General features: G+C 43.9%; 5 protein-coding genes across 13 annotated transcripts; 2 read left to right on the top strand and 3 right to left on the bottom strand.

Annotated features, from left to right (window-relative positions):
• Nucleotides 1–5,759: 5,759 nt before the first annotated feature.
• On the top strand, nt 5,760–13,726 carry HEMK2 (HemK methyltransferase 2, ETF1 glutamine and histone H4 lysine). Of its 2 annotated transcripts, none has more exons than XM_016216505.2 (6): nt 5,760–5,908; nt 7,480–7,566; nt 8,264–8,354; nt 9,263–9,346; nt 11,690–11,831; nt 12,860–13,726. In XM_016216505.2, the coding sequence occupies exons 1-6, from the start codon at nt 5,775–5,777 to the stop codon at nt 12,964–12,966; spliced, it is 645 nt and encodes a 214-aa protein (XP_016071991.1). In that variant the 5' UTR covers nt 5,760–5,774; the 3' UTR covers nt 12,967–13,726. The 2 variants fall into 2 exon arrangements, with proteins under 2 accessions (XP_016071991.1, XP_087674630.1); XM_087818504.1 differs by lacking the exon at nt 5,760–5,908 and adding an exon at nt 5,981–6,718.
• Nucleotides 13,220–61,108, bottom strand: LTN1 (listerin E3 ubiquitin protein ligase 1). Of its 4 annotated transcripts, XM_016216498.2 has the most exons (31): nt 61,024–61,108; nt 57,557–57,760; nt 57,010–57,108; nt 56,093–56,323; nt 53,331–53,383; nt 52,297–52,477; nt 50,155–50,328; nt 49,143–49,333; nt 48,728–48,863; nt 47,154–47,960; nt 46,782–46,823; nt 44,615–44,804; nt 43,691–43,930; nt 42,728–42,881; nt 41,988–42,132; nt 41,356–41,542; nt 39,564–39,723; nt 38,564–38,668; nt 34,681–34,823; nt 31,751–31,886; nt 31,395–31,539; nt 30,016–30,229; nt 28,852–29,089; nt 28,428–28,502; nt 26,014–26,200; nt 21,940–22,111; nt 20,763–20,983; nt 19,251–19,445; nt 18,254–18,421; nt 17,389–17,481; nt 13,220–15,811 (listed from the first exon to the last, which is right to left on the bottom strand). In XM_016216498.2, the coding sequence occupies exons 1-30, from the start codon at nt 61,063–61,065 to the stop codon at nt 17,419–17,421; spliced, it is 5,298 nt and encodes a 1,765-aa protein (XP_016071984.2). In that variant the 5' UTR covers nt 61,066–61,108; the 3' UTR covers nt 13,220–15,811; nt 17,389–17,418. The 4 variants fall into 4 exon arrangements, 3 of the variants coding, with proteins under 3 accessions (XP_016071984.2, XP_016071983.2, XP_087674627.1); XM_016216497.2 differs by having other exon boundaries at nt 13,220–17,481; XM_087818501.1 differs by lacking the exon at nt 61,024–61,108 and adding an exon at nt 59,234–59,513 and having other exon boundaries at nt 13,220–17,481.
• A 1,197-nt stretch (nt 61,109–62,305) lies between these two features.
• RWDD2B (RWD domain containing 2B) lies at nt 62,306–70,178 on the bottom strand. 2 transcript variants are annotated; one of them, XM_016216499.2, is made up of 6 exons: nt 70,050–70,178; nt 67,490–67,672; nt 65,410–65,636; nt 65,261–65,328; nt 64,507–64,869; nt 62,306–63,979 (listed from the first exon to the last, which is right to left on the bottom strand). In XM_016216499.2, the coding sequence occupies exons 3-6, from the start codon at nt 65,614–65,616 to the stop codon at nt 63,745–63,747; spliced, it is 873 nt and encodes a 290-aa protein (XP_016071985.2). In that variant the 5' UTR covers nt 65,617–65,636; nt 67,490–67,672; nt 70,050–70,178; the 3' UTR covers nt 62,306–63,744. The 2 variants fall into 2 exon arrangements, with proteins under 2 accessions (XP_016071985.2, XP_087674629.1); XM_087818503.1 differs by lacking the exon at nt 70,050–70,178 and adding an exon at nt 69,817–69,973.
• Nucleotides 70,179–70,673: 495 nt separating this feature from the next.
• On the top strand, nt 70,674–95,123 carry USP16 (ubiquitin specific peptidase 16). Of its 3 annotated transcripts, none has more exons than XM_087818497.1 (18): nt 70,674–70,750; nt 73,304–73,405; nt 74,146–74,324; nt 77,460–77,563; nt 78,519–78,622; nt 79,503–79,687; nt 80,182–80,277; nt 80,804–80,934; nt 81,226–81,313; nt 82,495–82,573; nt 83,885–83,976; nt 84,321–84,377; nt 85,257–85,433; nt 86,686–87,349; nt 90,875–90,969; nt 91,786–91,872; nt 94,491–94,647; nt 94,749–95,123. In XM_087818497.1, exons 2-18 carry the CDS (start codon nt 73,345–73,347, stop codon nt 94,871–94,873), a joined length of 2,481 nt encoding a protein of 826 aa, XP_087674623.1. In that variant the 5' UTR covers nt 70,674–70,750; nt 73,304–73,344; the 3' UTR covers nt 94,874–95,123. The 3 variants fall into 3 exon arrangements, with proteins under 3 accessions (XP_087674623.1, XP_087674624.1, XP_016071980.1); XM_087818498.1 differs by lacking the exon at nt 70,674–70,750 and adding an exon at nt 71,163–71,564; XM_016216494.2 differs by lacking the exon at nt 70,674–70,750 and having other exon boundaries at nt 71,703–73,405; nt 79,506–79,687.
• Nucleotides 95,124–96,154: 1,031 nt separating this feature from the next.
• CCT8 (chaperonin containing TCP1 subunit 8) lies at nt 96,155–107,096 on the bottom strand. Of its 2 annotated transcripts, none has more exons than XM_087818499.1 (15): nt 107,007–107,096; nt 105,273–105,363; nt 104,545–104,624; nt 103,772–103,921; nt 103,145–103,325; nt 102,971–103,032; nt 101,859–101,996; nt 100,805–100,983; nt 100,144–100,210; nt 99,983–100,070; nt 99,787–99,905; nt 99,342–99,413; nt 99,100–99,264; nt 98,753–98,872; nt 96,155–96,356 (listed from the first exon to the last, which is right to left on the bottom strand). In XM_087818499.1, exons 1-15 carry the CDS (start codon nt 107,064–107,066, stop codon nt 96,279–96,281), a joined length of 1,650 nt encoding a protein of 549 aa, XP_087674625.1. In that variant the 5' UTR covers nt 107,067–107,096; the 3' UTR covers nt 96,155–96,278. The 2 variants fall into 2 exon arrangements, with proteins under 2 accessions (XP_087674625.1, XP_087674626.1); XM_087818500.1 differs by having other exon boundaries at nt 99,787–99,902.
• Between the last annotated feature and the right edge of the window lie 8,662 nt (nt 107,097–115,758).

Below are 115,758 nucleotides of genomic sequence, written 5' to 3'. Positions count from 1 at the left end.
GTTACGATTTCATAGGCCTCACCTGCCCAAGTGGTCTGCTTAACCTACACTCTCGCTGGCCTCTGCTCCAGGAACATTGTTGCATTTGTCACTGGGTTCAAAACTGGACAGGACCACTGCCCCGGACAGCCCAGAGACTAGCAGGGACGCCTCTAACTCTTGGCTGGGAATTTGTGTCTCTCCGCAGATGGGAGCCAGTCCACAGTGGCTCCAGAGACCCCATTGGGGTGACAACCCCTGTGGGTGAAATGTGACTGAGTCCCTCAAGCTTTGGTTTTATCTGTTTTCTTATTTTTTTAATTTATCTTTATTGTTGAAAGTATTAGGGATGTCCCTTTTCCCCATTTACCCCTGGAGCCGGCTCCCTTCCCCTCCCCGGCCTTCCCCTCACTATCGTCTGTCCCTCACCCACATGAGCACTGCCGTCCGTCCCTCACAGGCATGAACACCATCGTCCGCCCCTCACGCGCGTGAGCACCATCGTCCGCCCCTCACGCGCGTGAACACTATCCTCCGTCTGTCAGGCGCATGAACTCCTGCAAGTTCATTGGTGACTCTCTTCCCTCCTCCCTCTTCCCTCTGAAACACTTCGGTCTGACGCTGTATTTCTGACGCCTTTTTGGACCTGCCTTAGTTAAACATAACTATTACTCACGATGCCACTTCGAGATTTAAAGTTCTCCCAGAGACTCTCCTACTATATTATTTCACCTGTTCTTTGACTGTTTGAGCCCCACGCACTGTTCCGTCCACGACTTGTCTGGGGAGGATGTGCTGACAGTCCCCCGGGTGCAGCGCAGCCTTCACCACACACGACCTGGGTACTGTTCATCCTGAAAGGGGGCTGACAAGGAAGGGCGCCCACGGGCCCAGGAGAAAGTCCGCGTCCTGAGCACAGTCTGGCGGCAGGAAGGCCGGGTCCGCCCTCAGGACCTGCGGGCGCTCGGCTCTCCCAGCTCCTGCGGCACCCGCGCCTCACCGACACCTGGGAAACTAGCCAGAGAAACCGCCAGCCGCACCGAAGGCTTCTTGACAGGCACTCGCAGGCCCCAGAGCAGCCAATCACCGCGCGGTGGGGCGGGTCCTTCCACAGGATGCAAAGACCCGCCCCGCCAGACGCGAGCCCAAGATTCTGACTGTGACTGACAGACAGGCTATGCCCCGCCCTCTCAGCTTCTTTTGACCACCCATTGGCCCGCAGGGCCCTGTGATAGCAGCACTGATTGGTGGCTTTGCCTGACGCCTCTATAAGGCGGGAACCTAGCCCCGAGCAGCCATACTTCTCCTGAGGGAAGGTAGCGCGAGGGGCTCAGAAAGGGCGCCCGGCCAGGGTGGGCAGTGCAGCAGGAGAGCCGGGACACTGACAGGAAAATGGGGACCTTGCTGTACGAAACCCTTAGCCCGAGGCCTTCGAATTCCAGCCCAAGACCCTAGATGCATCTCCTCCTGAGGTGCTCCAAGTCCTCTCAGCACTGAAGGACCCCAAGTCTCCTCACCCAGATAAACGCTAAACCCCCCAATGCTCACATCCCCAGACACCCTGAAAACCCCATTCCCCTCAGCCGGGGTCACTCTAAATACAGCCCAGAAAGACCAAATTTCCCACAACTCAAACCCTAAATGCCCCCATCCTGGGAACGCAATGTCAGGAAGCCTGAAACCCCTTAATGAGAGACCCCAAATCTCCTCACCCTCAGAGGCCCCAAATCCTGTCACCCCGAACATTCTAAATGTCCTTGACCAGAAAAACCCAGATCTTGTCCAAGTCTCCTCAGGCTGAGAAGTCCCTGCCCCTTGGAGACTGCGCCTCATTATGCGCAGGTTTTTCTAGAATGTCCAGGTGGAATTCCCTCCATTGTCGCCGGCACAGCCCCTCCTAGCTGTCAGCGCGCCTCCAGCCTCGACCCTCAGGGCCCCCAGACCCCAGCCTTCTCCTCAGGGCCCCTCACGACCCCACGGTCACCCCCCCCCCCAGGCCCCTCACACACCCCTGACCCGCCTCCCCAGGCCCCTCACACACCCCAGCCGCAACACCCCCACTGCTACCCCCAGGGCCCCTCAGGACCCCCACTGCGACCCCCAGGCTCCTCAGACGCCCCTGCTGAGCCCCCCAGGGCCCCTCAGACGCCCCGGCTGAGCCCCCCAGGGCCCCTCAGAGGCCCATGAGACAGCGAGGCGGGAGCTGCGGGAGCGAGTCTGCTTCCACCGGCGGGTCTGCATGGCAGCGTCCCCGTCCCAGCCGCGCCCTGGTCGCAGCTGGGTCCCACGTCTTCCCCTCTGGACGCCCTGCCCGACGGGGAGACGGGCTGTCACCCTCTCAGCACCTTCTCGTTCCACAGGCACCTTGGCCTCGGGCTCAGGGACTCGGGGTCGCAGCACCATGAACCCCGACAGGTGCTCGCAGGGGAGCCCTGAGGAAGAAGGGGGAGAGCGGGGTGGAAACCCAAGGTGGGAGCTGGGGGGCCGCGGGGAGCCGGGGAGCAGGGCTGGGTGCCCCTCTCTGCGCATGGGCAGCGTAGAGGCCGGGAGAGCCCCCCAGGGGTCAGGGCGGGGTCAGGTCGCGGCGGGGGCACGAGCGCCAGAGCGGCTCAGGAGCCGGGACGCGACGGGGCCGGGCGGGGGGCAGAGCGCTTGGTCCCGGCTCCGCAGAGGCCACAGAGGCCTGGCTGCTCCCCGCGCGAGGCGGAGCGAAGGCCCCGCTGCGAGTTCTCCCGCAGGAGTGAGTTGTCGACGGAATCTATTATCGTCTCCAGGCCAGAGCCGCTCTCAGAGACATTTCCCTCTACTTCCCCCGGGAAGAGCGGGCACAGGTGGGAGACGGCAGAACGCGGTGCGGGAACGTGAAGAGGAGCCACGAGGGGCTCCCAGCCTAGGGGACGGCGGTGCTGGGCCGGGGGACCCGGGACACGGCGCACGGGGCTGTCTCTCCTCAGGCGCTCTGCCTGCAGCGCCCTCCCGGGTGGGCACCAGTCCCGGGGATGCTGCTCCTCTGTGTGGGTGCAGGGCTCGCGCTGGCCGTGCAGAGCTCTCAGCACCTGGTTCTGGACTCTCCACCCCCCTCCCCTCCCCCTCCCCTCCCTCCGGTCCCCTCCCCTCCCGTCCTGGCTGACACACCTTCCCCGTGGTGCTGGCAGGTTGTAGGGACATGGTGACCTCCTCTATGTCCTTGGCTATCTGCTCCTCCAACGTGGAGACGGGGCAGACTTCACACTGCGGCCTGCAGCCTGGTCCTAGCCGAGATGCCCTGACCCAGCCACAGGTGCCAGGCAGGGCTTCCAAGAACCAGTGTCAGTGAATCCCAGCTATCTGATGCAGCCTCTGCTCGACCCAGTGCGGCCCAGGGACCCCAGAGGTTTCAGCAATCACAGAGGTGCTGGCTGCTCCAGAAGAATTCCATCTTGCCTTTTCTAATGAGAACTTTACCTCCTATCATGAGAACTCAAGAGATAATGCTAAAGTGGAGAAATCAACTATTATTATTATAAACTTGTATACAGAGATATGGAAATAAATGGCCAAAGAAACAGCTTCAAGTTTAAAAGGGTCACCTCTGGAGAATGAGACATAAGAAATTGGGTGCTGGGTTGCTAGAGTGACTGTTATTTTCAAAACAAATCATGTAGAACACTTTAGCCCACTACACTATGAAATGTTATCAACTTTGGTGAAAATAAAATTTGAAACAAATTGAACACAGGCCTAACCTCAATTAGCAGGTAAACAGTCAAACTAAAAATGTGTATATCTTAAAACCCTGTTGAGCCACTCTGGGTTGAATCCAAAAATAATTTTTCTAAAAGATACTCTGAAAAGTTAATTACACTGTTGCTTATAATAGTGAAAACCTAGAAAAAACTACATGTTTATCAATATCCATTCCAGATATAAAAATGTTTTATGTTTTCAAAGAATAAAATACTATGACAATTGAAAGAAGTAAACTAACTACATATATCAAAACATAAATCTCATGTAATGTTAAGTGAAAAAGTTTGAAAAACACTATGTCCGGCCTTGTACCAGTTACACAAATTTGAAAACACATAAAGTAGATGTTTATTAACATATAAACGTAAAGTTAGATACATACTAAATCTATGAGAGAAATTACCTTGGAGTGAGAGCTACAAAATGGAACTCACAAAGGTGAGTACAGAAAGAGCACTTGCTTCATTTGTAACACTTAACAACTGTTTTAAGGAAACATGAGAAAATACTAATAACTGTCAATTCTGGATGGTGGGTACTCAGGGTTTTTACAAATGTAACCCAAATACTTTTCTGTATTTTTATTTCTCAAATTTAAAAAAACTAGATGTAAAAATGTTTTATTGGGAAATTTCAAAAATTGAATAAAAAAGAATGCAAAATAGCCCAGCGGGTTCAGTGGATTGAGCGTTGTCCCTGCACCAAGAGGTCCCTAGTTTGATTCTCAGTCAGGCCACATGCCAGGGTCTCGGGCTAAACCCCCAGTGGGGGGCATGCAGGAGGCAGATGATCAATGTTTCTCTCCTATCGATGTTTCTCTCTCTCTCTCTCTCTCCCTCTCTCTCTAAAAATCAATGTAAACATATTAAAAAAAGAATGCAAATACTGAAGTCTAATAACCAATGGACAATGCCCCAAAACATCAGAAAACCACCCACTAAAAGAACACAAAATCCAGCCAGATTTATGGCTGAATTCTACTCAGAAACAATGTCCTAGCTTATCCTTCAAGGACAGCATCACCTCCATACCAGACAGCGAGGTTATTTGTATTCCATTTCTTTGGTGTGTTTACTGGAAAATTCACCTTCTTGAGGGAGGTTTATAAAAAGAGCATATTTGTGATTCAGCATCAGGAAGGCAATTTTTGCAAAATACTAAAGTTATGTGAGAAAAAAATCTTAATTTTTCAATACAATCAAGTTATTTTCAAATTAAGTGCTACACCAATTCAAAAGGGAAATTAATATCTTTTCAATTAATTATTTCAGAACTGGAAACAAATATGAAAATAAAAAAATCTCTACCTCTACTTCACACTACACCCAAAATTAAGTTGAGTCAGTTCACTTATTAAATGTAGCCACTGATAGTATCAGGCTTCCAGAAGAAAACCACAGGCGGCTATTCCCATGACCTGAAGTTAAACAACAACAAAAATTGGTTAGATACAAAGAGCACAATCTAAAACATAAAATCAATTGAAAAACTAATAATCGCCTGGCCGGGCGTGGCTCAGCGGTTGGGCGTCGACCTAGGATCCAGGCGATTAGGGTTCGATTCGGGTCAGGACACATGCCCAGGTTGTGGGCTGCAGCTGATCAAGACTCTCCCTCTCCTCTCCTCTCTCTGAAATCAAAAAAGATATATTTTTTTTAAAAAATTGATAATCGATCAATTTAACGCCAACAGAATCAAAACCTGGGCTCGTCAAAAGAAAACATCTTCATCTTAAAGCTCGAAGTTTAAAGGTTAGTGATGTAAAAAATAAAAAGTAAAACTTCGTAACCGTCGCGTATTTTTCAATTATTTGCTAACTAGGGATAGAAAACTTGTCGATGTAAACCTTCCACTGAGGATGGCTGCTAGGCGCCGCTCTACCAACTGAAACAAGTTTAAATGCTTAAAGAATAAAGCACGTGTCGGGGGCTGCACATCGCCCCCAGCGCGGGGCAGTCCCCAGGCACCTCCCCATCGTCACCAGCCCTGCGCCCGAGGGGCAGTCCCGCCCCGCCCTTTGCGCAAGCGCGGAGTTGGCGCTTGCGCGGACAATGCACTGAAGCAAGATGGCGGCGCCCAGCCTCCCGACGCCGTTGCACGGGCATGTGGGCCGCGGCGCCTTCAGCGACGTGTACGAGCCCGCGGAGGACACGTTCCTGCTCCTGGACGCTCTCGAGGCGGCGGTGGCCGAGCTCACGCGGTGCGAGGCAAGAGTCCCCGGGGGACAGGGGTCGGGCGTCCTGTGGCCGCCGCCGGACAGGAGGCGGGGTCACTCCTGGCAAAGATTGGCACCGGAAGCCGTCACCGAGGATCCCCCGGAGCAGCAGAAGCGAGCGCGCCGGGGTCCGGCCGGTGTCGCAGTCCTCACTGCACCGGGCGGAGTCCTGTCGGGTCAGCCGGTGACGACCCGCGCACGTGCCCCGAGCGGCAGCGACCTTACGCCACTTTGCAAAAACCAAACACCGCGAACCCGGCTTATTCACGTAGAACAGGGAAGGCGGAGCCGAACAGGGAAGGCGGAGCCGGGTGTCGCTCCGTTTGCACAAAGGCGCCCTCTGGCGACCCAAGGGCGTAGAAACGAAGCGAGGTGGCGACCGCGGGGCGGGCAGGGTTTTTGAAGCTGCTGATTAACCTTCTCGAGGCTGAGAGGTGCGGGCGCGGCCGCGGAACTGAATTTTCAAGTAATCGTAAAAACTAGTTACAGGCAGCAGGTAGCCTACGTAATTTTCCCTAGCACCTCGCAAATAGCAAAATTGACCTGTTGAAATGCTCACTATAAACCTTAACAAAAAATAGGTGTGCATTGTAAATTATTTAATGAAGGGAATTTGAGTATTTAGATGTATTTAAAAATCGGTGGTTAGAGCCTGGGCCATCGGACTGAAGGTCGCTGGTTCGATTCCGACCAAGGCCACTACCTCGGTTGCAGGCTCCGTCGGACCTGGATGTGTCTCTCCCTCTCCCTCCTTTCCCTCCACTCTCTGAAAAGCAATGGAAAAAATAACCTTGGGTGAGAATTTTTTTTTAAAAAATCAAGACTTGAATTGGGTTTTCTCAGGATGAAACAGCTGTCAGGCTTCAAAGATCTATGTGCTCATCCCTCTTAAACTTGGTCGGATTTTTCCATGTTTAAACAGCCCAACTCTTATTAAACGTTTTTCATTTTTGATTTACTGGAATATAGAATATAACACTACTGTTTTATAACTCAGGATATATCAAAGATTTACAAGCACAAATTGTGTTCCGCAGTATGCTGTAAAGCTAATTTTGTTATAGTCTTGTATATTTCTGGTCTTGGAATGTTAATTATTTATGAGACTAAGTTTTTTTCAAATAGAAGCCACTTGGTTAGATTTAATAAACCTTCCTACACCATAATAAAGGCTTGTCAGATATATGGACTGGTTTGCAAAGTTAGAAACCCTTAGAGTTTGTTGTTGGGTAGGTTTGGGGAGTTAGGGATTAGTGAAGCGCCTAACTCCCATCAAACCTACTTCTGTAATGGAGATAATTGGTGCTTTTGATATATAAAGGGTGTCCCAAAAAATGTATGCACACTTTAACAGCTGATAGCTCAATTCTTTCCTTCTTTTCAGATTTAACCCATTGGAATTAATAGTTATAAAAAGTATACATGCATTCTTTTCAGTATACCCTGTATTTGCCGGTGTGATAATGGAGAAATAAATTAAAAGTAGCATGAGAGTTATTTTCTGTAATGTGTGTTTTAATGCTACAGTACTAATATCACTTTATTTTGTGTTTTAGAGTGGAAATATGCCTGGAAGTAGGGTCAGGGTCTGGAGTGGTATCCACATTCCTAGCCTCCATGATAGGTCCTCAGGCTTTGTACATGTAAGTTTAAGAATATCAAAGTAATTAACATCTTTCACTAAGAGATTCACTCTAAATACTGTGTTGCTTGAATGAAATCATTTTTGTAAGTAGATAATATGTATCTGATGGTGTCTAAGCCTAGTAAGGAATCAGAATGCAGATTAATTTCCCTAAAAATTGTAACTGTATGTTCAAATCTGTCCCATCAGACTGGCTAATTAAAGAAGTGGCATAAGAATTTTAGGTCATCTCTAAATTTGAATTTTTTTGAAAGTTTCCAGAATTTCCCTTGAGAAAATTTGAGAATATAGAAATTATAAGTTACCTATAAATTTTACATGATCCAACTGTTGATTTTTTTTCCATTTCCTGTGTTTTTCAATTAACATCATATCATGAGCATTTTCCTTTCAAAAATTCCTTTTACATTTCATTTTTGATGGCTGCATAGTATTCCTTCATTGGATTCATAATTTAATAAAATCCTTCAGATGTGTCTTCAGTTATGTGTATTCTTCTTGCACATCATTATCAGTATAACAGCTTCTTTCATCAATGTAACAAATCTTTGTTCTTTTTCTGCCATTATTAAAGCATTCAATTTTTCCCCCCTAAATCTGCTCCATTCAAAATAAATGGAATATTCATTGAATTTTTCAGTAACACACCTGTCTCGTGGGCGTGGAATATAGTTTTCTTTCTTTTCTGTTTGTAGGTGCACTGATATCAACCCTAAGGCAGCAGCTTGTACCCTGGAGACAGCACGCTGCAACAAAGTTCATGTACAACCCATAATTACAGATTTGGTGAGCTGTTAATCCTTGCCCAATAATAATTAATTTCCTTTTCAAATAAGTTAAGGTCAAGATGATTTATCAAAGAAACTTCAGTGCTTTTTAACCCACTAAGCAGTATACCTCATAGTTTATAATAGATTAAATTCTTGACTGATACAGTCCCTTTTGTCCACAATTCACAAGGAATTTCTTTTGGCTTGTATGCATCAGGCATCTGTCTCTCACTGTGACAGAGAATGCAGTTCAAACTGCCTTTAATAGAATGGGTGGCTTCGGGCACAGCAGACTAGGAGCTCAAATGTTACAGGCATCTTTTTCTTAGGTCTGAACTTCTCTCTAGGGGCACTGCTCCTAGGCAGTCTTCCTCAAGGTAGCAAGATACTTGCATGTCTGTGTCTTATTTCTCAGCAACCCCTCATGGAAAGAAACCCTTTCTACTCAGTTAATCTGGCGAAAGTCCCAGAATGAGTTTAGGTTGGATCAGTTTGGGTCATATGTCTCTCTCTCAATCTTATGTTTCCTATCCTCTCATAAAACATTTCTCTTGGTTATAGAAAATAAATGTTTGGTTCAGAGGCTACAGCTGTAAAGTGTGTTGAGATCTGTAATAGAACTTATGTACGGATTAGACCTTCCTTGTTTTATTTTCCGAAAGTGAATCTGAGTGTAAACATGTGAACTGCTAAAGAGCCGAGACTCCTGAACATCTTCATTCTCATAAATAATCTAATTCCCTTATTTTTAGGTAAATTCGTGTAATCTTTATCTGAATGAAATATAAAAGTATTACTCTCCATTTGTTTACTAGTGTGGCCTTTTAACATCTTTTTGTTTTCTTTCTAAAAACATGAGAGATATTTTTAAAGATGTTTAATTTATACTTTGGCTTAAAAGTCTGACAATTGTTGAACATTTAGGTCAAAGGCTTGCTACCAAGACTGAAGGAAAAAGTTGACCTTCTGGTGTTTAATCCCCCCTATGTAGTGACTCCACCTGAAGAGGTAAGAAATATCACAAAATTTAATTATTAATACTATCTGTTCTTTTCTTTCTATATTCAAGTGAATTTCATCAGCTGCTGAGTAACAAACTGCTCTAATTTTACTCCTAATTGTCAATGATTGAGGACTGTTGGTAGACATAGGAAAGTAACCTAAAACTAATGGAAATACAAACTGACCTATCTCCGCCCTTTAAAATCCCATTCAGATCAGGCCCTGGCATTTAAATTCGTGTGTGTGCCCACCCTTTATCATGAAGGACAAATATGCAAAACAATTTTTTTAATCACCCTTAAATTCACCTAGGAATTCTTTTTCAAAGTCTCAGGTTTCCTCCTTTCACAGGAAGTAGGGGTGGGATGGAAAAAGGAAATCATGAAGGTGAAAGACACTTAGAGGTTAGACCTGATAGTAGTAATAGAAATGCACATAAAAAGTTGTGGCTGTACTTACTAGTGTATCTAGACACATGAGGTTGGGCGATGCTGGGTGTGCCAGGGACCTGGGCAGAATCAAGAGCTGGCACAGCAGTGGGCCCAGGCAGCAGACCAAGAGCAGTCATCAAACATGACACCTCCCTCATGATGGACACCTCCCTTCTCTGGCTCCAAGAATGTGGTTGGCACCAGCTGGTCTTCCTGGAGGGGCACCTCCAGTGCAAGCGCATAAACCTAGCAGAGCATCCGTAGGGAGGCATATAACAGGGTCCAGCACAGAGGGCTCCTGTCCATCCTGGAGCAGAATGACAAGAGACAGGTCTGGCCAAAGCTGCCATCCCAGAGGCCTGTCCACAGACCTGATGAAACATCCACAAAATGGAGTGCACTGAAATAAGGGAGTAAACCGAGGAAGACATGAGTCCAGAAAAAGGAATTACAGTGGTACCTCGGTTTTCGAACATCTCTGTTGACGAACATTTCGGTTTACGAACTCCATAAACCCGGAAGTAAATGCTTCGGTTTTCCGACACGCCTCAGATGTCACTCCTCTGAGGAGGATCCTGAGGCCTAGCTGTCAGCTATTGATCCCTCGGTTTTCCAACATTTCAGAACTCAGACGGTCTTCCGGAACGGGTTACATTAAAAAACCGAGGTACCACTGTATAGGAATGCCAAAATGGAAGTCTCTAGGAGAAAAGTCTTGACAAAAAAGGAGGAACTGGTAAATTTCCTAAAATGATTAACTTTGTGGAAAGTTGTATATTGAGGGGCCTATGATAGATATGGGAATAACTTAAATAGATACAAAAAAATTAAGTGGACACATTGAATGTTCATCAATAGCTGAATGTGATTATTTTCCACAGTAAAATATTGTGCAGTCATTAAAAGCAAATTAGAACTCTACTAGGTCACAAGAAGAGATTTTCATAAGGTATTGTGTAAGAAATGAAAAATGCACAGAAGAATGTAGAATATAATCTTTGTAAAACATGGACAAGAAAGCAAAAGTGTGTGTGTGTCTGTGCACGCGTGCACCTGTGTGAACGGGGAGGAGTAGAGAAGCAAAACATTGAAAAGTTTTTTAAAGCAGGTATATGAACATATTTCTCTTATTTGTAAAATTTATATGGTTATAGGTATAAAGAAATTATTTCAAATGGGAAGCATATGCCATATTGAATAAAAGTGGAAGTTATGTTTGCGTTAAAATAATTTAAATGTGGACAAAAACCAATGAGGGAAATAGAAAATACTTGTCTTAGGGCTAGTTTTTGAGTGATTTCTTCAGAGTATTCTTTAGTTTTGAAAACAATATACAATGGTAAGGATTTAAAGATTTTTAATACTGTATAAACTCTGAGTGTTGTTTCTGCAATAGAATTAGATTGTTATTGGAAAATAATGTGTTCCTGATAAGGGCTCTAGGACAGTTTAACCTAGAAGAGAACCAGATGCAGTGGGACATTTGGAAACTTTGATTCACTTGCAAAGTGAATCTCTTACAATACAAATTCCCCCCTTCTAGTTTCTTCCCATCGTTCCATGTAAGTATAAGAATTACCTGGGTTCAGGGCACTGTATCAAAACTTTGTATTTCCTCATTTTTTCCCTAACAGTAGACAAAAATAATTTAATCATGTTTTCTACCTTTATAGTGAGAAATGCTTGTTTTCCTAATTTTACAGATAAGGAAGGAAACTAATTCACTGATTACAAATTTACAGAAGGTCACAAGGCTAAGAAATGGTGGGGCTCAGATTAAGATATACTGCCTCCTGGACGTCAATGAAATACAAAATATATACTTTGGTGAATGTTACTTGTCAAAAAGATTAAGTTTGTGACTCTAAATGTAACTAGACTTGAGTCAAAACAAAATGATCTTTCTAATTGGTCACAGGTAGGAAGTCACGGAATAAAGGCGGCTTGGGCCGGTGGCAGAAATGGTCGTGAAGTCATGGACAGATTCTTCCCACTGGTTCCAGATCTCCTTTCGCCAAGAGGGTTATTCTATTTAGTTACCATTAAGGAAAACAATCCAGGTAATACAGACCAGTTTATCTGTTAAACATTGGCTTTGCTGAAATCAGAAGTTAATAATGTCAGACTATAATTTATAAAGTAACCTGGAACGTTAGGAATATAATCACTGACAACAGATAATGCAGGCAACACGTGTTGAAAGAGGGATTTGTAAAAGATTGATTTGAGGGTTTAGAAAGTGTTGCCTTGGGGGATAGGGGCAGTTTTCCCCTAATTCCTAAACTATTACTCAGATACAGAATCTGTAATTCTTTCTTCTAACACCCCCCCTCAATATTGTGAATTTTCCCTCCTCCTCTGGTTTTCATGCCCTTGATAACTCTGCTCTATGCCGTTTGCTCACTTAGAGTTTCATCTCAAAAGCTACCTCATGGATGGGTCCTCATACCTGAGGTCAGGCTACTTTGTAGCTAAATTGACTTTAATCTTTCTTTTTCCGAACACCTCAGTTTGACTGTTTACATTATACCTTATATCCTCTGCCCCTCAGATCACATCAAGATTACTAGATTTTGGGGGGTTTTTGTAACTCCATTTTCTTAATTCCGTCTTAATGTTACTTTTGTTTTTAAAGGATTTTGCTTTTTCCAATATGTCTAAAAGAAATAAGCTACTTTACTTACTACCACTGTGCCATGTTACTGTACAGTTGGCCCAACCCTTCATTCACGTTTTTTATCCAAAGGGAAGGATATAGGCAGAGATTGCAGCTAAGTAAGAAAAAAATTAATTATTGCTGTCATAACAAGTATAATTAATATTTCTGTTGAATCCAGGGTAGGCTCCGCTACAGCGCAGGCCATTCAGTCTGATTAGAATGCTCAGCAACACCAAGAAAGTGCAAAGTGATCCCACTTGTCTGAAGCCCAGGTTCACTTTAATAGACATTTGCTTGGTGTACGTTGTTTTCTCAGATGGCTGTACTTTGTAAATAGTCTGTTTATTATTCATTAAACTGTTAGTAATTATATACACTTTGCCAAATGATTCAATTGGATTTTACCTTTTGTTTTAATTTTCATTTTAGAAGACATTTTGGAAACAATGAAGGTGAAAGGTCTTCAGGGGACTACTGCCCTTTCCAGGCGAGCAGGCCAAGAAACCCTCTCAGTCCTGAAGTTCACCAAGTCATGACACAGTGTCCGCTCTGTGTTAATATTAAACAATATGTATCACATTGAGCATAGATATGACTACATATTATACTGAATATATATGTTGAATGTATTCACCATATTTGGAAACTAAAGTCATTTCTTGGTTAACAAGTAAAATTGTCAGAAATGTGTCTCCTAGAGAAAGGTGGGAAGGCAGGTCAAGTTGTCTTTTACCTGGGAATCAAGCCTACAAAAATGTTTGCATAAACGCAAGGAGATACAAACATGTATAATTTGCATTTACATATAAAATATATTTATATTACATACGAAAGGACATTCATTTCAGCATTGCCTATAATAGCAAAACAAGGAAGTCAGCCTATTTGCCCATCATAAAAGGGTTGGTATAAGAAGTTACAGTATGTCCAGGACACCAAATGTAAATGGCATCCAGCCATCCAACAAGTCAGATCTGTATGGACTGAACCCGAAGGGGTTCATGATGTACTACTGAGTGGGGAAAATAAGCAAATTACAAAACAGTATTATTCTACTAAAGCATAAAAAAAAAAAAACCCAGAAGGGTAGGTTTGTCTGTGTACATAAGAGTCTCAGAAGTCACCTGGTGGGAATGGAGGAACTTCTGCTCTTTTGTGGTAGCAGCTGCACAAGTATAGTGTATTACTTACATTATTTTAACAAGTTTGTTTCTATTTCTCCCTCTCCCTCTATTTGAAATCAATAAAGAGATACTATAAAAAGAAAGAAAATTAAATTTTTTTTAAAAAATAAATTTAAAAAATAAAATGCCTCTGCTTTTGTTCTTCTGCCTGGTGAGACTTCCCTACCTTTGTCCTTTATCACAGACTTGTCCTCTTTCCTATATACCGCAAAATACTATACGTGCTCTTAAGTCAGGGAGAACCCTGTGTAAATAAACACACCATCAAGTGGGGGACATGCCTGTCCAGGAAAGTCTAGAGGAACAAGGGTGGAGGCTTCTTTATCTGCTCTTCAAGATTAACTATAGGCATTTTTTAAAGAAAAAACCTGTGTAGAATTAACACAGATAAACAGATCAGTAGAACAGAAGAGAGCCTGGATACCAGTCCACACTACCTGCCCCCAGGATTGGGATTTGGTGACATAAGAGGCACCATAAACATGGGGATGGGAATACTACTTAAGTGATGCTGTGAGAACCGGCTGTCAACATGGCTTAGGAGTTCCACCTTACAACAGTCACAAAACTAAATTCAGGTGAATCAGGCATAGTATTTTTTTAAAACCTCAGGGAACGAACAAAATTTTAAAGAATGACAAGTGTTACTACATTTAACTGGAAAATACACAATTAAAGACAGTCACAGACCACATTACAGTGAATCCCTGTCGCCCTGGCTGTGTGGCTTGGTTGGCTGGGCATCATCCAGTGCACTAAAGGGTTCAATTCCCGGGCAGAGCACAAGCCCAGGTTGTGGGCTCAATTCCCAGTAGGAGGGTGTGCAGGAGGCAACTGACAGATGTTTCTATCTCCCTCTCCCTTCCTCTCTAAACAATTTTAAAATTCTTTTAAAAAAAAGTCAAGTCCTGTACTAGAAGAAGCTTGTAATGGATAGAACATTATGATCAATAAGAATATAAGTGATCCATACAGATAACAAATTCACAAAATAATGACCAATAAATACACGAAACTAAGCTACGATTCTTGGTAGCCATGTAAATATAAATGAAGACAAAGACCTACTACTGTCCCACAGCTCTGACTGGAAAACTTTAAGTGTCTGGTAGGACTGTGCTGGTGATGAGGAGGGAAGAGCAGACCTCTCGGTGCCACTGGGAGGGAGTGCAGACTGGCACTCCACCCAGAGGGCAGTTTGACAACCTCTGAAGTCACAGAGTGCAGACATCTGCTACCAGCCATTCCATTTTGGGGCATTTATCCAGAATACCTAGCACATTTGCATGGGGAAACATCAAGAATGCACAGTGCAGCCCTGTTCACAGTGGCAAAAAGCAATGATCGGAATGACTGTTAGTGGGGGAACTGGCAAGTAAACTGACTTCACGTGATCTTAAAAGCAGTCATGTTGAGTGAGAAAGCAAGTTACCAAAGATAACATACAGAAGGATATCACAAATATACATTTTTTAAAACCACTATATATTGCTTATGGAAACAAACAAGTGGTGAAGTATAAACTCTTAAATACGAAGGAGTCCCACCAACCTCAGTTTAGCTCCAGGGAGGGAAGGAGGAGATGGCCTCAGGGAGGAGTACAAGAGAGTTAACATTTTATTTCTTTAAAAATCAGAAGCAAATATGGCAAAATAGTTTGTGAAGAGCACGAGGGCATTTGTATTAGTATTGTTCTGTATATTTGACATATTTTGTAATTAAAAAGAATTTTAATGGGCACATATGGTATAACAATCAAATAACATTAATTATTGACAGCACAAAAACTGATTTAGTAATAACATTGTTTAAGCATGTAATACAGAGTTAAAAATAAATTCTAAAATTTGCAGTTTACATTAGTGTTTTAAGTTGTTAATTTGGCTAATGGGCTATGAATCTCATGCAACTTTAAAGTGTCCCGATGCTGGAATGCTAGGGGTGCTCTCTGGGATTGTCAAGCTACATAAATAAACTCAGTTAATGTGGTTCTCAATTTCAGTCTTACTTTGGAAGGCTCACTCTTCAGTATGTAATCAGTTACCAGTTTCACATTTCTATTTACAGCATCAGAGAAACGTTAAGAGTTGAAGTGTGAAGAGAGGTGTCCCACCTGGTCATCCACAGGGTTTCCAGGATCCTGGTGCCTGAATCCCACCGCAGAAACACTGCTCCCTCACTCCCTTCACTTTCCTACCTGGGGTTTGAATCAGAAGCCAAGAAATACCAATACTGGAAAAGCTATAAACAAACTCTCATTATAAAACAATTTTTAAAGAAAAAGTGTGTAACTTTCTCAGAGAAATAACACAATCCTTTGGGATTACTATGTCAGAGAGACACGGGAAGAGAGACTATTTTAAAAAAGGGGTTAAGGAGAGGTAGTAGAATTTTGCTTCTCTATACTTCACTTACTGACTCCTGACTTTCTGAGGCCCAAGGATGTAAGATAATAAATACTCCAGAAAAAACTCAGGAGACAGACTGGGCAGGACTCTGCACCTACAAATATAGCTCCAGCGATCTGAAGCTCACGTAATACTTCACTCTCGACTACAATACTCTGACCATACTCATACTATTTCAATAATAACCATTTTATCCATTTGATAGAAAGCAGTAGTTTTATTTAACATGAATTGCTTTTCGCCAATTAAACATTTGCAAGAGAGATGATTAGCTGATCTTTCAAGTGACCTTGCTGTTAGTTATGCTAATATTCCCCACGATATGGATGGATGACTGCAATAAAATTACTCCAAGTTCCAAACTTACACACTATGTTTTGGGCACAATTTTTAGGGCAATACTACTGTGGCAAAGGCAGGTTTCACCCACTCTTCAGCCTGTTATATTACATTTTACTTGGTACTAAAATTCTTAACTGGGCTGGAAAAAGTACCTTCCTCAAATCTAATGTAACATAACTTTGGCCAGTAAAAACAGTAAAAGTCGCTTACAAAATTGAAAGCTGTCTATAGCATTTAAATTTTTTGTTTGTTTTTTTCCACCAATCTTAAGTTTCAGAAATACTTATTTCCTCTCTCTCCATAGAGGGGTAAGGTAACTACCACTCTGCTTCATGAATGAAATAATCTAATTCCTGTTCTCTCAAATTCTCACTCAGCTGAGTAATAAACTCATGCACAAGTCTGCAGTTCAAAGTTCAATGATACCTAGAATGTGTTCCACAGCCACGGTCAGTGTCATGGATTTAATTCCCTGAACTTCATCACTCTTAACAAACAGGGGCCACAGGAAGTCCAGCTGACACTCTTGAATGTAGGATTTCAGAGCATGCTTCAAACAGCTCAAGATAAGCTATATTAATAGCTTAGTCATTTTTATCATTAAAATAATCTACAAATATTAGAATACTAATTAATTTTGTTGACGTATCTAATAAATAAGTCTTAAAATATTGATAGATATAAATCACCTCCCTTAATTCATTGGTCTCCTGGACTGTTCTAGACATTAATCAATACAATGCTTTCACAGATTCCAAATCTGTAATTTAGGGCTTTTCCATATTTATTTTTAAGTATACAGAGAAATTAAACTATTAACATATATTTTCTCTCAAATATGTAATATTCTTATGCAAAAGAAAACCAAACATTTACCAAGCGATCTGAGAGTAAGCAGGCCTGATTTTAGGGTCAGTGCGCTGACCAGGTAATGCTCCAGAGCAGGCCCTGTCTACAGTCTCGCTCACTGGCCTCCTCACACCAACATTTCAACATGGATCCACGCCCGCTGCCTCTGCTTTACCTCAGGGGGCACTTCCAGTGGGGAAAGACCTCAGAAAAAGGTCTCACGACAGAGTGGACAAGTGGATTTGTTGCTAGATGTAAACCATTTGTACTGAAAAAAAAAGGTTTTAAAAGTTAAAAGAACTTTTTGAAATGCTGTCATTTTAATATACATCTAAGTAACCTTAAAAACGACACAGTGGAAAGAGAGAACACTGACATTTTTGCTCCTTCCTTCAGTCCATCTGAAAATCAACACAACTCAGTGTAACTGGCAAAGGCTACAGTGCAGTGCTTCCCACGAGGCTCATGCACCCCCTGGGACAGGCCGGGAGGCCTCAGAGCAACTACACATCTGTGTGACATTTTAAAAGAGCCAAGAGCTCTGATGCCAGATGGCCCTCAGCACCGGTCTTTTTTAGTCTACTTTATGGTACAGATCTTATAAGACCACCTATTTTTTGAGTGCTGAGACCTGTATTAGAAACACCCAATGATTAAAATGCCCTGATGCTACCAAAGTACTTTACTAATTACCTTTTACAGATTTTGAAAAATCATTTTAGTATGTCTCCCATTAATTACAATTAAAAGTCTATCTTTCGCCCGGCCAACAGGCTTCAGTGGCTGAGCATCGACCTATGATCCAGGAGATCACAGTTCGATTCCCGGTCAGGGCACATGCCCAGGTTGTCAGGAGGCAGTCGATCAATGACTCTCTTGTCATTAATATTTCTCTCTCTCCCCCTCTCCCTGAAATCAATAACGATAATACTTAAACTAAAAAACAGTTTACCTTTCATTGTTTTCTTTTCCAAAGTTAGATATCATTCATATATAATGTACATAAAATAATAAATAAGCTAATTTCCTTTTAGACTCACCAAGCAGGCGGAGTGGAACTTTTTCTTGCACGTCCTACAGGCTTTTTTGGGAAGAGAGTAGTTGAAGCCATGGATGACAGAGAAGCAGATCATGCAGTCCTCCACCCCCTCAAAGCGCTTGTCCACGTTGCTCTTCCACAGTGCCAGGCCCTCCATGATGCTCCCGTTCTGTGAACAGGGAAAAAAGAGTGAATATACAATGAAGACAACCAATTATTTTTATTCAACTTAAACAATTCTAAGGTTGAGTTATAATTGGAGAGAAGAGAATCTGTTTTGTTCCATTCACTCTTTTAAGTTTTATGAATGTTGTTTTTTTAAATGATCACCCCAGTTTTAGGAACCAGATAAACCCTTCTCCAGCAAAGACAGCTTGAGAGAAAGGCTTCTGCACTAACACTTCAAGATTAGTCTCAGCCTGTTGCCTGGCGAAACTCTTAATAAGTCAATCATTTAGATTTTTCTCCTGTTTTTTAACTGAAATGATTAATCATCTTACCTTCTAAGTTGCCAATTTGTTCTAGCCAGCTCTACAAATTGATGAATATATTTATTTTAAAATAATTTCTCTTTACTGTGCAATGTTTGCAACGTGCAAACAAAGCTAGAGACCTATAGGTTGTTTAAAAGTCAAAGGTCTTTAAAAGGAGTGGGGTTTCTGTAACCACAGAAGGAGAGTTGAAATGTTAGACTAACAGTAGCTCAGAAGACATTCCTCTGTCCAGCACCTTATGAAAAGATCCTCACTCAAACAATTTCTTTAAACCTTGTACTGCTCTGTATCATCTGTAATACCGATAGTCAAGTCAATTCCTCTCAAACACCAGAAAAATATTAAAAATTACACCTCGGCAGGTGCAAGTCATTTAAGCCTATATCTGTGCTCACCCAAGGAAACCAGAACATCCATTTCCATCTTAAGCAGAAGATAAATACATTTTAAGTTTTATTGCCATTTCCAGTGGTTTAGAGGCCAAGAGTGGGCACAGAGACCAACCTGATGGGTGAGGTAGGTGCTCAGTTGCAGCATCCAGTTCCGCCACTGCTGCACGGCTACCCCCACACGCCGCCCGCTCTCCACTGTGATGGAGCCCAGTGGGTAGTTGGAAGGCAGCTGTATTATAAGTTCAATAACTATGTCCTCGATGGTATAAGTAGCCATTACTTCTCGAGTAGTAGCTCGAGCTTTAACCTGCAACACATGAACGGTAATATTTTGTCAAATTTCTTTCCTTTCTTTCATTCAAAAAGCATTTTGATAGGTTCACTATCAGCAGCCAAAGTTTTCACTCAAAGAAAATGCAGGTAAACACATTCATCTATTTGACATGCTCTATTTAATAAATACCTGACATACAGTTGTCCCTGGGTACCCATGGGGAACGGTTGCAGGGCTCCCTCCCTTTGCCCCATGCCCCCCAGATACCAAGTTCTGCAGAGGCACAAGTCCCTCTGTCCATGGGTCCACATGCCCGGAAACCAACTCTAATTTTGATCTGTACTTGGTTGATTCCGTGGATGGAAAACCCACAGATAAGGACAGCTGACTATATTTTATAGTAATTTTATGACATTCAAAATTTGTTTTATAAGAAATTTATAAGAAATAGTATCACAAAATAGTATGTTTTGTTATATTAGGTTTACCATGTAATACAAGTCATTTTTGAATAGACAAATGACAGAAAGGGCTAATAATTACTCTTTCTCTTCCAGGGTATCAAATGCCACGTGTGTTTAGATGTCTCCTGTCTCTCTCTACTGCAGAATTCTCAATTTTACAGCCTGATTCTGGTTTTATACAGTACTGCAAACTCAACATAAAAACACCAGTGACGATCCTTTACAAATGTATTCTTCTAACTTTCCTATTGTCCAGGCTAAAAAGCACATCTTAAATTTCTCCTCATGCCTCATCCCAGCTATTCACCAGTTGTAAGTCTGGATAAATTTCCACAAAATTCCTCCCCACCCCCCACCCCTTTACATTCCCACTGGCACTGCCTCACCTGGGCCTGCTCCGTGCTCACAGCACCAGCAACAGCAGGCCCCCACCTCCACCTCGACCCAGTGCATCAAACAACCTAGGCTCATGGCCAGAGCACCTGCCCAGATGGTAACTCCGACTTGTGGCTGCCTCAGAGGAGATTTGCCAGAGGTTAAATAGGACCAAATAGTGTCTCTCCTTCCCTTCGTACTGCATGTCACACAGGCCAGGACCATAACTGCCAACCACGCTGCTCGCACACTGGGCCTGGCATCTGGTATCCAATATATGTTTTAGATGAACTGACGAATGTTTAAAACTACTTAGTGGGGGTTAAAGAAATTATACCACTGTTTCAAGCTATGTGTCAATATTGAGATGTGATGCACAAGAATCAGAAAACACAGTAAGCAATTTCTGTAAATTGTCAACCAACGGCCACAATTGTGGTGACACTAGCTACAAACGTCAGACACAATATCTAAACGACTTTTCTAGAAAAAAATTCAAAATTATACTAACCGTCATGCCATTAAGTAGCTGTGTACTTGTTTGCACAGAAGATATTTCTTGAAGAGAAAGAACACTGCTGACGTACTTGCTTGTAAACCTATCAACGATGTTGAAGACACGCTTCTCGCTGCTGTTCCACCAGAGCCTGACCATGGCGGGCAGGTCCTGCAGCGTCATGTGGTAGACGGAACAAGCCAAGTGTGGGATGTGGTGCCGGAGGGTCGTCATTTCTGAGGAAAGAGTAAGTTCTCAGAAAGTGTGTTTCGTATACACAGAATAATAGACTAGTATGAGCACTTCCCTTAAAAACCCTAATTCCTCAATGTGAATGCCAAAGAAGCTGAAATTCTACAGCATCTGCTTATTCCTACGTATCTGAAATGAGCCATTACAATTGCAAAAAGTAACAAGAAGGTCCCAACTGACACTGAAAAATCTGCCTAGAAACACATTCTATACTTCGCAGGAAGAGTGACAAATAATATGAAACACAGATTTTAAAAAGCAGGGAAGCATACTGGTTGGAGCATCGGCCTGTGGGCTGAGTGTTCTGGGTTCGATCCAGGAAGGGGTGCATGCCTCAGTTGAGGGCTCGATCCCCAGCCCCAATCGGGAAGCGTGCAGGAGGCGGCCAGACAGTGTCTCTCTCTCAGGTGAATGTTTCTGTTTCTCCCTCTCTCCCTTCTGCTCTGAGAAGCAATGGAGAAGGGTATCCTCCGGTGAGGATTAAAAAAATTAAAAAGGAGGGAAAATTAAAGATGAAAGGAGTCTGGCTCCTTTACTCCTGGCATCACTGATGTATTTATGCAAGGTCCTAGAACACCCGCCTCAACCTCACAGTCCAGCCCTCAGAGCTCTACAGCATTTTAAAATCATTCTTAGGAAGCAACTGTAACTTTGCAGCACCACCTGTACCCTGAGCTAACATCTGGGCCCCCACAGTTAAGGAAATAAAAAACATTATCACATAACAAATACTTGTTTACAGAGTAAAAGATAAGTCTCAACAAACTAGGCCTCAAAAATGTATTAAATTCTTAACAACCTTATCCACAAGATCTCACTGAGTGTCCTATTTAGAGGACCATGGAAAACCTTGGGCTCGGGCCACGTCTGGGGCTAGGCTGCACTCTCAGGTCTGAGCCTGTCTCCAGCAGAGCTTGTGCCGCACCCCCCCCTCACTGACCTCGGACACTCAGCTGGAGCTCTCCCGTGAAGAAGGTCTTGGGCTCCTTGCCGGAGAGCTCAGCAGCCGTCTCCGCACAGGTCGGATTTTCTGGCATGAGCCTGAACAGGTGATAGAGCAGTTTATTTAAACTCTTTGTTTTCCGGAGGTACATTGAATACAGAGCCCGAAGCTGGTGGAAAGCAAAAATCTGTTAGTAAACCCAGTTAAACCAAGACCATGAGTAGATAAGAACATCAAAGTATAACAAGCTGCACAAGAACACAATGAAAAGTCACTACTTAGAGGGCTCAGAATTACACAGAAGGGTCCCACATGACAGATGCCACCCTCTTCCTTTCCGATGCGCCATCTGATGGCACTGCCACTTCCTCACAAGCTAGCAGACGCTGTCATGACCCTCATTTTGTGACATGTGTGTCTTCCTCAAACCGTTGCCCTGGTAACAGGTTCACCTCCACTTGGAGTCTGAGCCATGAAAATCTATTCACTACTCCCCACAGGTGACTCGCTTTTTCCTCCCAAGTCTTCCACACGTTCCTTCCACATCACAGCCCTCACTCTTCCAAACTCTTTCTTAAAACAAATTCCATTTTCATGGCTGACCCCACCCTATATAAAATACTCCAGCATCCCTTTAAGACAGTGATCACAGATCAGTAGTCCAAAATGTCTGGTTTTATAAATCAGGAAATTTCACAAACAAGTAGGACTTCTGGTTTCTTTTTTAAAATAGGAGAACCTGGCACTGTTGGGTGCACTGCGGGCACCTGTGAGGCCTGTGCTTTGGAATTCCTTGCCCCTCAATGACATAGTGGTTTTCATTTGTTCATACTGACTTTGCAGCTCTTTGTACCTGTTTTAAAATGATTACTTCCCCTAACCACACAGCTCCTCACAGTATAGACACCACTTTCTGAACACTGAGTGCCCAAATATGGAGATCGAGCCATAGGATTTGGAATTGATTCTTAACATAGGTTGTTCAAGTACCTTTACCATGGGGAGCTCTGGGAGACACTACCTTTATCAAGTAGCCACATTCAATGTCACCAATGAAATGACACTGACATGTGGTGCCTCCAGAGGTGACAGAGAGAGGACATGTCACCGCAGGGCAGTAAGCAATCCTGCTGAAAACTAACCGGAATCTAACCACGAGGAAACAGATACATCAAACTATAAGACAGTCTACAAAACAGCTGACCTGGTGAGTGACCACAGAGAAGCTGGGGTGTTACAGCTAAAGAAATACACAAACAAATGCAAATAGGACCCTTGATTAAATCCTCAACAGGAAAGGAGGTAAAACTATAAAGGACATTTACTGAGAAATGTGAATACAAACTGGATAGTATTATTGCATCAAATAAATTTGAGTGTAATAGTTTTAGGTATAAGCATGTCCTTGCTCTTAGGAGATACATGTTTAAATATTTTTGGTAAATAAAGCAACACGTCTGAAATAGATCAGCAGGAAAGAAGAAAATGCAGAGTAAGTGAGCAAGTGCAGCAACCTGTAAAGATCTGTGGCTGCAGGAAAAGGGCACATGACCTCACAAGTTAGTCTTTCTACTTCTCTGTAACTTTAAAAATTTTCAAAATATAAAGTAAAAAGAATTTTTTAAAATTAATCATACATATCAATGGTCTTTTAAAGACACATATATTACCTAGCAATCCCACTCCTAAGTACACAACACTAGAGAAATGAAGACATGTCCACACACACGCACATATAGGAAGGTTCACAGAGGTTTCACTCACAACAGCCAAAGAGTGGAGACAATGTAAATGTTCATTAACAGATGCATGTGCTAAACTCACATTTTGGTATATAAACAAAATAGGGTATATTCTTTCCTTTTTTTTTCTTTTTCATTGATTTGAGAGAGAGAGAAACATTGACCTGCTGCTCCACCTATCCATACATTCACGGGTTGATTCTCACATGTGCCCAAACTGGGAACTGAACCCACAACCCCGGTGCATCAGGACGACACTGCAACCAATGAGCCACACAGCCAGGGCAAGAGCCATGTTTTTTTATTTCTCACCCGAGGATATTTTTCCCATTGCTTTTCAGAGAGTGGAAGGAGAGAGAGAGAAACATCAATGTGAGCGAGACACATCAACTGGTTGCCTCTCACATGAGCCTCCAAATGAGGTACTTCAGGCCCTTGGCCTGAATCGAACCTGGGACTCTTCCGTCTGTGGGCCGACTCTGTAGCCACGGAGCCAAACTTGCTAGGGCAAAATATGGTATATTCTTACAATGGAATATTATTCAGCCATAAAAAGGAATCCAGTGCTGACACATGCTGCAACATGAATGAGTCTTGACGACATTATGCCCAGTGAAGGAAGCCAGGTGCAAAAGGCTACATACAGGGTGTCCCCCCAAAAAATGTATACAGTCCTAGCCAGTTTGGCTTAGTGGTTAGAGCATCGGCCTACGGACTGAAGGATATCCAGTTTGATTCTGGACAAGAGTACGTACCTTGGTGGCAGGCTCAATCCCTGGCACTGTTGGGAAACGTGCGGGAAGCAACCAATCACTGTGTCTCTCTCACACCGATGTTTCTCTCCCTTCCACTCCAAAGGTAATGGAAAAAATATCCTCAAGTGAGGATTAAAAAAAAAAAAAAGAATTAGACTATGGAGAATACATGGCAACTTTCCTTTTGAAAAAAAAAAGGATACACACTTTGAATAATTATTCATTCCAATGGATTAAATCTGAAATGTCAGCTGAGCTATCTTAAGTGTGTATACATTTTTGGGGGCACCCTGTATATAAAATGTGCACAACTGGCAAATCCAAAGACAGACACAGATTACTGTTTGCTGGGGGATGGAGGGTTTGAGAGAAAATGGGAAGTGATGACAAATGAGTGAGCGTTTCTCTTTTGAGCATTAAATATGTTCTAAAATGAGACAGTAATGACAGCTGCACAATTCTATGAAAATATTAGAAACATCAAACTATAATTTCAAACAGGTACATTGGATGGCATGTGAACTATGTCTCAGTAAAGGAATCTCTCTCTCTCACTCACACACACACACACGGCTTTGGTTTCAGTTCAGTTGGATTTACTAGTTTTTTGAGAAGTTAAAAATAACCCAGACTCAGGACTGATTAAGGTTTTTCGTGTTTTTTTAAATTCTGTTATGGGATTCATCTAATTTTTGTTATTTGGTGTGTTACTCTGGTTTACCTGCCATAGCTCAGTTCAGGTTCCAGGCTCAGTGAAAGCTGCTAGGTAACAATTCTTTGTGCCCCTCCCACACTCTGGCTTAATGAAAAAGATGGTGGATGGCCATTTTCCAACTTTCTGAATCTATGATGACACGACAAAAATTCCTACACATACAGGCCTCGATTTGGTAATTTTATGAGATCAACAATATTTTAATAAACAAATGTAAAAGCCCAACAATGAGCTCTTGAAGTTTAGCATAAGCAAATAAAACTAGCTCAAGTCAGGTAGGTGACAAGCCTAAAGAGAACTACAGTGATTTCAACATCTGGATCAATGCTGTCCCTGCAACTTGATTTTCCCCCTATAGATGCAAATGCAAAGATGCATATGTTGACATATTTGTACCCAGATATGGTTATTTGCAACAACATAACTATAAGCATTCTGAACAATCGCATCAGAAACGAATGCCATACACTCTCAATATGAAGGGATAAACTAGGTCCTTCAGTGTTGACCTATCAAAGGAGCCAGGTCTCTATTAAACTGATTCAATCAAAGCTTGATAGAAATTTTCAAAGTCGGTATCTACCTAAAAGAATGAATGAATAAATAAATAAGTAAATAAATAAAAAGTGAGTGAATAAACTAACTGGGGTATATTTTCCAAGGTTCCTTCCTAAATATGAGGCAACAGGGACATCTCATGGCTGCAGAATAATTGTGGCAAAATTATTACTATTGGATATTTTCACCATTTAGCGACAATAGCTCGAATAACTAAGTAATGTGTCACAGCCTTCCTCTAAACACGGATTTCTAAATAAGGTGAATTTCCTCAGGACAGAGCTGTCACATGGTCACTGACCTGAGATGAGGCAGCTTTAAAGAAAGTGAGTATTAACTTCCAGGTGAGGAGGTAGCCCAGAACACAGCAGAAGTCTTCGCTCAGTGGCTTGATGGTCACTATCTGTCCGACAGGAACGCAGCCCAGGATGCCTTCGAGCAGGTCCTCTTGAGTATGAAGCAAAGACATCAGAGCTGCTGGCGGGGACCTAGAATGATGAAATACCCCAACTTGCTTCATGACTCATCCCCAAACAAACTGACAGCGTGTATGAACTGCAAACATTTTAGAAAAACCTTTCTCTATTTTCCAAAAAATATTTTAAAAGTCTCCTTCTATATCGCCCGGCCAGGCGTGGCTCAGCGGCTGAGCATCGACCTAGGATCCAGGCAGTCAGGGTTTGATTCCCAGTCAGGGCACATGCCTGGGTTGCGGGCTGCAGCCAATCAATGACTGTCATTATTAATGTTTCTATCTCTCTCTCTCTATCTCCTTTCCTCTCTCTGAAATCAGTAAAGATATATTAAAAAAAAACAAAACAAAACTCTCCTTCTATAGATTTAACTTTAACTCTTAATTTCCCATAATGGCAATTATGTAAAATGAAAGACATAATTCATATTATATAAATATGTCTTATACCTGAAAATATATTATACATTACATATTTCATGTTTATAAATATATAAATACATTACATATAAAATATCAAATATCTTTAAGTATATAAATTCCATAATTATGTATTTTTAAAATGTTAAGTGCTATAAAAATACAAACTATAGAAGTTACCACTTATAAAAAAAGACCCTTTTAGAAAACATCTGGTTCAACCTTCTGTTTTGTAGATGAAAAAAGTCACACACATAGAAAAGCTAAAATGACTATGGTCGCTCAGCTAATGGGGGAACACAAGGGCCGCCAAGTCCTACCAGGTCTTGTATCACCTATGAGACAACAGACTATCTTCTCAGGAAATTTAGCATTTGCATCAACTCACGACAACCAAGTGAAACGAGTTCTAACTACTGCTTTCAGACACTTCCAGATGACACCAAGAGATTTGCTGCAAATAACATCCTGGTGGGAACCCTGCAGAGCCCTGTTCTCTCCTCACCTGTGCTCTCCTTCCCTGGGGCTCCCTTCTCCCACCACACATGGGTCTCCCACTTCTGCATTGTTTCTTCCAACACCACACCTCACACACAGCCTCTCTCCATTCCATGCAGTGGTCACTAGAGCTCATAGGTACCAGCTCAGCTCTCTCCCCACTGCATAGTCTCCCCTCTGCATACCCCTCCCCCATGCACACCCTCCACTCTGCACACCCCTCCACTCTGCACCCCCTCCACTTGACACACCCTCCACTTTGCACTCCTTCCCCTCTGCACACCCTCCACTTTGCACTCCTTCCCCTCTGCACACCCTCCACTCTGCACATCACCTCCACGCATGTTATGATGTTTGGACTGGTCTCAACTTCTGCTTGCTTCTGTGTACAACTAAGGATTCATACTATTGTCCAAATCAGCTGGTGATAACCCATTTTCTACCAAATAATGCCCAAATCCTAAAAAATTGTCATTGGTAAGTTCCCTTCTAGCTATGTCTTCCAGTACATCCTCCCCTCCCCCCAACTTCTATACTCATTTATTTATTCTTTCCTTCAAAAATGAGCAGCACTCATGAGTCTGCTTTGGGCCAGGAACATTCTGGACGCTATGAATATAACTGAGAACAAGAGACAAAACTCCCTGCCTCCCCAGAGCGTATGTTCCCGTGGGAGAAGGTGCAGACAAAAGAACACGTGTCAGGTGGTGGCCACTCACCACTCCCAAGCACAGCCCGGCCACTTCTGCCTCCTGCCTTTGCACACAGGGCTCCCCTAACCTGCTTGGTCTTCCTGCCCTGCCAGCACGCTGCCCAACCTGAAGGGTCCAGCACAAATGTCTCTTCCACAGCAGGAAGTCTTTCCTTCCTGGCGCACAACAGGGGTGCATAACAAGCTACCCATCCTTCTTAGCGCCTGTCGAACCCTGGCTTCTATCATAGATAGCGCTGTCCATGTGACACTGCAAGCTCCTTAACACAAAGAACGTTTACTAAGCACTGTATTCTCTCCCTCAGCACCAAATCAACATTTTACACAAAATGGGTGCTCCACTGGTATCTGGCCACAAAAGCTACCATGTGGCCAAAAGAAATTTTACTAAATAGTAACAAACTAAAAATATGGTGAAGGAGCAATTAAGATGAGAGAGAAAGAGTCTTTCTGGGTGAACTCTAGGGTCTATTCACACCTTACAGGTGACTTTAAGAGACCTGGGAATGAACATACATCTGTGTTTAGAGCTTCTGTGTCACCTCAGTCTTCTAAAGTCATTACAAGTGAGACAGGTTATGAGTGTATAAAACAAATTATTAAAAAAGCTCACAGGGCTGGTTCTTCCTCTTCATCTCCATCTGCCTTGAGATTATCCTGATCATACTGTGGTAATTCCGGCATCAACCTGGAAATCAGAACATTACTTTAAGTTATTTTATTTTAAATTGTCTGGTGTTAAAAATCATGCTTAAGAGCAGAAAGACCAATACTTATTTTGGAATGAATATATTTTTTAATGTTTCTGAATAACTACCTATAGCCAGGATTATCTAAATGCAAACTATATGGAGAACACAATGAAAAAAGATTAAGAAACTTGGTGTTCTCGTCATTAAAAAAATGCACGGCGAAGTTCACCTCGCTTTTGTTTGTTTCTAACTTTGATATTTTTAATGACTAGGAGTTAACACTAAATATATATTCCTCTTTTTTTTTTTTTTTTACAGCCCCCTAAGGTGTATTCAGAGTCTTACTTGTACAGCATATGATAAACAGCAATTTGCACAGGCCGAGCTCTGAAGAGGAGTAGTGGGGCGAGTGTGTTGAGCAAAGTTTGGAGATGTCCCGGCAAATTTGATTTCTGGCCAGCAAACAATCTTGCAGGGAGTTTGTGACTCAACAGCTGATCCTTTGGGACATATGTTAATGTTTCACACATGGGCTTCAGCACTGCATTTGGAAAGGATGTTTCCGACGTATCTTTGCTTTCTCCTGGTAACAAAATGGGAAAAAATGTCCATATCCCAAAACAAAATGAGAAATACAGCTTGATTGGTTCACAGATAATCAAATGTTATTAAAGAAAATGAGCACTGGCTGGTGTGGCTCACTTGGTTGAACATGATCCCATGCACAGAGAGGTCCCCAGTTCAATTCCCGGTCAGGGCACACAACCAGACTGAGGGCTCAATCCCCAGTAGGGAGTATGCAGGAGGCAGCCGATCAATGTTGATGCCACTCAGCAATGTTTCTATTTCTCTCTCCCTCTCCCTTCCTCTCTCACTAAAATCAATAAAAACATATTTTAAAAAAATTTAAAAACTTGACAAACATTAGACCAACTATAACTAGAAACATGAGCTGAATGTATATGACATTTATAACCTCAACTGTTCAGTGACTTCTATTATCTAATTTTTAAAAAAGAAAGAGGAGCCTGGCTGGTGTGGGTCAGCAGTTGAGCATCGACCTAGGATCCAGGAGACTGCGGTTCTCAGTTCAATCCCCGGTCAGGGCACATGCCTGGGTTGTGGGCTCGATCCCCATCAGGGGAGTGCAGGAGGCAGCCAATTAATGACTCTCTCATTATTGATGTTTCTATCTCTCTCTCCCTCTCCCTTCCCCTCTCTGAGTTCAATAAAGACACATTAAAAAAGAAAATGTCTGAGCTATAACCATCTATCTTTGTTATCTGATTACTCCCACTGAAATTCACAATGGTCTTTGATGCCTTGCCATTTTTCATTCTCATCATGACTGCGCAGATGATGGTAACTGAGATATTTAAACGTCTCTCTGGCTAATCTTCTACTCCTCTTTACTGTCTGACTTAAACATCCAAAGATGCCATTTTGAATTTTTTGACAAGTCGTTTTTAATGTCTCTCACATCTCACAATGACACCCTTTTTTACTTGCCTGTAACAGTCACCAAAAGAGGTAAAAGCAAACTGTGGATTCCTTGGGAAAAAAATTCTTTCCATTCGCTGACTAGATTTGCAGGGAGATTGCCAGCGGTATCTGGAGTTGTGGAATCGAAAAAAGCACTGAGCTCACAGGCCAAGTCACAGCTGACACAGGCAAACAGTTGCACCAGTGGGACAGAGCACAACGCATAATTTTCCCGCGTGGTCTGAGAGACAGAGAAAGAGGTGAGCAGACCTCAACCAGAATCAAGGCACTATAGAGATGCCCCTTTCATTTCTCTACATTTTAAAATAAAAAGCAGCTGTAATATATAATCTCAGGAAATGTTAATAGAGTTTACATCAAAGTGATTTTTTTCCAAATGAAATACTAGAAATTAGAATCAAACCAATTATCATAAAATACTTTTTTTTATTTCTAAAATCACAAAAGAAAGTATCATCAATGACCATTTACCAAGATAAATACGTTAAAGACACATTTATGATCTCAGGAGCCTACTAATTGGGCATTATTAAATTATTTTAAAATAAGGAGGCTCAGCCTGGCCGGTGTAGCTCAGCGGTTGAGCATCAACCAGGATCCAGGAGATCACGGTTCGATTCCCGGTCAGGGTACATGCCCAGGTTGCGGGCTCCATCCCCGGCAGGGGGTGTGCAGGAGGCAGCCGATTAATGACGACTTTCTCATCATTGATGTTTCGATTCTCCCTCTCCCTCTCCCTTCCTCTCTCTGAAATCAATAAAGATATATTAAAAATTTAAAAAATAAAGAAATAAACATAATTGAGTTTAAAAAATAAAATAAAATAATCAATCAATCAATCAATCAATCAAGGAAGCTGAGGCTCCATGTTCAAGCCCCAGGCCATAAGGCACATGGCACACAGCACACAGCGGGCAAGGCAGAGACTCAGGGCAGTTCCACCCTGCCCGGCCGCAGTAACAACCAGACAGAGCAGGTTGCCCTGGGTCACAGGAAGAGCCCAGGTTCCCTGGGCCTGCCTTATCGTTAATGCGTTAGTTGTTCTGCCAGTACTGACACAGTGTGCTTGAAGAATACTTTACTTTGAACCAAAAAGTCCAAAAACCTTCTCGTGGAAAGATCAAACCAGGAAGGGCTGTGCAGCAGATGCTACATTGACAATGAGCTAACAGAACGCACAGTTTAACAGCAGCTGGAGACCTGGTCACTGAATGACTCTGGCAGGTGTTAAACCTCCGTCATTCTACTGCCCTGTGAGATGGCAGCTGGCGAGTTCATCTAGAGGCGCTGATCGCCGTCATAATTACACTGCACAAACGGCCGGCAGTTCTGGCGCACTGACATGCACAAAGACCAGCAGAGGTCAGGAGCCCTGGTGAGCTTACCTCCAGCCAGGCCAGCATGGAGCACATGATAAAGTCCCATTCACTCTCAGCCAGAGGAGAGGAGCAGCACTTCAGAAACAGGGAGAGGAACCGCACAATCTCTATGTTGACTCCCAAGATCTCTGGGCTCACCTCTGACAGATCGCTGTGACAAAGAAAAAAACAAAGCAGAGCGGAAAAGCATTAAAGAATGACACAGACATTCTATCAGACAACACCCCACTTTAGCCCCTACTTATAAATGAGCGATGTCAATGTCTACCACCCTATCACTCTACAGAGCTGAGACTATAAGATACACATTCTGCATCCAGACTGTACATAGGAAGGAAAACACTGCATAGAGCATCACCTACCAACTGAAAAGAAAAATGTCTTCGTGGTCTTTCTTCCAGCACATCAGAATTCTTAGTATCCCATGTAATAGTTCTCCATCGTCAATGCTTCTCGTTCGCAGACAAGAATTTAAAATGGCAAGATGTCCAAAACCTCCTGAGGAAAATACAAAGTGAGAATTTAAAAATTGTAAGTTGTGTTATTGATACTATAAGAAAGTCTCCTTTGAGGTAGATGAAAACTTTGAGACGTGCCATGGGTAGAGGGGGTGCAAGGGGCACTGACCCCCGTGCAGCAGAAAATCTGCATATGACGTTTGACTCCCCAAAACTTCCAACCCCCCTCTATATCGCAGGGAAATGGTTCTAGGACCCCATTCCCCATGGACACCAAAATCTGTAGATTCTCAGGTCCTCTATATAACGTTGCCTGGAGCACATACCCTCGATCTCTACATTGCAGGTTCCCAACCACAGATCGGAAATACCCACGGCAGGTAGAGGAATCTGTACATTTATTGAAAAAAACCTGTGTAAGAGTGGACCCTGCTGCTCTAAACCGTGCTATTCCAGGGCCAACTGTGTGATGCATTTACCCTTCCTTTAAAAACAGAAAAAGTTTTTTTTTTAATTTTCCTGGCAAAACAAGAGAGACTCAAGGTACAGGGTGAGCAAAAGTAGGTTTACCATTGTTCATATGGAAAACAATACAATAATTATTAAATAATACAATAACTGTTTCGCCTACTCACAACTGTACACCTACTTTTGCCTAGCCCTGTATAACCAGAAATAACTGATTTTCCAACAACTGAAAGTATTTGTTAGCTGATCTTGTCTCATCAGTTTGCCTAAAAGAACAAAGCTGGTTGTCAAATACTGGAAACGTCTGCCCTCCCGTGTCCCTCCTGTCAGGCCTCCACAGGCCCGTGCACCCCCAGGTCAGGGACAGCGCTGCCCTTGTCCTCGGGTGCAGCCTGTGCTGCAGGAATCACCTGATCCACCGGGCACTCTTCTTCTCCACAGGGTCGGGTCAACAGCATCCCTTCCAGAACCACAAATCCCAACCCAATCCCACAGTGGACTCTAAGTGAGCACAGCAGGAAAGCTTGACGCCACAAAAACTTATGGTTGACACCAGCCACTCATGGGTGCCTTACGGCAGTTCCTTTAGTGTTTGTTGATCAGCATGTCTTCTTCCATTACTTCAAATGCTCACTCCGTAAAATCTACAATGCAGTTTCTGCTCTATTAAATGACTGGCTTGGAGAGACCTGAGCCTGTCAGTAGGAACACAGGAGGTTCCCAACCCCAAAATAGGCACCTGCACTCACCCCACACCTGGCCTCACCTCGTCTCAGGAAAGCTACCACCTTCCACCTCTCGCCCTCCCTCGCCTGCTTACTGGGAACTCCACTGAGTACTCTGTCTCGGTTTCCTGTCCCTCCTCTCCCTATGTGTGTCCCTCTAAGCTTGAATAATCCCCAGCTCCCACCTTCTTTCTACCACCCTTTCTCCAAACACCTACAAAAGACTGTCCACCCCACTTTCTCAGCACAGTCACTCCAATGACAATGCCAACAGACATGTCAATCCCTGATTTTATCTCACCTCTGTGGCGTGTACCACAGGTGTTGGATGTTACCCAAAAGCCCTCCTCTGCTCCTCTCCATCTCCAGTTCCTGTTCTTCAGCCTCCCTCTACCCACACACCCTTCAAGTTCTGCGCTCGTGGCTCCCCTGACCCTGTGCCTGAATAAGCTCACCCCATGACAGATTTCACCACCTCCACATGACTCGAGAGCAGTATCTACACCCAGTCAACAGCCTGCTGAGCACTGAAAACCTCCGTCTGAATACTCATTCCACAGGCACCTGCGTCCCACTTGTTTAAAGCTTGGCATCAGCTCCCTGTAAGCTCCTCCCCACCCTCCTAACTCTCAGGTGTCCTATGGGGTTTTCTATAAGGGCTAAAGGTGCTTCCATCTCCCCTATATGGAATATAATCCCAGAGCCCTTCAATTCTATGTCCTAAACCTCTCCCATTTCCATACCCTCTCTCACCCATGCCTTGCTGTAAGCTCTCTCTCACTGAGACTGTTCTAGTAGCTCCCTACCTAGTCTCCTTCCCCACCCTCATATCTCACACCCACCCTCACACAGCTGTGAGAACATACTCTCCACGGTAAATGTGCTACTACTCTCCCCCCATATGGGCCATCAGCTCCTGCAGCTTCAAGTGCAAACTCAGTCTGCACACTAGGGCCAGGGTCTGCTTCCTCCTGCTTGGGACCTGCCTTCCTTCTCCCTAAGGGCAGCTAAACCCCACCATGCACACTCTGTCAGTGTCTATGTACCTGGAAAGCCCTTCCTAAACTATGGCCTCACGGAAAACAATCCTTCAACACTCACTTGAAATATGTCTTTGTGAAATCGCCACTGACACTCAAAACAGAGCAGAAAACTCCTTTTCTGCAACTTCCACACATAGGCTACATCAGTTCTCACATGATACAAAAGGAACGGACATATAGCTAGTGTTCAGCAGTACTTATACAATTAACTAACAAACAGATAAACAGATGGCAGAGTGTCCACAAAGTTTAAATACAAAAAAAGGTATTCCCTCTTTTGCCTGTATGTGTTCAATCACTGGCTGACTAGGGAGAGATGAGACGCAGCTTAGAGAGCTAGAGATGAAAAATAAATGACTATAGGGTTTTGTGGTTGTAAATCTTCCCTGAAAACCATAGCGTCTCTGTCCTACACAGTGGTAACAGACACTCTGCAGACACTAATCCTGCTGTCAACTTGTTATGCAGCAAAAGTATAAACTACGGACAAATCAGCTATAATTTATCTCTCCTGGATTTGGGTTCAGATACTGAGAGGCACTAATTTCATCTCAAGCAATAATTAAATTAATAGAATATTTATTATCAAGAAACTAACCATTTGTACTGCAAAGATCTTCCTTGGTCCAGGTCAAAAGGGGAGGTATACACTGGGCAATGAATTCTTTTCTGTCTTCCTCGGACAGAAACGGACAGAGACTTTGAATGGTGTGCATATTACCTTCTGTTAGTGGGAAAAACCTGTTTAAAGAAAAGAAAAAGTGTGAATTATATTTATCCTAAATATGCAGGTATTTCAGAGAACTCCATACTCAGACTATTCAAAAGCACCAGTAATTCCACTACCTAAAATAATTGTATAAAAATAAAGGAAACTCTGAGGAGAGATTGGCAATTTCTGATTCTGGATGATGAAACTCTAAGTAATTACATTTTGCTGCTTCTCTCTCTTTAACACACCTCTAGTTTTTTAAACAAGCATATTCAACGTCCAGCCACATACAATTATTCTGAATTATTCACACATAGTTAAGCTCTCTGTAAGAGTCCAGTCCACTTACACAGTACTGCTTGGGTGCCCTTTCTATGAACTGATATTCATGTGTGTGTGTGTATAGCTGGGTTCATTTACATAATGAGGTCACCCTGAACACAGTTTTCTTACTTGCCACTTTTATACTTGAATACAAAGTATGTAAGTTGTTATGTCACTTATATACTTTGTAGATTTTCTATGTCAGAACACAAAGGTACAAATTATTCTATTTTAAAGCTACATAACTAAGTTAAAAATAAAAACATTTCATACTATAGATATATCATAATCTAACTATTTCTCCGTTAGTGGACATTTAGGTTTTACTCCCCAAATTTTTCTTATAAATAATGCTGCAATAAATGTCCTGAGCACATGTGCAAACGTCTCTCAGGCTCGATTCCTGGAAATGGAACTGGAACATCAAAGGATCTGAATGTATTGCATTCTGGTAATTTCAAATTGCTTTCCAAAAACAACATAATCTATTTACACTTTCACCAGAAATGTACATGTGACTGTTTTACTGTACAGTTAATGAATCTTTTAAATTCCTGGCACTATGGTAGATAAAATATGTTTCTTTTAATATGCACTGCCATCATTATAATAAGGCAAATTCTTTCACCTGGGAATTACCTTGGACTATTTCATCTGTGAATTACCTGTCCTTGACACATTTTTCAATGTGGATTGTTTTACTGATTCATAGAAGCTAGTTATATATTATGGACATTAATTCTTTGTTAATTTGCAAATGTTGTCTCTCATTTTGTCACCTGGCCTTTAACTTTTGTTTACTGTATTTCTGTCATACACAAGTTTTTCTTTTTAAAAAAATCTATTTTAATTGATTTCAGAGAAGAAGAGAGAGGGCGAGAAAGAAACATCAATCATGAGAGTCATTGATAGGCTGCCTCCTGCATGTCCCCAACTGGGGATCAAGCCTGCAACCTGGGTATGTGCCCGGACTGGGAGTTGAACAGCAATCTCCTGGACCATAGGTCAATGCTCAAACACTGAGCCACACTGGCCGGGCAAGTTTCCTTTTTCTCAAAATATTTATGCTAAAATATACACAACAAAATTATCATATTAACTATTCTTAAATATACAGTTTGATAGCATTACATATATTCACACTGTTGTGCAACCACACTCCAGAATTCATTTCACGTAACTGAAACTCTACTCATTCAACAAGAGCTGCCCCCCGCTCCCCCAGGCCCTGACAACCATCCTTCCACTTTCTGTATCTGTGAATTTGATTGAGCTAGGTCCCTCAAGTAAGTGGAATCATACATATAGTATTTGTCTCTTTGGGGTTTATTTCACTCAGCATAATGTCCTCAAGGTTCACCTATGTTGTAGCATGTGTCAGAATTCCCTTCATTTTAAGGCCAAGTAATATTCCATTGTATGTTTGCACAGTATTTTTGTCTGTCATGCTGATGCACACTTAGGTTGCTAGAGTTTTCATTTGCACAAAATCAAATATTTATCATTTCTTTAATGGACTCTGGGTTTTGTGCTTTGCTAAAGAAGCTCTTGCCCGTGCACAACAACTCAGTCTTACTTCCTCTGATACTTCACAGATCTGTTCCTTACATTTAGCTTTCACCTGGACTTCACTTTTATGTATAATATAAGGAAGAGGCCTTGCTATCTTTTTAAAACACATACCCTATTTTTCTAACATCATTTTTTATTGATTCTCCTCATTGATCTGAAAGACCACTGGAATCAAAAACTAAATTCTCATATATGTGTGGATGGGTTTCTGGACTCTATTTTGACCCACTGATTTATCTATTGACCAATTTCAAATAACTTAATGACTGTACTCAGCTGAGCAAGTTCTTTTCACTTTTCTCTTCCAGAGATTTCCTAGCTATTCTTAAGCATCTTTCCTTCAAATGCATACCATGTTTAGAACAGTTTGTCATCTTTTTAAAAAAAAGTTGAAATTTCGATTGTGATTGCACTGAAATTATAGGCTATTATGACCATTTTTACAATTTAATCTTCCTACCTCCTTTGTAATCTTTACTAAAGTTTTACAATTACAATTTTTGTTAGATTTATTTGTAGGTATTTATAGTCTTGTCATTCGAAATGAAATATTTTTTCCTGTGACATTTTTTTTAATTGAATTTATTGGTGTGACACTGGTTACTAAAATTATAGAGGTTTCAAGTGTATAATTCTGTAATACAACATCTGTATGTTGTATTGTGTGTTCACGGCCCTAAGTCAAGTCTCCTTCAGTCCTGTGACATTTTTAAAGTGATTATTACTGATGAGTAAGAAGGTTACTGATTTTTGCATGTTAGGTACCTATTCATCCCAGGGTCGTTAGTTCTAATAGTTCTTTAGTTAATTCCCTACTACCTTTTATAATCAGAACATTTAAATTAGGCTGAATAAAATGGCCAATATCAAAAGACCATATACTGCATAACTTCACTCAAATCACAGTCCTAAGTGATGTAATTAGAGCGGGTGGGCAGATGACTGGTTACCACAGGTGAGGAGATGGTATATAGGGAGGTGGCTGTGGCCATAAAAGGTAACAGAGGGGTCCTTATGATGTTGGTGGTCACACGTGATTTACACAGAACACACACAAACAACTCCACGTAAACCTGATTGACAGATGGTATCGAGACCATTTTCTTGGTTGTGAAACTACTAAACTTATGCAATATGGTGCTAATGGGGGAAACTGAAGGTAGGGCACATGGAACCTCTGTATAATTTACAAATGCATGTGAATCTTTAATTATCTCAAAATAATAAATCTATAATTACCTCAAAATACTAAGTTTTTAAAATTTTTAAGTAAGGTTTAAAGCACTGAAACTCAGTTTACTACTCCACCGTGCCAGAACATACGTGTACCCTTCTTGAGTACCTACCTCTTGGTAAATCCATAAATTCAGCTACGTGTTTACCTGGAATGCTCAGCCTCTCCAGCACGATCCATCTAGTGGATCTCTTCTACCTCCGACCACAGTTTATTTCTTTGTCTTAGGAGCACATTCACTGCATTTCTAGAGTATGCTTCAACAGGATGAGCTCTATCAAGGGAGAGTAAGGGACTTTCCACATAGCAAGTAATGCTGTGGAAAGGCGAGACAGAGAAAGAAACACACGCCTGCCAGAGGTTGGGGGAGAAGACCAAGTGTATGAAATGCTGCTTGTTTAAATTAAAACAGGTATGAAATTCCACAGCAAAATGTTACAAAATTAAAAATGCTTATTACAAAAAGGTATGTTCCAAACCTAAAACAACTGAAACTGTCTTTAATCTCACTTCCTTTAACCTAATTTCTTCATCTCTGAGACCTTGTTCTCTGGATTCCTTAGAGACTATCAGTTAGTTGGAGGTCGCCAAGGTGACCCAATACAACAAATTACCAAGTAAAAATGCAAAGGCCCATACCCCTCTTTTCTTCTACAATGCTGTTTCACTTCATCAGACGAAACGCGTCGGGAAAGGACCAACTTAGCAATCACGAGAGACCACAGAGTGCCGTGCTCCTTGGATCTGAAAGAGGAAACATCCATTTTGAAGGTGTGCTTAAGATTTTTAAACACTATTCACCTGGATGCCTGTTACAGAATTAAATAAATCACCTGGTGAGGGCATCAACTCACACAGGACTTATATACCCAAACAGCTGCCACAACTTCAAGGACTGAGAGCTTAAGCTTTGCACCAAGCTTCACAGCACAAGGCCATCCACAGCCCCTCGTGTCCCGATGGGAGAGGCGACCTTCAACATCAGGCCTGAGTTTACAAGGCTGCACTGAGACAAGGACATGTCCCAGGGCACACCCGGGCTGGAGGAAGCTGAGGGACCCCGGCAGTAGAATCCGCGGAGGCGAGCTCTGAGTGGCTAGTGCATGCAGTGGGACTGCAGAGGAAGACCTGCCAGCTGGGGCCCAGACACAACAGGCAAGCAAGAAACTCTCAAAGAGAAAACAGTTCAGCACAGTGATGTCAACCACTACACATCTGACTGCCATAGCCTCTGTGACGACTTGTTTTCACACCTGCTCCTCTATGGGAGAGGATCTGTGGTTCTCACATCAAGATAAACCTGCAACAGCAGGCAGGACACAGGCTGAATTTCACAGCAGCAGGACAGCGGGTCACAGAGGGCAGACAGGCTGAAACCACACCCACAGGTTCTGTTCCTTCCTCACCTGGCCCTTGAACATATTTATAGATTTAATAACACAGGCTAAGTCCAAATATCTCCCCAGAAAAATAAATCAAGTACTTAGTATCCACAAGTACTTGTCATTAAGAATTCAGATTAACTTACATCAACCTCTGATTGAAAAATTAGCATGAAGAAGGCTTCCATTTTACAGAGACAAAGCCATAAAGTAGTAAAATGGTCATTTAAAACATGGAAATTGAGAGCAACATTTACCTGTTAAATAGCAGGTGCAAAAGGCCGGAAGTATTACCAAGTCCACACAAGTTATCATACGTAATATTCATTTTTTCAAGCATTTCACAGAATCCGGTTAGGAAGGCAGGGGGGTTATCCAGCTCCTCACACCACTGCAGTGAATACAGCAGCTCTGAGGCTGGGAGAATGGACAGCAGGTCAACACGGGTGCTGTGATCAGACCCTCCAATCTTTTACTTCCTGGCCTGCTTCCTAACACTGCTACATCCACTGGTCTCTGAAGATCTGGAAACTGACCTCAAATCTGCTTTGAGATTTTCAAGATAATGAACCTGGAGAATCTGTGTTTGATACAAAGCCCCACCCCTCTTTCAAATCTCACTTGGTCCCTTTTCTGATGAGTTAGAAGTGTGACAGGGACCTTAATTACCAGAGACACAGGACACACACGATGCACAACTAAGGGATGATGGCCTGAAATGAGAAGTTCCAGCCAGTGTGATAAGAATGGGAGACAGCAGGACACAGTGCACAGGGCATGAGCCTCAGTGACAGACATCTGTCCTCAAATGAGCTGTCCACAAAGTTATCAACTAGGACACCTCAATCTGCCTCACAAGACTGCTATGAGAATTAAACAACCAAGTATCTTTCACAAAACCTGGCATGTCATAGACTTTTAATATACATTTACTCACAACTTTCAAGTGTCTGGTTTAGATTTTGAAGTCAGAAGATGAGATGGAGTTTAAAATCTAATTGTGCCCAGCCGGGCATGGCTCAGGAGTTGAGCACCAACCTAGGATCCAGGAGATCGAGGTTCGATTCCCGGTCAGGGCACATACTCAGGTTACGGGCTCCATCCCCAGTTGGGGGTGTGTAGGAGGTGGCCGATCAATGACGACTCTCCCATCATTGATGTTTTTCTCTCTCTCTCCCCTCCTCTCTCTGAAATCAATAAAGATATATATTAAAAAAAAAATAATAACCTAATAGTCTCCTTGACAAGCTAAGTAATTCTAAGCAAGTCAAGACAAGAAAAACAGTATCTAACTGATGGAATTGATGAGAACATTAAATACCTAATGCTTTCAGTTTGGAATTAGTAATATACAATTAGCAAACATAAAGGATCACAAAAATGAAACTAATTTCCAGTTTTGCTTTTGGATAGATTCACTCTGTGCGCAGTGTACCTGTGAGCTGATCTCCCCGCCCTTAACAGCCTGTGGAGCTGACCAATCAACAGGGCTCCACTAGATCCACAGGAAGGCTGATCCGAACAGTCTCTGGGTCCCCTGGCAACTGTCACAGTGGAGGGCTCGCCAGGGAGACTGACACAGGAACTGTGCAAACCCTCTTTCAACACCAACCTGCACAGGTCACGCAGCCCCACCATCTGAACCTCCACTTGCCAGGAAAAAACTAGAGCCCAATGAAGGCTGAGGAGCCCTAGTAGTCCAAACACAAAGTAAAAATTCACACTCCTGGACGAAACCCCAGACTCTCTTAGCTGTGTTCTCAGGGTCCTGTGATGCCGGATCCGCTTATACTGATGCCCTATGGCTGAGTAAGTGATCCTACACCCAATTCTGCTCCATGCCTAATAAGATTATGGCCCAGGTTTCAGCATGTTTCCATCGGACATGCAATTTAACATCTACCACTTAACTAACCTCAAAGATCTCATCACTAAAATACTTAATAGGAGCTGAAGATTCTCGATTCTTTAAGGATTTAAATTGCAGTATAATCAGAAGTAGTTCAAAATTCATATTTATATTACATCTGAATGCTCACACAAACTTACTTATTTTATCAAGCTCATTATTTTCGAGGACTATTTCCTTTTTCAGTGCAATTAGCAGCATTTTGCTCAGCAGTGCTGAAGTACACAAATGGCTGGGAAGTCTCTCTGTGTCTTGTTCTTTACAATCTGCTCTGAAACGCTCACAATTCAAACTCAGTCTTCCTTCCAAAAGAGGCCTATGCCACCACTGCAAAAAGACAAGTCACATGCAAAGTCGTCAAATACTCCACTTACCACCAACTGAGCAACTAAGACGGGGAACAAAAATACAGTTACTACAACACCTCCAATTTGCTATTAAAATAACTTCAAAAACAAAGTTACTTGGTTTATTAGCACAACCACAGAAACCTGAAGTCTGGTTCCTGCTACAGAAGTTCTCATATGCGTGTTTCTTGCAGACTCCTAAGGGCATCACTGGGTCCTGCTCACCTCACACCACGGCTACTGCCAGGGCGTCAACGAGGGTCTTGCCCACAGCCAGCATACGACAGAAAAGCATTCAGAGGCACAGAGCAAAGTAAGATACTCACTCCACTTCCTTATTTTTCTTCACCAGAAAGAAATAAAAACATTTAAGCCTGAATGAAATCCAAATTCCAGAATAAGATGCGCTCTAACTTCAGACATACCTGCACAGGAAGAGACTGCCTCATCTTCTCCCACTCAATGCTGTCTGGCATCACGCGTCCAATATAAACTCCCAGGAGGGAGGTATCTTCACTCTCTAAAAGCTTATTCAGCAAATCGTCAACAGCAGACAAGAGTCCTCGGAGACTGAAAATAATGCAAACAACGTGACTGCTGTAGTGATGCTGTGGCTGATTTGAATACGTGGCACCCATTAAATACCCCGTGGCAGAGAACAGCTACCTGAACAAAATGACAAGCTGCCTTATTTCACAAAAAGAGCAAGGTGACTGGGGACATATTTGACTGAACCCCAACAGTCTCTGGGTGCTTTGCTTAATTTTCACTTTTATATGTGAATTTAGGTAGATGTGAAATACACTGCAATTCAAACACCTTAAAACAGTGGCTGGCAGACCCCAAAAGGTAACCTGTACAGAGCAATCACAGTGAGCCGGCCAGGAGAGGTTATGGCCACACCCCACACTGGGTGACACAAGACAACACCAGTGCCCATCACCGACATCAACCAGGAGCTTGGAGGCTCTGCTGGGACAGTCATTCTTGAATTCAGTGCCTTTAAACGAATGACCGTTAAACAGGAAAAGTCCTCTTAGGAGTCCTATCAATTTCTTACCCGACAAATCATTTTTCATAGGCACCCACACTAATTATGGAATTTGATTTAGGACAGTGATCAAGTATGAAGAGGTGCTGTGCAGCTGAGCACAAAAATGGTTACCTCTTGATGTCCAAAGATGGAGACTGAACCTGGTTCTTCAGCCACAGAGCGGACGAGCACAGGAAGGCACTCTGCTGACATGGACGGCCAGTGTGGTGGACCAGCAAATTCACACCAGACAGCCAGGTATTTTTCAGTTTACAGATAAGAAAGTCTAAAATCAAGATGTCCACAGTAATTTGTAATCCCACGGAAATGACTATAATCATTACAAAATGTCTAAAAGAACTCACTGCAGATCTCAGATTTCTAAGGTACCGTTTTAAAAAGAAAATAAAAATTGCTATTCAATGTCAAACAAAATGATTGTGTCATAAATATGCAATCATACAGGCTAGCTCATGCCACATGAGGTAAATGTGGTAAGAGGTTTACAGTTGGCTCTTTTCTGCCCTGAGCCTCTTTACAGGAAAGCTGTCCTTTGGGAAAAGCAGTGTAATCTCCAGAGAGAGTGGCCAGCAGGCGAAAGGGCTGGAGGAGGGCTCCCTACTGATACTGTCTTTTCATATTCCTTCCACAAGTAAGTCTAAACTAACACACGAGGCAGAATGTAATTCTTAAAAACGCAATCTCAATTTAATTTTCACATACACCAGGACTGAATGTTTCTATTAAGAGACCGTAGCTATGAAGAGAAGAAAAGATATAAGATATTAATAAATGTGGAAACTGAGGCATGAAGAAAGTAAGCAGACTGCCAGAGCTCCCAAGTAAAGGGGCTAAGACTCTAACCATGGCCCCTTGCAAAACTACTTCCTTGATATCAACTAAGTACTTTAGACATAGTCTAAATACATCTTTAACATGGCTTTTAAAGCTGAAAGTGTTTAAGATTTGTAGTCCTTTACTCAAAATGGTTTTGACTTTCACACACATGATGATTCGGTAATAAAGCCTGGGCACTCACACTATGAGGGTCAGAGCAGGAGATCCCAGGAAAACCTCTGAGCAGTAGGCTGTTACCTGGCAGATGTGTGTCTTCTCTGCTCTGAGCACATAACTGAAAGAGAGTTAACAGTAAGTCCTCCGAGGACGGCATTAGCAAGGACCCTGTTGCGGAGCTGAAATAGTCATAGACCACATCGCAGGTGGAAGACAATGAAGAGTCAATGTTTTCAGCATCTGACAATTCCTTTACTTTGGATAAAGTTTCATGAAGTTTAACAATAATTCTTTCAACATATACTTCTCCAATCAAGTAATCTAGAGGGGAAAAAATCACAAACAATACAAAATATTAGCAGTATAATTTTGAATACCGTACTTTGGGTTAACTACCCCTTGAGTCTATCTTTAAAAAAAAAAAAAGGTGCGGCCCAGCCAGGCATGGCTCAACTGTTGAGTATTGACCTAGGATCCAGGAGATTGTGGTTCGATGCCTGGTCAGGGCATATGCCCGGGTTGCAGGCTTGATCCCCAGTTGGGGGCGTGCAGGAGGCAGCCGATCAATGACTCTCTCATCATTGATGTTTCTATCTCTCTCCCCCTCTCCCTCTCTCTGAAATCAATAAAGATATATTTAAAGAAAAAAAAAGGTGCCTGTGGATTAAACAAAAGAAAGTCACACAAGCAGGTCAAACTGTTCTGACAGAAAAGCCCCCATGTGAAAAAGCAGCTCTACATTAAACTTAATAAGCAGTGTTCCACAAAATTAGGGCGAAGAGCTTTGCTCAATTCAAAGCCCTTTAGTATAAAAAACTGAAAATATTTAATGTCATCCAAATCATGCTACCATGATTAATAAACATTTAGGACACTTACAAGATTAAGGTATTTTAACGATTTATGTCTTATTCTCAACCAATAACATGAACTCAGCTGCATGAGATCCCCCCAAACCAACAGGGTTATTCCCTCCTGGAAAACAGAAGCTGGATCTCCGCCTACCATTCGTAACATGCTGGGATAACACCATGCTTAAAAGAGCCCATCTTTCTGAGAAGTAAGGTTCAGAAGTCACTGTAGATTCCAAGTCCTCGCTGCAAAGATGATCTGCCAAGGCGACCAATTTCTCTCCAAGGATATCTCCTTTCAGCCAAGAAACTACTAAAGCGTGTTTATCTGAACTAGAACATGCCTAAAATCATACAATTAATGCAACAGTTAGAAGCAAGATAAAAAGGTCTACTTGCCTGAAGGATTACTTGCACCACATCACATGCCTCCCTTCACCCCGGGCCCAGCACCATGTCCCTCTCTCCTCCTCGGGTCTAAGGCTGGGGTCTCCGTCCCCACTAAGCCTTGCTCACTGCACTCCACTTTCCTCATCCATCTCCCCAACCACAACTACCCTTCTCTCCACACGTCACAATCCTGTCTGCCTTAGGAACTGCCCCATCCTCTCCTGCCCGCTCATAGTCATCACTTTCTCTGATTCTCTAAAGCACTTACTCGACCGTATTATTATTTATGTTTCGTCTGTGTGTGCCTTGTTTCCAATGAGACTGTCAGTTTCTTGAGAGCAGAGACTGTCTTAAACTTCTTTGAGACCTAGCAACACTGTGGACATGCTCGGTAACAAATGGCTGAACTCTGAGGACAGATTTTTTTAATGCCCTATAGACACTCAATTTTTGTTCATTAATTTTTGCTAAAGTTAAAGAAAAGTTCATATATAATAGTGGTAAATAACTTCAATATGAATAATGGGATTTATTATTATTTCCACAAATTCTTTGAAATAGTTACTAGGGCCAGATATCTGACAGCAACTGGTTTATTTTCATGGGGTGGGGAAGCAAGAAAAAAAAGTGTAAATCCACCCCCAAGAGCATGCTGATCCATGTTCCCAGAGCTTCTTTTGCTTTAAGGGCTGAGAAGAAAGGAATTTGCAACTTGGTTCATTTCAAAGCAATCTAGGAAAAAAAAAAAAATCCAAGTGTGGATTGGGTGATGCCTGAAAACTGCTTATCCTTTTACTTAAAAAATTAGAGGTAAATGGGGCACATCTGTAATACTCTCAACAACAAAGATTAAAAAGAATTGTAGGTGACCAGAGCTTTTACTTCAGCCCAAGCTTTACCACTATTCTGCCTTTACGACCTCAGACAAATCTTTTTTTTTTTTTAACTGTCACCGACGATGTGTTTTTATTGATTTTTGGGGAGGAGGAGAGGGAGAAACATGAATGTGAGAGAAACATCGATCAGTTGCCTCCTGTACACAGACCGACCAGGGATCGAACCCGAAACCTAGGTATGTGTCCTGATGAGGAGTTGGGAGTTGAACCCACAACCTTTTGGTGTATAGGATGATGCTTCAATCAACTGAGCCACCCAGCCAGGGCTCTTTTTTTTAATTGATTGATTTTAGAGCAAGAGGAAGCAGCGGTGGTGACGGAGGACAAACATCGAATTGTTGCTCCACTTATTTAAACATTCACTGGTTGATTCTTCTATGTGCCCTGACTGGGGATCAAACCTGCAACCTTGGTATATCAGGGTGATGCTCTAATCAACTGAGCTACCCAGCCACAGCTGTACCTTAATTTTAAAAGACACAAAAACACTTGTAAATTAAAGAGTTATCTGTGTAAAACTTAAAAATAATCCAAAAACGCTAAAAAAAATTTGGGTCACTAGTCGTAACATTTCTATGGTTGGAAACTTGTTACTTCTATTATCTACACCTCACTAGAAAAGACTACTTAAGCCTTTTTTTAACTTCCCAGGCTGTCTGTGCTCCGTGACTTACTCTCATCATTCTCACTACTTATTCAGTCTGGCGGCTCTGAGGCTGGAACCTGGGTCAATCCATTTACATGGAAGGTAACTAGGGTTAGAGCAGGCACCTGGAGACTTTGTCTGAAAAATAAAATCTGCAAGGGAAGAAACCCTGGGGCGTCGAGAGCCTGTTCACTCCTCCTGACCTTCCAAACAGGACACTACTATAGGAAGGCAAGCACCGAATGTCCTCCCCAGTTATGGGGAGTTACGGGAACCAGGACGTCCCCGAGCACAGACCCCTGCCCACATTCCAAAGTGTGGCTGTGACTGGAATGTTAACTTTCCTATACCCATAAACACAGAAAGAAAAAATGCAATCCCCAAGATACCTTTTCAATAACCTGAAGAAGCGAATTCCATTTCAGATCCACCTGAAAGAAGAAAAGTGAGAAATAATCTTTGGAAGGAACAGTAAACATTTAAAAGTCAATGAAGTAGTCATGTAACCACTGCAAAAATAAAACTTTTTCAGCTCATTCAACTTTAAAGGATGGACTGACTGAAAGCACTGACCCTTTTATTTCCAAGCTCTTGTCCTGCTCACACATTTAATGAACACCCACCCGAAGTCTCTCACATTTCCCAAACCACGGTCGGCACACTGCTTGTCTTCAGACACAATCCAATCACCACCCAAAGGACTCACTCTCATCGGTGCTGGTTTTTCAAACCATTAGTTTGAAAAGAAAGATGATTAATACCTCGGTCAGGTCATCTAAGACATCTTTTCTCTCCTTATCATCCTCGCAGCAGCGGAGGGCACTGTACAAAATGTCCACCAAGAAACCGGCATCCTTCCTTCGGTCTTCATTCAGCCAACCGATTACTTTCTGGTACAGAAACTGCACTGCGGGACTCTTCTGTATGAGTCTGGCTAGCTCAGGAGGCTTGGGTTTGGTGGCAGTCTGCTTTTCATCGCCCAGCAGCATCTCAAACACTTGGGTTGAAGAGAAGGAATTGAGCAGAGTAGAAAGGAACCAGAGATGCTGCTCTGACTTCTGTTTGTTGACATAATTAATGCTCAGCTCTGCCAGTCTGCAGACTAAGTCTTCCAGGGGTTTCCTCCGTAGTGGAGATAGGTCTGAGCAGGTAACGGAGGCAGGAGGCTCAGCCACTAATGCACGACACTCACTGTTCTCTCCTCCTGAGGAGACACACATCTCACTCTCTCTGCTACTTTCAGGCATCTCATCAGCAAATCTAACCCCACCCGTTTTTTTTTTATTTGACTTCAATGAGCTCTTTGGCTTCTGAAGGACCTGTAATAGGTTAGATACACCCGACACAGACTTAGCATCTGCTTCTGGCTTGTTGATTTTCTCGAAACAGATCTCTGACAGTTTTTCCCAGAAATTCAGCAGCACTTTCTCCAAGTTTTGAGTGGTTTTATCATCTTTCTCCATATCTGCTTTGGCTTCCCAAGAACTTAAGGTTTCTGCTAAATACTCAAATAATTGCCCATCTTGCAATTTTGGGTCTTTGAGAACTGTGTTAATCAGAGGAATCAACTGAAAGAGAAGGTGAAATAGAAAACTTTCATTTTCAGGAGAAATAAAATTTAAACAAAGTATGTGTAAAACATTAAAAATTTTCATATTTAATAAATGAAAAACATGGATTTTCCCCCAGAACTCTGAAAAGGATTAACTTGAAAATCATTTTCGTATCATGCTTAATGACTTCACTGGATTCCCCTGAATTACTTTGTTTTTATGATATAATTGACCAAGATCATTGGTTATTAACAAATAATAGTTTTGTCTGCATCTTCGGAAGTTTTGACTTTTTGCCTTTTTTTAAAGCCACAGAGGACGAAAGAGTTCAGAACCCTTTTATTAAATTACAAAGAGGAGGTAGCTATGAGACACCAGGAGGATCTGGGCTTCTATCTCGCCAACTGACTTCCTACCACAGGAGCATGTTCCAGAACCTGCTCTCATCACTGGCTCCAAAAGCCAAGCACAACTGTTCATGAAAGGATACGTATACTTGATTAGTTTAGAAGTAATAAGATAACTGTTGCATCATTTAAACTTAATACAAAAGATCCCAACAGCATCTTCTAAACTGTTTTGCGTTTCAACTCTAAAACAGGCAGGGTGTGTACATCCAAAGATCAGTCCTCAGGCAGGAAGGCACTATACTATCCTGCTGGCACTGTGAAACCTTTACGAGGAAGGCTAATCAGTAAGAATGGCAACAAGACATGGTGACCTTGGAGCATGGTTCTTACGCCAGTGTGACAGCGCACTGGTGATTCCCACACCGCACATACCTGGTCGCTGACGAGCATCTGCTGCATCTCTTCCTCACCTAAACTCTGCTGCATTATAAAACGTAAGCATTCAAAAAAAGCAGATGTCACTGCTGAGCACTCTGAGAAGCTGGTTTTGATTCTCTCGGTTGACAGCCTGAGAAATAAGAAGTAACCATGGCTGACTCTTTCATCAAAGAGAACACAAGCAACCCAGAAACACCAAAGTCAAGTCACAGGAAAAGCATCCGTTTTTAAAAGTAAAAATCTTACACTGAAAACTAAGACCAAACAACAGAAATACAGCATGATTACAATGTAAACTTGAAGAACTGGGAAGATTTAAATAAGACAATTATGTATACGTCATTCTACCCAGCTGTGAAAACAGCAGCAATCTCTTTTGCTTTAAAGATCAAGACTTTGAATTCCTTACCCGGCAACCAGAGAGGTGAGGAAGCTTCTGAAGAAGTCCAGCCTTGGGTCTGTGATGGACTGTGGGAGCTTGCTGATAAATGGCAGAAGATAGGGATATATGACAGTGGCCAGACCCCGACCACCCTCACGAACCACAGCTGACAGCTTGGGAAACACACTTTTTTTTGCATTTACATGAAGCCAACAGTCCTAACCAAAGAAAAGATTATAGTAATTAAGATTACAAATATACTTTTCCCAATTAACAGAGAAGACACATAGTTCTCAAAAAATAAAAATTAAGTGTTCCACCTAAAGAGGCTAACATTTCATTGCCATTAAAATCTAAACTCTGAAATTATAAGAAATGTATTACATGTATCCTCCAGGCTTCCAGGATAATATTCATCAGAAATAATTACATATTTTATTTATTATTTATTTATTTATTTACCCTCCCCCAAGGACACTTTTTGCATTGCTTTTCAGAGAGAGTGGAAAGGAGGGGTGGGGTGGGGGGGAGGGGGAGAGAGAGAGAGAGAAAGAAACATCAATGTGAGAGAGACACATTGACTGGTTGCCTCCCACATGTGCCCCCACCTGGGCAGAGGATTGAGCCTGCAACCAAGGTACGTGCCCTTGGCTGGAACTGAACCTGGAACCCTTTAATCCACAGACCAATGCTCTGACCACTGAGCCAAACAGGCCAGGGCCAGAAATAATTACTTAAGTTAAATAAAGTATTTCCATAAAAACTGCTTTCTAAAAGGGACAGCAAAATTAATCTTAAATATAAGATTCTGATTAGCTTACTTCAATAGGCCCCATAAAAATGAGTGATTCTGGCTAAAATGAAAGTAAATAAAACCTCTTTACCATTTTATAGTCAGTTTACAATTTACACCAAGTTTTGGATTAAGCATTTCATTTCCAAGAAAGAATTTTTCCAGTAAGTTTTAGATATTATAACCTAATAGGCTCTCTCCAAGACAAGTGTTCCCGGATACACTAAGCGTACCTCTCTTACATACCTCAATAGTGGTAAGTGTATAGAGTACAGCTTCCCAGAGAGCAGGGCACACAATGGGGTCACTGTCATCAATGCTAAGTAGGACAGATGAGCTCACTTTTGATGCTTCATCTTTCATCAAGTGTGGAATACGCTGGCACAAAGCAGAAACTAACTCGAAATAAGCTGAGCGGATCTAAAAGAAGAAATAGAAGCCACGTTAAGTTAAAGTCAAGCGACACCATGATAAGCTTTTATTAATGGGAAGGGCAGACAGGCCATTCATACTAATCCTGCCATTAACGAAACTAAAAAAGCTACAGAAATACTTTAAAGAATCGCTTTAAGAGTACTGAGTGACTGAGAAGCTGAAGGTGAAGGCAGAGAGAGTTCAACTTCGCATCTCTGTGGCTGAAGAAAACACACATCCTCCCTCGTGCAGGACCCTTCACCTGGGGCTGTGGATTATTCCCACAGACACACCAGCAGCACAGCCTTAAAGAGAGCCAGACCTCAATAACGTACCCTGAGCCACTACAGGAGAAACCAAAGATAACACAGAGATCTAAGACCTTAAATCTTAGAATTACCAGTTACAAACTCCTTATCAACAAGGCTTATTATAGTTAACAAGAGTTAAAAAAAACTTGAGAGAAAAGAATATGAGAAAAGGCACAGATCTGAAAAAGTACAATTGCTAACCTAAATATAAATAATAATAAAAGCTCCATTCAAAAAAATTATCCACCAAGTAGCATGAAAAGACAAGGCAAAAACACCAAGGAGAGCATAAGAGACACAGACAAAGAGAGTGAGAAAATTAATATATGTCATTAGAATCCCAAAGGGAGAGAGAAGAGGGAATGAGGCAAAAAAGCTATCTGGAGAGGTAAAACTGAGCATTATGTAAGAACCAATGAAATACACCAATCTACAGATTCAAAAAGTCCAACACATCCCAAGCAGGAAAATATATAAACAAGCAGGTTAGAGAAGAAACACAAAAATCTGAAAAGCTTATGAAGAGATGCTAAAAGTCACTTGGAATAACTGAAGTCAAACAGAGAGATAATTCCTATTAGACCAACATTAGGAAGATGCACAACTATAAGACTATAGACTGTAACACTGCACAGGACTCATCATGTGCTGACAGTCACATCTAGACTAACACAGCCGTTCAGGTGAGCAATCCAGCACCACTTCAGAAAACTTAGTACGTGTGCATTTACTCTTGGCTCAGCAACTGAGAGATTTTTGGAAAAAGAAACTCACAGATCTGAGGATACATGAATGAAGACGTTGGCTGATGCATTAACTGTGAGGGTGAGGACTGGAGGAGTCACAGGGTGTCTATCACTGGGGCAATGGGCAGGTAAATAGAATGGAGGCACACTTCTGAATACTACACAGCAGTTAGAAGCCATGGACACACATATAGGAACATGATGAATTTAAAGTATTTTTTTTAAAGTACTATGTAAAAAGCAATAAATGGGATATAATACAACATAATGCCACCTATGTGAATTAAAAGCACAAGTAAGAATTCGTGTGAGATGAGCTCCATTCAGGCGTGACCTCGAGTGATTTCCATTAATGAATCAACAATATACATTAAATAAGGTGTCTTTAAACAGACATAAAAAACAAGATTGTGTATGAACCAACAGACAAAAATGCTGTGACCAGAGACTCACTAGAACTTAATCCTATACTTCCCTCCCATAAGAGCATGCGTCAGCATTCGCTAGTTCAGTGGTTGTGAGCCTCTAGGGAACAGTTACCACGAATAACAAGAACTGACTACACAAGAAGATACACATTAAGAACATTCAGGATGGTCACCTGGTGGGGTTGGAGAATGGAGACTGAAACAGAAGGGAAAACAAACAGACATCAACGAGAAGAGCCTAGCCCACGCCCCGTGGTAAGGCACCAGGAGGGGAGGAGAGATCATTCAACTGACTCTGAAATTTAGATAATTAAATAAAAAAGTGAAAATGCAATAACATTCTGGTAAGAGATGCAATTCAGTCCCACCACAGAGATGTATTTGTGGAGTTTTAAACATAAACAATAAACATAAAGCATAAACATAAACTAGCAAGATCAGGGGGAAAAGAGAAACCAGAGAAAGGTCTTAAAATAAAAACTAAGATACCTGAGGTATACTGTGTTTTCCATACTTCCAAAATTTATTCTGTGACAGAAGAGACTTAAATTTCTCCTCCAGAGATTCAAGCTCATTATCAGGTAGGAGGCAAAGCAATTTCTTTAATGCCAATAAGGAACAGGTTACAACACGATAGAATTTAGCTTCTCTCTCTTCCTCTGGAACAGTTCTCATTATGAAAAGAAAACAAATACATATTAGGATTGAGTATAAGCCAAACCACACATCTGGCACTACTATTTAAATGCTGCATCATTAAATACCTACCAAAGTTGCTTTATATCTATATTCTATCCTTCCTGTGCCAACCCCTCCGCAAAATACAGTCACAGAATTTCCATCACATAGTTTTCACATAGCACCAGGTGAAAGTAATGAAAGCCACAGCTGAGGAAGGTACAGGTGCACTGCTCTCCGAAGCAGTTAACAAGATGAGCCTCAGTAACTGTGTCTGTGCATCTAAAATTACTTTCCCAGTGGACTCTTTACGCTGTGGTTAGAACATAACAAAGTAAAGGGAGTCAGGGCACATGCCTGGGTTGTGGGCTCGATTCCCAGTCGCGGGCGTGCAGGAGGCAGCAGATCAATGATGGCTCTCTCATCATTGATGTTTCAACTGTCTCTCTCCCTCTCCCTTCCTTTCTCTGAATCAATAAAGATACATTTAAAAAAAAAAAAGTAAAGGGAGCATTTTACTACTCTTTCAGTAGAACTGTTCATAGTTCAACTCTTTTCAACCACACCTTAGGATGGTCCCACTATGACTGTCAAAAGGTGAATGTGGGAAGAATCTAAAAGCATCTCTTTGTAAACAAACAAATATGTGGCTCCCAGATCACTCAACTTAAACAGCAGGATGACTTGCAAGGAGGAGCACTTACAACAGCACCTGCACACAGCACTGTAGCACATCTTTTTATCCTTACATTTAGCATCCCCTTTAAAATGTCACATGAAAATGATTACCTTATGACCCAGGAGTGGAACAAGCCCTTAAAGTGAGTTACACACGTACGACTTACTGTGGGTCACTGAGGGAGTTGGGTGTTTCCTTTATCAGATGATCCTGCAGCACCTGCAGAGGGGACAACACAAGCCTTGAGATTTTATTGAATTGCAATAGTGACCAGACAGAGCATAAACCTCATCTTACCGAAAAGTTTTACCCCTGCCCCACCAAAGCAGCTAAATTAAGTGGCAAAACTAAAAGGTTTGAACTTTACCAATTTTTCTTTCCCTACCATCCCCAAGATTGGCTGCTACTGGGATTGAGGAGGTTAGGGAACTTCTCCAAACACCTGCAGTTTCCATCAGGAATCGTCCCCTACACCCTCCTAGCCTCTGGCTTCTCCATCCCTCTTGCACACTGAGGTGAAGTGTATGGACTACCTGGTTAGTAAGTCTGAAGAGAAATATGCCCTGCTTTCCTCTCCCTTCTTTTTGAGCCCCTCCCTGCTCAAAGAGAGGAACACAAGGGCTAGATTCCATTTGAAATGCTGGATAAGTCTGCTTGCTTGTGGGGTACAGTGCAAGTGAGAACGCTGTTCCAGTATCAACTTTACCAGCAGTAACAGGAGGTGACATTTACTGATCTTTTCCACATGCAGATAGTGCTCTGAGCACATTTTATACATCACCTAGATTAATCCTCACTACTACTCAATGAAGCACAAGCTAATGACCATGTAACAGAGGAGGAAGCGGAGGTAAAGAAACTGGGAAGGTAATACACCTGACTGATGGGAGAGGGGCCCTGGAACTCCATGGTATCACCCAGAGCCCATGTTCTTACAGACACTATAACCAAGAACCCAGAATGTGTATCATATGCTGTCTCTAAGTCTGCTATTTTGATCTTCATTTGCCTAACTCCCCCCTAATAAGTTGGTTTTGTACTTGGAAAGTTCAAACCCAGTACCTGCAATGAACTGGGACATGGACAACTAAAGGGAAACTAGCAAGGAGGAAATAATCCACATATTCAGTGATCAGTTATCCATCCCTTATAAAGCCAGTAACAAAAACCAAACAAAGACGATGAACGACCAAATTAGTTGTCTCAAAATCCATTTTCTAAAACTTAATATCCAAACTCACGACACTTCACTTTCATAAGTTACATGATATTTAAATAAACTGATGATTCTGAGCCTGTAGCTAGTTAGAGAACCCCCTTTGAGAAGATGATTAAAGGTACAAGTCCTCTCCCTGAAAGACAAGCTTGCTGCACCTGAGGAATGAGGACGGGAAGAACCAAGAACCTAAATGGGGAAGGAGCATGCCCATGTAGGCATGTGGGAGAGGTGTGGGGAAGGGACCAGGTCATGAAGAGCCTGGTGTCCAGACTGTAAAGACAATGGGGAACCAGAGGAAAGCTGACTTAACTGAAAAGAAGAAGGGAGGAGTGAGGGACAGACAGGGGCTATGGAAACAAAGGAGTGCTACATGGGAATGAACACAGCACATTTTTAAATCCCTTAATTTCCTCCCCACTCACAGTCCATCTGCTTCTATTTCATGTAACAGTAAGAAGCTTGGTCCTCTGTCTTCACCTATCAGTATCTCAGGAAGAGCAGACAGGACGTGAGACTGAGGAAAACAGGGCTCCACGCAGATAAACAAAAAGCCACAGAAGTTAGGCCTGACACCAGCCTGGCAAAAGTGCTGGCCAAGAGTTGAAGAAACTTTCATATGCATTAATGGGATATAGATTTGTATGGCCATTTGAAGGGCAATTTATCAATATCTATAAAAATTTGAAACGTTCGTATCCTTTCACACAGCAAATGGTGACTAAAAGTGCTGGCAATTATTCCTCCCACGAAGTGTGAGGAGATCTATTCACAAATGTTCACTAAAGCAGTATCTGTTTACCAAAAAACTGTATATTTTAAAAACAAATGTATATTTTAAGAAGTTAACTAAACTGTGGTCTATCCATACAAAGGAATAAGAGAGAGCTAGCAGAAAGAGTGAAGTAGGTCTGTAGACATGTGTTAATATGGACATATGGGGAAATAAGTTTAGGTTGAATTTTCAGATGTATTCTTTTTTTAGGTTATATATTATAAAGCACATACCTGAATTTTCTAGGTAATATGATAAGTCAAAACTTATAAATTAAAGATGGAAAATTTAAATAATTTAGAAAGATAAAATCTGACATGCTAATTATACTTAAAATGCAACATGAACAGTTGTGTTAAACACTATTTTAAAAAGACAATCTTCTGGCCCGGCTGTGCGTGGTTCAGCAGTTGAGCATCAACCTAGGATCCAGGAGATCGCGGTTCGATTCCCGGTCAGAGCACATGCCCGAGTTGCAGGCTTGCAGCCGATCAATGATGAATCTCTTTATATTGATGTTTCAACTCTCTCTCTCCCTCTCCCTTCCTCTCTCTGAAATCAATAAAGATATATTTTTTTAAAAATAAAAAGAAGCCCGGCCGGGCGTGGCTCAGTGGTTGAGCGTCCAGCTAGGATCCAGGCGATCAGGGTTTGATTCCCGGTCAGGGCACATGCCCGGGTTGTGGGCTCGATCAATGACTCTCTCATCATTGATGTTTCTGTCTCTCTCTCTCTCCTTTCCTCTCTCTGAAATCAATAAAGATATATTAAAAATAAATAAATAAAAATTAAAAAAAATAAAAATAAAAAGACAATCTTCCGTTGGAAATACTTCACACACTGACTCCCTCATCATGCCAGGAAACAGGGCTGTCACTGCAATATGCTCTTATCCTTAAATACTTAAGAAAAAAACAGAACAGTGGCAAGAACTTACGCTCGTGATCTCGTCCTTACAGAATGCTATGGCTTCAGTCTGCTTGCTAGGAGGAAAAGCTGCTTCGAAGGCCTCTTTTGCTGCAGATGCAGCTGGTGCATACGTGTCACACTGAGCCATGAGCCAATAGCCCATTAAACTTTTTAAATATGGAGCCAAGTGTTTCTTAACTTTGAGGATAAGTTTTTCAAAAGCTTGCTGTGTGGCTTCTCGAACCCGGCGGTCATGGTCCTATTCAAAGTACAAGATGGTTTAAAATAGCTCTTGCCCATTAAAACAAATACAGGTAATTCTGGATATGCTATGATGACCCATTAATAAGAATTCAACTATGTACAGAGCTACGCTAAAGTCAGTTACTATGTGAAGTAATTGACTAATTTTTCCTTTCCCCTTCTCCCAATGAGAGAAGAACTACTGTACTAAAGACAGAGTCAAGTCTAGGCCTTAAACAATTAAGCAACTGGTTCTCATTCTTCTGTAGCAAAATACAAAGAAATTAAACTGCCTAATTTATTGTGACTAGAAAGTATCTGAGTAATTCTGACCTAATTTTTGAAAGCAGAGACTCCCTATAAACTTCATACAACCCAACATGGTCCAATCTGCGGAGCAATACTGACGTAACACTTCATAATCCTCACCAAAAATGTCCTATAAACCTGACAGTCTCCATAACTTCAATAAAAAAAATACAACAGCCCTGGCCCGATAGCTCAGTTGGGTAGAGCATTGTCCTGATACACTAAGGTTGCAGGCTCGATCCCCAGTCAGGGCACATATGAGAATCAACCAATAAATACATAAATAAATGGAACAACAAGTTGAAGTCTGTCCTCACCCCCCACTTCCTCTCTCTAAAAATCAATTTTTAAAGAAATACAACATAAATAAGCTAGTAAAGCCTTGATACTTACAAGAGAAATTTTGCAAAAAATTCTTGGCCAGTAAGGAAGAACTCCTTTCACAATTTCTGTGTCTCTCTCTGAACACATGGTTCCAAATTCTTGCATAGCCTAAAAGTAAATTATTATCATTATTAAGTATCAACAGGCATAATATTGGCTATAGATTACATTCATTCTGCTCTACAAGTTTTGCCTGTTTATGTAATGGGAGAACACGAGGTTTTGTTTGTGCCACATGGGACTAATCTGAAGAGTTCCTTTACAGGCTAGTATGGCAGAAACTTTTCAGTTGTTTTTAAAAAATAAAATACATCATATTTTATAATGGGAAAAAAACCAATACAGCCAGAAATCTAAAGTGGTTCCAAAAAGTGCAGAGCAACACACTAATTTATAACCTACAAGGTAAGTACAAACTAAGCTTAAGTCTACGTGTCAGAAAAAAGTACAACTGTAAAAGAAATTAGTATTGATAATTCATTTCTTTACATAAAATATGCCAACTACACTTTAATAAAAGAATTATCTTAATCATTTTAATGAAAATAAAACTTGCTTTTAATTTTGTCGTGACATCTTTCTTAGAAAGTTTCCGCAGCACCATTCGGAAATCAGAATCTACAAGATTGTCTATTTCTTCAGCTCCTTGAACAGCAGGAACATAGCCTAGGTCACTCTGAAATGTTCCAAAACCAATAAATCCAGGCACGGTTCCCTGCTCTTTGGCAAGAAGTTCTGCAGCTCGGCCACTGTTTGAAGGCTGGTAAGAAAGTAGAGAAAAAACGTCACATTCCAGAAAGAGCTCAAAACTTAACACAGGCTCCTGAGCAGGCCCATGGCAATTCTACGGGAGAGCACACCCTCGTGCAAGAACCTTTTCTTTTAGCCTAAGGTTTCACTGCAATGTTCCCCAAAGGTGACTGTTTCTGTCACCAAGAAGTTACCAATAATGATCCCAGGAGCTATTTCCTGGTTTCCTAAACATTGGAAAAATGTTTCTTAAACTGGGTACAATCCATTTGTGGCTTATGCTATCAAGTTAATGAGCCATGACAGCATTTTAAAGGCAAAGAATAAATATTTAAAATCAGAGAATGCATCATGTATGGTAAGCCTAAGTACTGTTTTACAAAATGTGTTACTTCCAAGCTTTGTATAAATAGTATGTATATATACATGTGTACTGTGTAATGATGTAAAGATAACTCATAAATGGATTACATCTTTCCATTCATCCATTCATTCAACAAATACTCATTAAGCAAACGCGGTGCAACAAGTCTAATGATAGCTGCTTCTAGACTAGAGTTCCTTGAGGGAGGACACACTCACTGCCACATACTCAAACCCCAGCCTAACCTCTTTGGGCTAAAATGGTCACAAATTATATTATCATGGACATAAAAATCAATGCGAAGGTCATAAGATACATGACTTTGTTTTGAGCCATGATCAGTGGTCTGACAGACTGATACACAACGTAGCAGTCTCCTAGTTCCAGAAGTTAAGGGATTAGTTGTGACAAAACATTTGAACTGTTGAAAGAAATTAACATATTGTATCTAACAGGAAAATGTCCAGGATGACACAACTCATCTAGACAACTCATCTAAACTCCTTTGTTTCTTATTCCTCTGTCAGAATGTTCATAGGGTTAGCCAAATGTGTAATTCGATCTACTCATACCCAGCGAAACTGTACGGAAAACTTACTGTCAAGGAATAATCTGGACTACTTTCTAAATTAAACTGAGTGACCAGAAATGAAAATGATGGCCTGAATCACACTTTTTCAAAAAAGAAGCATGTAACACTAATTGCAAAAAGGCTATTTTAAAGCTTTATTAAAATGAACATTATTCAATTTGTCTTTCTCAATATTGATACATGAACAAAGAGCGACAAAGAAAGTGAACTACAATATAATTCTGAAAACTAAATGTGATAACCTTAGGACATCAAATTTCATCTATAACCCCATTTGTAAACAGCTTTATGATGAAACAGAATAATGAAGTAGTATAAAAATAACTATCGCTAAAAGCTAAAGGAATCAAGGCTGAATTCTGAACTGACCTGAATTATCAGAGTTGGACAGCGATAACTGGGAGCAGGAGAAAAAATATCAGAGTTCCAGTTTCCAAATTAAAAGTAAATTATTTTTAAATGTGCTGTTTATTTTATTCAATGTCTACTTTGAGTTTAAAATACAGTTACTATTTCTTATTACTTACTCTATCGTATGTTAGATGTTTATACCCACAGTTCAAAAATCAAGAACCTTGATTGTTTCTGGTGGTTAATTTTCTTATACCACACCTACTTCATTCCTTTGCGCTTGTCTTCCAGAGGTACTTGAGTGGCAAGCTTGAGTCTACAGTTTAAATACCAAACTCAGAACAGATCTTTCAACAGCTGGCCTCAGCTGTTTCCAGTCTGTTCTTCTACCACCCTTTTCTTCCCTTTCCTCAGCTGGGCTGCCATGATTATGTTCCAGTCCCAAATCTGAATTCAAGGATTCCTGAATATGCTATGCCTTTTCATAATTCGGTCTTTGCATAATATCTTCTCTCCACCTGAAAACCTCTCCTTCCTTTTCATTACCTGACAAACTCCTACTCATCCTTCAAAAGCTCACTCATCTTTTCAGTATCTGCCTCCCTCAGGTCAATCATTCTCTTCTGTTCTCCCACTTCCTTTCTACTAACACCTCTTATCATAATTCTCTAATACATTATAATTATTTATATACTTATCTGTCTCTATCATGAAGAGGGGACATTTGTCTGGCACCTTTGAACACATGACGTTCAGGATTCAATGACTGCCACTCAAATCCCAACTCTGCAACTTCCTGACTGTAAGTTAATTTCTTAAGCTTCTGTCCCATCATCTTTAAAAGGAGGTAACTGTAGCTAAAACCTTATTTGGGTTGTCAAGATTAAAGACACATTTCTAAACCACCACAGTAATAATTGATTCCAGTCATCATCACCAAGGAGTGAGTCTGTGGGGGAGAACAGGGCATTCCCAGTCTCAAACCAGCACTTAACATATTGTTAATAGCCAGTGGACAAAGCTCTCCAAGCGATGAGACGAACACCAGCAACGGGACAAACAGGCATGGGTCTCCCGCTGCGACGCGGAGAGTCATTCCGTCAAAACGGTTTAACCTGAATCGAGTCATAAGGAATCAGACAAATCTAAATTAAGCAAAAACTGGCCTAAAGGCTTCCAAACAGTCGATGTCATAAAAGAACCTTCCCCCAGGAAAAACAAAAACGCTGGGAAACTGTCAAGATCTAAACAACTAATGGGAGTGGCTATAGCACTGGGATGCTTTTTGAACGCTATGGCTAAAAATAACGTTATAGGGGACAGTGCTGAGGCGGCCACAGAAATCTGAAAACAATGCTGCGTTATTGGCCAAAAAGCACTGCGCTTAAGCTTCCTGGCGGTCCAGCCGCTCGCGGTTACGTAGAAGGGCGTCAGTTTTAGACGGCACGCGGAGCGCTTAGGAGCTGTCATCATTTCCGCGAGTAAGTCGACGTCCACGCCTGGAGAGCGAGAGCAATTAACCACCGGCGAGTCTCCGTAAAGAGCGTGCTGTCGCCGTACTATTGCTCCCTAAAATATTTCCCTCACATTTGAAACAGAACCCAGAACATCCTTTCAGTAAAAGGGTCCAGGCGCCGCGAGGGTCCGCGTGGCTGCGGGAGGGACCGGGGCGGAGGCGGGGGCGCGAGGGCTTCGGCCTGGACCCCGGACGAGGGGCGCCGGGGCGCGGAGCTCGGGGACCGCCCGCGACCCCTCGCCCGCGGCTCCGCCCGCCCGCCGCGCAGCTGCCGCCCCGGGTCACGCCGCCGAGGCGCCGGTTCCTCAAGAGCGCGCGCCCGGCGCCCGGCGCGGACCCGTTCCTCCCGGCGCCGCCACCTGCACAGCCCCGCCGGCGGGGACGCTCACGGGCGGTCACACTCCACACGCACGCTCGCCGCCCGGCCCGGGCCGGCCCCCTCGCGCTCACCCTCAGGTTCCCCTTGGTCCTCTGCTTGTTCTTCCCGCCCATGGTCGCGGTCTCCGCCGCACTCAGCCCGCTACCCCGGGGTTGACAGGGCCCGGTCACAACTTCCGGCCCTGCCCCCGGAAGTGGTCCTTTGAGAACAACTTCCCCGGCCCTCCCCTTCCGCCACCCACTCCGGTCTTCCGACAGCTCCACTTGTGCTCCCGCCTCCCGCGATGCGCTTGACAGCCCGCTGGCGTTACGTCACAACGAGAGCCACGCCTCCCTAAGTGACGTCACCCCTGTCCAATAGGAAGCCAAGCCTGGGACCAAGGCGCAGAACCTCCCCTTCCTCGGTTGCCGGAGGCGAGATTGATTCCGTCTCAGCCTAGGGGAGGTTGGCTGGTGCGGCAGAAAAGCGTTTTCGCACAAGGGTTGCGGTAGAATAAGGTGGCTGCGGTGACTGCGGGGCGATGGGGAGGTGTGCGACCTTTCGAAATGCAATCATCCGCATCATCTGGGCATTTGTTAGAAACACAGGCTGGCACGCCCACTCGCGACTAATAACTCAGATTCTGCATGTTAAACCAGAGTATTAGGCCTTGTTAAAATCTGAGAAGTGCTCTGGGCAGTATTCCCTCTAAATTCCCCTTTTCGTACTGTGACGGTAACTTGAAGTTTTAGAGAGGGGTAATGTGGGAGTCTATTATTTGAAGCGTACGGATCTCATTTTGATTTTGCTTCTTACAATCACTAGAGAAACAAGCACCCGTTGCCTCTCGTGTCCAGTCACCCTTTTGTACTCAATGGTATGATACTGAGCTCCTGGGCAGGCGCTGGGAGACCGAAAGACCAGGATGCGGCAGGGGGAGCCCCGCTGGGCAGCAGCCTTTGCCAGGGGAGCTGCAACCGGATTAGGCAGCAGTGAATTTAAGTCTCCCGCCCTTTAAACAATAGGACCAGCCTCACTGCACCTCAGGGAGCCAGTGGCAGCCAGGAAGAACCCACCTCCCAAGTGGTCTGGGTCCTAGCTGTGTGCCCTGTCCTCAGATGTCAGCACCAGGCCTGATCCCATCACTGAGGATTAACAGCCAGGCACCATCTTCTCTTCAAGGGCTTGAACAGAGTCCCAGCCATCAGGGCCCCTCCAAACTACTCTGACTACACCCTCTTTCCCTCCCCCCTTCCTTCCCTTACCATAGGTGCTGCAGGATAGGAAAGGGGCTTGTCTCCCCCGGCTGCTTATGGAAGTGGGGTTCTTGCAGTACTGCTAGAATAAGCATTTCTGGAGGCCCCCACCGGGGAATGAGATATCACAGAAAGCTTTATTTTCATGGAATTACACCCATGGGTTTCCAAAGTCCTATCTCCCTTAGTCCAGTCACAGAAATGTAGTTGGGGCTACAGTACAGCTAAAATCAGAGCCAGTGTCCAGAGTTTCTTTTCCATGCTGAAGCCGGTTCCAACCACCCAATCTCAGGCTAGATGCAGGCCAATTAGTCCACTGCATGTGGGCTCTGCAGAGCCACACTGCTAAAGAGGAAACATGAGCAGGAACAAAATAAGAGAGCCCCACAAACCAAGAGCCAAGGGCAAGGAGCATCAAGAGCCCCAAGAGTGCAAACTCCTTTTTTCGGGAATTATGTATTTCCAAATGTTCCCATGCTTGCAGTGGCCATGCCCATGCTGGCCAACCATCTCTGCTGTGACTGATAGGCAAGGACCTTCCCTATAGCACCCCAAATTTATTGGGCATGTGTCTATTTTCCCTTTGTTGGAGAATGACCTCTGTTACCTCTTTTGGCTTTTAAAATCCCTTTTAACCAACTTCCCACATTAATGTCATTACTCCTTGAATAAGGGGTGAGGTTTGTTTCCCTTACTGGGCATGAAGGCTTCAGCTGGCCAGATCGCGCTTCAGTGGGGCTCTGCTCAGGTCTCAGCCTCTGTGAGGTGAAACCAGGGATAGAGCACTAAGTATACAAAAGTATATGTAAGCTGCAAACTCCATTTAAGAAAAACTTCACCTATTTGTGTATCAAATGGTTGGGGTAGATGCAAAACTAAAACTTTGAAAAAATCTATTCGGCAAAATAGCTTTCAACGGCTACTAAGTGGCCTGGTAACATAAATACAACTGTTTTTATTTCATAAAAAGCTGTCTAGAGCTAGGCAGGGGCTGGTGCTGGATCAGGAGCTCAACCACATGCAGTGGCGTCTCAGTGGTTCTCATGGCCCTTCCTGTTGAAGGAACTACAAAGCTCCAGCCATTGGCCTTGGTGTTGTGGGAGAAAGAGGCTAAAGTGGTGCCCTCACTGTATCAATCAGGTTAATTGGGAAAGCAAAAGTTTTCCCAGGCATCCCATAGACAAAGATGTATGCCAAGGCCACCTGAACCACGAGAGAGGCTGGGAGAGTTCATGGAGGCAGGTAAAGGGCAGGGGTTTGGGAATGGGTGGCAAGTTAGACCACCAACTTTATCTAACTCAAGTCAAATTAATTTCTCTTTCAAAATGGGCAGCTATGCCAAGACATTTCTGTCAATAATTTTAATATAATTTAAAACACTTCTGTTTTCAATCAGGACATATTTTCAACAGATGCACTTAAGCTATACTACTTTTCTCTTTTTCATCCCCAACATTCTAGAATGGGACTGAAGTAAAATTAATCGTTCAAGAAAGAATGGGTAAGAAAACAAATGTCAAACAGTGATAAAAACCTTTCAACTACTACCCTGCTTAGTTACTGTCCTTCCACACCGAAGAACATCTGGAAAACATCCCCACATCCTTTGGCATTTAAAAACTGATACAACTGACCAAAGTCCATGTGGTTTCCTCTGGCTCCATTAACACTGAACACTTTTTCTTCAAAAACTGAAAATTTTCTCTGTCTTTCCATTTCATCACTTATACCATCCAAAGGAATGTCTTCTCGGTGGCGAATCAGAATCCTCTTCCAGTTCAATTTTTTGAGTCTGAAAAGAAAATTTCAAAGTAAAAAATTTGAAACTGCACTATGTATTCTAAAATACTGAAAATACTATTTTCCCAGAAGTGGAGAAATCCACTTTTACCTCAGGGATTTATTTTAATCAAATGTGACTCTGGTCATAACCCTATCCCCAAACTCATTTATTGCCATTGTCACTGATGTAGAAATTGCTGAATCTCAAACACCCAAAAGGGACTTCTCAGAAGCTCATTTATATCAATAGAGAAGTTAAGTTAGAGCCCCTTGTTTCACAGGTACACACGACCTACGAAGAGAGGAGAATCAGGTCCATGGGAATGAAGGGCCCTGAGCCAACATCTATTTACAGAACCTCCCACTACAGTGTCCAGGAAGGAAGTGATGCTGACCACGTGCAAGTTCTACTTGATCCACTGACTTGAGCCTGAATTCCTTTAAGATCCAACCCAGGGAGATACTGATTTTATATATCTCGGATCTAGTTTAGCACTGTAATTATGGGCACAGCATACAGACTTTGTGAGAGCGCACCTTGACCAGAATTCTTCACAGGCTCCGTGGGGGCCTTCCACACAGACAACACCCGGCTTCCCGGGCATGCTGAACCCAGACAGGGAAAGCTCCTTCGCCCACTGTAGAATATCCTTTCTTTTGCATTTGTTATAGATGTGATGGCTGTAGATCCAGAGTCTCGTCAGAACAAGCTGGACCGGATGCACTGTGCTTCCTGGAGCGGAGGGAGGGGTGGTGTCCCTGCTGATATAGCCATAGGCGTGTTCTCTAACCCAGTCGGTGGCATTCAATACACAGACATCTCCGAGACAATTCTCCTGCAGGTATGCGGTCAGATCTGTGTTCAGCTGAGTCTGCTGGGACCTACTTAATAATACTGATCTGGGAGAAAAGATAAGGAGTAAAAAAATTCAATCAATTTTCTTGGAACAGAAAACAAACTCAACTGCTTTTAGCCCTGGCAGGTCTGGATCAGTGGTTAGAGTGTCAGCCCCCAGACTAAAGGGTCCTGGATTCAATTCTAGCCAAGGATCTTCATACCTCAGTTGCAGGCTCGATCCCCAGCCCGGTTGGGGGGCGTCCCGGAGGCAACCAATCGATGTGTCTCTCTCACATCGATGTCTCTCTCTCTCCCCCCCTCCCACTCCCCCTTCCACTCTCTCTGAAAAGCAATGGAAAAAAATATCCTCAAGGAAGATTAAAAAAATAAAGAATTGCTTTCATTCTCTCATTAATTTTGACCTCGAAAGTTAGCCAGTTTCCGTTAACATACCTAACAGTAATTTCAGGCAGGACCACAGGGTATTCAAAGGGAAGAACACAGGCCAGAGAAAACATCGCCTGATCAAAGAGAAGAAAAGTGCCCTGAGTGTCTCTGAAGCTTCAGCGTGCTTCAGCTCTCCCAAAGCTAAGTGGCATTACCGCTGCACCCGCAGATATGTCCAGGTGCACGTTGACAGTGAAGTAAACTTTTGACGATCGCCCCTCCATTGACTTCTTTTCAATGCAGTCTTTCAGTTCTGCTACAGCCAGCTGGTCATTCACTATAAGCTCGCCCTCACCAGGGAACATACTGGCCAGCAGGTCTAACTCCGAGAGCTGGGCCTCAGCCTGTTCAATAGCAGTCATTCCTGGATACCTATAAGTTTCTAAGGAGGTAAGAATAAGACAACACATACAATCTTGGGAGAACTCAATAGATTAAGGGTACTTCTTAAAAATGTATTTGATTTCTTCAGAAAATGTGAGATTTAACCACAGTATCTCTCCCCACTATTTACTTTGCAATGTGGAGTAATGTGTGTGTAATAAATGTAATATGCTAAGAACCTAAAATAGGGGACAATCCAGTGAGAACAATAAAGCTCCAATAATAACCAGATACCAATTCCTACGTATTGAGATAGTTGATCTGGTGTCCTGAGCTACCACAATAAGCAATTTCACAAAAGTAATCTAATTATGTAGCCAAAAGCCACATCAATGACATAGCCAGGGAAGACAGGTTACCTTGGAAACTTGGAATGAACAGAGTAAATAAGAGCTAATTATATGGATGGTTAACTTTTTCTTAATATCAGAGTATTCGTTTTAAACGTAAGAATATGAAAAGGGAAAATAAAGGCTGCTAATTATGCCTGTTAACATTAAAAAAGTACAAGGTTAGAAAATTCAAATAGTAGACAAAAAAATTTAAATTAAGATATAGTTTCCTGCTGGTAGTCTCTTCCTCTACCTACCTAAGTCCCTGATCCAAGGTTAAGAGTTTTTGGTGGTTTTTTTATCAGAAAAATTTTAAGCATTATACATAAACATACATGGGAAATATATGCTTGTATAATGTGTAAATATATGTAGAGTGAACTATATAAACATAATTAAATGTATCCAAAGGGGATGATACATACATCGCCCCCTACCTACCCTACTTCCCCCAACTTATACTGCAGAAATCTAGTCACTGTCAGTACATGGTGCTCCATCTCACTCTCTCTAGTGGTTGTCACACTGAATCACATAGATATCTCATAGTTTATTGCATTCTTTACCCTGGGCATTTGGGTTGTTTCCACATTTTTGGAATTATGAATAATTCTATAATAGAGGTTCTTTTTATATATACAGTTGGATGAGCTGATATATATTTAGTTTGGTGAGTACTATAAATTCAAGGATAAGTCTGTAGAAATGGCTAGTTGCAACAACAGGTACATTTAAAATTTTGGTAGAAATTACCAAGTTGCCTTCCAGAGAGTTGCCATACAGAAGTTTAAAATTTTTACAGAGTTCCCCCCTTTTTAAAAAAATTAATACATCATCTTTCTTTTTTAAAATGTCTTTATCGATTTCAAAGAGAGGAAGGGAGAGGGAGAGAGGGATAGAAACATCAGTGATGAGAGTCATTGATCGGCTGCCTCCTGCATGCCCCCTGCTAGGGGTGGAGCCAGCAACTTTGGCAGGTACCCTGACTGGGAATCAAAACTCGATCTCCTGGATCCTAGGCCGATGCTCAACCCCTGAACCACACCGGCCAGGCAATACATTGTCTTTTTATTGTGTTTTGTGTCTGCGTGAGACATTCAAACAGGGTTTTAGGGACGTAAGGGACTATAACACAAGACCAAACAACATTCAGGTCATCCAAATATCAGGAGAGGAGAAAGAGGGCGGAGCTGAAAATGTACTGGAAGAAATAATGGCTGAAAACTTTTCAAATGTGTCAAAAGGCATAAACGAATTCAAGAAGCCAGGCATATCCCAAGCAGGATGAACCCAAAGAAATTTGTATCAAGACATATCATAGTCAAACCTCTGAAAACTAAAGACAAAAACGTGGGTAGAAAGAAGAAAGGACTTTTACTTTCTAATTCAGGTGCTTCAATATGATTTGAAGTTTCGTGATTACCCTACAGTACTTCTAATTTAGCAGGAAAAAAGAAGGGTTACACCCCTGACAAGAAAAAAGCTCAGTCCCACTGCTACAGAGGAAAGCATGGCTTACCTTCTCAAAGAGAATTACTCTGTGAAATCAAACACCATATCCAGGTTAACAGTATCCTCATGGAATTCTTCCTCCTCTTGGGTAAAGGTTTATCGAGCAGCTACTACATGCAGAGCTTCGCCCATCATTCGTTTCTGGAGTTTTATATTTAGTTTGAGGACCAGAGCATAAACCTAATAACACCTGGAACAATGAAGAGAAAAAGGCGTGGTGCTAAACGACATGGTGTAAACAGACGTGATAGGTACTATCACAGGGAGTAAGGTGAGGGCACAATCAATGACAGGGGCCACCAGGAAAGATCTAGCGAAGGCGGCAGGATCTGAGTTGAGCCTTGAAAGAAGGACAAGACTTAGACAAGTGGAGCGGGAGGCAGTGGGGTGGAGGGGGGGAGTGAAGAAAGGTCTATGGGGCAGGAGAGCACAGAAAAGTAGCATAGCCCTGAACCTGTCCCTTCTTCACACCCCAACTACCAAGGCCTAATCCAGAGGCTCATGGTTTGGACTAATTTCTCTCCTGTTAGTTACTTTGTCCGCTAACCCATTCTCTTCCCTCTAGACAGCTGACCTCCACAGCCTACAGCACCCAGCTCTTCTGCCTTTCTTCAGCTCTGGCAGGAAGTGGGAGGGTGAGAGGAGAAAGAGCCCCTGGTACTCCTTCACTGTTCCCTGCTTTGTGGGGTTGACAATGGCTGTGGCCGGCTGAAGGACACCTCTTCTGCAGCAGCCCATTCCTCATCTCCAGCAGGCCTTTCAGGCCTAGTCATGGTTCCTTTAAACTTGGCCACTCCTCTTTAAATGCCCTCTTTATTAAACAATCTCTTCACAGTTTCATGGTTGAGTGTATGTTTTCTATTTCCTTCCAGACCCTTGCATCCTCTCAGACATTAGAGTCTGGTTCTAATGTCTCTCCATCAACTTGCGCTCAACATTGTCACTGCATTGACTGTATGCAGTGTCTAACAGATGTACACTAAAACAAGCGAGAGTGCCAACTACATTAGAAAAAAGTTAATGTGCCTCGCGGGTGTGGCTCAGTGATTGAGCATCGACCTATGATTTAGGAGATCGTGGTTGGATTCTGTGTCAGGGTACATGCCCGGGTTGCAGGATCGATCCCCAGCACGGGGTGTGCAGGAGGCAGCCAATAAATGATTCTCATTTATGTTTCTCTCTCTCTCCCTCCCTCTCCCTGAAATCAATAAAAATATACTTTAAAAAAAAGAAAAAAGTTAATATAACTGGTGACTGGGCAATAGTGTTGCAATCTGAGAGGAAGGAGTCCCCATGTGTCAGAGTTCCACAGGGGAAGGCAAGCTGGCTGATGACCCTGACAGCTACCAGGGGAGTGAATTTACCCCAGTTCACCATCTGGCTGTTAGTTTCACAGACTCAGAAGCAGGCAATGCCAGCACCTTGAGAGTGGACCCACTCCGCACAGGCTGCCTTGGATGGTTTGTTATCAAGCCCTCCAGGGGCATGTTTCTCTATTCAAGTTTTGTTTCCTCCAATATGGTCATCATTTCTTTAATATTAGGAACCAGTACTTGGTCCACTACTGTCTGACTCATTATGCACCATGAATTTCTAAGAGGAGGGTTTAGTGTGTGCAGTACTGCAAACCTATCAGACCCCAGAACAGTCAGCTCTTCTCTACGCAGGTCAGGAATTCCTGCTTTGTCATCCAGCCACCCCAATTTAAGTACCTTAATTACCAAGGCTGCTTACCATCTTCATCCAGTCCTCTCCAAGGACCTGTTAGAGCTATACACGCCTCCCTCCTGTTAACACAATGCTTCCTTTACTTACTAGTGGTTTCATATAATTTTAATGTCCTATTTTCACTTGCCATCCTAACTTAAGCACTTGCTGTTGCTAAAAAACCCGCCACAAATATTTAAAATTCTTGGACTTACTAAAATTCCAAAAACATCTTTTCTAGTCTGTTTTGGAGCTGAGGGCTCTAGGAAACAACTCATTGGGTGGTTATTGGAGGAAATGGATTCGCCTTGGTCTTTTGCTTGTGGCAGTTCAAGTATGTACCCTTGCCACACTGCCCAGTGCCATTTACCAGCTGTGACCTCAGGCAGGCGGCCTCAGCCCACAGCCTCCACAAGGGGAGACAGGGCGGCTGAGGACTGCTGGAGAGGGTGGAAGCTGCACGAGGCGGGGCTCGGCGACAGAGGCCGACAGAAGGGCCGCTACCCCTGCTCCTAGTCATTCGTGCACCGAGGGTTCCTGAGCACCCGCTGTGCCCAGCACCGTCCTTGGCACTAGGGTTACAACAATGAACAGAAGCACAAAACGTCTCTGCTGCCGTGGACTCACCTAGGGGAGGAGGCCCTAACAAGTCCAGGGGACACTCGCTACGAAACCTAGAAAGCGTAAGGGTCAGGGCAGGGGCCGGGAAGGCCGCCCCGCCCGCTGACGGAAGAGCCACGAGTTCGCCGGGGCAGCCCGGGCCGCGGCAGGACGCTGCGGACGGGGCGCAGGGCCCGCGAGGAGCAGGGCTTTACAAGGCAGGGCTGGGGAGGAAACGGGTGGCTGCTGCGGGGACTCACGCGGCCGGGCTTCGTATCCCGACTTCAGGGAAGGCCACCGGGGTCGGCTCCGTCCTGAGGAGCCCGCGCTCGCGGCCGGCTGGGCACGGCCTCGGTCCTTGCGGGCTGACGGGCCGCCGTCCGCGCGCCCGGCCGTGCTCCCGCGGACCCCCGCGTCCCTCTCGCCCTACGGTGCCTCTGGGTCAGACGGGGCCGGCGCCCAGGCCTGTTTAATTCCCGCGCCCAGGTCGGCGCCCGCGGGCCGCGTCTCGGGGTCAGAGTGCACGGGGCGGCAGCGGGACCGCGCGAGTCCCAGGGCCCTCTTCCCGCGCTGCCGACGCCCTGCATGCGACTGAGGCGCCATCGGGGGCCCGCACACTGCGCCGCCGCCGCCCCACTCTCACGGGCCGGGAGCAGCGCGCGGCCTCACCCGGCGCGGACACTCCCTCGGCGCCGCCGGGCCTTGTCTCCCAACACCCGCCCGACCGACCCCGCGGCGCTGCGCTGTCTGCACTTCCGGCGCGAGCGGCGCGCAGGCGCAGATGGCGTCCGCTCGCAGCACCTGGGCCTTAGCCGCTTCCCACAATGCCGTGCACCGGAAGTGCTGCTTTCTGGCGGCCGCTCTGGCTTCCGCTCCGTCGCCTTTTATTGGTCACGAGGAGGCGGACAGACCGGGCTGTTCCGAGGCCCAGGGGGCGTAGAGATGGGCGCCGGCGCCGTGGGTGAGTCGGTCCCCTGACTCGCGTGGCCTCCGCGCGGCCTCCTGGGGCCCGGGGCGCGAGTTTCCTGCCCGACCCCTCTCTGCTCGGCGGCCCTCGCTCTAGGCGCGGCTCGCGGCCTCTCTGGCTCCCCGTCCTGTCACCTCCAGGCGCCGGCCAACGAGTGGCGGGCTGGCGCCTCTCTCGCCCCGGCGGGCCCCGCGGGCACGGAGGGTGGCGGGCGGTTGCGGGGATCGGGCCGGCGCGCAAGGGGAGCGGAGCGGGCCGGCCCCCGGTCGACCCTGCGCGCCCGGGTGGGACAGATCTACCCCAGACTCGGCGCCGCGGTCAGGACCTGCTGACAGTCTGCCGGACGCTTCGTTCTCGATGGACCCGGCGGGCGAGGGAGCCCGGCCGGCCGACGGGGCGGGAGCTGGGCCGGTGGGCGCCGCACGCCCACTTCCGTTGACGTTGTGTGGAGCCCGGCGCGGAGTCGCGTCGCCGAGGAGCTAATTGTCGTCTGAGGACTCGCCTGAGAACTTAACGCTTATTGATGTGTCACAGCTGACGGTGCCCGCAGTGCTCGCTTCTCGCGACTCATTAGATGCCCTTACTAGTTGTCAGAGGTTTATTGGGGCTCTTTCCGCTGCACTGACGCCACCCCCGCTGTCCCGCCCAGCAGCAGTCACCGTGCGTCTCCAAGTTTCCCTTGGAGTCGGGCTGCTGCCGCTCTCACACCAGATCCGCGAGCTCTGCATTCTCCACCCTTTCCTCTTCCAGGGGAACTTGGTTCATTCTCATGTACCTACCTTTGCACCTTGTAGGCATCCTTTTTCAGGTATTTCCATGCAAGAAGTATTTCTTGAGGACCTACTAACAGTATTTTAATGCTACAAGCAATTCAGAAGCAATGCCTAAAACCGCTTCCTCTTAGAGCTTTAGATTCCAGGTAGAGAAGTTACGTGCCCAGGTTCAAGACATCCCAGCGAGCGATCAGAGGCGAGGTGTTTGGGAGTGGAAATGGGAGAGAAAGACCTGGCCTTTCGCTCCATCTCTTTCACCCTGGGATCTTTCATCATCCTTTTTTTGAGTTTCCTCCTTTGGTGAAATGCTCCATGTGAGGGGTTATTGTGAAAAGCAAATGAGCTGATGCGTATGAAAGGGCTTTGAAGGTCAAAAGTACCATATAATTAAACTTCACTGGTTCTTTTTGAGAAGTAATGAGAGTCAGGATTGGCAGAGCATTGGGGACAATTTATAAAGAACCATGAGTGCAAGGCTCAGGAGTGTAGACTGGAAAACTGTTAAATGCTGTCAATCAAGAGAGTGATGTGATGGAAATGGCATCGTTGGAGGGTGTATCTGGTGCCAGAATGCAGCACAGGTTAGACGGAGTTTGGAGGCAAGAACTTGAGCGCTGTTTTTCCCCCTAAAGTCTACAATTCTAGATAAGATATGTTAAATGTTACCTTTAGGGCAAAAAAAGTACATAAGATACACCTTGTATTATATATACCTATATACTTTGTATTCTTCTGTTGTTAGCTTATTCATTTACTTTGTAAATCTGGAAACTTGTTACATTTTAGATTATCTTTGGAAAGGTTAACAGTTACTTGATGTGACACTAATTTCTCATACAGACCTTTTGAATTACCTTTAATTACACTAACCCATTAAGAGCTAAAAGCAGAATACTTTGTAAGACTCTAAGACAGGGTGACAGCTAAGTAGCAGAATTAATTGGGAAGTGTTTTTAAAACATGTTCCAAGTCTTACTTTCCACTAATGTAATCAGAATTTAGTAAGCATCCCAGGTCAAGTAACTATTATAGACATTTAAGTGATTTTGACATTAAGTTATTGTAATGTATGTTAAGTACAACTTTTCAAGATCATTACTATTGTTTAAAATTAGGTAGACCTGTGTGTACTTTCAGCACTTTCATATTTTGAATTGTTGACTAAAGAGCACATCTGACATGCAGCTAGGTTTGTCATAGTGTCCCAAACGGATATTATAATGTGGATAATTGACAATGCAGTTACAGTCAATTATCAGATAATATTCATATAGGAAATCCTGGTGTGGAAAATGCAGAACAGTGTATCATTTTTTGTATTTGGCCTTGAAGTTATTTTGCAAATTTTCTAACTCCCTTTAATAGTTTGTTTTCAGAATTATTTATAATTTTTGTTAGAGAAATTGTCAATTTAATTTGCATAGACTACAGAGCTAAGAAAGTTAGCTTAGATGGGAAGGAAATTATCTGCATGCCATCAGCATTCCACATGTATGTAGTGAGGAGTGGAGTCCCGAATTGTGTCAGTTGCTAGGACTCTTCAGGGCTTTATAAGAAGACCTACGTTCTCTCATGACCTTTTCATTTATTGAAAACCTCTTAACCTTACTAAGAATCAGTTTCTTAAGCTATAAAACAAGTGTGATGATATTCTCTCTACTTCAGAGCTACATTGAAAACTACATGACATAGATGAATGGTCTTTATATATTATAGTGTCTCAGAAGTATAAACAGACTTTTTTTTATCAAGCTGACTTTATCATGTTTTCTAGATTGTTGTTTTGTGTCAGGAAGTAATCCATGAAATGTGAACATGGGGAAGAAACGGACAAAGGGAAAAATTGTTCCAGTTGATGATTCTTCTGAATCTTTAGGTATATTTCACCAATTGAACCTTTAAAGTGACGTTTACATCCCTAAATAGACATTTTAATGTGTAAAAATGGGATCAAAGTGTATAGAATTCTGTAATTTGCATTCCAACTTAATGTTTATATCTAGTACATGCCATTTAATAGTCTTCAACAAACTAATGGCATGATTATTCTGTTGATGAGAAGGACGGTGGGAGTGTATTTCGTGACTGTGCTACCTGTAGCTGTGAAACTTTGATGAGCGTATTTTCTGTTGCACTGCTGTCAGATGCTTTAGGGATACCTATGCATGTACTTACTGTTCTGCCTCTCCTGCCAGAACAGTAAGCTTCTGAACCAGAAGAGCTGAGGCTCAGTCCCTTCAGGTTCTCTGGCACCTGCCTCAGCAATGGGCCTGCTGACTGAATGAAAGACCCTCTTTACAAACATTTAAAAATAAAGAGATTAACAAATATGTTAAAAGGCTTTAATTAAAGGAAATAGTTCAATTAACTGAAGAGAATTTGGGGGGGGCGTTGTTATACTTAGGACTACCAAAAAAAGTAAAATTTCAGATTTGTATAAAATCTCTCACATAATCAACTCATATTCAAATACCAAACAAAATTAAACTTTTAGATTATCTAACAATTTTTGTACACGGTAAATTCACCTTTGATCTTCAAATGCAGGGTAAGCTTTGAGATTCCCTGAAGGAAGTTGTGTCTTATCCCATGCTCCTGTATTATTTGTTTTAATAGAACCTGTGTGCAGACACATTAGAAAAGGACTGGAACAAGGTAGTTTGAAAAAGGCTTTGGTGAATGTGGAATGGAATATTTGCCAAGACTGTAAGACAGACAATAAAGTAAAAGATAAATCTGAAGAAGAAACGGAAGAAAACCCCTCAGTGTGGCTGTGTCTGAGATGTGGCCACCAGGTATGCTTACGTTTTGATCAATGTGGGATTTTATAAACTCTATGAACTAGTTTTAGGGGGTGTTACCTAAGGACAGGATGGTGAGTGGGATGCCAGCTAGCACAGATCGTGTTCCCTGGGGCACAGGTGCTGAGACTGAGGTTTGTGAGACTTAGGTGGTTTCTTGGGGTGTGTTCTGTGTTTTCACCAGGAAAATTGTGAGGGAAGCTGGGTTAGGCAGAGGGAGAGCAAAGGTAGAGCTGCAGGGCCTCAGTTGATTTCAGGGTGAGCCATGGCCCCGGTACTTGTGCACAGACCAGTCCTTGGATGTGGGCTGCCCCTGGGGGGTAGGCCAGGGTGAGGGGGCTACACTTAGCCAAGGCGGCTCCCTTTCTGTGAAGATAATTCCTGGGGTTGGACAGACAGCTGTGAGCTGTTTGCAGGCCACATTCCTGGCAGCTGAGAGGAGTACCTTGGTCTTGCAGGTGGGGATATCTGGGTGGCAGAACAGCTCACAGGTATGCCATGACACTAGAGGTCAGGGTGTCTTAGTCATCCTTAGTGGTGGCAAGTTAGGGTTATATGTTAGGAAATTGGGCTGCCAGCCAGTCCTGTCATAAAGCTTGACGATGAGGCAGATATCTTTTTTTCATTTTTATTTTTTTTAAATGTGTCTTTATTGATTTCAGAGAGAGGAAGTGAGAGGAAGAGAGAGAGATAGAAACATCAGTGATGAGTCACTGATCACCTGCCTCTTGCTCGCCCCCTACTGGGGATCGAGCCCACACCCAGGCATGTGTCCTAAGCAGGAGTCAAACCCCAATCTCCTGGATCACACGTCCATGCTCAAACGCCGGACTCATTCGATTTTATTGAGATAATTATAGACTCACATGCTTATAAGAAATAATGTAGAGACATCTCTGTACACTTTGCCCAGTTTCTCCCAGTGGTAACATTTTAACAAAACTAATATAATATTATAACCAGTATATTAACATTTATACTATCCATCGGTCTTAATCAGATTTCCCAAGTTTTACTAGTTTTGGGGGGAGAGAGAGACACACACAAACTTCTATATCCACCACCACAGTTCAGATGCTGACTGGTTCCAACACCACTTGGATCTCTCTGTTGCCCTTTTATAACCACACCCACTTCCCTCCTGCTGTCCCTTCCCTCAGCCCCCGGCAACCACTAATCTGTTCTCCATTTCTAAAAATTTGTCATTTAAAAAATGTTATATAAATGGAACCATACAGTATACAACATTTTGTGATTGTTTTTTTCACTTAATCACCAAAGATTCATCCAGGTTTTGTGTATAGAGTCTGTTCTCCTTTATTGCTGAGTAGTATTTCGTGGTACAGTTGTATCGCTGTTTAACTGTTCAGCTTTTGCAGGACGTCTGGGCTGATCCCTTTTTTGGCAGTCATGAATAAGGCTGCTATGAACATTTGTGTACAAGTATTTATGTGAATTTAATATTTCATTTTTCTGGGAAAAATGTTCAGGAGTGCAGTGGCTGGGTCATGTGACAATTTTTTTCCAGGGTGGCTGTGCCATTTTATGTTCCTGCCAGCAGTGTGTGAGTGGTACACTTTCTCTGCGTCCTCACAGCATTTAGTATCGCCACAGGTTTTTTTGGGGGGTTGTTTTTTGTTTTTTAGCCGTTCTGATAGGTGAATAGTGATGTCTCATCATGGGCAATTTTTAAAAAATTGTTAGCAAAGAACACATTTACTCATTTGCATTTGAAAGGTTTTCATTAACCCTCTTAAATGCGTAGGGTGAGCCTGAGTATATTTTCATACTTCACGTTTTCCAGAATACATTTCTTACTCTCCATTTTATTTATTTTGCCACCTTTTAAATTCCTAGTGTCAGTATTAACTGTTACCTTTTGTTCCACTGCAGTTATCTTTTGCATTGATAGCAGGTGATCCTCAACTGCTGTCCTAAGACAACTCATTTCATTCTTACGTTTCAGCTAATCTCCAGTGATTTTATAATTCTGAAAATATCAAATTTAATTCATTTTAGAATTCAGTGTTGAGTGTGATAAATCAGTAGTGTTTCATATCATAGTTAAAGGATTAGAACCCACTGACAAATATTTCCCTCCAAGGTATAGTTTTAGCTGCACTGGAAACAGGACTTGCTACTTTAGTGCAGTCTGAGGGACTGGCCTGGTCCAGTCACATGCTCAGTCCAGATGTATTTCTTAGCAGAGATTCAACCAGCTGCAGGCAAGAAACTCATCGTGTTCTTTTACAAATAAGACTAGATCTTGTAGGTAAAAAACCTCTCATTTTTCAATTAATGCTTATCCACCTTCCATTTGCTAGATATTTTTAATAATAGAAAGATTAACTCATTTTTTGTGCCTTCGGGATTTACAGCTCAGGGGAGAATGGTTATAAGCTTTAACAACTTTAATATAAGGTAGAAAATCAGGAATGCCACCAGGAACTACACCATATTTGGTGGAGAGCATTTATTAGAAGAACATAAAGGGCTTTCCTTGGGAGGATAAGCATAATTCTCCTGAGGAGGCAGCCTTGGTGCAAGATCCTGAAGACAGGGTGGGGCATGCTCAGTGGCAGCATCGGTAAAGGGTCCCAGGACAGAAGGAATCACAGGAACAAAATGGGGTTGATGTGAAGGTGCTGACTGTGTCAGCCGGTAGATGGTGCATGAACAGGAGAGTGACTGGACTTAACCCTGGAGAGGTAGATTCGGGTCAGAAGGTATCAGGTTTGTGGACTAGGATTTTAAGAGCAATTTATAATTTTTGAATTGAGTATATAAACATCTTTGCTTTAAGAAGATTAAACTGAAAAAATATGTATGAACAGAGAGGTTGAAGTTAGCAAAATACTATTTAGGAAGCCGATACAAAGTCCAAATTAGACCTAGTGAATGGCTGCATTAGCACAGTTTGTTTGGGACTGGAAAGGGCAGGTTGGAGAGAAAGAGGACTCCTAGTACATGGTTGTCTGCATACCTAAGTTTTCACAACACTAGACTCTCTAGAGGCTTACGTTGTATTTTCAAAATTGTAGGAAGGGCAGAATTTCTTGAGCCTCTTCCATGTTCATTATAGATTATGAATTCTCTCTGGCCTTACAACTGATGATGATGTTTCTCTAGGGCTGCAGCAGGAACTCCCAGGAGCAGCACGCTTTGAAGCACTATCTGACACCAAGATCCGAACCCCATTGTCTGGTTCTTAGTTTGGACAACTGGAGTGTATGGTGAGTTTCAACTTCCATGCCCACAGACTAGAGATTATTTCAGATATTGGAGAACAGAGGTATTAGAGAAGCAAGGAAGTTAAAGTTTTGGTATTTGTTTAAATCCACCACTTTCAGAAGGCTAGAGAATGTGGTGATATGAGAAGCTTTTGCTTAGAATTCTACAAGCACAAAAACTGTATGTAGGAGACTTAGCCTTCAACCTTTCTGTTGCTTGTGATACTGTAAAGCGTATGGTAGGTTGTTTTTAGTTTAAAAATTAGGACACCGCCTGGCCTGCATGGTTCAGTGGTTGAGCACTGACCTATGATCCAGGAGATCGCGGTTCAATTCCTAGTCAGAGCACATGCTCGGAGGCAGCCATCAGTGACTCTCATCATTGATGTTTCTCTCTCTCTCTCCCTCTCCCTTCCTTTCTCTGAAATCAATAAAGATATATTTTTTAAAAACATTTAAAAAAAATTGGGACACTAAGAGCACATTCCAGTATAGCAAAACTTTGGCAATGAATTTGCATGACAGTAAATGTCAGGCTGGTATGTGTATTTCCTGTATTTTAACAACATTAAAACAAATTTTCACATCTTTAAAACCCATTTACACAGCAGTGCACTGAACATTATATGTCATTTACAAAATTTGTTAATTCTGATGATGTAGGTTTGTACTTTGAAATATGCATAGAGAAAACGTTTGACTTTAATGTTATAAGTAGCCATTTCAGTACAGTGTTTGGGGTGTTTTCCACAGTATTTACATGTAGTCATAATTTGGGCTAATCTTATCAGTAGCAAAGCAGGGTTCATATGGACAGTCTTCTCTAAGAAAACACAAGATTTATTTCCATTTTCTCTAGTAGAATAATTTGATGGATACACACCATGGATTCCAGGGATCATTTTGTCCCCTTTTTGGTTGTCAGTTTGTCACTCTTCTCTGTGGTCTTTGGACACAGGTGTTACCTATGTGATGAGGAGGTCCAGTACTGTAGCGCAAACCGACTGGGTCAGGTGGTTGATTATGTTAGGAAACAAGCCCATGTGACAACTCCAGAATCAGGTAAAAAAAACTTTGTTTCTTCTTACTATAGCGTTGACTTATCTATCTGCTGGTATTAGATTAATTTACTGTGCTGCCCAGCATTGCATATAGCTGAATAACATTAATTATGGTTGATTTAAAACTATGAAACTATTTTTCACTTAAGGATGTAAAACTGAAAATATAGATAATTCTAAGATGTTAGAATTAGAAGGGAAGCTGAGAAAAAATCTAGTCAGATGTGATGAAGAGTCTGGATTAAGTGATGGGCAGTCACACCCTGTTCCCATGCCCTGCACAGGGGCTTAAGGCAGACCTGCTTTAGACTGAACTAAAAGTAAAGTACTTGTAAGTCCTTCAGAAGGCCAGGTGCTTCTCAGTTTTTTACACATAATTACATTAATTGGGTTGGTACACATCCTTAGCTTTAATCTTGTTCAGATTTTTACAATCACAGAAGTATCTTTGGCAGAGTCAGAATTGTTTGTCCCTAACCAGGATACGCCTCTGATCTTGGAATTCACTAACATTTATTTCCTGTCCACACTTTTTACTTGATTGCTCTGTATCGAGTTTTACAAGGTAAGGTTTGCTCATTTGTAGAAAACTTTTGTGCAAACGGGGGGTTATGCTGAAAAGCATATCCTGTTTGGTTTTATTTGTCAGACTAATTAATGCTCATATCAGTTTTGAATATTTTTTATGTATTGGATTTTCTCTTTTAATGGTAGTTTACTTCTATTTATTAGAAAACATTTAAAGTCAAGCAGGTGGAAAGTAACGATCTTAGATAAAATTCATAGGTGCCCGTCCTCTGTCCCAGGTTGACTGCCTCTGGTATGGCTGTTACAGGTTCTGCTAAATCGCTTTTTCTTCTTCCTTTTTTTTTTTTCTAAAGCAGCAAAAGATAACGGTAACATTGAACTTGAAAATAAAAAATTAGAAAAGGAGAGTAAAAATGAACAAGAGAGAGAAAAAACGGAAAACACGGCCAAAGAAACTCCCATGAATTTTACTTCCCAAATAACTGTGAAAGGACTCAGTAATCTGGGAAACACGTGTTTCTTCAATGCAGTCTTGCAGGTGCCCATGTTAATTTTCCTCCTATAAAAATCTAGTGTCTCCATGTTTGTTATTTACAGTGTTAAGTTTTTCCCCCCTAAGTAGTTTATTCTTATGTTTTCAAAGAAAACTAGGGAAATGCTTACTTTGCATGTCAGTAAAACACTGTGCTGAAGGGTGCATTAGGGTTCAAAACAGACGTGACCCCTGCCCTCATAGAACTTGCCATTGGTGGGGGAGCATAGCTAACCCAGTGCGGGAACAGACCCCTCATGACAAGTGTATACGTGGTGGCGAGAGAACCATGGGTGCTGGGTGGTGGGAACGCCCTTCCCAGGTGCTGGGTGTGCTGGGAACTGAAGTCTTGATGAGCCAAAGAGAGTGGGGGGAAGAGCATCCATTGCTCTGTTTCCCAGATAGACAATCAAGGCTGCAGTGTTGGTAGTGACTTTCTGTTTTGAGAGAATGGATTGATTTATCTTCAGGTAACCTTCCTTTTCCATCCTGCATTCCAGAATTTGTCCCAAACACCAGTGCTTAGAGAACTACTAAAAGAAGTAAAAATGTCTGGAACCGTTGTAAAAATTGAACCACCTGACTTGGCACTAACAGTATGTACTGTAAAATTTTCTTTATAATCAGTAATTTTCCTCTGTGACTACCCATAGTTTTAAGCTATTTTAAAGCATTGATGCTCATTTTCACCTTTTTTGTTTTGTTTTAAGGTTAGGCTGCCAACTTAAAGATTTTCAGACTAACAAAATATAAGGGGCCTTCACATTTATTTGCTATTTATTTGCCTGTTTTGCTGTGCCCTTGTGTTGGCTTCCTTCTTGGGGATGTTGTGGATATTTGTGAAGTCCTAGGCATACATACGTGTAGCAAAATTGATTTTACCTTACCTTTTGTGTTAGGTCTTTTGCTTCTTAGGTAATATAACTTCCTGATAATCTAAAACTTAAACAGTAGAACTGAACTCTTCATAAAGCAGTCTGTGATCTTTTGATGTGCATTGTGAGCTTTTAAACGGTCAGCCCTATGAGACACTTTGACAGTATAGGTTGACCAGTTACACCTTGCTAAAATCAGTGATTCCAGAATTGGAATAAAGAAGGTATTTTTTGTTCCCATATTCAGGAGCCCTTGGAAATCAACCTTGAGCCTCCAGGCCCTCTTACTTTGGCCATGAGCCAGTTTCTCATTGAGATGCAGGAGACCAAAAAGGGAATCGTGACACCTAAGGAACTCTTTTCCCAGGTCTGTAAGAAGTGAGTATCCGTGTTGACTGTGCCTTCAGTGCCTCGGTCAGAGGCTGAGAAATTCTGTGAAAATTCATAGCACTAGAGCCAACCCAGTACATACATTAAAGCATCATCTGCTTCATTTGGATTAAAGAACATGTACTTTATGTGAAAATGAAACCTGCCAAGGGTGTTATTGAACTAAACAGAAATTTTGAGAAAGGAGAACACTTCATGATTTGGGATATGATCCTAAGATTTCATGAAAAGTCTATTTTAGTAGACTCATCATTGCTTTTCTTTTTCTCTCTTCTACAGAGCAGTGCGCTTTAAAGGCTATCAGCAGCAAGACAGCCAGGAGCTGCTTCGTTACTTATTGGATGGGATGAGAGCAGAAGAACACCAAGTTAGCACATTTTGACCGGTGTATTTTATAATTTCTTCTCATTAACTCCCTGTCACTTGATATCTTATGGGGCATTAAAGCAGTGAAAACTAGTTATTGAAGCCACTGGGTTGAAAAAAATTTTTCTACACCAGCCTTTTCAGCCAGTATGTTTTAGTGATTAGAGTGAACAAAGAGAATTAGGATCCTCCTCATGATGCTCTGTTTTGCATGACGTTCCAGCATCATCGTCCTCAGTTCTGTTGTCCAGGTACCTGGAGAGGTAGTTCCCAGCCACAGCGCCCTCACTTTGATTCTAAGTGTGACTCCGCACAGCCTTTCAAATCTGGGAAGCACTGTGGTCCTCGAATAATGACGTCGTTTCATCCCATGTTGTTTTGTTATAACATTAATGAGAGGCCTTAGGACTTAAATCTCTTTTATATCAATTAGCCAGTGGTGAAACTGGTTTCATTATATGTCGTTTTGCTTAAAGTCACAGAACCTACTGACAACGTTAAGTGAGGACTTACTGTATATCAGTCACTCATGGTGTATGAGTCAGGAGACATTTTTTTGCGTTTTGAAGTTTTTGTTAATTGCCAGGATGAAAAGTAATGTGTTTGGGGATGTGAATACAATTCACAATAGTGACAATGTAGTGATGATTTTGCTCTTATTTTATGTCAAGCACTGTTCTTAGCATTTTATATGAATGACCATACTCAGTCTTCACAGCCATTCTGCAAGGTAGATGCTGTCACCAATCCCTTGCTCCTAGACTCTGGAGCTAGGCTGTTGGAAGCTTCAGCGCCTGGCTCAAGGTCCCCTGAGGTGGTGGAGCTGGGCTGTCCGTGCTGGAGTCTTTCCCTGTAGCTCCCCTCGAACCATCCTGCCTCTAGGATGTGATAGTCCAGTGGTCTCTCCACAGGAGATGGGCATGTTCTGAAAAGCTTTGGCTTGAGTAGGTTAAAATCTTGAAATGATAAGATAGTGCCTTTATTCATGGGTTAGTGGTTTTATAAGTATAATTCCTTTTAGCTCCTTGATTTTGAAAATGTGATTTTAGAAATATTTTTACTCAGTAAGTTTGGGGAGCTAATTCTTGATCACTTTCTTGACTTGATCACATATTTTCTAAGGAAAATAACTATAAAATTTTAAATTTAATAGTATGCATATATTCATTTTATTACTTTTAGAGAGTGAGTAAAGGAATTCTTAAAGCATTTGGTAATTCTACTGAAAAATTGGATGAAGAACTAAAAAATAAAGTTAAAGGTAATGTCCAACTTTCTGAACTAACCACTGTAGCTGACTCCCTCTGTACCTTAGGGGACGCATGCCTGCACATGCACAGTTATTAACACATAGTTTCTCTTTATCACCGCTGATGTGTCAAAATTGCTCAGTACTTCAAAGATGGGTGTTTTAGAAAAATTTAACTTCCGGTGTATTCTTTTTATGCAGTAGTATAGTGAAATTTACAAAGATAGAGCTAAGATGACATTGCAATTTTATTTTTAAAAAGCTTAGACTTCTCAGTAGCAGTGATAAGTGGAGTACACTTGCCTGCGTGATATGTCAGTAGCTGTTTATTAATTATGGAGCCAACTTCTCTCTTACTGGTGTGGCATTTAGAGATTTGGCATCAGTCTGCTTGGTGGGTCTCTCTGTGAGGGTGGAAGTCTTCCCTGTCTCCTCTGTCTGCTGCAGTAGCCACTGGCCACTGTTGGCTCTTGAGTCCTTGAAGTGGGATTGGTGCAACTGATGAGCTACATTTTAATTTTTGTTTAATTTTTATTAATTTAATTTAAATGGCCACAAGTGACTAGTGGCTACTATATTGTAAACCACAATATAGAATCAACACATAGCAACTCTTTACCTCTGTGGTGCCCTTTAGGGCCTGGCCAGTTAACAGAGGGAATCTCTCTTGTTGTCGCTGTCTGTCATAAAATGTGTTTCTGTATAAATTGACATGTTATTTGAATAAAGCATACACATTTCATGTATTTAGAAAAGGGGGACCAGGTAGTAAAATTATGTCACCTTACACTAAATGTATCAAGATTAGTTCTGGAACATAGGAAAATAAAAGGAGAATTTTATCCGAAACATTTTCCTGAAGGGTTTTGCTTGTTTTTTTTTTGCTTTGATTTTAAGTGGAGTTCAGTCTTAGAGTTCACAAAGCAGGTGACATGCATTGCCTCCCATTTGCTGCCGAATGTGAGCATGTCAGAGCTGGAAGGGAGCTAGAGAATCAGGCAGCTCGCCGTCTGCTCTTGTCACTGGTGTAGATAGCGATACAGAAAGTCTCCCTGACCACAGTTCATTTTGCACTGACTAGATCTTGGTAGGAATTTTCTCTTTCTCATAAGATGTGATAGTGTGAAATTCTGTCATGCTCACAAGTGCAGTATATGATGCTGACTATAGCATAAAAATAAAATTATGGTAATTATGAATAGAGAAAGACAAGTCTGAGATAGGAAATTATAGGTAAAATTTTAGGATTAGAGAAATTAGGTAAGTAGTTTTGGCTTATTCGGTTGGTTTTATAAGTGTGACTGATACACTTTCCCCTCACAGATTATGAGAAGAAGAAATCGGTGCCCAGTTTCGTGGACCGCATCTTTGGTGGGGAGCTGACAAGCACGATCATGTGCGATGAATGTAGAACGGTAAGCACGGTCCTGCGGGTGGACACACTGTGAAGACACAGTCTGCCAGTTGTTGCTTTCAGGACAGAGAGGTCTAGCTGCACAAGCTGTTCTTTGTGGAACCACCCAAACATGCACAGTTCTCTGCTGGAACTGTGAGCACTCATGATAGTGGAAGAAGTTAGTTAATGTGTTGCTTTGCTTCCCTAACCCGGAGTTCTCAGTGCTGTGTTTTCCATTTATTTTCTTTAGCCTGTATTTTAAAGCTTAACAATGCCCTCCCCTCCTTCCCCCCATGATCTTACTATATAATGTTTACAATGAACTTTTCCTTCCTTTCACATTTTCTTTTTTGGTTGGTTAAGGTCTCCTTGGTTCATGAGTCTTTCCTTGACTTGTCCCTACCAGTTTTAGATGATCAGGTAAGACTATTGAGTTCATTTTATTTAAGTAGATCTTTTTCTGTTAGATTTTATGGGGGAGCCCTGTCACCTTTTCCAAGTTGGTACATTACTAACCCATGGAGAATTTTTCTTAGATTATTTGAGAGAGAAGAATTTTAAATAGTTGAACAAAAAAGAGGTAAATACCTTTTTTACAAAAAAGAGTAACGTGTGTTTGGACTTCTTTATAGTTAACGGAATTATATGTTTATATGTAGGGACTTAATTATAGTTAATTACTTTATATGTATTTTCACATTAAAAGTTACTGTTTACTTTCATTATTTAAGACTAACCACAAATCCCTTCCAGTCATAAGTTCATCAATGTTGAGACTATCTCAGTTTTAAGCCATATTGATCTGGTTTGTAGTAGAAGTAGGAAAAAAGAGAACATGTTATGAATTTAAGATAAATCATATTCAACTTAATATGAATTAGGGGTCCCTTTAATCACTGTTACTTAGTGATTAAAGTCTTACCAAATTTTATTTTCTCTTTCCCCAAAACTGTCATTTAGAAGGAATGAATTAACAGAAATGCCTCTACTGGGACATGTAAATCACTTGTGAGCAGAAGGGTCACAGCACGTGTCTGAAACAGTTTATCACGTTCCTTCTGTTACAGTTGCCTGTGGAGTCACTTTCTTACTGCTGGTTTGCTTGTTTTGTCAGTGTATGCAGGTTGCTGTTTAGTATTTGAGATGAACAAATTTTGTCCTGGATATATTTTCAAACATTATGGAAAATAAATTAGTGTAAAATAGACGTAGAAAAATACTTAGGTAATGTAACGTCTCGTCACCAAATAGTAGAATTTGTAATTTTATTTTTGGCCCATTTTCTTTCCATATATTAAGAGTGGTAAGAAAAGTATAAATGATAAACATCTGAAAAAGACAGTGGAAAGTGAGGATAAAGACAGCGAGGAAGACAAGGATGATGACAGTTACGTAAAGGAGAGAAACGACGCCCCATTGGGTGCGAGCAAGCACCTGCAGAAGAAGGCCAAGAAGCAGGCCAGGAAGCAGGCCAAGGTGAGGGAGAAGGAGACCCCCACACTCCTCTACCTGGAGTGTGGGATGCGGGGTGTGGGGTCAGATATGCATTAGATGCATCTCATTTTATGGGCAGCGCTTTCCCTGTGACCACAGAAGCAGCTAGTCCAAGGTTCTCCCCTGGAAATGCCCTCCAGAGACACGAAGCAGAGGTGGTGCTTCTTGCTTCATCCTGCGCAGCCGGTGGCTTGAGGAAAGTCCTAGTTAATTTTTAACACTTTTGAGTCATTTATTGACATTCAAACTAAAGACACAGTCACATGCAGCACAGTCCCAGCAGTGCACGGGGCTCATGCTGGTTCTCCTTGTCCTCAACAGCACACAGACCTCCAGGCTTCTGCCCTTTGGGTGATGGAAAAAGAACCTTAGAGCAGCTGACTTTCCACTTATTTCAATATCAGTGAATAAGCATCTCTTTATACTTAACAGTCACTTATGTTTCCTTTAAAGTATTCATTTATGTTCTCTCCCCATTTTTCTTTTTTCTAATTGAATTTATTGGGGTGAAATTGCTTAATAAAATCACATAGGTTTCAGGGGTACAGTTCTATAACATCAGCTGGATCCATTTTCATTCAGGTGTATTTTTACTGAAGCATGTTGGAGAACGTGTGTGTCCTGGGTGCTGCCCTGCAGCCTGTGCTGTTCGTGTTAGCCTCACAGGCCTGTCCTTAGCGACAGTCAGAGGTCCACCCGTCTTTAGGCAGGACTCTTGGTGAAACGCCTTTTCCCTCAACTCAGGAACGGGCCGCACGCAGTCAGTCCTTTACCGTCCTCTGTACACGAGACATCCTTGCTGCTTCCCTGATTTGGGGCTGTTTGTTTCCCGGAATGTTTTCCTCCATCCCTCTGTCCACTGCAGCCCTATACTCGTTCTATCTCCACAGTGAGACTTTGACCTGAGTTGTGTGTAGTCAATCACTACAGGGTATAGCAGTCTCTCCTCAGTCTAGACTCTTCCTCTTAGGAAAACGCCCTGCACAGTTTTATTCACCCCAGTGGGAAAATTTTTTTAAGATTTGGTCCTGCTTTCACTTAAAGAACAACTCTTCATGATTTATTTGATTCCTGATAGTAAAGAAACTTTTAGGGTCAATTCTGGGAATGAACTCTCCCAAATTAACTTTTTTATTTTTGATTAATAAGCAAGAGAACCTGATGCGGTAACCTTGCATGCTCTTTCTCTTCCTCTCTCTCGGTTAAAAAAAAAAGTTTTATGCTTTTTACACAGAACCAGCGAAGGCAACAAAAAATTCAAGGAAAAGTTCTTCATTTAAATGAGATCTGCACCTTTGACCCCCCTGAAGATGATGAACGTGAGGTTGAAATGTCAGTTCAGGGAGAAGTGGACATTAAATCCGACCACATCTCACAAGAGGAAGTTGCAAATAAAGAATATTGTGTTAATCAGAAAGACTTGAATGGCCAAGAGGAAATGACAGAAAGTGTAACTGTCAGTCAGAAATCTGCTGAGGACGTGGACATGAAAAGTCCCAGCGTGGATAGTGAGCTGGAGGTTTTGTCATCATCTCCCACCAACTGTCCTGGGGATTTAAACGGTGCCTTCCTGGACGAAGGGGGCAGTGGAGAAGCAGATATTTCCAGGGGTTTCAGAAACCTGCACTTGGATGCTGCTCTTCACCCTGACGACATACATCTCGAGATTCTGAATGGCAGCCCTGCTCCCAGGACCAAGGTGTATGAGTTTGTGAACCAAGACCCAGAAACTGCTTTCTGTACTCTTGCCAACAGGGACGCTTCCAGTGCAGATGAGTGTTCCATCCAGCACTGCTTATACCAGTTCACCCAGAACGAGAAACTCCGAGATGCAAACAAACTGCTCTGTGAAGTGTGCACCCGGAGGCAGTGTAGTGCACCAAAGGCAAATCTAAAAGGTACTGGGTCCCTCACAGACAGTAAAATTAGTCTTCAGGCACATTCTGCATGGCTCCAGTGGGGCACTCCTGTTCTGTGTCAGGACCTGGATGGCATCATACGGCCCCCCATCCACATAAATATACTAATAGGATGGGTAAGCCGACCATTAACTGGAGTAGCTTCCCAGGTTTGCCCTTGGACTCTTCCCTGTGGGTAAATTGTCCCACTGGCGTGGTCACAGCAGGACCCTGACAGGTAGTGGCGGCTGCTTCACTTCCTCAGTTTCCCGCCAGCGTTGGGATGGCCCTCACCTCCTTTGCTCCCAGGAAGCCACACTTTGACTCATCGGGTACTAAAGGGGCATGCCCAGTGTGAGGTCCTGGGAGCAAGGCTTTCTTAGTTTCCCCCAAATGGAGCAGGAGCTTGAGGGCAGAGAGTGGGCCAGGGACCGTGGATGCCCACGGACTCTTGCTAGATAGAATTGAAACTAATTTTTATTTTTTTAACTTATCTTTATTGAAAGTATTACAGCTGTCCCATTTTTCCCCCCAATTGACCCCCTCCACCTTGCTCCCACCCCCTCCCCAGGCCTTCACCCCATTATTGTCCATGTCTATGGGTTACGCATATAACTTCTTTGGTTAATCTCTTCCCACCCTCCGCCCCCCTTCCCTCTTTCCTCTGAAATATGATCACCTATTGCATGCATCAGTGTCTCTGGATCTATTTAGATTGTCAGGTTCTTTTGTTCATTAGATTCTTTTTAAACAAGATGCTTCAACTTGGTGGTGAACTCCTTTAGCTATTCCTTGTCTGAGAAGCTCTTTACCTGACCTTCAGTTCTAAATGGTAGCTTTGCTGGGTAGAGCAATCTTGGTTGTAGTTCCATGTTTTTCATCATTTTGAATATTTCTTTCCACTCCCTTCTGGCCTGCAAGGTTTCTGTTGAGAAATCAGCTGACAGTCTTATGGGAGCTCCCTTGTAGGTAACTAATTGCTTTTCTCTTGCTGCTTTTAAGATCCTCTGTCTTTAACCTTTGGCATTTTAATTATGATGTGTCTTGCTGTGGGCCTCCTTGGGTTCCTCTTGTTTGAGACACTCTGTGCTTCCTGGACTTGTAAGTCTATTTCTTTTCCCAGGTAGGGGAAGGTTTCTGTCATTTTTTCAAATAGGTTTTCAATTTCTTGCTCTCTTTCCTCTCCTTCTGGCACCCCAATAACATGAATGTTGGGTCTCTTTAGGTTATCCCAGAGACTCCTTATACTATCTTCATATACCTGGATTCTTTTTTCATTTTGCTCTTCTGGTTGGGTGTGTTTTGCTTCCTCGTGTTCCAAATAGCTGATTTGATTCTCATTGTCCTCTACTCTACTGTTGATTCCCTGTAAATTATTCTTCATTTCAGTTCATGTAGCCTTCATTTCAAGTTGGTACTTCATTATGTCATCGATGGTCTCACTTGCTTTCGTAATAGTCTAAGATCCTTGAGCATCCTTATAGCCGTAATTCTGAATTCTGTATCTAGTAGTAGTTTGCCTGGTTCTATTTCGTTTAGTTCCTTTTCCGGAGATTTCTTCTGTTCTTTTCTTTGTGGCATGTTCCTTTGCCTCCACATTTTGGCTGCTTCCAGGTGTTTGTTTCTATGTATTAGGTAGAGCTGCTACGTTTCCTGGAGTTTGTAGAGTGGCTTTGTGTAGTAGGTGTCCTGTAGGGTCCAATGGCTCAGCCTCCCCAGTCACTTTAGCTGGGCCTTCTAGGTGCTCCCCTGTGTGGGCTGTGTGCACTGTCCTTTTGTAGTTGAGCCTTGGTTGCTGTTGGCATCACTGGGAGGAATTGATCCCCAGGCCAGTCAGCTGTGAGGACCAGCTGCAACTACAGCCAAAGAGCTGCTGTGCTGGAGACACCCCTATGGAGCAGGATTTACTTCAGTGGAGCTTTGGTGTTCACCAAGTGCGCCCCTTGTGTGTGTGTCACTCTTGGATGTGGTAGGGCTGTAATCCAGTGTGGCCGAGTCTGACCACCAGGTGCACTGTCTCTGGGGCCTCCCAGGAGGTGCAAAGTCAGCCTGTGCCAGAACCTTGCCCAGGGCCACCCAGCATGAGCTACACAGCAAACTGTAGTTGGCTGTTACTTGTGCTGTACTTGGCATTGCCCAGGAGAAGCCAGGCCATGAACCAACGCAGGCTGCCACTAGTACCAGGCCTTGGGCCACTTATCAAGCCGTATGGGGCATGAGGCCAGCTGCTTGTTTCAGAGATTTTAGGAAAGTTCTAAACATGAGGCTCAGTAGGCCACTTGCATAGAAAAGCCACTGGAAATTACTTGAATGAGCTTGCAGGAAGGGAGGGGCGGGGTCTGAGAATCAGCGGGCGGGGCCAAAGATGTTGAGTCAGGTGCTGGAGATGCAAATATGGCACCTGCCTGCTGGCTCTGTGGGGAGGACTGGCTAAAGGAGCAATGGCTTCTGCCAGCTCTTCTGCCGGGGAGAAAGCTGCCCCTCCACCTCTTGCCCAGATTTCAGTCAATTTACTTCCTCCTCAAATGTCCCAGGTTCCTTTGAAGCTGCTGCCCAGTGCTGGGGCTCAGAGGAAGCGCATCCAAGTGAGTCCGTGCATGGGCCCTTTAAGAGGAAAGCCTGGGGCTCCTGCAGCTTCCGCATCCCTCAGCAACAGTCCTCCCTGGTTTTTACAGCCCGAAATTGTGAGGACTTCTCTTCCTGGCCCTGGAGCCCTTGGCTGGGGGTCCTGTTGTGGGGTTGTCCCCCCTCACTCCTCCAGGAAACCTCCCCTGCCAAGATTCCCTCCCTGGTTTAAACCACGGCACTGAGTGTGGGCCCGTGGCCAAATCTCCACGATTCAGCCCTGATCTGCCTCATCTCTGCTCCTCCTACGGCTCTCAGTGCTTCTTCAGTTCCCTGGTTGTAGGGCTTCTGTTCAGATAGATTTCAGGAGGTTCTGAGTGATGGTGGTTCTGTGTTTTAGTTGTAATGTGGTTGTGGGAGGCAGCAGGTACAGCTACTACCTACGCTACCATCTTGTTTCTCTCCTGAAACTAATTTTAAAGTCAAGCTTTTCGTGTATTTACATGTCAACAAAGTAAATTATGCTGATTTCATAGCAGTTCTGTTTAGAGCAGGTGTCAACAAACTACAGTCCTCTGGCCCAGAGTGGCCTGCACCTGTTCTTGTGTGGTCTCTGGGCTAAAAATTTTTTTTTTTACATAAATATTTGAAAATTTTATGGTAGGCAACACTAATTTTGAACCCCAGTTGTTCTCTCTCCAAAAGTAATTATTATTTTCTTCATAGACTCAATCATACTTTATTGTTATATTTTGAATTTCATCAGTAAAATTTGTGCATGTTATCATCTTATGTATAAATGCCTACAAAAATATCCTTTATTTGACCTCCTGGTCCACAAAGCCTAAACTATGTAACCTGGTCCTTTTAAGAAAGTTCATGATGTCTGAAATGATTTATAGCAGACCGAATGCTTTGGAATTGTAAACTATTTCCACACTGCTACATTTTTTCTTGCAGGTGAGCAGAAACCTGTTTACACTGATGCCAGAAAGCAGATGTTGATTTCTCGTGCTCCTCCTGTTCTCACCCTTCACTTGAAGCGGTTTCAGCAGGTACCTGTTGTTTACCTAAAATTTTTTTAAAACATGGAACAGCTGCTTTATCTGTCATGTCTCAATACACTGTTTCTTTGGTTTTCTGTTATTTCTTAATTCTAACTTCAAAGAATTATGAAAGTAAAAATATATTGATCAGACCAAAGTTTTGATAAAAGATGCGTATCAAGGTGGAGGAGAAATTTAGGCACAATTCTCAGTTTTACTAGAATTCATGCTCTTTTTAGTAATATTAGCATCTGACTCCAACCTTAATTTTAGGTTAAAAAAAAAAGCCAGTTTTCTAGTTACATGTCCCACTTGGGAAATTCAGTGCTGTGGTACCTTATTTGATAAAAAAATCATTGGATTTTCACCATTTTCGTGACTCCTTCTCTTCTGGAAGACTCTTGCTATACGCAGTACATTTTCTAATTCACTTCCAAATTCCCAGAGTGCCTTCAGAATGTTTTCCCTCCTAAGGGTGCTAGGGTCGTGTCTAATGGGGCGGGTCTGGGAACGATGCGCTTGGTCAGAGTGGAGACTGAGTGCTTCAGAGAGTATTCTGCTCAGTTTTAAGCATCAGAACCTCAGGTCTAATGTGGCTTTTCTCAGTGGCCAAAGCAGAAATGTTGCGAGTTTCCTCACAGGAGCAGCTTTTGTGGTGAGTCTATGGGGTGCATGCAGCAAAACAGATCAGCTCACAATCAGTCTAGCGGTCAGGAAAGAACAAGGGTGGGATGTTGTGTTTGGGCAGCGTAGTGGGCTGCAGTTTACTGACCATGTACAGCTTCTACAGGAAGAGAACTTGGATCTATCACTTCTCTTTTTCAGGCTGGTTTTAACCTACGCAAAATTAACAAACACATAAAATTCCCGGAAATCCTAGATTTGGCTCCTTTTTGTACCACTAAATGTAAGGTAGGTAAAAGTGGTGTTTTGGGGAAAATCCTTTAAGGAGAAATCATCTTAACAAAATACAACAGCAACTCGCCTAAGTGTGAAGTTGATAGGCATTTCTGAGTAGAGTGGACCTTTGATTTCTGTGCCTTTATACTTTTAAGGTCTACGTTAGCTCTGTTATTTCAGTTCAGCATTTTTTTAAACCCCCATTAATGTGGCAGACGTTGTCTTGGGACCTGAGGGCACAAAGCTAAAGGTGAGCAGATATATTAATGGACAGTCTGTTGAACGTGGCAGAGTGTTAAGGTTGATGCACAGAGCAGGGTGGTTCCGGGGAGGCTCTGTGAAGTAGAGGTGACTCAGCCAGCACTAAAAGAGCAGGTGCTGGTGGGAGTGGAGAGTAGCCGTGAGGAGTGGCAGGGGAGGGGGGGCACACAGCTCTGGAGCTCACAGTTTGAGGTCTGGGGAGCATGGGGAGATGAGCCTGAGAGCTGAGCTAGGGATATGGTTTTGGAGGAACCTGGGCTTTTTTATATTAGGTGTGTAGTGCTGGAGGCAGGGGAACCAGCTGGGAGGCTGTTGTGAGTTTAGTCCATGGATGATGAGTTTAAACTAGGGCAGGAGAATTCTAACCGGACTGTAGTCAATTGGCCTCGAAGATAAGGCAGAGTCCTTTCTGTGGATGCCGAGGGTGACCCAGAAAGGGGTTGAGCGTGATTCTGAGGACTGGTTGAATGACTGGGCATGTGGGCAGAGGGAATTCCGTAAGTCGAGGTGGGAAACAAAGGGCAGGCAAAGAAAGGATAGAGTTCAGTTTCGGACACATGGATTTTCAGACTGTTTAGATGGACATGTCTCTGGGAGAGAGCAGAGTGGCTGCTGGGGCTGCAGGTAAGGGTCTGGCTGTCAGTCCCAGGTGGTAGTCAAAGCTGGGAGAGGCAAATGCAGAACCCTGGCATTCAGCCATCTCCAGGCAGACAGTCTAGAGTCAGAAACACTGCAGTGCTGTCCTGTTTCTAGTGTGAAGTGTGTCAGTTTAAACGTATCCAAAGTCTTCACCTACGAAACTTGAAATGACAGAAATCCCCTTCTTCCCAGTCTGAAAATTTCCGAGAAGCCTATTTCAGAGCTGGTGGGTCACGAGTTGTAATTAATACGTTCATGGCCACTTTTGCTAGTAGTCGGAAGATGGCATCAGGAATCCAGCTTTTGCCTAAAATGCCAGTGCCCCGTGTTCAGGTTTCAAGGAAAGGGCCCATGTCCTCATTGAGGGAAAGACTGGAAAAGAGTTATAGACACTATAGAGGTCACGTTAAATTTTTCAAGATGTGCTGGTAACTTCAGTGGGTGGAGACAGGAGGTACTGGGGATAAAGCAGGTAGATACGTAAGAGGCTTTGTGAAAATGAGGAATGGCAGATCCGTGAACTTTTAAAAAAAAAAAAAAAAAAAGTCTGGGAGACTTAAGTAGGTTTGGAGGCCAATAGGAAAGTCCAGAAGTTGAAGATAGAAAGGTCAAGGTACTTGACCCTAGGAGAGGTAGGAAGGGCCAGGGTGAGGACACACAATTTCGAGTGTCATCTCTGAACAGGGACGACAGGCATCATGCAGTGTAGGTTAGGTTTTGCTCAGTTTCCTGCAGTGGGAAGTGAGGTCAGCTGTCAAGACAAGGGGCTGGGGAGGAGGGGCCAGTTTCTGTGAAGGACATCCAAGGACAAGTGACAAGATTATATAGGCACACCAAGGACCTGCCTGACAAAGTCATGAACTTACCAGTCCACATGGTATGTGATTCTGTTTCCTAGCAAGGGCAGCTGTCTGGGGTCTCTGTGATGTACTGGATGTGGTGGTGACGCTGCTGTGGGTGGGAAGTTATTTGCAATACTCATGGCCCACCCCACCTAAGTTCACTAGCTGTAATGTGCCTGTGAGCCACGTGCGAATCACTAGGCCACATGGGGCGGAGTCGGAGCTTCTGCATTTCTAATAAGCTCTCGGGAAACCCCAGTGCCACTGTTCTATTACATTTTGAATCTCGAAGATACAGATTTTTCCAGGAATGAGGCCAAAAGAGGCCCAGACATGGCAGGGATGCCGTTCAGAACTTGACAAGTGCAGTGGTTCACAGCGGCCCCAGTCAGAGGCCTGTCCATGTCCATCCAGCCCTGGAATGTGCAGGTCTGAGGAGCCACCGCCACTCTAAACAGGGACTGAGGCTCCAGAGGTGGAGTGCCCCTCATTGAATCCAAGGGGGTGGGAGGTGGGGTGTTGAAATGTAACCAGTGATTTTTGGTAGGACCCAAGGGCTGTCCTCTTGCTATTAAAGGATTAACTTCCATTTGAGGCAGGACACAGGATGAGAGGGGTTGAGGTCTCTGGAATTATCTGACCCTGACACTCCGGAAGAGACTTGGGCAGGTTATTAAGTTTCTGGGCCAGGAAATGGATTCTGTCAGGTGGCCTCTGGGAGACGGCAATGGCCACTTTGTAATAGTGGGACTGGACTCAAGTGGAGAAAGATAGGGAGGAAGCCACCTTCAGACTCATGGATGACCCCTGCGTAGAGGAAAACTGTCTTGCCCACGTTTCCTGTGTCAGTGGGAGAACTAACGCCCAAGTCCTGTTTTATTTCTGAAGAGTGTTGCTGAAGGAAGCCGCAGGGTGCTGTACTCCCTGTACGGGGCTGTGGAGCACAGCGGCACCATGCGGTCTGGGCACTACACGGCCTACGCCAAGGCGAGAGTGGCAAACAGGCACCTATCGGATCTTGTTCTCCGCGGGGACGTCCCACAAGGTGAGCCCTACAGAGTCCTGGTCCTTGGCATGTATGTGGCAACCCCAAAAGTAATGGGACTTGAACTTTCCATTTACACTGATTTCCCATTTCCTCGACAGACTGTGACGTGGAATCCACCAAAGGGCAGTGGTTTCACATCAGCGATACCCACGTGCAAGCTGTGCCTACAGCTAAAGTCCTGAGCTCCCAAGCGTACCTCCTCTTTTATGAGAGAATACTCTAAGTTTTTATAACAGCTGTAATAATAATAAACAAGTACAGACAGACTAGATCATGTTCACTATAAATTAAGTCCGTGCCAGAAGAAATCATGTGTATTGAAGTGCTGGCGGGAGGACACCTGCTGAGTGACCACATGTTGTCCTGTCATAGTTTTCCTTCCTGCTTCCAGGTTCTGGAAAGATTCTGAACCAAGTCCTGGTAACATGTCTGTGGTGCCTACAGCACATCAATAAACTGACTTACCCCCAAAACTTGTTTTATTACTTAGAAAAAACTAAGTTGTGTTGACTTACCCCACAAGGTAACACTTGACTAAGGACACCTGACCGCACCTGGGTTAATTTTATGCGCACAGTTGTTTGTTACTGGCAGTGGTAACTGACAGAAACGTGCGTCTAATTCTGACACCACGGTGTGCACAGCTGGGTGCAGGCTACCTCTGCTCTATGCAGTTAGCTGGCCCAAGGCCACACTTGTGGAACTAACTTGGCACCAGGTCCCCTTGATGCCAGCGAGCCAGAGGGAACCCACAAGCTGTCCATCCAGTATCCCTTTACCAGCCAGCGTTTCTGAGTTAAATGCAACTGTGAGAGCCTGTTAGCGAGCAGCCGGTAAGTTTGTCTACCCAGATTTCTTTGATGTACAGTGAACCCTTTGCTATGCACTCACAGAAGAAAGGTCACTTTTTACAGAGGTCGAGCTTATCTGGGGCCCAGTCAGCCATAGTGCTTCCAGAATTCCTCTGGAATACCAGAAACAACATAACACTGAAGTGTCACCCAACACAAGATAGCACGTCCCATAAAACTAGTGAACTGTTACCCATCTTACGGGAAAATAAGATGTCCTTTATGAAAAACGAACTTAATTTGTAAACGTAAGGTGGTGTATTTTCAGTTTATCAAATCAGCCATTCAACCATTCACTGCTAATGAAACAAGTTACTCTGAGTCTCAGGATTTCCGGAATTGTGATAAAAACCACTGAAAAATCTAGTCCAGGAGTCAGCGGACTTCCAGTAAAGACTAGATTAGTAAATATTTTAATCTTGCATCACCTGGTCCGTCACAACTACTCCACTCTGCCATTCCCAGTGGAAGCAGCGTAGACACTGTCTAAATAGATGAGCACAGCTGTGTTCCCATAAAACTTATGCACGAACAGGCAGCAGGCCAGAAACACACTGGAGACAGGGCCCTGAGGACTGAAGTCCCACAGCCAGTTCCATTAACAAGGTCGAGTCAGGTCTTAGTCCAGGGACGATGTCATCAGAAAACAAGGCTTTGACATAACACCTTTACTGCATTGTCCAGCCAGGAACCAAACACAACTTAAGAAAACCATCGGGCAATTCCTAGAGCACGACAACGACTACCCCTCCCGTCCCCCAGCAAAAACTAACCCACTCAGTCATTCTGGTCATCATCCCAGTCTTTCTTCCCACTGGGAGGTTTGGGCCCACCGGCTGGTTTTGCCATGATGATCTGCAAAACAAAACAAAAAACTATAAGAATACGTTTATAAACTCAACCTGTAGAAGGAGGAGAAAGAACATTTTTCTATTAGCCTGATTCGAGATTAAACAATCATCTGGAGAGAGGAGCCATCTATCTCACAGTGCACATGAAATTAAACACGTAGCAGAACACTGCTCAGCGCTGAGCAGCGTTGAGTCTCCTGCTTTTCCTGGACGTGAACAGCAACAAAATCCATGCACATTAGAGAAGGGCATCCACTCCCCACGGAGCCGGGGGGAGAACTGCCATGAACCACTGGCAAGAACCAGTCAATCTGGAACCTGGTTTGCTATTTATACACGAGGTTCATCTTGCCAACCATCTCAATCCCAATTTCCTTGAGGTTTAGGAACTTTAGGTCCACCTGCCAGTTTTGCCATTATGATCTAAAGTGGTTGATACTTAAACACACACTAAATGCAACACTGGAAATTTCTAGTACATGCACCTGAGAACCAGTCCAGTAGCAGGAAGTGTGTGTCACACACCTAAGTCCACCCAGCTAGTTCCCTAGTAGCTTAAAAGAACACACCAGTTTGTATCTGGCAAAAAAACCAAAAACACACACCAGACACCTGTATCCACAATGCACTGACCCAGCATATTCCCAGTATAACCACCTATCATTTTAAAAGGATCTGTTTGGAAAAGGGGGGGGAAGGGAGGTGACAGCTTAGGGCTGAAATAAACTTGGGGGACTCTAAAATAAATTAATTGGGTTTCCTCAAAGCAGAACTCTCACCCTCATATATTCTGAATCTCAGAACTGGAAACAGTCTTCTTCCCAAATTTATATGAAGAAATGTTTCTGTTCTGGTTTCTGTTTAAAGCTCACTACCACCCTCCCCAACCCTCCTGGTCCACACCCTTTTTCAGAAGCTTCCACAGGATCTGAACCTTAAATTCTTGGAATACCGTTTTACTACCTGAAGCACATTCAGACTGAACTAAAGGCGTTAAGTACAATTTTAGAATCTAAGTGTAGCTTTTTTTAAAAGGACCCGGAACAGCTCTCAAACTTTCTGGGCATCATAACACCTGCCCAGCTTATTAAACACATTGCTGGGCCTTCTTCCAGGGTTGATTCAGTGGGGCCCAAAATTTGTATTTTTGACAAGTTTGAAGTGCTGCTGATGCTGTTGATTTATGAACCATTATTTGACAAAGGTCAACCCAGCCTCCTCCATTATCCAACACAAGTCCCATCCCAGACTATGTGCTACACAAAATTTGGTACAACACTCTAGCAACACAAACTGGTTAACGAGGTCAGACCAAGTGCAGACCAGGGGCAGATAACAATGAATAAACGAAGCCCAGGCTTCCGGTTAAACACAAGACTCAGAAGTGCCCTTGAGACAGAGACACCTGTGTTCCTGTAGCTACTGTCTTGCTTGGATGACTGACATTCACAGGACCTGGGCTAAGGAACCTCCTCCATTAGAGTGTCTGCCACCACCTGGTCCCTTCCACTTCTGGTCCTTTATTCTTAGCCATATGCTAACTTTTAGAATAAGCGAACCAGGTTCCATGATGTTTATTTAAAAACCAGAAAACACATTCTTTCACTGAAAACTACCCAACATACCAATATAAAACCACGCAACTAATAAACCCAGTACACAAACACCCAGGCCCGTTTCAGGTCATCTTGTGAGAAGAACGAGTGCTCCCTTTGCTGAGGTGAGGCCTATGACGTACACACACCACCAAGTGGTTCCTACTGCACTCAGGCGTCTACTTCCCACCAACCTGCTTCTCCCAAGATTAAGATTTTCACTTAATGGATTTATACTTTCTCCTAAGTACTTACACTCACTGTTCAATAACCACTTCTAGAATTTCTAGGAAAATGAATTCCATTAAGGTTACTAGCAAACACCTTCTTGAAAACCTATGAATTCTGGTTTGTCTCTGAACCCAGACCTGTCTTTACCATCTTTCCTGTGTGTCACAATTTAAAAAAAAGGAAAAAGCACAGAAATACTATCATTTTTAACACTGTAAATCTCTTAGTAGTCCCTCCATAGAAGTCACAGCAGAAAAGTTAACACCCAGGTGCCATAATCTCAGGAGCTTCCTACAAGCTGGCGATCAGCAGTATCTCCCCGTGTCTGTCCCCACCCTCGTCGCCCTGAACTTCCTCTCCACGTTACTTCTAAGGGGTCTGAAAACTATGCCTCTAAATCACACTGGTCTGACCCACTGCAGTTTAAGAATACAGACGCTGTCTAGGGCCCTCTTGCACCTGTTAGGTGAAAGTAAAGGACACTGTGGGAATGAGAATGTGCTCATCCAGTTCCATGAACACACCATGGAGCCACATCAATGCTGGTTTTTCCACAGATCAAAATTTCACTCACCTGATCCACTCTCAGCACAGTGACGGCAGCGTTTGTGGCCAGCTTGATGGCCCAGTACTTCCCCAGGTACGTGTCCAACACCCCAGCCTCCAGCATGTCCTTCACAGCGGGAACCTCAGCCTGTTGACAGAGCAGTTTTCACTCTTCACCTTAAGCTCTTTTATGTGAAAATGTTTACATGAGAAAAGTAGGCAAAAGTACTACCATATACACCCTACAAAAGATTATTAATGAAACAGGAGGAACACTATTCTCATTCATTTTCTTTAGACTTATTTCTATTTTAAGGTTTTGCATTCACGAAATAAAACAATTTAAGTTCACAGTGGTTTTCTTTTTTCAGGTACCTCAATGTCTAATCCAACATTTCTATTTCCTTCTTGGTGCACAGCGTAGAGTTTGGAGATAACTTCGTTGGCTTTCACCCCTGAGTTTTCTGCCAGTGCCCGGGGTACAGCCTCGAATGCCTCCGCAAACTTCTTGATGGCGTACTGCTCAAGGCCTGGACAAGTCTAGAGCAGAAACAAGCTTATCAATGCATCCTGTTCAAACTGCAGGAAGAAAGCCACTCACCCCGAGAAGGCTGTACCTCTCCATAGGACGTGATCTGTTTCGCTAACTCGATTTCTGTTGCTCCACCACCAGGGACAAGACGTTTATCCTAGAACATGAGTAAAGTAAGTCACTAAGCAGCAGCTGTGTTTCCTAACCTCAGGTCCCAGCACAGGGCTTTCTAGTCAGCACTGACTCATACTCTAAACTACAAATGTACAGCTGTAGTGACCCGGGTGTCCGGTGGACGAAAGGGAGGGACCAGCATGAAGAATGGGACTCGCGCATTTCCAGACACAGCACCGAAAACAGTTCTTACAATTGAGAACCATCAGCTATCCCTTCAAAAGTGTAAAAACCTTACATAGAAAAGGTGCTTCCTTCCCTTTCATGCTACCCATGCGAGGTTCTTGAAATGTCTAGTCTGAACTGTACCTCCAAGGCCCTACAAGTTCCTGACTCCAGGAGACTCTCTCACTGACCCTGGTGAGCACTTTGAACGTGTTCACGCCATCGTCGACCGCTCTCTCCACATCATCCATCAGGTGGTCCGTGGAGCCGCGAAGCACAATGGTGGAAACGGCACCATCCTCCTTGTCTGCTGATAAATTAAACACAGCTGGGAACCAGTACAGAAAACACACACCCCACACTCAAACATTCACCATCACCACCTACCATGCTTGAAGACCACCACCTGGGTGTCTCCCACTTCCGAGAGGGACACGGTGTCGCAATGTCCCATTTCTTCAACCACAGGAGGGGTCTGTAAGAAAATGACTGTTGTAATAACGTAACACATAGGTTCAGCTGTCTGTCAATAGTGCCCAAATACATACCAGTCTAGGGAGAGCGGTAGCACCCACTGTCTTGCACAGCCGTCTGAGATCCCACTTTGAGTTCAGCCTTAAAAAACCCAAAAAGCAAGGACCTTAATAGGAGCGTTAACTCCACCTGACAGAATAAAATACAGAGGCTAAGCAAGCAACTGCACACTGATCCCCAAGTCACAACTTTCTGACCCAAAGGTTTAGGCTCAGGAAAGGTCTGGATGGCTCTGTGCAGCCCAGACGGGGGTGTTCATGGCATGATTCTAGAACTGGGAGGGATCAAGTCCCTTTGATGCTGAGGGCTCGAAGGTGTAAAACAGGAGGGTACATAGAAAACGTCTGCCTTACTGTGGGCAGTCACATTATGCAAGGAAGGGAACAGGGACTGACCTGCACATTAGGTTAGGTGCGAGAAGGGGTGGGGGTGGGTAGGAGACCTGCCCAGTGTGCCTCAAATGACACCCACCTGATTGGCCCTTCAGCGCTCAGCTCTAATGTAAGTTTTCCCAGGAAGTGTTTTCTGCCCCCCAGACTAAGGTCCTTTTGCTATTTGATCTAATACTTTATATTTTCCTCTTTTTAAAGTTGTCAGGGTATGTTGGATTTGTTTCTTGTCTCACCACCAAGAAGCCATTTACGATGCAGGGGGATAGAGTGAAGCTGCTCTCACCTCACCAGCATGACACTGTACTTGTTTGCGTAATGAAGAGCCATGTCTGCCACTTTGCCGCCTGTGACTATGACATTGGCACCGGTATCAGCAATAGCTTTGACCTGTGCATCCATGAGATTCTCCTCTCCCTTACTGAAATTCATCAGTTCCTCAGCAGTCTTTATCAGCACTGTTCCCTGGCAAAACAAGCAAGCACGCTCATTAAAACCATCTTACTACTTTGGTGCTCAAAGTCACAAGATAGCACTTTACTGAAGAGATCAAGATTTGGGAGAAAATATGAAAATAGACATGAATGTATTATGAAGAACAGGAAGTCTTTAAGAAAATAATAGAAACCCAGCTTGCTCCTAGACTCCCCACTCCCCAAACTCAGGCACTTTGGTGGAAAAGTTAGAACAACACCTTGCTGTTAGGTATGTTGTTGGGCAGGTGTCCTGGCATTTGACTTTTGACAAATGTCAACTAGTTACCTAAACAACAATGGGCTCTAAACATTTTCTAAAATGAGGACTAAGTGACCAACCCCCCCCCCCCCCCCAACCTGTCAAACTTCTGAAACTATCAACTCAGACTCCGAGTATTCCAGGGAGGAAGTCAGCCGTAGCCCATAAACCTCAAACCTCACATAACATGTATTTTTTAAAAAAAATAAACTGGTCAGTTTCAAACTACGTTAGCAAGTTTTTGTTTTAGGATCCCATGGAATCCCAACATTCTCTCTTTAAAACACGAATGAATACACAAGTTCTGGATCCTCTTTAGTGGGCACTTGACTTGATGAATGCGTAAGTCCTATTAGAAGCCAAAGGCTGTATATCACAACATAAACAACACTACTACTGTGTCAAGATTCAAGTTTAATACTTAGTATTTGAATTAGATTTTAAAATATAAACCTGATTTTAAAATCCAGATATGACCTGCAGTTGCCAATAATCATGCAGTCTTCACTGACCAAGAGCAAACCCCACTCGCAACTTTAGAATCACCTAACAATCTGAAAAGGCAGCCTCACACCTGTAATGTTAAGCTTCTGAACTCCACGTACCTTCGTTTCTGTTATCATGCCGTCAAAGGGACATGAGTACACTGCTATCTTTGCATCTTTGACAGACGTCACATCGCCTTCCACTTCCTTCTTGAAAACCATGCCATGCAAGACTGAAGAGGAGCAGATGCCAGAGCCCTGAGGAGCGACACCAAAGCCACCAGTGAGCACATGAGAGAACACCTGGACTGAAGTGTCAGTTCTGCAATTTACCAAAAATACTACCCTCTAATTCAAGTCACACACACACCAGGGCAGTGATTCATGGAGATGAGGGGTGGTACACATACACACACCAGTCTGCTCTGGGTAGAACTCACTTTGGGACTGAGCCACTGGTATGGGGTAGGGAAGAGGGCCTTCAGTACAGTGGAACCAAAGACAGAAAATAACTGCTCTAAGCCACCCATCCATCCATCACCCACCCACCAAGCACTGCGTGCCGATGGACCAGGCACACGGTCAGTACTGGGACAGATCAGGGAACAAAGCATGATGTCAGATCTCACAGGCTTACAATTTAAAAGGGAGGGGGCAGTGCGTGGAGGGAGTCAGAAAATAGGTAGCATGGACACACACTTACATACAAACACACAGAGCCAGCACATGTATTTATGTAGGTGAAACTCTGCTATATCAACGACCACATGCCAACATGCAAAACCGCTACAGTTACAGGTTTCATTACACCGAGTAGAAATTTTTATCAAAAAATACAAGCTTATTTCAATACTAACGTTAAAATGAACTTTATTATTGCAGAGCAAAATGACAACTTCTATCCCACTCAAAAGTGCCTTCTAAGCTCATGGCTCTAACATGGCAGGTTTGAAGAAAACAAGGGTTAGTGTTTGTTGACGTACTGTTCTCACCCCGCCAAGCTGTTGTGGAAAACATGACCGTTCAGGGAGACGTCAACTTTCTTAAATTTAAGTTCGGCACTATTATCACAACCAGCCACACTCAAATGTTATGTAAATGACGCTGCCAAAGGAAGGAAGTCACAAGTGTCCAAAACCGAGGTCAGGTTTAGATGCAGATTAACACAAAAAACTTTCCCCCTAAAACAAGTAACTTATCTAGATAAATGTTAATGCATTTTCTAAACTTACCAGAATCTTACAAACTCTGATATTATCAACGTTGAAATGGCCAGAATCAGGAAAAATAGACACTGTTGAGAAAACAAGACACATCAAGAGCTATAGATGGGACAACAGAGAAAACATCAGCCACATTAAGACACAATATTCTGGGTCTTTCAGTGTTTACTGCTCTTGACTCACCGCAGGCCTGAGCAATGAGCTTGGCCAGAAAGGCTTCATTGCCATACTGCTTACTCATGATGGACGTGTGGAGCAGAGACGCCACTTCATCAACATCTCGGAGATTTTTTGCAGAACAACAAACCAAATTGGGAAGAATCTCGTGGGCTTTCCTGCAGGCTATTTCATAGCCTTCAATGACCTGATGTGCGAAGTGCAAAAGCATTTCTCAAAAAGATGCAATTCTGACATAAAGTAGCTTATCATGGCAATCCAATGAACATGGACACTCATTTTCAATATAAGATGACAAAGCACACGACCAGAGTGAAATCCACACAGAGCCTACAGGTTAGAACGGAGTCTTGGGCAACAGGCCCAATTTGAATCCTAACCACACTTACTAGCTACAAGACCTCGAGCAAGACTTTCTAACTCAGGTCTCACTTCCTTCCCCTGAAATAAAACGGAGATAGTTTTAACAGGCCTCCTGACGGGCCTGGTAGGGATGAGGGGGCCTGCAGAGCAGATGCACCCCAGCAATGGCAAAGGGAAGGCCCCATGCTCACTGTGGCCATGAGGGTGGTTCTTATTCGAAGCATATCACATACACACTAAATAGGAGGACACTGTAACATGAACGCTTGCCTCTGAGACTGACAGGCCGATTCTCAGGAGCTCCTCAGCCAGCTCCAGCAGAGCGCCAGCAAACACCAGGACAAAGTTTGTGCCATCTCCAACCTCCTGCTCTTGCATGTGCGAGGCCATCACAATCATCTTAGCAGCAGGATGCTGTACCTGGTGGAGGGGTTTGAGTTTAACCACCAAGTTAAAGCACTTGATCTTTAAAGCAATATAAAGTCACCCACTCCCATTTCTTATCAACAGACTCCAATCTCCCAGTGGGCCAGTAACTCCATAGTCGTATTTCATGGTCATGAGGGGACAACCAGGTGTCCCTGGTCCCTGAGCACACATGGTCACTGTGAAGGGAAAGGACCTCAAAGTGCATATGCTCTTCATGTGCAGTCGTACATTCCCACACATCAGGCCACAACATTATTACGTTTACTAAGTTATAAACAAAGCAATTCCCACCACCAAATCTAGGCATTTTTTATCTACTTATTATTTATTTTTTAATCCTCACCCAAGGATATTTTTTCTATTGCTTTTCCGGGGGCAGAGGGGGAGACAGGGGGAGAGGGGGAGATGGAGGGAGGAACATCAATGTGAGAGAGACACATCGATTGGTTGCCTCCTGCACGTGCCCCAACCAGGGCTGGGGATCAAGCCTGCAACTAAGGTATGTGCCCTTGGCTGGAACTGAACTGGGGACCCTTCAGTCTGTGGGCCGATAATCCAACCACTGAGCCAAACCAGCTAGGGCAAAATATAAATTTTTAAAAGACATAGCTTACTTCTAGCTCTCTTAAAATAGTCGCTGCATCATTTGTCACAAACAATTTCTCCAGGTGGTTGATGACCATTTTGTTCATTCCTCAAAAATAAGTTAGAAAAACAAATCCATTATTACTCAAATCCATCTCCAAATACCCAAGAAACCCTAGTTATGAAACATGTTGCTATGCATTCCTTAGGCAACTGGAACAGCCCATCACACACCATCTGCTATCCCACAGCTCCAGCGCACACCCGGGTCACCTCTCCCTCATCTTTCCCTGGTTACTCGGGACCATGGCAATCTCGTCTCCTTTTTGATCAATAAATATAATTTACACTAATATGCACAAAATAACCTAAAGTATATTTATTTTGCTTATTCCATAAATCTGTATTAATTAAACTCAGTTGATGGCAGGAGGCAAGAGAATTTTTTCCCTTAAATAAAAATGTTGGGCATTTGTAACAATGACCACCAGCTACTGTCTCAATGGTCAAAGCTTTGTAATTTTTCTATCCTCTTGGTAGAATAAAAAGTAACATTTTAATTCCCACTTTTCTAAAGATTATCTGGATTGCTGATTAAACACTGGACACTGACTGGTGTCGCTGAACTATGGGATAATTTTCAAAGCCACCCTGCAGGACAGCTAAATCTCAGTGCACACACAATGCTCTCCAGTGAGTCTGGGGAGCCAGCACTCGGTTCTACACTGTGTCTCTTAAAGCAGCAATCGGAAATTACCATTTGGTCCGTACGCTGTGCGAGTGGTCTGGGCAAGCTCCTTGCAGGCCTGTATGTTCCTGTACACGGCCTCTTCCAGTCCTGAGAAATGCTGTGAACAGACATTCTGATCAGAGCAGAAAAACCAGGACTTTCTTTCCCAGTGAACAGTGGGAGTTAATGACAATACCGACTGTGGGACTGTCCCGACAATCAGGTGAGACTTATGTGCATCAAGCATGGTGCCTGGTGTTCATAAAAAACCCATAAATTCGGGTGCTAGTGTAATGAAGAAAGCATGACATTTCCAGGGACCATGGTACCTACTTACCTCAAAACATAAGGTCTGCCATATTTTTAATGCAGTGAGATGTGCAGGGAGAGCTAAGAGTGATGAGAGGAGGCACTAGGCTCTTCCCAGTGAAAGTTCCTTGACTACAAGTTGAAATGTGGTTGGAAAGGTTTTCTCTTGCTGGAGCCTGAGCTTTCCAGGCCAGTAACTCCGTGTCACCGGGGAGTCCCATGGAAGCACCTGACCCAATGCTCCGGACTGGAGCGCAGATTCCCAGTGACCTCAACTGCCACGACGCCCAGGGGTTCCATCGGGCACAGAACTGAATCGTGTTATTCTGAACTCTCGACTTGGGACCCATTACTGTGGCCTCGGGTTTCATGAGCGGCGTTCACAGGAACATTCTTAGAGCTGCTGCGCCCAGCACAACAGCCACAAGCGGCTGCTTCGCCTTTATGCGACTGCAGTGGGGATCAGTCCCTCCACGCAGGGCCGCAGCCACCGCAGAACGTTATGAAACAATGTCCCCGGGTCTCAGGAAGGCTGCTGTAATATTCCCGGGGGGAGCTGTGCCCCAAACACCAACCTAACCTCACACTGTCTTCAGCCTCATCCGCTGCCTCCCTCCTGCCTCTTCTCGCAGGACAAGCACCTGACCGTGAACCAGGCGCCAGAAGACCCCTCGGGGTAAGGCGCCCACTCTCGGGCGGTGACGAGGGCCCTCTGAGCTCCTCTCCCCATCTCCCTCCTCCCTCCTCCGCGGCCACACACGCCATCCTCAGCCCGGACGCCTGCACCGGCGCGGGGCGTCCTCCACCCCGCGGCCCCTCCGCCGGGCCCTCGGCAGGGCCGCTCCAGCCGCGTCTCCGCCCACCGCGTGCTCGCTGGTCGCAGCCGCGCCGTCCCAGAGGCGCGTCCCGCCAGCGGGAAACCCGCGCCCGAAGCTGTTCCCCGGAACTGCCCCCGCCGGCCTGTCCCTCCACGAGGCAGGAACCCGGGGCAGGACACGGCGCCGCGACCGCACAGCCAACGGACAGCGCGCGGCCGCGCCGGGGACCCGCTTCTGAACCCACGTCCGGCCCCAGCGGCCGACCCGGCCCGGGGCGTCAGTCCCAGCCCCAGGGCGCACCCCCCGGCACCACCCCACCACCACCGTCCACGAGGGACGCCGTCACGGGCGGGGCCGGGCCCACGTGGGCGGCGGCGGCGCATCCGCCGGGAGGACGCCGCCCAGCCCGGCCCCGCCGCCTGCACCGACACCCTGGGGGACCGAGAAGGGGCGCGCGGCGTGACCCCGGCCCGCTGGCGCCGCGGGACGCGAACCCGAGGCCGCGGAGGGGCCGAGGCGCCGGGGCCGGGAGCCTCCCCTTCTGGAACCTTCTCCGCCTCCGACGGCCAGCAGGCCCGCCTCCTCCGCGGCCGCCGCGCCCGCAGCCCGCCCCCGCCCGCGCCCGCGCCCGCACCTTGGCGCCCTCCTTGAGCATCTGCGCGAAGCCCGGGGCCTTGGGGACGTGGAGCGCCATGGCTGCCGCGGAGCCGCTCGCCCGCCGACCCGGAGAAGCGTGCGCCGCACGGCCCCCTGGGAACGCGGCGCGCACCGCCTCGGCCCCGCCCTCCTCTCAGGCCGGACCCGCCCCTTCCCCTCGCCCTGCGCAGCCTCGCGAGATAGGCCGTTCCCGCAGCCGGGGCGCGCGGACCGTCCCCGAGCGCGCCGCCGGCCTTAGGTCCCGCGCATGCGCAGGCGGGCCTGGCCGCGGGGCTCGCTCCGGACTGGCCGGCCGGCCCACCCCGGGTCCGGACGCTGGGCTCTCCCGGGTCCGCGCCTGCCCCTCGCCCTCCCGGCCCCGGGCTCGGTCGCTGCAGGGCTCCCGTCCTCCCACGTGCCCAGCGCGTCGCGGGGTCGCCCCGGCCCGGCGCGGGGAGGCGGGCACCGCCGGGGTCGAGGTCCGTGTGGGGCGTGGCCGCGGGTGTGGCCCCGAGCGCCCCGCGCAGGTTCAGACCCCGGGAGCGGCGACTCTTCCTCGGCGGGCGCGGGGACGTCCCGTGGGTGACCCGCCCGGCGCCGGACCCCCCTCCCTCCCCGGGAAATGAGCGCCCGGGCTCAGCGCCTTCAAAGCCCGCCCGCGTCCTCCGCTCCGCGCGGGGCCGGTGGAGGCCGGTAGAGGCCCGTAGAGGCCGGTAGGGGCCAGCGGGAGTAACCCCGCCCTGGGGCCACCCCGCCCCGGACATGCTGCCCCTAACGAATGGCCACTTGTCATGGCTATTATGTCACAACTTTCTCTAATTTTTTCTTGTTAAAAAAGGCATAATTATTAAAATAAAAAATGCTATTGTAAATAGCTAAGATCTGGAAACAGCCCAAGTGCCCACCAGGAGATCACAGGAATAAAAAGCTGGGGGACATTGACACCGTGGAGCACTACGCAGCCCTGACAAAGGAGCTCGTACCCTTTGGGGCAGCATGGGGCGACCTGGGAGTATTATGCTGAGTGAAACCAGGCAGAAAAGGACAAGCAGCCCAGGATCTCGCTCATATGTGGAATCTAATGATCAAATAAACTGACCAACAAAATAGGGTCAGAGGTATTGAAGCCTGGAACAGACTGAGGGACCTCAGAGGGACGGGGGATGAAGGGGCAGGAAAAGATCAACGAAATGACATGTATACATGCCCATGGACACAGACAATCGTGTGGTAAAGGCCTGGGGCGGGGAGGGGGCAAAGGGGAGAAAATGGGGGACATCTGTAATACTGACAAAAAATAAAAATAATAAAATAAAATAATCCCTTTTTCCCCCACCTTAAATCAAATGGTACACAAACACCTGTTGGGAAGACCCACAAGAGATCAGTTCTCCACGTGTGGTTGGTGGGCCCTCTGAGCTGTGCTGACCAGGACCAAGCTATTTTCATAATGAAACTAAGACCTTTCCTCTCTCATTCTTCCAGTGGGGCATTTTCCAGAGGCTCCCCAGTGTGTGTGATTAAAACAGTTTGAATGTAAAGGGCAAGAGAAGCTAGTTGTCTTCTATTAAGACATAAAAGACATTTGCAAAAGTGTAAATGCCACTCTTTCCTTTTTCTTTGTTTTGAAAGGTAGAGTTATTTTTAATAAAAATATGTACGTTAACATGATGGGCTTCTTACTGTTATTTTTAAAATATTTTTTTAAATCACCAGTTTTAATTTATAATATAGGAAATATTGATAGCTATAACACACATAAAAGCTTGGAGAACATCAATAATTTTTAAGAGTAGAGGCGTCCTCAGGCTGGAGTTAGGGGACCCTTGCAGTAGGTCTGTCTTGAACAATAGATCACTCAAGATTTTTCTCATGGTGACTAAGAAAGAAACACTCATTGGACTCAAAGGGAGTATTACAACCAATGCAAAATAAAATGGAAAGGGGTTAAAATGACACTGGGTGAAATTTAACTAATTAAAAATGACTGAGGAATCAAATCTTGATGAGGACCATGGGAAGTTAGACTTGATGACAATTGAAAAACAATTGATGAATCAAATTTCCATGACAAGTTTGTAATAAAAATTGATCTTACATTAATTTTAATAAATAGGAAGTGGAAAGAATTGAAATCAATTAAAATCTGTATGGTAGTTTATCAAGGAATAAATTGACTTAATTGCTAAGACAAACACTTTAGATGAAAATTCATTAACTGTATTTTTTGAGTTAAACTGAATTCATAATTACAGAGTCTAAAGATCAAGGGCAAAATTTCCACTGGGTCCACACAGTAGGTCCAGTACTCCCCAGACAGGAGAATAAACACAAGTCCGTGTGGCTGCAGGGCCTTGGATGTGGTCCCGCTTGTCTCCCAGGGGTGTTCCCCACCTTCCCCACTGCCAACTGCCTACAGCAGCCTGGATGGTCATCCTGTCTGGACACCTCTCTGCATCAGGGCCTTGGCCTCTGCTGCTCTCTACCTACAATGTCCTTCACTTCCACAGACATACTTCCTTACGTTAGAAAGCCCTAGGGGACTCCCAAGACTGTCCCTGTCAGTCATTCTCATAACTTCTGTGCTTCTCCAGAGCGCTTATCACAGTTGTAATGACTAAATTTTATAATCTTTCTCAACCTTCAGATAGGTGCTGTACTGCCAGCAAGTATCCCTGGGTACTACGTGGAGTAGAGTCTCAGTCAATAAGTGTCAAATGAGCTGACAGACGACCAAATGTGTGTCCAACAGAGGACATCAAAGAATTGTGAGGTGTGGTCTTTATTTGCCCTGTCCAGATGTACCAGCTCTGAAACCAGGACCATCACAAAGTAATCAGAAGGATTTGCCCAGGTCTTTGCAAAAGGCCAAAGAGACTGGGTTTCTATGATTTGGATTCAAGAGCCCAAAGCCTCCTGTTCAGTGGCAACTGAAAACATGGCCTTGGATCCCTGGAATGAGCTTAGGGCCCTGAGGATGGAGCTGTTTGCGCCCTTAACTCCCGGTTAGGAGGAACTCCATGACCTTGCCCTGGCAGTGCCTAAGCCAACTCAGGATGCTCATAAGGAGTCACCAATTATTTCCAGGGACTTTGTTTCTGTTTTTCCCTCTTTTGTTTGCCTAGTTTTTTTGTTTTTTAATATTTTTAAAATATATTTTTTTACTGATTTCAGAGGGAGGAAGCAAAAGGGATAGAGAGAGAGAAACATCAATGATGAGAGTCATTGATCAGCTGCCTCCCATGCACCCCCTGCTGGGGATCAAGCCCCAAACCCGGGCATGTGCCCTGATGGGGAATCAAACCATGATCTCCTGGTTCAGAGGTCAAGGCTCAACCGTTGAGCTATGCCCGCTGAGCTTGTTTGCCCAAAGTTTTAACCTCTGTAATTCATAAATGTTTTATTGTTTTTTGGTACTGTTTAATTTTACCAATTCCCATTATATGTTTAATCTTCTGGCTTTTCTATCTCCTCCCCCACCCCAATTTGCATTATTTACTTCATGTAACTGTGTCATTTTATTTTCATTATTTTTTATTTGGTTTTGGATTTTATGACTTATTTGGTAAAAAAAAATTCTCAATTTTCCTTTATAAATTTAAACATTTTTTCCATTTTGATCAAATTTCTTTGGACTTCAGGGAACCCGTTTCCCTCTGTGAGTTTGGAAATGACATGGGAGTCATGGCCCCGCTGTACTCTGGGGGATAGGCTTAGTGGAAGCCCAGCCGCACTTGTCCGTGATCGCTGAGCCACCTCTGTGGGAACCTCGGGGACGTGTTGAAAGGTAAATTCCTCTTCATTCCCACACAGGCCACTCACCCTGAGTGGGAGCACCTAGAATAAACCAGGAGCGACCCTTCCCCTCTACTCCACAAGCAGTCAGTGGTGTCTGAGGTAGGCTCTTCCACATGATATTTAGAGGGTGCAGCTTATTAAGGATTTGTCAGGGGAGGGAGGCTGCAAGGGGGGTTTCTGAGGCGCGATCCCCAGCATAAAGGGGGCCCGCGGAGCTGACGTCGAGGGAACGACCCCTCCTTTATTGTGCACAGCGCTGGTTCTAGAGACTGTAGCCAGCGCGCTGATGCCCACGTGCAGCTGCGTTCTGCTGAGTCATTACGCAAGGCTGAGCCACGTGCACACGTGCAGGATCGCTGGGGTCACGACCGACGCCCAGGCCTATCAGCCTTTACCCGACACACCTGACAGGGTTACAGAGTAACAAACCGCACACCTGTCCCTCATCCAGAGGCTGCGCGCTCTGCCGCAGGCTGCCCCCGAGGGGCCGCCCTCACGGGTCCCACCAGCAGCTCCTGCCTTTCGCTTCTTCCAACCCCCGCCCTCTCCTCGACACCCACCTTCACTTGCTCCCTTCGTTCTGTGTCTCAGCTTCTGCTTCCCACCCAGGTGCGGCTCCTTGTGTCTCATACTTAAATAAAGCGAGAGAGAAGGGCCGGTTGCTTCGTGTGTTGCTGTGCCGGGAGGAGTCCCCAGGTTCTGTGTGTTCTCCAGTCAGGGCCACCACACGCCTCTCTGCTGCGCTAGCCTCCGCAGAACGCCCGGCACACCCGTGTGACCAGGTGGGCAGCAGCATCGCCATCTCAGGTGAGGAGTTGGGGCGGCTCTTCTGCTCCCAAGTGGCTGTGAGTGGCTTATGTTCAGTTTCAGAGGCCCTCGGGTCACCTGTGCCGCAGTGGGCAGCTCCCTTACGGTCGCTCTGTGCCGAGACAATATAAAGTGTGAAATACGTTAGAGCTAATCGCCGCCGCTTCGTTACCATTCTGAGGATGGCGGTCCTGGGCGGGCTGAAAGGGCTTGTGTTCTCTCCTCCTTGGTTGCTGGCTCAGTGGCCCTGCGGCTTGTCCGTGCCCAGCCGGCCGTGACTGAGCCGGTCAGGTTAGGAGGCTGAGGAAGGTGGACGACTGAGACACAGTGAAGTTCTGTCGCTGATGCCTTAGATTGTGGAGACGGATGGACTCTGTCTTGGGCGAATGGGTTGTTGAAAATCTGAAACTGTTCGATCAGTCCTCCTTCTGGTAAAATTTGAGTTACCTCTGTAGTTCCTCTGAAGGATATGCTGGCTGGCACCTGTGTTGAGGCCAGGTTTGCCTGCAGGTGTGGTTCTGTTTGTGAGTGAGTCTCACCAATGAGATGCCTGCATGCGAGGGCAGGAAGGTGGCCGGCGGAGTCACGACGAGATGCGTTTCTGGCATCACTGTTGCAGGGGTTACATGGTGGGGGGGCAGGTGCGGCTCTGGCTCTCTGAGCACAGAGGTGGCATGTTCTTGGTCTCGGGCTGCCCAATGGTAATTCCTGATGCCCCACTTTTCTGGTCATACAGAAAGTATGGTTCCTATGGTGGGTGAGTCCTGTGAACCCTGGGATTTATTCCTGGATGTCCACCTTACAGCTTGTTTCTCCCACCCGTGGTGGGTTTTTGAAGCACCTGACTTCTTGTGTTAAATGTCTTCCTGCTTATAAAGCATGAGATGCTGATTGAGAATTCCTGTGTTGATGATTATTAGGAAGCTAAAAACAGCCATAGCCAGAATAATCTGCCCCCTGGATGCTACTTTGAGAATGTAACTCTTAACCATCCAATCCTAATCCAAAGCCTAACTAAAAAAACTACTTGTGTGGGAAACTCCCTGAGTGCCATGCAAGACACTCATTTAAGGAACAAATGTTGCCCTTGGACCAAGCCAGTCAACTGGTGTTCTAGCTTTGGAAAATCAAGTTTGACGACTATGTTTTGGTCTCGTGCCACCATCTTCTAAAGAGACAGTGGCAGGAACGGCTGGTGTAATGGGCTGTTGTCCCTGTTCTAGGCCTGTTTTTGTTGCTGCCAAACATGTCATCATGTAGAATCTTTTGTATAGGACCTGTGGGGGTCTCACACTTTTTTTGTTTCTCAAACTACCAGAAATGTTGGGCCAAATGTGTAGCCCAGCTACACCGCGCAGGATCACAGTTGACACTTCTGGGTGCTACTCACGACTTGGTTTCCATCATTTCTCCACTTGTTCTTTTTTCTTTTGCCCAGATTATCTCAACTTTAAAACCTCATACTGATTTTACTTGTTTTTATAAGCCACATCAAGTCCTTTGAGGAATGGGGTGGGGTATAAGTATATTTTTTAAAGTGCTAGTCTATAAATTTACAGATGGGATCATTATTAATGGAGTTAGAAGCCCCCATTTTTTAATTAACTTTTTAAAAATCCTCACCTGAGGATATGTTTATTGATGAGAGAGAGAGAGAGAAACATCGATCTCTTACCTCCCATATGAGCCCCAACCAGAGATCGAACCCACAACCTAGGTTTGTGCCCCGACTGGGAACTGAACCCGTAACTTTTTGGTGCAGGGGACGACACTCCTACCAACTGAGCCACACCTGCCAGGGCCACAGTGATTTTTAAAACTAATTTAGGAAGAGGAATTTGCAATTTTTGCTAGAAACACAGCTGCACTATAAGTAGCACAATACCCAAGTATAAAACAAGCTTGAGGCTGTCTTATGTTACTGTACATAGGTTCCGTTAACAACAATAAGGGGAATAAAAGATCACTGTAGAAGTTTTCTCCTTAAATCACTAATTGATTCATGAGATGGCCCCTGGTTTCCTTTAGGTCCCCTACCCGTGAACCAGCACTTCCTGCTGGGTTGGCCAGTAGGGCACTCAGTGGTTCAGTTCTCACCAGCCACCGTCATTGTCACGTGTCCTATTCTCGGTGTCTGTTACTTTTGTTAAAATCCTTCCACTGGGATTTTCATTAGGTCAGCCGTTAGTCTCAGGGGAATAAAATTAAGGAAGGACCTATGTACGTGGTGGTTGGCTGGAACAATGACATCTCTTTGCTGTTCGACTCAGCTGTTCTCTGTTCCATAGCAGATACTCTCCCTTCTGACTCTGCCCGATTGCACCACAGAGGTGAAACCCACCAGGAATCATTTCCAAATGATCATTTTATCCCCTACGTCACTATACAGGGTTTTTTGACAATTCAGGAAAATATAATCTCACAATAATTAGAAATTGACTCTCTAAGATGGAAAAGAAAGTTTATTTAGAAACACAGTCGCTGATCTCAAGATGATTCTCAAATTTTGCCAAAAAATTACAAAGGGAATAAGGAAACAGAAGTTAGCAAGGAAATGCCTGTCTCCAGGCCCAAGCCCTTCTCATTTGAGATGTGGAAAGGCTGTTGGGCCCTCGGTTGGGGCCTGTTGGACTGAGAATCATAAGACGATGCCACTCACTCCCATAAGCTTTGTGTCTGATCTCTCACAAAGCTCAAATGAGAACAGGTGTGGGAATGCACAAGGTAACAGTCATACCTACTGATAGTAGCAACAAGTGACAGGTAGTAGCCAGGCAGACACTTAGGGAGCCTTGGAGAACTCGAGAAGCATCGTTGGTCTATTTGGTGAGGCAATTGCCTGCATCGCGCATTGCAGGTGAGGTGATCGCTGGCTGTGAGTAAAGTAAATGACGATTCTTGCGTCTGTTTAGGTTGCCATAAAACATGTCAGATACACTTAAGTTCTATCAAAAATGGTTTTTTAGAAACATCTCTTGGTTCTTGATGGGAGCTTCACTTGTCTGAAAAATTCATTTATAGAGAAAACTTCATTCCTATGATATTATATAGGACTGAAGCGCTACTGTATTTAACATTTGTTGGATGTAACGACATGGTGACTATAATTTGAAGCAGCGTGGGATGGCTTTGAGGCAGGACCATAACTCTCATTCTCTGCGAGAGACACCTGAGGCAGTTAAATTACTTCCATTGAAGCGACCAGGCAGCTGGCATCTCGGGTGGGTTTGTGGGGCATGGTGACAGATCTCACTGTCCGAGGCCTCCTCTGCCCCTTCCTATAAGACTGTCAATTGCAGTCCCATCTCCATTGAAAACACAGGAGAAAATGTAGAAAAGCAGCAGAGAAAGGAACCCTGGGCACCTCTTAGCTGGCCCCACTGTTGGCACCTCTAGGCAACATTGGGAAGGTCAGGCGCCTATTCCCGAGGGTGCTGATTGAAACTCTGGGACTCAGTTCTTTCCCTTAATACAAAACCAATTTCTAGCCAAGTCACTTAAGACCTTTTGAAAACTGACTCTAAAATAGCATGTGATATCCTGGGGAAAAAATAAACCATGATTTAGTAAACGAAATGACCCACAGAGTAGGGACTGCTTTATATGGTGCTCTCAGGGAACAAGGAGGCAGACTGTCAGGTGTGGCCAGGAAAATCCCTGATGTGCCCAGGGTCGCTCACCTGCCCGCCAGCTGCCCGCCAGCTCCGGGAGGTGGGAGAGCTTCTCACCAAGCCTGGGAAATAGCACGTCCACCCGAAGGTGCTCGGGGAAATTAAGGACTGTTACGTCATTTTTCAGTCACCACAGGTCTTGGGAGTTCCTCTTTCAGATTCGTTTGCCGGTGGCAAAAGTCAGGAATGGTGAACAGTGCTGGCCTGACATCAGACTTCAATTTAATGGCTGATGCTGAAGATAACACAGTGAGGCAGCCCCAGGACAACAAGACCTTGCCTTTATAGTGGTGGGAGCTGGCTCCCGCCTTCTGTTCAGGCCCCTTCCTCACCCCATTAGTCTTGCGATGACTTGACCCTGAATTTTATAAGAACAGAAAGCATGGCCTGCGCTTATATACCATATGCCAGGGTGGACTGAGTCAATGATAATGGCATTGCCTCCTGTTGAGTGCTCACCCTGGGCTGAGCCCT

Source organism: Miniopterus natalensis, chromosome 6 (genome assembly GCF_054644295.1).
Source record: "Miniopterus natalensis isolate mMinNat1 chromosome 6, mMinNat1.hap1, whole genome shotgun sequence".
Classification (NCBI taxonomy): Eukaryota; Metazoa; Chordata; class Mammalia; order Chiroptera; family Miniopteridae; genus Miniopterus; species Miniopterus natalensis.
This window is presented reverse-complemented; position numbering and strand designations above follow the sequence as displayed.

Coding starts and splice junctions, on each gene's coding strand:
- HEMK2 (XM_016216505.2), top strand. CDS start 5,775: ATGGCGGCGCCCAGCCTCCCGACGCCGTTGCACGGGCATGTGGGCCGC. Junction 8,355..9,262: donor AACCCATAATTACAGATTTG/GTGAGCTGTTAA, acceptor TTGAACATTTAG/GTCAAAGGCTTGCTACCAAG. Junction 11,832..12,859: donor CATTAAGGAAAACAATCCAG/GTAATACAGACC, acceptor TTTTCATTTTAG/AAGACATTTTGGAAACAATG.
- LTN1 (XM_016216497.2), bottom strand. CDS start 61,065: ATGGGCGGGAAGAACAAGCAGAGGACCAAGGGGAACCTGAGG. Junction 30,230..31,394: donor CCATGCTGGCCTGGCTGGAG/GTAAGCTCACCA, acceptor TCTGTCTCTCAG/ACCACGCGGGAAAATTATGC. Junction 17,482..18,253: donor AGTTCCACTCCGCCTGCTTG/GTGAGTCTAAAA, acceptor TTTTTTTTTCAG/TACAAATGGTTTACATCTAG.
- RWDD2B (XM_016216499.2), bottom strand. CDS start 65,616: ATGACTGCTATTGAACAGGCTGAGGCCCAGCTCTCGGAGTTAGACCTG. Junction 64,870..65,260: donor CTGCCTGAAATTACTGTTAG/GTATGTTAACGG, acceptor CTTTTCTCCCAG/ATCAGTATTATTAAGTAGGT. Junction 63,980..64,506: donor TGTGAAGAATTCTGGTCAAG/GTGCGCTCTCAC, acceptor TTTTCTTTTCAG/ACTCAAAAAATTGAACTGGA.
- USP16 (XM_087818497.1), top strand. CDS start 73,345: ATGGGGAAGAAACGGACAAAGGGAAAAATTGTTCCAGTTGATGATTCT. Junction 85,434..86,685: donor AGGCCAGGAAGCAGGCCAAG/GTGAGGGAGAAG, acceptor CTTTTTACACAG/AACCAGCGAAGGCAACAAAA. Junction 94,648..94,748: donor CCGCGGGGACGTCCCACAAG/GTGAGCCCTACA, acceptor TTTCCTCGACAG/ACTGTGACGTGGAATCCACC.
- CCT8 (XM_087818499.1), bottom strand. CDS start 107,066: ATGGCGCTCCACGTCCCCAAGGCCCCGGGCTTCGCGCAGATGCTCAAG. Junction 103,922..104,544: donor CTATTTTAAGAGAGCTAGAA/GTAAGCTATGTC, acceptor CCCCTCCACCAG/GTACAGCATCCTGCTGCTAA. Junction 100,211..100,804: donor TACAGTGTCATGCTGGTGAG/GTGAGAGCAGCT, acceptor GGGTTTTTTAAG/GCTGAACTCAAAGTGGGATC.